General features: G+C 46.4%; 4 protein-coding genes across 15 annotated transcripts in view; 2 read left to right on the forward strand and 2 right to left on the reverse strand.

Annotated features, from left to right (window-relative positions):
- The first annotated feature begins 8,524 nt into the window (after positions 1-8,524).
- NTNG2 (netrin G2) lies at positions 8,525-57,935 on the forward strand. The gene is made up of 7 exons (XM_075170606.1): positions 8,525-10,288; positions 29,529-30,172; positions 42,045-42,217; positions 44,013-44,039; positions 55,617-55,784; positions 56,235-56,369; positions 56,741-57,935. Exons 1-7 carry the CDS (start codon positions 10,076-10,078, stop codon positions 56,962-56,964), a joined length of 1,584 nt encoding a protein of 527 aa, XP_075026707.1. The 5' UTR covers positions 8,525-10,075; the 3' UTR covers positions 56,965-57,935.
- Positions 57,936-65,784: 7,849 nt separating this feature from the next.
- SETX (senataxin) lies at positions 65,785-95,918 on the reverse strand. 9 transcript variants are annotated; one of them, XR_012676784.1, is made up of 27 exons: positions 95,825-95,917; positions 94,910-95,094; positions 93,906-94,086; positions 92,332-92,542; positions 92,012-92,121; positions 89,833-90,052; positions 89,418-89,537; positions 88,203-88,374; positions 86,558-86,648; positions 81,124-85,707; positions 80,172-80,271; positions 79,465-79,641; positions 78,565-78,794; positions 77,862-78,029; positions 77,143-77,299; positions 76,181-76,282; positions 75,586-75,698; positions 74,806-74,877; positions 73,777-73,935; positions 73,141-73,248; positions 72,058-72,239; positions 71,586-71,678; positions 70,777-70,941; positions 70,191-70,289; positions 67,948-68,035; positions 67,027-67,120; positions 66,799-66,914 (listed from the first exon to the last, which is right to left on the reverse strand). XR_012676784.1 is itself a non-coding variant. In XM_075170595.1 (26 exons), the coding sequence occupies exons 3-26, from the start codon at positions 94,083-94,085 to the stop codon at positions 66,132-66,134; spliced, it is 8,484 nt and encodes a 2,827-aa protein (XP_075026696.1). In that variant the 5' UTR covers position 94,086; positions 94,910-95,094; positions 95,825-95,917; the 3' UTR covers positions 65,785-66,131. The 9 variants fall into 9 exon arrangements, 7 of the variants coding, with proteins under 7 accessions (XP_075026696.1, XP_075026697.1, XP_075026702.1 ...); XM_075170595.1 differs by lacking the exon at positions 67,027-67,120 and having other exon boundaries at positions 65,785-66,914; XM_075170596.1 differs by lacking the exons at positions 67,027-67,120; positions 95,825-95,917 and adding an exon at positions 95,554-95,811 and having other exon boundaries at positions 65,785-66,914.
- A 1,324-nt stretch (positions 95,919-97,242) lies between these two features.
- Positions 97,243-106,748, reverse strand: TTF1 (transcription termination factor 1). 4 transcript variants are annotated; one of them, XM_075170602.1, is made up of 12 exons: positions 106,654-106,748; positions 105,661-105,761; positions 104,600-105,504; positions 103,539-103,789; positions 102,979-103,164; positions 102,003-102,081; positions 101,588-101,718; positions 100,846-101,074; positions 100,439-100,528; positions 100,154-100,219; positions 99,315-99,400; positions 97,243-98,882 (listed from the first exon to the last, which is right to left on the reverse strand). In XM_075170602.1, exons 3-12 carry the CDS (start codon positions 105,490-105,492, stop codon positions 98,722-98,724), a joined length of 2,172 nt encoding a protein of 723 aa, XP_075026703.1. In that variant the 5' UTR covers positions 105,493-105,504; positions 105,661-105,761; positions 106,654-106,748; the 3' UTR covers positions 97,243-98,721. The 4 variants fall into 4 exon arrangements, with proteins under 4 accessions (XP_075026703.1, XP_075026705.1, XP_075026704.1 ...); XM_075170604.1 differs by lacking the exon at positions 106,654-106,748 and adding an exon at positions 106,498-106,616; XM_075170603.1 differs by lacking the exon at positions 106,654-106,748 and adding an exon at positions 106,193-106,546.
- A 22-nt stretch (positions 106,749-106,770) lies between these two features.
- The window catches only part of CFAP77 (cilia and flagella associated protein 77), a 62,002-nt gene continuing 26,811 nt past the window's right edge, over positions 106,771-141,961 (forward strand). The window contains exon 1 of the mRNA XM_075170607.1: positions 106,771-107,091. Coding sequence (XP_075026708.1) covers positions 106,966-107,091 — 126 coding nt within the window. The 5' untranslated portion in view covers positions 106,771-106,965. The remainder of the gene's footprint in view (positions 107,092-141,961) is intronic.

Genomic DNA, 141,961 nt, shown 5'->3' on the forward strand with positions numbered 1-141,961 from the left:
TTACACACAAAGACCATGACTTACGAAAACAAGGGAAAACATCTCATGCTTTTGCCTTATTGGTATTTCACTTTCATCGTTTCTGCAGCCGATTTTCATTTTAATTTAGAAATTTTCACAAAAACGAAATTTGAGTGAAAAAGCTCAACGGTTAGCAATGACTGCGCGTATACACGCACGCACATCTCTTCCTCTCTAGTGACAGACAGGATATTATTTTTCCACTGCATATGAAATTAATACCAGAAGCCCAAGAAAAAGCATGTAAATTCCAACCCTTAAAGCCTGATCTGGATCTCACTTCTACTGCTTAAGACAGCTATAACCTAGAGGAAAACTATCTGTTCAAGTTAAAAAGAAGATAATCCAGAGCTGCTGAATGGAGAGTCAAGCCCAAACTTCAGCTCAGCCTTGAATATGGAGTCATAGCCCAGTGCCTCCATAGGATACGGATGAACTGCTGCGTGCTGCTATTTCACTTTTCCTGTAATAAACGACTCTTTCGACTCTATCCAAAAGGAAAAGCTCCTATGGCTCATTGTTCTTGGGAACCGCTGCGTCCTTAGCTTGTCTCTCCCGTGGATGTGTGCCGTTCCATGCTAATAGTTTGGGGGGAGCATGCCGTAATTTATTTAACAGTTGGCAGGTCAAACCTCCGTGCCCTAGATATGCAAGTGCTGATTCGGATGTGGAGTGCAGAAGGTGTCCTGAGGACATAAAGTCAAAGTATCCATCCTGATGAGCATTCCTAACCCATGAACTGCCTTTTGTCCACCAGCCTGCAGATATGGAGAGCTTTTGTCACCGTTTTGTCAGCTAGTTCTGAGTCTCACACTCACCCCAGAAGGCTGGATTGAGCAATCGCTCCTTTACTCAAGGGCACTGAGATCTGAAGTACAAAGAGGGCCCATATTCTCCTCCTTGTTTCACAGATATTTGAGTAGGCAGGAGAGTAAGCAAGCAGAGAGGTTTTTTCCATATCTTCAATATGCAAATAGATTGGTGAGCTCAGCTCTCTATTCATTGCTTCCAACACACATGACACGGGTGATGCTGTTCCCATTGTCAGACTAAAACTGGGGGCTTGATGACAAGAAATTCACTGAGTTTCCATCTGCATAAAGCCGAGATGATGGTTAGGTAAGGAAAGTCACTGCACTGGAATATGTCAGCTCCACGGTCTACATCCACAATTTATTAGCTGTGTTTGGGATCTGAAAAGCCAGTTAGACTCCCAGTTATCCCTGCACGATCAGCTCTTAGGGCTACTTGGTGTGGCCTCATCTGCGTCTACCCAAGGGACTGCCACCTTTCTGCCTTGTGTAGGTGTAGCTGCTGTCATCTGGCTGCAGCCAGGGAAACTACCGAAGGGAGTATTCAACCAGCACATGAGTCAAGAAAAAGTTAAGCGCTGAGATTGATTATATATGTATTTATTAAGTTCCAGTGCTGCCAATAGCATATTAGCATAATTGGGTCAATTATTTGGCAATCAGCACATGTGTGCCTGGGAGGGGGGCATGGGCATGTGTCTGCTGGTTTTGTGCTGCTGAACACATCACCTGCTTGGAAGAGAATAAATGTGTTTATCCCAGTGCTGAAGAAAGAGAGAAAAAAGAACAAGTCAACCTTCCCCAGCTAGCTGATTATGCATTTTTCCACATCAAATTGTCAGCATTTATTCAATTACTTCACTCATTACAAGTGTGTTCTTCAACCACTAACCTAAAAACCCTCCCTGCTGCTGTCAGCTCCATTAGAAGTGACACGTTCCTTCCTCAGGTTAAAAAGCGTTTGTGGAAGGCATCTCCTCCCAGCGTGAGGCTCGGGGCTGCCGAGGAAACACGGCCCCGCGCTGGGAAGGGAGCTCCTCTCCCCATCGCCGCCCGCCCCGAGCGAGGCCGGGGGGCAACGCTGGGGCTTCCCGTGGGAATCAATCCGTGGGTTGAGGTGAGCCCTCCGTGGGGTGGCAGGAGTTGTTTTTAAAGGACTCCCAGGCAGGGATTAGAGGAACTCGCAGGGCTCTGTCAAGGATACGGAGGAGATCCCCAGAGCCAAAACCGTATACTCTCAAACACTTCCATTTTAATAGTAAGTTAAAAGGAAAGTTCCCCTTCTGAGGGGTTGTTAATTATAGATCCCTCCTTGAAATGCTCCTCCTGTTTTTATCCATGCTTACTCCCCCACAGCTGGTAAAGATAAGGAAAGCTCTACCTTCCCCAAAATCAAATAGATCTTAAATGCTTCCTGAGCTGATTCACTTGGCTAAGCTCTGATTTGATATATGAAACAAAAGCCAAGGCAAAAGACAAGGCAACAGAAAGCAACGTATTTGCCCTGTGTCAAGGTGAAGCACTTCCCATCACCCAGCCCACCTCTGCTGGGGTTAATGTGCATCAATAATATTTAAATGATCAAAGTTTTTCAGCAGAGACAGTGATGGGTTTTTTTCTGACTTGTCATGCTTGTTTTCCTTAAAGAGGCAATGACCGGCCGCGGGTAAGGCTTGCAGTTTGGCACGCAGGAGCATTTTGAGAAGCGTTATCTCCCTAACAGAACAGCAGCCTCATGTTTCCCTGCACAACAACCTTTCTTAGCCTAAAATGCTTTGCATCCCATTTCCTTGATCTGGCTAAGTGCTTGCATGCTGAAAATCCCACCCTCCCTCCAGCTGTCCTTCTGGCAGGAAAGACACAGCATCTTCCCTCTAGAGAGTACAGTCACTGCTCCTTTGGTTATCTAATCAGGGAGGGCAAGATTCACCGAGGGCCCTGTAAAACCGTCTGAGCTGCAGAAAATGCATCCGAGGTCTTGTGCGGGAGGGGGTGAGGCAGGGAGCCGGGGGAAGCCTCCCCCCCCAGCGCAGATGCTCTCTGCCATCTCCTCAGTAGCTTTCACAAAGGAAAAAAAAAAAAAAAATGTAGAGTACTCCAGGGATGGAAGCATTCGGCTCTTCCCTCTCCCGCTCGCTGGGGTATGTGTGTGCCTAAGAGCAGGGCACCGGTAGCGCCTGCTAGTCTGGCCCCGAGGCTGGCGCAGCAGCGTGCGGGAAGGGCAAGAAAAGAAATCTCCCCCCCCACGCTCCTGGCCTGCGTGTACCAAAGCTGTCTGTTGCTCAGTTTCTCAGGCTTTGTGTGGGTTTTCCAGCATTTCTCCTAACTACAAAATGTTATGTCTCTCCTTCCTTTAAAACTCAGTGGTTTTGTCTTTGCACCATGCACAAGGAACTGGGAAGCACAAACCTCCCCATTCTGATCGAGCTGGAAGGTTTCTTCACGTTCAGCTTGCTCAGAACAAAAGGACAGGACAAGGGTGGTGCGATGAGACAAACCTCCCCCAATAAGCGCAAGGTTCAAGCAGCCTTCCCTTCCATCATCCCTAAAACAAAAGCACCTTTAGCAATTTCCTCCCTTTTTCTCTGCAAACTTCTCCCCGGAGGTCCCGGCGGGCTGGAGGAAGCCACCGCTGGAACACGGGGTCGGGCTGAGCTGCGCCTGGCAAATATTACGCGAGACCCTCCCTTGCAAAGGGGTCTCTCGCCTGCTCCTGGGCTCGGAGCACGATTATGAGCCTTGTGTTTCCACCTAATAAAATGCTTACTCACTTGCAGTAGGCACTTTGACATCCTTGGCCGCACATTGCTAGATAAGGACTATAAAAAGACCGTATTGCTGTTATAGGTGATACAGCAATATGTATCCTCAAATGAAAGATCCTTTATAAGCCTGGTTATTATTCTGGCAATAATCTTGGATCTCTCTCCACAGACTCAACTCAGCTCAAGTGTTAGCAAGTGCATCGCCGCCGAGAACGGGGACTGCGAGGTGTCACGTTTACCTTCTGTTGTTTCAGTATATCCTCTATCATCCCAAGTCGGGAAAACACTTCCCTCTTCTCCCGCGCATGTCAAAAGCACCGGTTGCCATTTAGATTTAGGGAGCCAAATACAGCCATAGTATAAACAGGTGCGAGCCCGCATATGTCAATAGAATTACACCTGCTTATAATGGGTTTACATTTGGCCCTTGAGCCCCGGGGATCCCTTCGGGAGCAGAGGCTGTATTAAATATTAAGGGCCTTGTTCTCCACCCCTGCCTACGCTGTAGTAATTAAATCTCAGTGCAGACCCATTGATTTTCAACCGCGCTCTCCTTGCGTGAGAAGGGAGCGCTCAGCGCGAGGGAGGGGGCAGAGCTGTCCCCTCGAGGAAAAGCACATCCAGTTTGCTCCTCGCAGAAAGTTCACCCAGAACAAAACCATACGCAGCATTAAATATTTGCAAAATGTGCTTGGGCAAAAGAATGCAAATGGTCTAAAATTAAACATTCGCTGCAACTCTTCCCCACTCCTTCCTGCCTGTGACAGCAGCACTGCCGGCTGCTTTGCAGTCGCTTCCTTTGGGCTCCCGTCCCCGAGTGCCACAGACGATCTCTCTCCTTCCCAGCATAAGGACCCTTGGAGCCAGACCTGTTTACCCCAGGAGCCGGAGCAGGGCGATTTCCCACCCTCCGAGCTTGTTCCTGGATCTCCTGAATCGCTGCGTAACCTTGGACAAGCCACACAGCTGCTGCCGGCCTCTCCGGGGCATTACGCCGATGAGTTAATTCTGGTGATTTGCCTGGAGCTAGCGCCTTTTACCTGTGTCTATACACATATTATTGCTAGCTTCTGATCTTTTGAGCTTGCAGGGCTGAGAAAAACGACTTTGGTTTTTCCTTAAATGCCATGTAGTTTAGAAGTGTGACAACTCATACTGTGCTGTTATTCTTTCCAATTGAAACCTAATGATGCGTGCATATCACTTAACTCTGATGTCAATAATCAGCACACCACTTGGTCTTTGCCGTGGCTATTAGAGGGAATGAAAATGAAATACCAACTCCTTTTTATCCTGTTACTGTACCATAATAACTAATAAAGGAGTAATAAGTGAGACACGGGGAATTTCCAGGGGAGTCATTACTACAGAGAAGACCTAAAGGCACAAAGTGAAATCCAGGAGTATTAGCCAGCCCTGAATTCCCAGCCAGTGCTTCTCACTTAAGTAATATTGCTGCCGTAACGTAAGTGTTTACAGAAAAAATTACCATGTGGAAAGTATTGGTCTGTGCCCTGACCAGAGAAGTGGAGACTGAGCCAGAATCAAAGACAGCCTTGTAGGTAAAGACCACCCTGTGCATCAGTGGGGCATTTCGGCTGGGCCCCAGTCAAGATAGACGCTGGCATTTCATAAATCTCACTTACGTATATGGGAAACGTCGCCCAGGAGAGCTCTAAATCACCTCTGCCCGCTCACAGGATGGATCGTGCGTTTTCCAGGGACTCTAAGATGGGAGAAGCCACATAAAGACCTCAGAGCAATGGACCAAAGGAAATCATATAACACGATACTGAGTCGATGAGATTGCAAACCACATGCAAGTTGGACAATGCACTTTCTGGCTTAGAAATTATTGAATTCTCGGTTAGGAAGGAACAGTCATTTTTTGGTGGTCGTGTGCATAGGGGACAGTGGGGATTCTTTGGTTTTCCTCCCTGTAAATCGACTGTCATTTATCCATGTGCATGTCAAAAACCTGTCGCTGCTTAGGAATGATCCTGTCTCCAGCATCTGCCTGGTGCAGGGCAAACCTGGACCTTTACCTGCCACAGTTTTATCCACTCTGTCGATAGCTGGAGCCTCCTCTGCCCCTCAGTGTGGGCACAAGAGAGTTGACCTAAGCAACACCTATAGCTTCTGCATCCTCGTGCTGGAAGGTGTTATCACACCTTACAGCCCTGCATGTTAATCCCCTGCTTTACCAAAGAAAACCAGGTTTGGTTAAATCCCAAAGCACATTCCCACCATTATCAAAACATTTCCCAGCCATCTGATTTCCCCATCTCCGAGTTCCTGCTTTGTTTATCCTATTAATTCCAACCACCCCCTCTTCCCCCAGCACACACACGCAGCCTCATTTACAGCATCTTCGCCAGCAGAAGCCTCCCCAAAATATTCAGGGCACACCAACCGAGAACTTACACGTGCGGGAAAACCCTCGTGACTAGAGCTTTTTTTTTTTTCCTCGAGCAAACATGATCTCATGATATTTTTTTTTTAAGCTCTTAAAGGGGAAAAAAAAAAAAAAAAGAAAAGAAAAAAACCACCAAGGAGTGGCACCCCCGGCCTGCCGTTATCTAACCGGAGGCAGCGGGCTCTGCCCAGCAGCCGGGACGGCGGCGATGCCGCAGCCGCCCCACCGGGAGCCGCGGTACCCCCGGAGCCGGCGGGGCTGAAGGCTCCCCGCTCGCAGCCTCCTCTTCCTCGGGTGCTTCTCCTCCCTCCTCCCTCCCTTCCCCCCCCCTCCCCGCTCGCATTTCCTCCCTGCACCTTTAAGAAGCACATTGCCGGCCGGTGGGATGGTGTGTGCTAAAGCTGCACAGAGGAAGTTACGCAGCCGGGATCAGGCACGGAGATAAAAGCTCCGATTGTGATTGAAAGTGAGAGCAAAAGGGATTTCAGCCTCGGCATTAACTTGCCAGGGGAGCCGGGGATTGCACAAAGCTTCCCCGGCCATCTGCCCTTGGGGGCCGGCGGCGCAGCGGCTGCCCGCCGGGCTGGGGGTGCAGGCGGGGTGTGGGGGTCCCCCCCCCCGGCTCCGAAGTTCAGTGCTCGGCCGGGAGCCCCGCGCCGCAGAGCTCCCTCCCGGTAAGGACTTGCAGCGCCGAGCACCGGCCGATGGGGCGGGGGGGTGGGGGGGGGGAGGCGGGGGGAGCGGCGGACAGCGCGGTGCCGGCATCTGCCCTCTGCCCTCAAATCCCCCCCGCGCCTCCCAAGTTGCTCTCCCGGGGGTCCCCCCCCCCCTCCCCCCGGGAGCAGCACCAGCTCCCCACAACGGGATGGATTTTATTTTTCCTCTCCGGAGTTTGCGAACCAGGGCTGGGAAGCCAGGGATGCTCCCCACGCGGGGACGGCTCTGCCCAATTTAAACACAGCCCTTGCAGTCTCTAAAAGTCCTTTAGGGGAAAAGAAGTCGTGGTTGGGGTGGGGGGGGGGGAAGCGGGATCGCTTTGCCTGGCAGAGCAAATGCATTAAGGAGAGCGGCGGAGCGTAAGTGGGATTTACAGGTTTGGCTGCCGGGAGCCCGGTGCCGCTCCCAGCCTTGCAACGTTATTCCTGGGTCCAGCCTCCTCTCGCCTCGCGGGCAGAGCGGGTGTTCCCGAACTTTGCTTTTAAGGGTGGAGGGGAAGGGGTGATCAGCGTGGAACAGAAGACAAAAACTCCCGCTTGATCAGTGGGGGAGGGGGGGAGAGTGGTTGGGTTTATTTTGAAGGCAACGCTTCTGAAAGAAAATTGAAAACTCCTTCATTGAGTTTACTTTCTGTACTTAATTCCAGAGCAGCTCAGTTGTTGCTCAGCGTTGTCTCTTTATTTCAATAGGGTGTTAATCCAATAATGAAAAAAAATAAGAACCAGCTAAGTCAAGATACAATCTAATTTTGTGTTTTTAATACTCTGGCTATCAGTCCCCAGTGATTGCTGAGTACTCTTCAAAGAAGAGAAAGAGCATTGATTCTATTTGTTCCCATGAACTGCAGTTTCTTAATAATATCAGGTGAAGATTTATTTTCTAAGGATCAAACCAAATCAAGCAGGGCAAAACCTTTAATTCAGAGAGTCCCTCTCCCCCGTTTGCAGTATGCTGCCTTATTTCAGAGCAACATTGTGCAACTATTTCTGCAAAGGGACTTGCACCGCAGACTTCGCAGGGAACCAGCACGCCTGGCTGGCTGACTGACAGTAAATACGTTTTTCCAGCAAATTTTTATTGCCCTGGGAATCTATGACATTTAGCAAGCATAACAAGAAACTAATAGATATTATAGATCCCTTCTTCCTGGGTTTTTCCCCGACAGCCATTCAAGTGCAAAATATAATTGTTAAGGCTATGAAAATAGATCCATAAACTTAACAGCACTGGACTCCTCATTAAAACTACCCTGCTTGTTTTCTATACAATACTGGAGTCTCACGCTCTCCGCTGTTATTAAGCACTTGGCTGTGACCCGGTTGATGTAATAATTAGGAACTGACTTGTTATAACTGAAAAGACAGCTCTGATGTCAGCGGGACTTACAAACACTGTGTCACACCGGTTTATTATTTTTACTACATTTACTCATAATGTAAAAATAGCAGCCAGTCTATTCTTTCTTTGGGAGTTTATTCAGGTCCAACGCAGCTATAATAGGCTCTTCTGTGAGAGCTGGCGATGAAGCATGAGAGATAGCTTCTCTTTTCTGAACTCATTCGTCTCCATCAGCAATCTTTCAACCAAAGAGGGGGGAAAGGGAGATGGTAGCACAGCAACGTGAAGCCCCCGAACATGGATCAATGCATCTGTTAACCTGGAGTTTCTGAGCTTTAGTAACTGAGCTTTATGAGAAAACAAATACTAAACATGCTGTTAGCTAAATTGTGAAAGAAAAGTTGGGGAATCAAATAGAAAGGGAATTACCCAGAGCTAAATGTCTCTTTTGGATATGTGCCTCCCACCCTCTCTTATGAGATCTCCCTCTTGGGTCTAATGCTGAGAGAGGGTTTGACTTTTTTTTTTTCTTTAGTTCTTTGTCATTTTGTTTTGTAATTACTTAAGATTTTTATAGCTCTACTGGAAAGATGATAAAATTGCAGAAATGTTGCTCTAACCTGAAATGAATACTGGGAAGGTCACTGCTCTTTGTATTAGGTGAACCTTAAATGTTATTAGGACTTTAAATTGTTTTTTATTAAATGTTATTGCTCAGATAAATCATATGTGGGGATGCTGGACAATGTATCTGTCTCCCCAGCTGTCTTATTTATTTGCTTATCTTTTTAAGACTATCAATTTGTCTGTCTGTCCCTGCTTTGTGTCTGCATATTCTCTGTCTTCTAACAACCTATAGCTGCTTCTTGATATTATTTGAAGACCCATTAGAGCTCTTGTTGTCCAGCTGCTGTTACAAACCAGATACCTTAAATGGGGCAGCACTCCTTCCCATCTCCCAAACAGCAGAAGAGCCATAAGCATCTTACTATGGATTGCTTTTTATTAAAGTTGTATATCTCCCTTTTACAAAAACCTGGCTTGTTGCTCCAGCTGCCCCCCCCTTGCTCCCAGCTAATTTATCTTTCAATTTGTTGCAGGTGCAGCCTGCTAATGAACTCCCCCTTTGCCCTGACCATGAAAGAGAGAGGAGACCTCAGGTAGCAGCATGGCTTGCAGCTGAAGGCTTGGGGAACTTGATGCTCAGTTGCCAAAAGGCAGAGGCAGACAGAAATCCTCGCCTGCAGATGCCTCGCCGCCGCTGCAAGACGCAGAGGGAGAAGCAGCAAGGCCAGCAATACTCCTGTCAAGCCACTGACCACCCAGCATCCTGCTGGGACCGCCCTGGATCTTGCCACCCAACGTGTTTATGTTGACGCAACCATCCTTTGGGAGAAAGGAATTTTAGCTCCAAAGAATCTCTCTTGTCAGAGTTGTACTGATGACCAGATGCTGTATTTATTTTATGTATTAATGTTCAAAAGCCCCAATTATTATTTAAGGCAGACCACGGTTTGAGGCACTTTCCACAGCGACGCGTTTGTGGCAGACAAGAAGGTTGAGAAAAACCTGATCCAGCACCATCTCACGGCCTCTCCAATTTACTCCTATCAAATTTCATCAGCAGCTCAGAACTTGATCTTTCTATTGATTGACTGGAGTCACCTCTAGATATTTTCATGCTGATTTGGAAGCCCTTTCATACAATAAAAGGGGGGGGAAAAATGAGGTTAAGGAAGACTTTTGACCACTGATCAGCAACTCCAGCCAAAACTTTCCCAACCAAGTGATTTGCAAAGTTGGCTTCTGTGCTGAGAGAAACTTTCCAAATACAGCGTGCAGAGTGGGATCATTCCTGTTAACGTTTGGATCTCCTTAGACTGGATCGCTTTTAGATGCGGAGTTTCCATGCTGATCCCGAGAGCAACCCCTAGCCCAGTAGCTGCCTTCCTCGGATCTCTCGGCACTGCCCTCGCCCAGGGATCCCGCACTTGGCCGCAGCTGCCATGCTCTACCTGGTTGCTCTCCTCTTGCACTGTCTCCCCTTGGCCATGGGACAGTATGACATTTGCAAGTCCTGGGTGACCACGGACGATGGCCCGTCATGGGAGTTTTACGCTTGTCAACCCAAGGCCATGCGGATGAAGGATTATGTGACAGTACGGGTGGATCCGGCAGGAATCACTTGCGGGGACCCACCGGAGAGATTCTGCACCCATGTAAGTGTTTCCCTCCTTGTTTGCTGTGTTACAACAGACTCTGCTTGCGGGTGGCCAGAGGCAGCGTCCTGCCGAGATGCCGTTAGAAGGACGTTTGGCTTCAGGGTGGCAATGGTGGTTGCTGCCTTGAGCTCTCGGTCTCCCCATCTGCAAAATGGGGAGGAGGTGTCCTGCCCGCCCCGGTGCTGCGCCGACAAGAGGTCGGCCCTAGAGCGGGGATGGTGCTGCTGAGGGCAGGGTGAGGAGGAGGCGGGGGGGCTTAGCGAGTCCTGGTCTGGGCTGGTAAGGTCTGGGTTTTGGAGAAGCTCTGCCCCCAGCGAGCACACAACCCGAGCTGCTCTGAGCACATCCCCCCGCTTGCTAAAGGGCGTGGGGCGTGTTCACCCGTCCCACCCCAAAAGGCTGCGCTGGCACCGGGGTTTTATCAGAGGTGGGCGATCGGCTCAGCGTGGGTGAGAGCGAGGGGCAGGGCGGGGGGGCCAGCGTGGCCCCGCACACCGGCAGCTCGGGCAGTCGGTCTGACAGCCACGAGTTCCGCTGACATCCCTGAAAATGCAGCTCTCCCTCTCTTCTAGCTTCCACATGAGAAGACTCTGGGCAGACACTTGCCCTTGTAGTTAAAATCTTTAACTTATTTTCTCTTAAATATTAATCATTGCATTTCATTCCGTGCACCACAAAGCTCAGCAGGAACGTTTGATTTATAATTCACAAGGCTTTACGTTGGTAAAAAGAGTTCGGGGGTCAAAGCAAAGAGCAAAACAGCCTGGCTGTAACATCAGGAGTGGTCTGAGCACACATTTAAGGCACGGTGACCAAGCCAGTCCGTGCTGACAGTTTCTCCTGGGGTGCGCACTGGACAAGGAGTGTACCAGCCTAGTACCTGTGATGAGAAGGGGAGTTCTCCCCCCTCTAAATCAGTGGAAGAGGGGACAGGAGTCCCAATTTCTATTGCCAGCATTACCCAGACTCAGATCCCCCACGCCTCAGTTCCCCACCTAGAAAATGCACGTACACGTAGAAAACACCCTGGGCCCAAGCAGCTGAGGGCATCTCTTGAAAATCCAAGAGAAAAACACTGCTTTGATACCAGGAGATGCCAAACATTTCTGACCATCAGAACAAGCCGCCACTATTTATTTACCCAGTTCTCCCCAGCCTAAGGGGTCTCATTAGTACCAGGGAAGATAGTTTCACTAATTCCCGGCAAGTAGCAGCTTTTCCTTTTAAAAGGTCATTTGAAAAGAAAGATTAAGTCAAAGGTTGCAAATAAAACAGTTAACTATTGATGGGTCAGGCTGGATTTCCATTTATCTGACTGGCTGCAGAAGGATTAAAAGGTGAATACCAGATTGCTTTCTGCTACATTTGCGGCAGCTATTTGCAAACGCTTCTGGCTAAGGATGCTCCAGACTTCAGTTCCATTGACCTCCGAGGAAGCAAAAACTGCAATCAGCTCTCTACATCTCTTGATTCAGTCAATACTGAGCTAAAATCTTTCTATTCTGGGCACCAGCAGTATTTCCTTGTAGCGTACGCCTGCCATGTGCTGTAACACTTGCAAACACCGTGTACAGCCGTGAATGGGAGTTACACAAATGCAAAACACGGATTTGCCTTCCTGTCCCTGCCTCACCCCGGGGTGCGCGCCTGGCCCAGCATTCATCTCCCGATACAGCAACCGGCATTCACGGCAACGTCCCCGAGCAATTCCCCGATGAAGAATCAAGCTGAGAACAGGAGTAATATATTGCAAGTTATTGTTTTAGATTTTTGGGATAGGTTTATGAAATCCCACTGTATTCGTGGCCTGTTCTCCCCCATCTTACACCAGCGCTGTCCCCTCCAGAGGACTGAAGAGTTTGAAAAATGAAGCAGATGAAGAGCAGCCCTGCCGAGGTGAGCAAGGAGCCCACCCAGCCCTTAGTGCACAGAGTAGGGGACGGCTGCAGGAGGGATCCAGGCTCCAGTCCAGCCCAGGGACTTGAGCAGCCTGTGCTGGGAGGCCATCAAGGTAAATTTTCACGGCCTCTGTCACCGAGAATGACACGTGGCTGTTTACTGCTGAGCATCCCCTTATGGCCAGTAGAAAGTGGAATCGGCAAGAAATGGCCTTTCCATCGCCGGTCCTGGCTGGCGACTTAACGCCTATTGACATGCAGAGAGAGGCGAGCGGAGCCCGCAGGGGATGCGAGCGGAGTTTTGCTACCCCTGCGCAAAGGAAGCACTGGACAAAAATCAATGTTGCTGCCCACCGATCGTTACAACCTCCGAGCCCCGGCCCTTGCTGCGAGAGGGAGGGTTAGCGGCTCGCACGAACCCTGCGCGGCTCCCTGCCTGCCAGCCTGCTCGGATGCCTTTTGGTGTCCTGTTATCCTTTCTCTTCAGGTTTTAATTATTTTTATGTAACAGGTGGGTTCTCATAGGAGCCTGGCTTTCCAGCAGAGAAGTTCTTACAGTGACTATATTGCTTTCTTAGGTGTCTTTCAAAACAGCGGGGTACTGTCCGTGCAGTTAAACTAACGTTACTCAGAATTAAGCACAGCCCGGCAGGACGCCTGCACTGCCCAGACAACTGAAATCAAAATTAAAGACACACAGTTGTCCCTCCTTGCTTAAGACAGCCAGACAAGAGGGAGCTGGACGATGTCCCCGTGCGGGGCACCGCCGCGGGCAGGCAGAGGAGGAGAGTCCTGGTGAAGGTCAGGACCCTGTAAGACGGGGAGTGTTTCCTACGAGGCTGTACCGGTACCGAGGAGGCATTGCACAGCCCGCAGGATCGCACGCTACGGTTTTAACAACTTCGAGCAGCACTCACAGAGAGTTCTGCAAAAGGAGGTGCCTGGAGGATTGCAGGAATTATTTGGAGGACTGTCTTTTCTGTTTTACAGCAATTCTAGTCACATCTGGCTGCTCCCTTCTGGTTGGGAAGCGTTTCGCTGCTTATTAAAGCCGGGGGTTTTGCTTTTTCCCCAGTTCCTGCACCTTCTCCTATTCATGTCAATGCCTTTCTGGCAGGGTCACCTGAAAAATGAATTGTACTTTCCCATCTGGCAGGGCAGGGGGAGTGGTGGGAGCAGGAAGACAGATGGATAAGTAAATAAAAGCCTGAATGAATCTAAAAGCGTGACTGAAGACTAATAGGGAACAGATCTTTTAACCAAGGATGCCGAGGGAAGGGTGAAACTTCAAAGATCGCATCCAGGGCATGGCACAGAGCAGCGAAATGCAGATTTCAAATGAGAGGGGTTTGCAGGACAGGCACGGCCGGGGAACAGCAAAGCTGCACGGGCTGCGTGGGGCGGAGGGGAGATGCGGCGTTACTTCGCCATCCCACCCTCCCGGGGAGGAGGAGGATGGCACAGCTTGCGGGGCGCTCCCAGGTATTGAGGTATTCTGAGATGCTGAAGCACCTTGATACCGAGCAGGGACCTTTGAGAATTTCACTTGTAAGCGTTGGCATTTTGCACACGTGGTAAAAAAAAAAACAAACAGGTTTTGTGGGCAATTTACACACGGGGCGGGCGGCGGGGAGCAAGCAAACACCAAAGCCACGGTCCCTGCTCCAAACAGGTTTGCAGCTCAAGGGGTTTCCAAATCATTCTAGCAAAAGCAAGGTGGGGCATAAAGGAGAGGTGTCGGGAGCAGACTGCGAGCCAACGGCCATCACGTAATGGTTTCGCTGCTCCTGACACCCCGGTGAGAGCTTCCCGCACCCAGCCGGCGGCACAGTGAGCCCAGCTCGCTGCTGGGATGGGAGCACTTTTCTCCCCCCCCCAGAGGTGTCGAGACAGTATTTCTTGTTCAGACACCACTCTTTGATGCAGGGCCGAGCTCTTAGCCCATATTGATGGGTCAGGGGTATTTTTATTTGGCGTCAGCATTGTTTCATCAGCTAATACAGCTTGTTGATTTTGGCACGGGTACATGAAAGGAAAAGGCTTTATTTATTCATTACACATTCAGCCTAATTTGATGTTTAGTTTAATTCTTAGCTAAACTTTTCTGAATGACATGTGGTTATAAGGCTAGTACTAAAGAATATTTCTCTTAGTAGACCGGGTGCTAAAATTGGAAAAAGCAGACAAACTTTTGGGCACAGAAACCCTTTTCCCTACATTCTTAGCCCACCTCATACGACTCTACCCAACCAGATCTTCATACCCCTCTTTAGGTGCAACCAAAGGATTGTGCGTTTGGGGATGATTAAAACTAAAGTCAAAGTTTTTAAAGTAAGAAGGAAAATGGAGTTGCTTCAGAGATGCTTCTCCAAAAGCATTTTTAAAGATGCAGCATGATCTGGTGATGAAAGGATGGATTTATCCCTTCTGGTACCCCGAGCAGAGACAAGACCCACAGCCCTTCCCCAGCCCACCCATCTCCGGGAGGTGCCCGCGCTGCCCCTGCGCCTTGTTTCAGGTAGAACCGGGGGGGGACAATGCGCAAGGGGTCCTCAGCCTTGTGACCGCCCCGGGATTCACGAGCAGCCTTTGGGCTCGTATATAAGTCAAATGGAAAATCCTTTCCAAGAAAAGTGGATGTTCTCCCTCCTCCTTGAATAAATCAGCACTACGCACTGGTGGTTGCAAACCCATCCTTGGCCTTAGCAGAGGGCTGGGAGTCAGAGCTCCCCTTTGCCCTTCCGTATGGGACCTATATGGCCTTGGGGACAATTACTTTGCCTTTATGCCAAAATTCAGCCGTGCAATAAATCCACTCTCCGCTCTCAAATTGCCCATGACATCTCGGTCAGGGTTGTGGGGGTGGAAAGCTGCATCTTTCTTTTCAGATCTCTAAAGTGCTAACAGCCCCCCTTCCCTCTTGAACCCTCCGGTACATTAAATTAACACCCGGAAAATCCTCCCCTTTCCTTTGAGAAGAGCCTGGAAAAGGCAAGTGCCCCCATTTCCATCCGGATAAAGGTTTCCCTAATCCACCCCTTGCACCCGTTGTGGCATTGCTTTCGAGCGTGGGAGAAAGGGCCGGGGCCTTTTGGTTTTGTTCGCACCCTTAATCACTTCTCAGCGTCAGGGTTGCTGCAGAGAACACTAGCTGAAGTCAAGATCAACGGCTGCTTGCCCTTGGGGCCAGGCCCTTGGGTTGCATGTTATCAGCTGCTCAGCAAATTACACACTACTCCTCTCCTGCCACTGAGGCTACTCCGGAGTGCGGCAGGATCTCGGTGTTATAAAAGCAGAGGCTTTACAGAAAATGAAAGAATACAATTCAGCTTTAAATTAGAGAGTGCTGAGCAAACAGGATTTCCCCTCGCAGTCCGTAGCAATTTCCTTAAATGCCCAGTTCGGGATTCATCTTGTTGTAAAGTGGGATGCTGCTCCCCTAACAAGGATCATTTCCACTTGCTGATGGAAAAGACACAGCGATAAAAACCAAACTGTCAAGTAGATTTAATTGGTACAGTGAGCAGAAAGTTTACCCCCACCTTGAAAGAGATGGGAAAGAATAAACTGCTTTTAAGAAAAGCTTTGCTCTTCAAAGGGAACAGTGTCCAGATGGGAAAAGCTGGAGAGAACTGACTCTGAAGACTTGGTGGGGAGCGTGGCCAGAGCCGGGAGAGCAGCTCTTACAGCAGCTCTCACACTCACTCATACCCCAGCTCCAGGTATCACGGTTTTCCATAAGCAACTTCTGAAGCTGAAGGGATTCAGGGAAGTCCCTCCTTTTTTTTTTTTAAAAATCTTTATTGTATTCTATAGCATAGATACGATCTCCCATTAAACTTTAAAAGGAATTCTCCCTGCAGTCAAGACTGTCTGAGTGGGAAGGAGTGCTCTCCTACCACGCTCTGGTTTCCCTAAGCGAAAGTCCAGTTTTAACCTTAGTTGAGCCCAATTACAGTTGCAGACCCAACCAACCTTTTTAGCATCAGGATTTTGAGGTGCGGGCTTTAGGCTGTCCCAGCCCCAAGACCCTGCCCCATGTCCCATGCAAGTGACAGCCGCGTCCCCGCTGTTCCCCCTGCGGCAGCACAAGCTGCGGAGCCACAGTCGGTCGGACCAGTTCAGTGATCCGTCTGAAAAGCAGCTCTGCAAAACGACCCAAACCGCTTTGCTTTCCGCTCCCGCAGCAGCTGCAGGGCTGGGCGCTTGGCTGCAGCGCTGCATGCTGAGTGCTTGGCTGCAGCGCTGCATGCAGCAACAGCTGGGTCGTCTGCAGCAGCGACAGGCAGCAAACTGCAGAAGTGGGGTTGCAAAATCACGTACGGCACTGGATGAGCACCTCTCCTCCTGCGGTTACGCTCTGGGGCAGCACAGCAACGAGCAAGCAATCCCGATGTCCCCAGTGGGGACCATCCAAGCTCTGCACCTGGCTCACGCCGTTGTTTTGGAGAAACCAAAACGGAAACATGCCCAAGCAGCACCAAAACCCCTGGCCACGGGTCAGTCAGCACAGCCCCTTCCTTCGCAGCAGCCTCGTTTCCCCTGCAGCCCCCACAGCACAACCCAAACAGCTCAACCTAAAGGCGCAGAGGGGCCGGTAGGAGTGGCTGCCCCCGGCCCCACCACAGCCACGGGCCCCCGGCACCAGCGGCTGCACTGGTTTCTGCTGAGCTCAGCCCCACTTGCCAGAAGCAACCGGACCCCGGCATCCCACCGGGGAGCGGGACGGGGCGGTGAGGATCCAGTGGTCACTCTGTGTGCATCTCACACCGTCCCTGCCCGGCGGGGTACAGAGCTTACAGCAACGCAGCGACAGCCGGGGGGTCCCGAGGTTAATGAATTCCTCCTCTGACCTAGCTGGTGAGCTCCATCAAGCGTGAGCAACAGCAGCTCGGCAATGCTTGGCTAGCAGAGCCCGAATTTCTGACTTGCCGGAGTTACTATGCACGGGGGCTGTTGCTGACCTGCTTAGCGGGAGTTCTCCACCGAGATGCTGTGAGCCCCGCTGCTGCGGCCGCCCTCTCGAAGGCGCCCATCTCCTCGGGCAGTGCTGAATACGCCCTGGGCGTTACTCGGGCGGTTCAATGCAGCGCACAGGTTCCTGTGCTGGAAAACACCAAAGGGGCTTTTTCCTCTACGGACTGTGAAGCACTGCTTGGTGACCATCCAGGAGACGTCTACGGGGAGAAGCTGATGCCGGCAAAGCCCTGGCTAAGACCCACCCGGCAAACAGCAGTTTGGACTTCCAGCCTTCACCCCAGGCAGATGTGCCTCCCCTCCCATGCAGCGCCCTAACCCTGCCTGCAGCCTCAGACGTGTCCCGTGAGGTCCCGGCAAGTCCCCCCATCTTTCAGGCAGGGTCACCGGGCCCCACAGAGGGTGCTGCACTGATCCCGCACCCACCCTGCTCTGCTGCCCCGACCTGCGCTTGCTCCAGCATTTGGCACCAGTGCCTCCGTGCATCTGCTCTGCGCTGTGAGCAGGACGGCTTAGGGACAGCTCTGGCTTTTGGCTCCGTGGGGGTTTCTCCATTTGTCACCTGTCCCCAAGCAGGCTCCGGCTGCGAGAGGGGACTCGCCGGGGCTGCTCTCCCAGGCGCTCAGCGGGTGCAGGCACACAGCAATGCAGAGCCACCAGGCTGGGTCTCATCCCAGCCAGCTCCCACCTCTCCCGCTTGTTCACATCTGTGCAGAAGCCACTAACGCAGCAGCCTCCCCCACCCCGCGCAGCTCCACGCACGGCACCGCGACTCCAGCCTCCGCCAAGTCGCACGGGAAGGCGAGCGCCAGTGTGTGATTAGAGCAGCGCGGTGACGGGTGCCCAAGTGGGCAGGGGGGTCACCCACCCATGAGCGGTGTCGGGCGGCTCCAGCACCCACATGCCCGTAGCTCAGGACCAGCACCCATTTTTGCTGCACGCTCCGGCATGGGCAATGGGTCTCTGCTCCCCTGGAGCCAAGCTCCGCGTGGATGCTGCCACCACCGTGTCCAGTGCCCTTGGCACCTCCACGTCCCTTTTGGGGGAATATCCCAAAGGGAGGACTGGTTTTTACACCCAGCCGAAGGGTTTGCGAGGCCCCATCCCCTGGGCAAGTCGGCTGCTTCAGCTCCGTGGTGCTGCCATTAAGGGGGTTTGGGGGAGCCCTCTAAAGGTTAGGGTCGCAGTCCTGTCCTCGGGGACAGCCCCCCGCCGCAGCCAGGGCACTTCTCAGGCTGACCACAGCACCATCCCAGCCACCAACAAGCACCTGCTGAAACGTTACCCTTAAAACAGAGCATAAAGCAGGCAAATACTTCGCATGCAACAGCAAAAGCAGAGCGCTTGATGCAGCAGACATAGGAGCCTGATCGGAGGTGGGGGGGTGGGTGCAGGGGTATCCACCACCCAGCCACGCTCCCCCCGAAAAGGCTTTGGGGGAGATCTGCACCCACATTTGAGGACCGCGGCAGCACCTCTGCTCCCTCCTCTTTCCCACCCCCAGCCTCCGTGTCCTGCCCTCCCCCATTCAAACTATCAGGGCCTCTCTTGCAGAATAAAATATTAATAGCGGCGTAGCGAGCCTCTCTGCAAAGGCTGCATGTATTGAGCTTACAAGGCGCACAAGCTTTTAGAGAACAGGACACTTTTCCTACTTCCTAAGCATTTTCTTAGTCCTGAATCAATAACGCACTCGGAGCCCAGCACACAGGTCGCTGCTGTTGTGCTCCTGCTGGTAGGGGCTGTGGACATGGAGCAAGATGCAAGGGCTTAATAATCTGGCAAAAAAGGGATGGGGCAGGATCCAAGCAGCTTAATTTGTAGATGAGCTTCAGGGAGGTGCCCTGGGAAGAACAAAGCTTGGGTACAGAAAGTCCAGGTTTGGAGAGGAGCTAAAAAGCAGTCAATGGGATTAAACGGCTGCGTCTTTGAACGCGTGCCCGCGGTTGCTGGCTGAAGGGTGTCTGGTTCATCAGCTTCTGATCTCGGGCTCTGGGTCACCCCGTAATCCACTCATTTGCAAAAGGAGCGGTTGCAGGGGTGCAGGCGGGGAGGTGGGTGCGGAGGTGAGGCCAGGGCGCCAGGAGGGACGGGGTTAGGGTGGCTCACCGAGGGATTAGTTCACAAAGAAAGAACTGCTCAAAAATTATTCCATGAGAGGCCGGGCTGCAGGCCATGCGTGTCTGTGCCCAGCACAGATGAGATTATCTGCTTAGGAGTGGAATTTTCCGGGTGGCGTTAACCCTTGCATCGCCCACGGATGGGCTGCACAGACGTCTTTCGGGACAAGGCGCTGGGCAGCGGATCCGGCAGCAGAAGCCGAGCTGCTGCCCGGCCATCCCGGGGCTTTGGAAATGGAAGTGCTGGCCCTGCAGACGGCCTGCTCGGGGCCCTTCCTGGAGAGGTCACCTGTGGACGGGGCTGATTTCAGTCTGGAGGTTAAAATTCATCAGGTCACCAGATTTTCTGACCGTTTCTGGCTTGGCCAGAGTGGGCGTGAAGGGATTTGTGTCTGCACGAGCAGCGCCGGCTGCCTTGCGAGGGTGGATAGGTGACCTGGGTCGGTCCTTGTGCGTGACGGGCAGCATCCCCCTCCGGATCCTCCCTTTGCCTGGCTGTCAGCCTCCGGCAGAGGTTGTACCCTCTGTGCAGAGAGCAGTTCAGACCCTTTTCATGGAGGTACTAAGCAGCCTCTGGGGAGAGTTTCAGAGACAGCGTGGGGTGAGAGCGGAGGTTTCCTTCACCCTCATGGTTTGTCTTGACCCTCACGTCAAGATTGGGAGAAGGAGCCACTACTTTGCCCGGCTGCAGCTGCCTGGAGGAGCTCAATCTTCAGAAAGATGGAGCCCCCAACGCTCTGGGTGAAGCCTGCTCCCGCAATCCCTCCCTGCCTCAGTTTCCCCACCTGGAGATGGGATGTTGCACTGTTATCGCACGACCCTGTCTGGTGCTGGGATATTTCCCCACGGCTGGTGGAGAGAAGGGCACCGTGCTGAGCTAGGATGAAATACGAACGAGATGCTTCTCGAATTCAGAAGCAGGCTGGAGGGGGAAGGGGAAGAGCAGCCGTGAGTAGGGGTTGAATCTCTTCTCTGGCAGAGAGACGGGCCCAAGGGAGCCCGAGAGCCTTGAACGAGCGGCGCGGTGTTTGGTGAATGAGTATCTGCTTCAGGCCAACGGGAAGAGGCAAAAAGCAAAGCAAAATGTCTCGCTGAGCGCGTCCCGGCGTGTGCTCGCTAAGAACCGTGCCACGAAGCCGGCGGTGCCGGTTTCTGCTGACTCACGCTCTCCCAAATCCCGCACGCAGGCAAAGCGTGTCCTAACGCCCGTGCCGAGGGGTGACCTTGCGCTTGGACAACCTCCGATCCGGGAGGAAGGGGAAGGAAGCGGAGGAGCAATCAATCCCCCAAACCGCGGCCGGGGGGGAGATGGAGGGAGTGACATTCAGCCGAGCCAGAATTAGCAGCAGATCTGTGGAGGGACCCCATTTCCACCCTATTAATAATTCATTCCAGCTCTGCCTTTACCTGCTCATAAACAGCAAACAGCTTGTTAGCGAGGACGGTTTTCTCCCCCTTTGCTGTCTCTGCCCTAATAAGAGCCCCTTGCAGATGGCTGGGGGGAGGGAGGCGGCGAGGGAAGGGCACACGAGTGAGCAAACCACCCCACCAGCCCACCCTGAGCTTCCCACCCCACCCCACCCCATCCCATCCCTGTCCCCACAAGGCTCCCTGCCCCGGAGCCTGCTGCCTCCCAGCCGGAGCTGCCCTTCCCCTGCAGAGGTGAAGCTGCGAAATAATCCCTCACCGAACCGTGGATGTCTTGCCAGAACCTGCCGTACACGCCTGGGCCATTTAAAAACATCTCTTTGGAGGGTTAGCACGAAGAAGGGAGCGATGTGTATGGCTCGGGGCCGTGCTTGCTCGCGGGATGTGCAGAGAAGGGGTTTGCTGGAGCATTCCCAAGCACCCAAACAGCCCTTGGGCAGCAGCCGCACAAGCAGCCCATGGGAAAACCAAATCTTCTACCACACATGGGAAATAAGAGCTTCTGGATTATCTAAAAGATATATAACTTCACCTCAGTGGTATTTAAAAAAAAAAAAAAAAAGAGGCACATCATCTTGAAGAAAGCTATTAACACTTCGTTTCGAAAAGGCACATTTTGCATTCAGAGCACTCCCAGCGTCTCCGCAGTCCGATGCTGCAGCGCGTGGTCCCATCCAGGACCCCTCCCTGCATGCCAACAGGCATCCCAAAACGGCGCAGGCAAAGCTGTTCCCAAGACATTTGCCGGGTTCGAGTCACAGCCAAGCTGCGGAGAAAGCCCGTTTGGGCACCGGGAGACGGGGTAATTAGTGCAAGAGGAGGGACCCCCGGCCAGGCAGCTCCGCGTGGCCTCCCCACGGCTCCTGGCATCCCCCCACATTCCCTGGAGCATCGAGCGAGGAGGGCACCGACCCTCACCCGGGCTCACGGGGAAGGGCCGGTGCGGGGCTGTTTGGCTCGAGAGGGACCTCGTATTTCTCCTCAATTATCTCCGTGCTCCCAGCCATCTCTGCCAGTGAGTTATGCCACTTGCCAGCTGTTGGAAATAATCGCTGTAAATTAATGACAGTTGTTTCACCCCTCTCATCTCTCCCAGCCCATGAATAGAGTGAAAATTAATTGTCAGAGAGTATTTCCAGTTCTCTGGGAGTCCCATCCTGGCCACTGGCAGGTTATGGTTTTATGGCCTGAAGCATGAGATTTAATTACCCACAAATGTTATTTTTGATCATAAAATCATCTTGACTTTCCATAAATCTAGATAGAGCAGTTGACCCCTCAGGTCAGAAGCAGCAAGAGTGAAAATACCCTGTAATGACGCTAGGACGAACCCGCGTTTTCTCCCGGGTAAAGGCAATTCTGTTTGGGAAAGAGCATCGCGTCCTGGAGCCGTTATTGGAAGAAAAACCAAGGAAGTTTCCCGAAACGCGCATCGCTCAGCGTGGCCCTTGTCAAAAATTTGTGTTGCAGAAAATGGATTTAATTCAGTGTCAGTGGGGAGAATAAAGGCGGTTGTCACCGGAGCTGGGTCGGGGACGGCATCTTCCCTGCCCGGTGGGTTATTTCCCGGTGCTGAATTGTGGTGCTGACAAGCACCGGAGCGAACCCGCAGCCTGGCTGGGAACAGGAACAGGATGGAGATCCCTGCGGAACCCCGGCAGAGCCAGGGAAGCCAGAGCAGGGGATGGAGGCGAAGCGAAGCCCTGCGGCTCAATCCCGGCGTGAATCGGGGGAACTTGGCAGGAAAGAAGCAGGAAAGCAAACACACCGGGACGATCGTTTCAGCTTTACCCTGCAGCCTGCTGAGCAAACGGATCCAGCATGGTGCTGGATGGGGAAAGGGACGGGGAGAAAATAAAACTTACTTTTAATTTTTTTTTAAGAGCACCGGCAGGAGAGGCAGCTGGTCCCCGCTCCCCTCCACAGGTTAGGGACCCCCGTCTCCCACGGCCATCGGCCCTCCCCATGATGGAGGGGTTCTTCAGGGAAGGGGAGGCTGCGGGACACCCCCGGCTCGGTGGCACCGGTGCACAGCGGGGACGTTAGCAGGGCAGGAGGGACCAGGTGCATGGGAGGATTTTGCCGATGTGGTTGTTTTGCAGGATCTGGAGGAAATTTGTTATGAACTTAAGGACTTTGTTCCTGTGCAAGGGAACGTGGAGACTTTGTGAACCTCATCAGCTAACCTTTAAGGAGAAAATCAAAGGCAGTGTCGTAGGTGCTGCGCGGGGAGCAGAAGGACCTTGGGATGCCCCCGAGAGCTCCTTTAAACATCGCGGCTGGACGGGGCAGGCGCTAAGGAGGGGATTGTCCCCTCCTGGGAGGGGGTGGAGGTTCAGACCAAGGTTTCCTCAGCCATGAGTGCTCCCCAGGAGGGAAGGAGGTTTCTGTGCTGTCGCCTGCCAGAAATCGCTCCAGAAACCGCCCGACTCGCAAGCCAGCAAAATACTGCTTCCACACAGGGATGTTTTTCCCCTGAATTACTTGTGTCACTCAGCAAAACCGGATGAAAACCTACAGATAAGAGGGGCAGCACCATGCAAACCCTCCTCATCCACAGCCCGTCCACCTCCTGCAGCGGTGGTGGGTGCCTGCTGCTGCTAGCAGCCCCGCGAGGGCCGGAGGGCCAGCCTTCGGTGGCACCAGACCTTCTCCTGCCTGCTCCAGGAGCCTGGTCGTTAAGCAAATCTCTCATTTCAGAGCCTGCAGGAAGCTCCTCCTCGTGTTGAGAGAGCCAGACCCGGCTCTTCAGGCTCTTTAGGCTATGGAGGGGGAGATCAATCGACCCCCAGTCCCAACCATCGTCAGCGCTTGCAGCAGAGCCTGGAGACACCCAAGGTGTGAGAGCTCTCTGGTACGGTTTGAGAGCCAGTTTTTGGGGAAAAAGCCCCCTACAGAAAAAAGGGCCCAAGAGAAACCTGCCCAACAGCATAGAAGAGCATGTGCCAAAGAAGAGCATTTAATTTTTTTCCCCTTTGATAAAATTCTTCCCATAAAAAAGCCGAGGATTCCCTCTAAAGAAATAGAAAGTTTGGATTTCCGAAACTAGTCCAAGTTGATGAGACCTTGCCATTGCTCTTATTAGGAGACTGTAATTAAAAACAAGTGGATCCCAGGGTGACCTAGGTTTTAGCAGAAGCCTTGGCTTAAACAACACATTTTCATCAGGCAGAAGAGACCCCTGAAAGCAAAGCAACTCCAGGGGGGTTCCCTGGCCAAGACACCATTAAACAAACCACAGCAGAGAGCTGGGATGACCATCCTTGGCTGAGCAGTACAAACTTTCACATCATCTACTTATTTTTCCTTGCTCAAATCTTGGGGTTTTTTTTCCTTCTAATATTATTATTATTTTTATTATTTTTCTTCGTTGTGTGGCTAGTGGTTGCAATTGCCTTCCAGCTTCCCTTTGGCATGGAGATCTCCTAAAAGCTGCAGTTTTATTTCTGTGCAGCTTTCACCATTCACAACAGATGTCTAGTTTGTTTAAAATATTCAACAGCTTAATGATTAATCAAGTAATTTCACCTACAAAAATATATAATTTTATGCTATGAGGCTTAAAAATGGCATTATCTGCCAGGAAAAAAAAGCAAAACAACTTTGTGCGCTCATTAAGAGCCCTAGAAACCAGCTGGGCTTTGTAAAACCGGGGCCTTTTATTGTGGCTGTTTTTCCCCGTTCCCTCCCTCCCCAGCAAGGTGGGGAGCAGCTTCGCTGCAGCATCCTGGATTCCTGTCATCATGCCTTGTCAGAGCGATATCTTGTTTCTTAAGAAATCCTCCTCAAGGAGCAGGTCCCCGCTGTCACCTTCAGAAAGTCCTTTTTGCAGCATTTCTGCTCAGCGCTGAGCCCAGCCTGGCACCCAGAGGAGACAAAACCCAAGGGCTGGGTCTGCAGTCACCGCGACTGGGACACATTTCCAGGCACGTCACTCCCCACCAGGACACTTGCCCCATAGGCACAGTCTTGCTGTGATGACATTTGTTTAGGACAACTTGTCCTCAACGAGGGTCTTGCAATTTGCCCCTGGGGATTTGCCTCTTTGGGCTGAGCTGGGGCTAAGCGAGGTTGCGGTGCTCTTTGGTGCACCCTCAAGAAATGAGCAACCAGAAGAGCATGCTGGAGAACTGGAAACCTGCAATGTCTACTTGCCATCTCACGACTGATTTCATAGCGTGAGACTCAAAGTGAACTGGTTTATTTTAAGCTCACTGAGACCAAGTTTGCCTGGCTAATGCATTCTGACTTTTAGATTGAAGACGTAAATATCTTGAGACTTTGGACAGATTCTTTGGAGGACACACGGCTTGGAGGAGGAAACCAGATTCAAAAATAATACCTGGAATTGTTTCAACAGTGCTATAACTGATCTTACAAGGACCAACGGAGCAGCCAAAGTATGGCCATCTGTTTCCGCTCCCCCCTGCCCTCCCGGCTGACTTCAAACCACCCCACTAGCAGAAAATGCATTGAGCATCCCGGGGAGGAAGGACAATTCAATAAACCTAAAACCAAAAAGGAACACTTCATTTTAGCAGAGGAAGCCGTAGTGATGTGACTCACTCGGTGGCTTTTGAGGCTCTCCCCCACTTTTCAGCACTGTCACTTAGAGGTTATTTTTGCATTTGCCCTGTTACAATCACGCAGCTCTCGAGCCGTGTGCGGCTCCAGAGCATCGGGGTGGTTAAAGACATCTTTGGGCTTGCTGCCTGCTGAGCTGAGCACGCTTACAGGTTGGGATGTACAGGAGCCATCAGGGATTGTGCACGTCCATTCCCTGATCTCTGGGACGAGCATATGGGAGACGGGCAGAGTTTTGGCTCCGCTTCTTCCTGCTCTTGACCCGCCAGGTCCCCTGCCAGGGACCTGCCTGGCCAGCTCTGTCCCTCCAGACGGGACACCAGGAGGGAGATCACGCTTGTCAGACTCTGTTGCTTCCCTCACTGCTCCTGGGAAACCTGTCCCACCTCCCACCCTGGCCACCCTTTGCTGGTCTGGGAACTATTTTCTTATTGTGGTTTGGTCACAAAGTCCTTCCCTTGTGTAGTTTGGCCACTGCTTAAGGAAGCCTCCAAAGAAAGCCTTGATAGGAGCATCATCCCTAGCCCTGAAGGTGAAGCTGGCCAGCGTGGCCACGCTGGGGACAGCTCTAGCAGCAAATACTCAGTAGAGATTCATCTTACACCAGCTCAAGGGCTTTGGCAGCCCTGATGGCTGCCGCACGCAAGGAAAGGAAGCCACACGGCAAGAGTGCTCTTGCCAGGACGGCTCCGTGCACACAGACTCCTGCTCATACAGAGCTGGTCTGAGCAGCAAGGCGGGTGTATCGGGGACATTTGTGCTGCCGCCTGGAGCCAATTCCCCACCTGAGCCCACCAAGACGCGGCACCCTCCTTCAGACAAGAGGTGAAAACGGACCTCCGGGATGGTCTTTTCAGGACCGTCCTATTAAGCCATCTGTATGACCACATGGGCAGCAGGAACATACTGCAACACAATATGTTGCCTCAGCACAGGAAACGTACTCAGAGCCCCCAGCGCTTCAGCCGATGGGGATTTTTCTTCCTTTTCCATCAGCCACCGCTGTAAAGCTGCGCTAAGAGGCAGCTACATCCCCCAGCAGGAAGCTGTGTCTCATTAGCAGAGGTAAACAATTCCTCTGAACGTGACGAGTCAGGAGAGCATATTAAATATGTCAATATCTTAGGTTTTTTTAATCCCCGCTCCGGAACAGCAAGTCGCAGCAGGAGAGGACCCCGCAGCGCGGCTCAGAGCCCCGCTGCACCCCGGCTGGCGTCTCCCCTTGCTTGGGGCTTCTCCCCCTCTTTGGGGGAGGTGCCCTCACCCCTCGACGTGACCCACCCGAGCAAGCCTGAGCACTCCATTGATTTCCCTTGCTTAGTTGGCACAGCTGCAAGCAAGTGAAAAATAATAAAACTATAGCCATTTGCTTTTAGAACATCCATCGAAGCATCCATTTAGTAGCCTCCCTGCTCCGGGGATGGGCACCACACCGGAGCTCAGCAGCTCCGGCTCCAGCCCTTCCTCCCAGCACGCACGGAGATGGCAAAAGCCACACGTCGCTCAAGTCAAGGCTGTAACAGGGGGAGCAGATCCCAGCACGGCACTTGTGGCTTTACCGATGGGCAGGGGCGTGTCTGAGAGCAAAACAATGTTGAAAACAGTATGAGGCTTGGTCCGTTTCATCAACTGGCCTCTGCTGCTTTCCCTGGCAGCCCTGTGCACACGCCCACGACAACACATGCTTTATTTATAGGAGTCCCCTTTTCTCCCCAAGGCTGCCGCTGCATCCCCTGCAAAGGAGCCTGGTGCTCGCGTACAGATCAGCTACTCGCTATTTTGTTTTATCCCCGCTGCTGGCAGAGCAGCCTTCTGCCTTATTTACAGCGTGCTACTCACACGCTGCTCAGAAGACAGAATTATTTATGTCCTCCTGAGCTTTTCTAGGCTTCTCGGCGCTGCGGCCTCCGCTCGCTGTGCAAACAGTTGCTCGCATTCAGTGCGTGTCTCCGAGCTGCGGGGAGGCACTAAAGGCCCATTTTACAGACGCGGAGTGGAGAAGCTCTAAGTAGTTCCCAGGACTTTTGGTCGCCCAACTGGAGGTGGCAAAGCCCAGATTTTCCAAACACCTCATTACACGTTGTTTTCCACATCCATAGCACAGCTGCATTTTGCACCCGAGAGCATCCATTTGTGCAAGCCAGATCCCCTCCTCTGCTTTGCCCGGGGTATACACAATGCACCCTAAAAGCAGGTCATGAACACGTAGACTCCAACAGTTTCCCAGGTCAAAGCAAGCCCATGGTGCAGGATCAGTCCCCAATGCCATGGACACAGGAGCAGCCTCTTCCTACGCTTCCCCACACCTGCAGCTGGGCTCTCCCAGCCCTGGGACACAAGCAGCCTGCGCAGACCCCAGCCCTGCACCTCATTTGTTTGAGCCCCCAAGTACCAGCATCAGCTCCCTGCGAGCCGGGGACCAGCAGCCCCCTGCACCGGCCCCGGTGCCGCAGGAGGTCCCGGGGCCAGGCAGGAGCACGCTGCTCCCCACACACGGCACCTTCCCACGGGCTCCCGACCACGCACAAAGCATTCACAAACCAAACCACAAAACCCGGCTCGGTCTTACCTTGCAAGTCTGCTGTGCTCGAGAGGGCCAGACCTCACATCCCAGCAGGCTCCTCGCCTCCAGCCATCAGCTCTGAGCAGCTCCAGCTGCTTTATCACCTCCTCCTCTGCCAGGAGGCTCTCCCTCCCTGACGAGGGTCCCACTGCAGCAGAGCCCGCTGTCATACCAATCCCTCTCCCTCCCCGATCTTCTGGATTTTGAGTCTGAGATGGAAGTAAAGTGACAGCAAGGAGATGCTTCATATGCAAAAAAGATTTGCAGTGTGTTGCAGAGTTGCCCACTCTAACACATCCCCAAGGTCTGACCTACATGCTCCCGGAGGCAAAGGCTGCAGGGCAAGAGAGACCCCGGTTTGTAATGCTGGGCTTTGACACATGTATGCTTGAGCAATAAACCCATTGGCATGGCTAAGACCTCCAAAACTTCAACATTTGGTGTGTGACCTTGACAATATGTCCTTAGTGCAGTTCAGCGCATGTGGATGCGCGCATGTGTCCCTGCAAAACACGCGAGCTTGGCCGTGCACTATCACTTGTGGGCAAAATGGGAGGGCTGGACCTTTTCTACCATTGCCCAGGCCTGCAGGCAATGAGTGACGTAGCAGCCGACATTGTCGCCTGGATGGGAAGAGCCATCCTTCCCACCGTGGTCCCTGCGGGCGGGCGAAGACCATTGCACCTCCTGCCCGCAGCTGGGGAAGGCAGCACGGCTTGGGAAGTGCCTGTCCCTGCAGGCAGCGGGGCTACGTAACTCAGTTTCTGCAAAGACAGATGTTAACTGTTGTTATCTTGTATTTGCCACAGGCTAAGGGCGCCTGGACAAGCAGCAAGTGTCTGGGGATGGTGTTTAGGCTGCGGGAGTCCCGGGTCCCTTCTGGGCGCTGGTGGGTGGGCACAGAGCTGCCTGCCCCGTTCCCTTCCCGATTCCTTCCCTGTCACTCAGCCGCGGGTTAGTTTGGGTAGGTTGAACTGAGGAGTGACCAGCCATGGTCATCACATTGGGCAGAGCATACCTGCTCTGCTTGTCCCCAAGGCCAGGGTGCTGTCCTGGGGACAGCGGGGACACCGGCAGCACAAATCTCTGCTCTCTCACTACCACCCAGTCCTGTCCCAGCTCAGAGCTGGGGAAATTGGGATTCCCTCCTCCAGCCGTGCTCAGAGGCGCTGGGGAGATGGCGTGTCCCCAGCCCGTTCAGCATCAGGAGCCATCAGAGGCATGGATGTGCTTTGGGGATTTCAGCCGCTCGGTTCTTGCAAGGGAGCAGGGGTGAGCGCAGCTTTCCATAGGCTTGTAACTCGGCCAACCTTAAGCGAAGTTTCTCAGAGACCGTCTTGGGGAAAGAGCTTTCTATGAAAATTACCCCCGTGCCAAATTGAAAGGCCCTTTCCCGAAGGGCCTTTCAAAGGAAACAGCTCAGCTGTTCTTATAGCAAAGGCAAAGCCACGTATTTCTGACTTAAATTCATGCTCAGAAACAGCACCATCCAGAGCCAGACCCCCGGCATACTCCAGTTCAGCCCAGCAGTTAACATTTGACACAAGCAGCTAAAATCAGGGCCCAATAACGGTGCGAGCTCGGCCACGTGCCCACGCTGCCCACGCGATGCCCACGTGATGCCCAGGCGTTATTTTCTTTTCTCGTGACCGTTCTTCTTGTTCCAGGAGAACCCATACCTGTGCAGTGATGAGTGTGATGCCTCCAACCCGGACCTGGCCCACCCACCGAAACTCATGTTCGACAGCGAGGACGAAGGGCTGGCCACGTACTGGCAGAGCGTGACGTGGCGCCGGTACCCGGAGCCGCTGCTGGCCAACATCACGCTGTCCTGGAACAAGAGCATCGAGCTGACAGATGACATCGTGATAACCTTCGAGTACGGCCGACCCACCATCATGATGCTGGAGAAGTCGCTGGACAACGGGAGGACTTGGCACCCGTACCAATATTACGCAGATGACTGCATGGAGGCCTTCAGCATGCCAGCACGGAGGGTCCGGGACCTCTCCACCACCAGTGCCAACAGGGTCCTCTGCACGGAGGAGTATTCCCGCTGGGCGGGCTCCAAAAAAGAGAAGACCGTCCGCTTCGAGGTGAGGGACCGCTTTGCCATCTTCGCTGGTCCCGACTTCAAAAACATGGACAACTTGTACACCCGGCTGGAGAGTGCTAAAGGGCTCAAGGACTTCTTCACCGTCACCGACCTGCGGATGAGATTGCTGAGACCGGCCCTGGGGGGCACCTACGTGCAGAGGGAGAACTTGTACAAGTACTTCTATGCCGTCTCCAACATTGAAGTCACCGGCAGGTAACGGCTGCTGTATTTCTTTGGGCGTCTCTTCTCGGCGGGATGAGAAGAGGGTTACTGCTAGAAAACTAAGCCATCAGCGTTTCTGTCGACCGATAAGGTTATTGGTGTTTCTCCCTCTAATACCCTCTCTCCCAAGGCAGGGCAGCATCGGAAATAAAACAGCTGTGTCCTTGCAGGGAACGGCTGGGGCACCTCCAGGGCTGGCGCGGGAGTGTCCGAGAGAAGGGCTGTGTCCTCCCGGAGCTGGCGCGGGGGGAGCTGGGACACGGCCTGGATGGACGGTCGGGGTCTGAGTTCCCTCTGAGATATCCTGTCCCCAGCTGTGCAAACGCAGGCAGCCTCTCCCCAAAAATCTCTAGTGGCTCTGGGGGGGTGAGGAATGAGGCTCGCCTCACTGAACTCCAGCTCGCTGCCAGTACAAGCAGGATGGGTCGTCCCGAGTCAGTCCTGCACCCCCGGAGGAGCCCCGGCTCCGGCAGATGAAGTTTGGGGTGAGGGTAACCCCCCGAACAGATCTGGGGCAAGGGAGGGCAGGAAAGGGTTTGTTTCTCCTGGGTTTTGTTTTTCATTTCTCTGTACGATGCCATATGTTACGTTATGACATCAACCGAAAAAGCAAAGTAAGGTGGAAAAATGCCGAGATGGCTAATTTCCCATCCAGCTTGTGGATTCAGCTTGTGCGAGACTTAGAGGCGAGAGGGGAAAAATCTCCCCATCACCCACCCCGCGCTAACAAGAATCTCCACAGCGACAGAGGAGCCGTTTGTATCGGTTCCAAACCGTTTGCTTCTGAGACTTGCAAGCAAAAATGTTTCGCAGGTGCCACCGAGGCTGGCTTTGAATGTGCTCCAAGGGGAAGGAAGCTGCAGCGCGGGATGGGAGAGCCCTTTGCTCCCGCGGGGGGAGGCAGGAGGCAGCGGTGAGGGCAGCAGCAGGCAGAGGGGCTTGGCCTCTCGCACGGCGCAGTCGCCTGGGTGGGATGAGCAGCCGTGGCTCTCAGCTCGGCTGGCGGCGTGTCGGTGTGCCCGCCACCGGGACTGCTCGGGGAGGAGCCCTGGGGAGCTCAGGCACACGGAGAGCACCGCCGCACGCATCTGCAAGCGCCCGGATTTCGGTGCAGTGTGCTTCTGTATAGATATGCGCAGACAGAGACATTTTACACCTGCCCATACGAAGTATTGCCAGGTGTACTAAATATCCACGGTCCTCGGAACAGCTCAGGATGGGGCAAAATAGCAAAGAAAGAGGGTGAAAGGAAAGCAGGCAAAGGCAAGAGGAAAGGCCACCACGTTGCCTTCCCCTCCACCCCGAACACAGCCAGTCGTGTGCCCTGCTCCGTCTGCCGCGGCTCCGCTCCCCCCGTGCGGCCGAGCTGCCCGCAGGGACGCTTGGTGTTACCGACAGCGGTGGCAAAGCCACAGGGACGAACGCCCAGGCAAAGCCCACGCTGACCGGGGCGGCTGGCAGGAAGGGCTGGAGCTGGTGTATCAGTTTTTCCAGGCTGGTGAGACTCTGTAACAGGGACGCAGAGTTTTCAGTCAGAAAGTGGTAAATTAGGATTAAATATTTGATGCCCTTGTGCAATGACCTTTGGCTTCCAAGCACGGAGATGACTGTGCCGGTAACCAAGGACTTGTTACTGCACCTACAGCACCTTTGGGATACTTGATGCTTTAAGATACATGTTAAAATACTCTCGGTGTCCTATGAATGCCTTCCTCCCCAGAGGCCGTTACCTTTTCATCCTGCCGTGTGCAGGATAATGTCACTTCAGTACTTCTAACTTCTGGCTCTGCTGGTGGGATTCTGCACAAACGGGCACCTTGCTAGTTGTCAGCTCTCTTCCTCCCCCCACCAGTCCCCCAGCATGTCTTGAACTCACTGTCCAAATTTAATACCATTTAATAGCAGCAGAGATTGCTTCAAGGGATAAAATCCCTACAAACTTTGTGAAAAGAGGCAACTAGGACAGGGGAGGAAAGCCCCTTCGAACACCCCGGGAAGAGGAGGGGGCCCAACCTCTATGAGACACCCGAGGGTCCACAGCTGCCTGCACCCTGAGGACAGCGCTGGCGAGGGAGGGTCGGGCTGCGAAAGCTGCAATGCTGCTTTTTTTGCCGGGGCCAGAACGAGATGGGTTGGGGTTTGTTGGCGAATTCCTGGCGGCCTCCCCCCGGCGCTGGCGCGCTGCCCGCGTGGACGGCTGCCCGCGGCTGCTGCAGAGCAGCGGCTCCTGCTCGCCTCTGCTTCTCTCTTGGCTCCGCGCACCGCAAGCTGCCCGAGCGACTCCTCCGATGCAGGGGAGGAGAGGGTTTTCCTTGGCCGGGGACAAAGAAAACTCTGAAATCTGCTTTTTCTGGCCCAAACTCCCAAGTCCTGACCTACAGCAAGACCCAGCTTTGCTTTGCTCCAGCTCTCCTCAGCTGTCCCTGGTTGCTGGGCTGGTCCCCAGGAGAAGGGGACACTCATCCTGGATGGGGAAGAAGCTGATGCGTGTCCTGGGCTGACTCTTCCAGCTCCGATGGGTGCAGGGCAGGGCAGGACGACCGACCGAGGAGCTGTGGATAAGTGGTGTATAAGGTGGAGAAGCCTCATGTGAATTAACTCTGCTCCTGTGATTATTCCGGTCCCAGCAAGCAGGTTTTTTCGCTGGAAAGCAATCTAATTCCAGCTGTAAGCAAAGCCAGTTACAGTGCAGGGACTAAAACCAAATTAAATCTTGTGTATGGCTCAACAAGGGGTGGGTTATTGAGAGGAAGAGAAGAGAAATCAATGTGAGCCTGACAGGAGCGCTGCGCGGGGAAGGGGGGAGGCAGGGCGGGCAGGGCTGGGGACGGACACAGGCTGCCTCTTCCAGGGTGTGGGAACGACCACGTTCGAGGAACAGGAGGAAAGTGCCTGGATAAAATGGGGGTGGGTGTTAGGGAGTCACTACAGGGGTCATGGAAATGAAAGGGAAGATGATTATGAAGAAATGAAGGCTCAAAGGCAAAAAGCAGCCAGAAAATCCCACCAGGAGAGCAGAGGAGCCAGTGACTTAGAGATGTGAGCAGCCCCGGGCGGACAGAGGAGCAGTGCTCAGCCGCGGTGTGTGCCATCAGAGGAGCCATGCGTGGCATCGCCTGTGCCCCTGTACGGCACCAGGATTTTGGCAGGCAGCTGGCAGTGCCCGCAGGGCGATGAGACACATGGCAGCTCCTTTCCAGTTGATGTTCGCGGTCAAGGGAAGAGCAAAACGCTTTGCCCTCAGAGCAGACCATGAGCCTGGGTGGTTTCTCATGCCGCAGCCTTAGCTGGTGGGTTCAGAGAGGTTTCTCTGATGCCCCTGGGCCACGTGCTCCTGGGCCCCCATCCAGGCGCACCCCATCCTTCACCCCTCTGCTTCCCACCAAGGAAAACCCCTCACCACCATCTCCCAGAGCTTTTGGGAAAAGCAGAAAGAGAAGAAGCAAGGGATATGGGGAGAAGGGGAAAGAGTTTGCTGTGTTCTTTCCTCCTGTGGGCCAGATGGACAGGGGTGGTCAAGAGTTTGCCAGGATCTCCAGAGGGTCTGGTGAATGCGGAGGGTCACTGCAATGGTGCTTCAGGGCCTCCTCTGCCTGCTTCATCTGCATCTCCTCCTCCCACAATCTCAGCCAGGTCCATTTCTCCGTTCATGGCTGACAGTTTATTTTTACTCTCTTTCTTCTTCTTGGTATCTTCTTCTTTTCTTTTTTTTTCTTCTTCCATCCTGTCCCTATTGATCTGCAGAGTAACTGGAGATACAGAGGAGTCAAGACAGGAATAGAGACGAGCAAGCCCTTGGCCTGTGTGCTTGTGTGTGTGCCAGGCAGGGTGGGGAAGGGAAGCGGAAAGACTTTTCCCCGCAGATCTCTATTCACCGCTTAGTTTTCTCCTCGGTGCAGCAATGAGCTCGGTCATCTTCTCGGCAATGGGTGAATGAGCTTTTCCTGGCTGCCAGGACTGACGGCCGGCGCAATGAAAGCCGCTGGTTCTCTTTCCATTACATACCGTGTCTCTTTGGAGTAATTTTTTCCCCTTCATAACGTCAGTCACCGCAGTGCTCGGCAGGGCACGCTCCATCACGGAGACATTAATAAGCCATAATTGAAGTTAATGTGCCATGGCCAGGACATGTGGATCCAGTTAGGCGAAATCAGATTGAGCAGAAGTGAATCAATTTTAGGCTGATTATTAAGATTTCTCTCCTTCGTCCTCCCCTGCCCCAGTGCATGCTCTGTCTGTCTGTCTGTCTGTCCATCCCGCCAGTGGTGAGCAGTCCCCGGAGGAAGGCAGGAGGGGGGAGCGTTACTCATCACCAAGCAGCTCCACGTAACAGTGCCTCATCTCGGGCTTTGCTCAGGCCGAAGAGCCACCAACAGAAGATGAGGTTTCCAGTTTTGTAACGGCATTTCCTTTCCTCTCTTCACCAATTGCTTTTCTGAGGGTTTCCCTGGCTTCTCTTTTGCTCACACAAAAGAATTGAAAGGAAAGGTCTTCTATGTTCCCTTGCTTTGATCCCTGCCTTCCCCTTACGCGGTTCTCGGTGCCGTGCGCGGATGCTCTCCGGGAGGCTTTGCTCTTCGCATGACCTGGAGCGGTGAGTTTGCACTAGCGGAGCAGAACGAATTCGCCCAGCCTGTTATCCTGGCACCAACAGACAGGATCAGGCGCTCCAGACCTGGAGAATCAAGGCCACTCCCCAGAGCACCTCCTCCAATAAATCAGGCTGGTTAATCATCAGGATAAACGTGCAGGGGATATTCTTTTCTGCCTTCTTGGTGACTCTCAAGATGAGGTGATGCTCGATGCAGTATTGCTGTTAAAGGTGAAGCAATTCCTGCTCAGCCCGGTGGCTGCCTCCTGCTTCTGTCCTCCAGGCCAGCGCAATGACGGCAGCTCAGCGCGCTTCCCCCTGCGATTGTAGCTCAGCTCGATCCGGGGGTGTCGGCACAAAGCACGTCCCGGCTGCCCCAGGCTGCTTTGCCCTGCTTGGACACTCCTCCTTCTGGATGAAGTCGTTGGAGAGCCTCCAGCCAATCTTGACTTCTCCAACAAAGCAGTTTCTAAAAGGGAGGAAAGAAGCAGGTTTGGTCCGTGGAACAGTCTCTTTTTGAGGGTCTTAGATTTTGTGCCATGACCGATGCCCCCGTTGAGCACCTTTCCCTGAGGAGCAGGGTGGGACCTGCCGGCTGCACCACCGCTGCTTCACAAAGCGGGACAGGCAGCGACCTGGGGTAGATGATCTGTGAGAGCATGGGCTTCCCCAGCTGAGCTTGCCCAGCCCCAGTGCCAGAGCATCACCCCCAAAATAGCCATGGGCTCACCCAAACATCCCCTGAGAACTAGCCCAGCGCCCCTGCAGCCCGCGGCCAGGCTCCGCCCGAGCTCCGCAGCTTTGGGAAGACCATGACAACCGGGGCGAGCACTGCCTGCGCCTGGCCCCGCTCCTGCCCCCGCAGCTCCTGGCAGCCAGACTTCGGGTCCCAGGAGGTAACAGCATCCTCGTGTCAAGGACGGCCAAGGCTGCGCCAACGGTGCGCCGCGTTCCTCGGCCCGTCCTCGTCTCCGTGCTGGGCAGCCCCCGAGAGCTGGATGGCTGAATTTCCCTGGCATTCCTCCAGGCTGGAATTAGCTTGAGTTCAAGCAAAATTGTGCTCTTGGTCATATAGTTAAATTAAGTTAATGAGCAGCAACTGTTTGCTTGGCTTTCCTTGAGTCTCGTAAAGGTTTGTACTCCCACTGCAGCAAGATGGAGGGGAAACTTGCTGAGCGGGAGGGAGGGAGTTAGTGAGAAACCCGGAGAGCTCCTCCTTCCCCCAGACACTCGTGACACTTTGTCAATAGCCGGAGACGGATGCCCAAGGTCCTATTACCTGCTCCTGGCTTCGGTTTGTGAAGGTTTTTATTTCCCCTCCGATTTTGTTGCCCAGTTGCGTCCGGCCCTGAGCGGATAATAGAATTTCATCGATAGACTGAGAAGGTGATGTATGTTAAAGCACTTAATATAAAGAGACTTCTACAGGAGCCCAAATTCAATTTGGCCAATGAACTCAATTGCAGGCATTATTGCATTCCAGGAGAAAGACCAAGAGCATTTATACACATTACTCTGCAAATATTTATGTTCACGTATCCGTGTGATGTCCTCTTCACCCTTCCTCCCTTCTGTTGCCTGACCCCCTAATGGGGAAGTTTGGTTTCGTGTTTGCTTTTTAAGACAGCTTTGAATGTAAATAATGTTCCACCAGTCAGCAGGATCTTGACAGCTGGTGAGTGTCAACTTATTTAAAATAAATAGCCTCTCGAATGGGAACAGCCAGCTAGCATGCTCTCCACTTTGGCATCTTTTAAATTGTCTCCTCTTTGTAACCAAACCTCAAATAATTTCGAAGGGCAGTAAGGAGGGTTCCTTCCTGCTGGGAGAACTCATCCGTCCCTACCACACAACCAAATATGAAAACCCGCAAAGGAAAAAAAACACTCACAACATGTCCCTCTGACCTAACCCAGGGTTTTTTTTTCAGTTTTTTGGCTCTGTGAAAAGCAGTGAAACCCAGAAGCCTCTCTCCCTGGTTCAAGTGGAAGGAAAAAACGTGTTAAAATGGCTTTTCCTCCCCCTTCAGCTCCGGGACCACAGGCTCAGTTATGCTCCCAGTCCTGCTCCTGGGATGAATGAGCCGCCAACGCCTTCTTCAGCCCTTTCAGCACTTCGGCCACTGGCAATAGCGAACCTCTGCTGGAGTGATCTCCCAGCAAGGCGAATCCTGATATAACTGCTCTCCACAAAGGGACGGTGCATTAGAAGCTATTTTTACCTGCTTCTGCACACACAGATGGGCCAGAAACAATCCAAGCTCAGCGCCTGTTATGCTTTGCCCAAAAGATTTGCTCCCTGCTTTTGCTGAGCTGCCAAAACAGTTGCAAAGGAACAGGGAAAAAGTGGGTAAGCCATGGCCAGGCAGCTGCTGGAGCGTGCTGCGAGCAACGGCTGGGGATGACAATAGAGAGATGGAGAAGAGTTATTCATGTTTCCCCGAGAGCCAAGATCAGTTGAAACATCATTTTCCTCGGGGATGGAGAGGAAAGAGCTCCCTTCAAACACATCGTCCCATGAGACTCATTAAAGGCTCATCAATTACAGAGAGAGCAAACAATTCGGGGGAAAGCTATCACAAGCCTTCCTTTGGACGGCAGTCATTAGCAGCTCTCCGCTGTGCACTGCCGCTCCCCAACGCCAGCTCGGGCGAGCGGAAAGGGAGCAGGGGGGGCACCACTGCCAAGCCGGTGATGGGGGGGGAAAACAGGAGCCCGGTGGCCTGGGAGCCAGCAGAAGGGGACCAGGTCTCCACAGCATCCATGGGGCCATGCGGCCGTGCAGTAGCATCTTCATGGCGAGCACAGGGTGGAGATGAGAGCACAGGCTGGACTGGAAGGAGACTTGGAAGGGAGGTGGTGTCCCACTGTAGTGGACTTCTGTTGCCCCATGTCCTCATCCAGGCTCTTTTTTAAGGAGCTCAGGGCAAGGCAGGATTGGGCCATGGTGGGAGCTGGGTGAGAGGTGTATGGGGGTGGAGCAGCTCTCTGGGTCTCCAACCAGCGAAAGGTTCCTTCAGCCCTACCCAGCACAGAAGTGGGGTCACGGCGTCAGGCCCGAACAGGAGGTGCCAGCACCCCAAGATCTGTCTGGCTCAGCCCCGCAGGGGGGGAAAGGGATGAAGAGATGCTCTTTTTCTTCCTCTGCCTTACTTCCCTGCTCTGCAAGTGGGGTTACGGAGAGAAAAGAGGTTGTAAACCACATAAGGATCCTTGGAAGGAAAGCAAAGGGCTGGGGTGGCTTTTTAAAATTATTTCAAAAGTTATTATTAATGAAAGCTCAGGGACAGGGGCTGCTTTCCCACTCCCAGTGTGGCTCCTGCAGGTTTGCGGCACTCACCCCCGGCTGCACCCCATTTCAAAGCCTGCACACTGGCATCTCCTTCCCTCGCACACGGGCTTGGCACCAGACACCTCGCTGCTGTGACCTCCAGGATGCTGACTTGGAGAAATGCAGGGACGGCAAACTGTTCTTTATGGCTGTAAAAAAAAAGAAAAAGAGGAAAAAAAAAAAAAAAAGGACACTTTCCTGTAAACTTTCCTTGGCGCTCCAAGCTCCGTGATGTTCCCTGGTGGAGGCATTGGCAGCGTCAGACCACACTGCACCACTCTGAGGGAAGGCAGCAGCTGAACGACCTGCACTAAAATAAACTCATAAATACCCCGTAGCGCAAACGGTAATGCATTGGGCCAATCATTGCTCCAGCAACTTTTGCTGAGGAACAGCGTGAGCCAGTTTCTGTTTAATGCAAAACGCAGTTATGAGCACCTACTAACAGCCCGGTGCAGGACTTGGGTGTCCCCAGGCCCTGGAGGGTGCCCGTGGGTGCTGTAGCTCCTGCTGGGTGTGCGCTGGGGCTGCTCCCCACCACGGCTGCATCCTACGTGGGCTCTGAATGCTCACCGGGAAATAGCGCCGTCACCGCTAGCCTTGACCCATGAGCTAGAGAGGAGAAACACTCCCAGCTCTTCAGATCACCTCCGGAGCCGAAGAGACCACATTGCAACCAGCCCTTTGCTGGAGCAGCCCCGGGACTGGAGCGGGGCCATCGCTGCCTTCTGCAGGACGCAGCGCAGGTGGCTGCCCCACTGCTGCTATTTAAGCCTCATTGCTAAGTAGCTCCTAACCTTTCCCTTCATCCTCTCTTTCCTACGATGGCTGGCCGCCCGAGGAAGATGAGCCGAGGCAAGCAGGACTAGCAGCTCCCACCCAGGAGACTGGGCTAATGTCATTTATTCCAGTCTCCACCAGCTGGATCTTGGCTGGGGAACGACGTTGTGCACAGACCGTCAGCAAGCGCACGTCCTTGGGCTGCCGGCCCAGAGGAGGAGGCAGAGAAGCCTGAAGAAGGGGTTAAAGCCGAGCCGCCAAGCACGAGCAGCAGGGAGGCCCGGATGCAGAAACCTTCACACAAAATGGGGTTGGCAATCGGGGCTGGCTGAAGGAGCTTGGCTGTTCGCTATTAAATAATGCAGCCTGATTGATTGGGCTGAAAAGTGCTGTGTTGCGGGGTCAGCTTGCTGGGGTTACAGTTCTCTGCTTAGATTGATGATCCTCAAAGGTCGAATTCAGAAAGCAATTCCCCGGTAAAATTGATCCTTTGGATAACAAAACTTTTGCACAGTGGCGAAGGCCTGAACAGCGAGAAATATAAGTGACCCAGGTGCAGGCAGGCAGGGTGACCGGCTGCCTCTGCTTTCGTTTTATTTAATTTTCCTTGGTTACACCAATTAGGAAGTGAGGGTCTTCTCTGGGAAGAGCAGTGCTCCATCACCCCTACGTGCAGTGGCTGGGGGACGCCCATGAGCCCCCACCCCGTCCCCATCCCGCTGGCAGGGCAGCGTGCGGGTGCCTTTGCAGGGGCAGGAGGCAGCGGGGGGCCACCCCGGGAGCTGGTGCTCGGCTCCCAGCCCTCCTCAGCAGCAAGCGAGCGGCGTGTGTGTACGAGCAGGCGTGTCTGACTGCCTCCCGCACGCATCCGTGCCTTGCTCTCCCGATAGCGAGAAGGCTGGATCCTGCTCCCGAAGCCAAATTAACGGCGAGCAGGTTTCACCCTCCTGTAGGGCAGCAGCTTGGAGCCAGCAGAAGCACCCCGAAATGGCTGCTTGGCCCTCGGCGGGGGATGCCAGGAGCAAGGATGTGCTACGGGCAGAAGGGGTGATGGAGGATGCCGCGGGGGACCAGGTGGTGGTCACCCAGGGCTGATGTCCTCACTGCGAGACTGGTGGGGACGAGGACATGACCTCCATGTCATCCCAGACTTCAGAGAAAACAAGGGGAGGCCCAGGCACTGCCTTCCTTGTACCCCCTCCCCTGGGGGTCTTAAACTCCCCCTTGGCTGGATTTTAAGGTTGCACCCTGGAGCGGGCTCCCATCCCCTCGCTCCCGCCGGCGGTGGGAGGGAGGAGAGCTGCAGCTCCCAGCCAGAAGCTGTTGCTCTGATTCAGGCTGGGCCCAGAGCGGCAGCGGTGAGGCTCTGACCTGCTTTCCCCCCGTCTGCTCATTTTGAAGCGCGAGAAGGAGGCCGCGCTGGGTGGACGCTGAATAATTCAGAGTCAGGCTCCGCAGCACCCCAGGGCTGGGCATCGCCTCTGCCAAAGGGCCGGGATGGCTCAGCCAAAATCCTTCCTCACCAGAGGCAGAGGGGACACGGAGCGGCTGAAATACAGCATCCCTCGTGTGTAGGTACCGGCCAAAGCCGCTTCCCTCCCCCGGATGCCCGGATTCACAGCTTGCTCCCAGAGCACTGATGCTCGGAGGCTGTTAGTGCTTTCAGCCGTGACATGGCATCTCCTGCTCTCGCTAACGGACAGATTCAAGTGGAGCATGCGGAGTGTGTCTGCCTCTGCTCCATGGACCACATTTTCTTCCTTCCTCCCTTTTAGAGACTGCAATATTCCCTCCGCTGCTTGGTCAGAGACAAGGCAGAATTGTAAGACGGGGAGAGAGGCTGTTCATCCAGCTTATGCTTAGCCTCTGAGCGGGGTTTGCTCGAATTAAGGACAAGGAGGGGAGGGGGAGAAAAAAAAAAAATCACACATGAGGTCAGCTTATCCAGCCACGCGTGAGGAGGAGCACAGCAAAGGCAGCCTCAGCAGGTCAGGCAGGCGGCTGGGGAGCATCTTTGGGGGCTCCAAGGGAGACGGGGGGAGGCACCAGGAGCTGGTGGGCATGTGCGGCGCCGGCAGCAGGGAGGGACCAGCTCCCAGCTCCCAGCCTAATCCAGGTTGTTTATCCCAGCACAGACAGAGCCCAGTAAAACAAAGCACTGCCTGGTCAGACTTCTCTACCCATTCGCATAAGCCACAGCATTACTGTTTTCTAATGGTTCTGCTTCTGAGAGTGTAAATTATTGCACGAAGCAGTGAAAACCCAGCGGGCTGTGTGCTAGGGACCCACTGTCTGGAATGAAATGAGAAATTTCGGTCCCCAAAGTCTCTGTCTGATGGCCTGAGCTCGGGCCCGGGAGTCACTAGAGCCACGTCTGAGTTATGGGCTCAGCCTCCGTGCTCTGTGCAAGTCACCTCCGGAGTCTGAGCAACAGGAATTATTGTGCACAGAGATAATTATTCCCTGCATACTGCACTACAGCTCATTAAAAGTTTGTTAATGTTTGCAAATTGCTGAATAGTGTTTTTCATTGTTGCCTTCTCTGGTGAGGCAGGGACTAAAAGGCAGATTCTGATGGTGACTTGTTCTCTGTCTTATTTTGGTCACAGCAGGCTGGGGCTGCGCTGCACATAGGGAAAAGGGTTTGTGTTGTGCAACTTCGCACCACAGGAGAAAACGCTCTTGACTTTAGCACGCTGCGCAGGGGTCAAGGGGCTGAGTCCCACCAGCGTTAGCTATGCTTCTCCATCTAAAGCTCGAGACTGTCCTCTCTGCCTCCAAGTAAATGCCTACATCTGAGCTAATTGCTCCGATTTCTGAAAAGAAGTGTGTGACTCCTTGCTGGAGTCTCAGCTGGAGATGTTGACTTACCATTAAATGATCTGTGCTCCTGCAGTCGGATGGTGGGAGTAAAGTGTCTTTCATCTTGGAATAGAGACTGCAGATCCACCTCGGGCAAGGACGTGGACATCGTAACCCCCCAGCACCAGATACCTGGGGAAAACAGCTGAGTTCAGTGAAAAAATCCTGCAGAAGGAACAGGAAAGGGTTAACTGGCCCAACTTCACCTCCACGTTTTTATGCACATGGACAGCACTACGCCAGGGGCAAGGAGGAGTTGCAGTAATACCTGACAGCTCTTCTCCTGTCTTCTTCTTCCAGGTGTAAATGCAACCTCCACGCTAACCTGTGCACCTTCAAAGAGGGCAGCCTTCAGTGCGAGTGCGAGCACAACACCACAGGGCAGGACTGCGGCAAGTGCAAGAAGAACTTTCGCTCCAGGTCCTGGCGAGCAGGATCCTACCTGCCTCTCCCCAACGGGTCCCCCAACGCATGTAAGTAACCTGCAGCGAGCCAGCCCTGGCCGCACTCCCACCTTGGGCTGCACAACGCCCACAGAGGGGAGCGGATTCTCATTTTGTCCTTCACCATCTCGAATCAGTGCAGGATGCTCAGCTTTTGAAAGGGAAGCGGGTATTTACCGGTGTCGTGGTACACAGAAGAATGAGAGAGGTGGATGCGGAGGTGATTTGTTGGCTACTGGTAGACGAGTGATGAGTCCAAATGGTGGTCAAGAATAGGAAGGATGACCTTGGGCCAAGATATAGGTCCATGGCTTTGTGGCAGTGCAAATTACTGTCCTTTGAAGAAGACATTATTTAGCCACCGTAGAGCTCTGGCTGTCAAGTAGTTCATGGGCTCAGCGCTGGCATTGCTCAGCTGCGGGAGTGCAGGTTGCTTTCTGGATTGCTTTCTGGATCCCGTCTGTGTATGTCGGTATTTCAGGCAAGCGCTGCCAGCTGCGGTCCCTCTGCGCAGCTCCAGTCTCAGCCAATTGCCTGCTGGAGCAAGGCACTGACAGAAGCAAAGGCGCGCAGACGAGATGAAGGATGCATACCCACCATCGTTCGAGCAGGGGAATTGGGGCAGGAAACATCACAGATGGGCCAGTTTCTCCTGGGTTTCTGTCCAGTCCACATTAGCAGACTTGTTTAAATGTCACGGAGCCGCAGTAGCCACTCCAGCCTTTCAAGCAGCAGCTTTGAGCATTACCAAAGAGAATCTTTTCCCTCCCTCCCCCCAAATTTTTTGAAAGATTTATGTGCTTTAAGATGATCAAAGCTGAAAGTCAGGCTCCGAAGGCCGTGACGGGAATGTTTTGTGTGTGCCAGGGCTGGTAGACGAGCAGGTTCTTTGAAAGGGAACGAGCTTGTCAGCTCCCACCAAGCGGCTGCATTGCTTCAAAGGAGCCTGGGAGAGTTTCTGGTGTTGACAGGCACAGACATGCTGTTCTCTCTCTTTCCCTCCCCTCCATTCCTTGTGTCTCTTCCTATTTCTCTCTCTCCTCTGCTCTTTCTTCTCCCATTCATCTCTCTTCCCATCTGTCACTCATTCTTCTTCCTCCCCCCCACCCCGACTCTCTCTCTGTTGCTTCCTCCTCTCCCATCAACATCATCCTCTTCCTCTGCCACAGAGGCATTTCTCTGAAGTCCTCTCTTCTTGGTGGTCCTGCTTCTTCCATCTCTGGTCTTGTGCTTTATGTTCATGCAAAGCTGAGACTTTCCATGATTCATCCGCTTGTTACAGTAGAGAGGACCATGGACATTAGTCTCCTGGTGCCAAAAGCCAGGTCCCTTGGATGCCCTTCGACTGGCGGGTTTGAAGCCGGTGGCTTTGCAGCATCCTGTTGAGCAAGTGCTGCAGAGGGAAGGGTGTTCAACCCTTCTCACTCACGGAGAACTGCCCCAGGTGCAACAACCTGGTTTAGAGCCTACAGCTTGTACTTAGCCCAGTGAACCTCAGGAGATGTGCTTGTCCTTTGCTGGGCTTTAACGGTACGTCAAGGAAATCATTAACAGAAAACCCATCAGCAAGGACCCCACCTGGGGTTTTTCTTCCCCAGGTGAAAGGCTTGAGGTGCCAAGACCCCAGACAGCACTGTCTGGTTGCCTCTGTGGTTTGACAAAAGCAGCTTTTAAGATGTTGCAGCAAACTGATATGCCTATGAGCAAGACCCCTGCTAATTAATTGCTGTGCGGTCCCGTGTTGTGTATCTGTTTGATCTTCTGCTGGTACCAGAGCTGATGGCGTCCTGCTTCCAGTGACCGGGCTTCTTCTTGTTTTTTCTAGGTGCAGCTGCAGGCTCAGCCTTTGGCAGTAAGTAAAAACATAACTGAAATGCTGGCATTTAACACCTCGGTGCATGGTCCTTGTGGATGTCACTAGGAAAAAAAAAATTTGTTATTTTCTGTCCATTATCATTTTCCAGGCAATAAGTCTTCCCTAATTATGCCTCATTTTCTGTCCTGTCAGAGAGTCTTATATTTTCTTCCTTTGACTTCAGTAGCCTCATTTTGCCTCTTCCTCTGGCACGGTTTCCCCCCATGAGGTTCGTTAGAATGGCAGCCGGAAAGGAAATAAAAAAAGACTCTTCAAAACCACCAGTGCTTGCTGTGAACTTTTCCCTCCCAGTATTGCAGACTTCTGCTCTGAGAAGGAGCTGGGTTTGAATTATTTGGCATAGCATCCAGTCTGGGTCACCTTGGGCTATCGATAAAAAAAAATATAGAGAGCGTGTGTACATCTCCATGTACATGTGTATGTATATGAACATATGTCTATGAAGTGTAGGCAGCAAAGACAGTAGAGCTCAGCGGGGATTTCTATTGAAAGATTGATGGTATGGTAGGACTCCTTATTTAACAAAGCTGGAGGTCGTTTGATGTCAAAGTGCCTTGAGTTTTGGATAAGCAGAAGCCTGGGTTTGAATGTTGTGGCTCGGAATTACCCTCCAGAAGAAATAAATCGGAGAGCTGAATGAATAATGAATTCTTTGGTTTGCAGGCAAGTGGAAAGAATTGGAGGAGAAATAGTTTCAGAGAAATGCAAATGCAATTAAGAAAAATGCACCTAATTGAAAAGTGGAGGACAGTTTTTCTGGGTAAATGAGCCATATTTAGATTTTAAGCAAATTTAAATAGTTAAAAATTTCAAATAAAAATTAAAAGTCTCCCTTAAGTAATTCAGGATCTTAAAAAATTACATGTTTTAACAGTCCAAAATATTCTTTGCTTTTCTGGTCAACACCATTTTGTTAACTCTTTTTTCCCCCCTTAAAGGAGCTCAGCATTCTCAGCGCTACCTTTGTTTCACTGGAAAATGTTTCCCATCACATTCTTCTGCTAGGGAGAAGCTGGGGGGTGCTGGGAGCGGTGCGCAGGAGGTGGACAGGAGGGATTTGTGTCCAAGGCCAGTTAAGGAGAGATTATTTAGCCTACATTGGAGACTAGAAGTGACCTAAATTAAGTATTTAAACTAGCTCAGGGCTATTATGAAATTAAGCACGATAATCTGCATGAAGCAGTGGGACAAACAAGGACAGGAGGGCAGCAGGTGTAAGTTAAGTAGGAATTTGTGTTCCGAGTGTTATTTTAGTTCAGGCTGTTGTGGCGAGCGCAGTGGGATGGGCACCGCACCCGGGATCGCTCCCGCTCAGCTCCGGGGGCTTGCTGACGTTAAGCCATCAATTAATTTGCTCTGCTGAACGAAGGGTGCAGGTGGAAATTAATACATGCCAATGGTACAGGTTGGTTTTGATGGTGCCGGGTGGTTTGCTGCCTGGGGGGTGGCAGAAGGGAATGGTGTTTCTGGAGCCGGGGCAGGCAGGGTGCTGCCGGCTGGCACGTAGACATCGGGCAGCAGAAGCCCAGCTCCCGGCAGGGCGGGCTGGGGGCTCCTCTGCACCTCCCGCCTGCTCTTCACCCCATCTCTGTCCAGGCAGGCTTTCATTTCCCCTTTTCAGCTTAATTGGCAATTAGTTTATGATAGAACTGTAAGTATTTAAGCCAATATCTGCACCAACAGAATAAGCTGATACAGCCACAGCCTCCGGCCCCTGCACGTACACACGTGCTGGCTGCATCCAGCGTCATCGAGCTGCCATCGCCTTAATCCTCTCAGTGCCCCAGTTGTAACTGTGCTGAGAAATCGGTCACCAGTTCAGCCCCAGCAGCCCTTACGGGCGTGCGGGCTGGGAAGGAAACCCTCCGTTCCCCGCCAGTAAGTGCCTTCCACCTCTTCTCTTTGCTTGCTAGCATATGAGCGACCGCAGCGGGTCACCACCGCAAAAACCACCACCGCAAAAACGACCACCACAACAACACCCACCACCACCACCACCACCAGCACCCCCCTACCTGCCACCACCACCCAGCCAGGTGGGTGCCACGCTCCCTGCCTCGCTCGGAGGGCCAGGACTCTGCCGCCGGGCTCCTCTTTTCGGCTGCTTCCCATCGCGGCTCTTCCGGTGGCGCGTGGGGCTGCCGTGTTGGTGGCCCTGGTTATCTGCTCTGTAGGATGATAAAGGCACATGGATAAAAATCACCCTGATTCTGTTCACATCCCCCAGCCTCTGGGCAGTCCTGGTTTGCCTTTCTCTCTATTCAGTCCGAGGATACTTCAACGTGTAACATGAGCTAGGAGCAAGCAGGGAGCCAGCCACAACAGGTCCACCTCAAAGCCAAGAGACAACCACGCCATGGGTTGACATCCCCCCTCACCGGCTGATCTCACTCTGCTGTTGCTCTGTTATCATCAGGGCAGCGAGAAGTGAAGCCAGGACTGGATGCAGGGAAAACAACGCTTGTCCCTTTTTTCTCTCAATTTTGTTTTTTTAAAAAGAAAAGGTTTTCAAAATCCATCCCTCCTAGAGCCACTTGGCAACGTTGTCCTGCACAGGGCCGGCACGGCTGCAAGAGATGCTCTCTTCCAGCTCCCATCACAAGGCAGGGCAGGAAAGCAATGAAGGCTTTACTGTCCCACCGTAAAATTAAACCACGTACCCAGTCTTGCCTGGCTGGAAGGAAGGGGAATTGTACCCCACCTCCTGCCACCCGTCGGCAGACCCAGAGCAGCCCGCAGGGACGGGACTTCGGTTCAAGGGAGAAGCTGGCTTTGTCCTTGCTGGCTCTCCCAATCCTGCATCAAGTCCCGCTGGCCGGGCTCAAGGATGTGATGTGGGCTGGCTGCTCAAGGGCAGTTTTCCTAGGGCAGAGCCGCACTCCGACATTCCCCAGGCGGCCGCTGTACGAGCAGGCAGGGCGCGTGCGGGGCTGGAGCTCGCACACGCGCCAGAAACACCCTTTCCTAATTTCTAAAATCACCCCGTGGAGGAAAACTTTTGTCCTTTTTCTGCGGGTTCCTCCTCCCTTCCCCCGTGAACAAGGAGACAGCGTTTTCACTTGTCTTTTGGAAATGAGCAGATAAAACTTAACAGCAGGACTTTTTTTTTAAGCTTCTCATGGGGGAATTAGACACGCATTCCTCCCCTTGCCATGCTTTCTGGGCCTGATATTTCCCAGGAGGACGTTTTACACCCACAGTATGTTAGTAACAGTCTGTCTGGGGGAGCTGCCAGAAGCCAGTCAAAGGGATGAGGAAACTTGATTGCATGTTTATGCAAATATAGATATATTCATGGAAGTACCCTGCTTGAGTAGTTAATCAGGAAGCTGAGGGATTAGCTCCAACTTCCATGGAGTTGGAATGACCCTGGGCAAAAGAGCGCAAGTCTCTTGTCTGTTTAGAAGTGCTCCTCACCCCGGTCCATGTCCCACGTGTGCAGGAGGAGGTTCATCCACCACCCCTGCCCAGAGCTCACATCATCACCGTGGCCCCAACAGAGACAAGATCACGTCTACATCTACACCACACTCTTGGGGTCATTTGATTTTTATCCATGCTCACCTTTAGCAACATTTTAGGCCTATTTTTTTGCAAGTGCTGTATACGCGTGGGTGGTGTGTTTAGTGTCGATCTTGTGTCGTATATCTGGGGCGGGCAGGACAGCATCTGTGTGGGGTTGGGGGGTGGCGGGGGTAGTCTCTCCTGCCAAACTGCTCTGAGGGAGCTGGGAGACGTCATGCACCTCGGGGTTTATTCCTTCTCCAAAACCTGCTTCCTGGGCAGAGAAAATGTTTTCATAATGCTTTCATTAACTGATGGCAAGGGACAAAATAAATAAATACATCGCAGTCCAGCCGCCGCATCTCTGGCTTGATATGGTCAGGGCTGAGCTCAGAGCTCCTCGCCCCCATCCAGACCCCCATCCGTGTTTCTGCACAGCCAGCTCCAACCCCAGAATGGTGTGCCTGGGGATGGAGACAGCTCCTGGAGAGGCTGCTCCAAATAAGAAGGTAGTTAGGGCCACCCAGCAGCTCAGGGACCTGCTCTCTTATGTGGGCAGCGTGCTGGGTTTGATGCCAAAGGTCCATTATGTGCCTTTGACCAGCAATAGGGAATCAAGGCACAGCCTAATTCTGATCTGTTTTTGACCGGAGACCTTCCTCCCCCTCCAGTCCTGCAAAATGTCAAGTACTTCTTTAAGTACCGTGACATCCCCAGGGGACTGTGAAGGTAACTCGCCTGGGGCTCAGGGAAAACGCCTTGCTGAAGAGGTGACCCTTCGAGCTCCGGGTAGGGCACCTGTTCGCAGGAGACGCAATAACCCCAGGCCCGGTCAGAGTCCCAAAGTGGGGTACTCTGTCATTACCTCCCTTCTGAATTTTAGAAGCATTAAATGAATCCCTCCTTGCTTTAAAGCTCAGCCAGCCAGACAGTTAAAAAAAAAAGTCCTGTTAGGGCTCTGCCCCGTCCCTGTGCTGTTTCACCCTCTAATTTACACACTGTCTTCTGCCCTTTGAATTTCTGCTTCCCACCATAAGCAAGCATCATCAGACCAGCCTCCGAGTTCGCTGCCCCTGTGCCTGTGAGAGAAACACAGAAAAAACCAGGTATTTAAAGCCAGACCGATGTGTTTTTCCCTTCTCCTTCATGCCTCCGCACACTAGTGGGTAGCGGCAAAGCAGAAAGCAACGTAGCACGTAGGCTAGAGGAGTAGATTAGATTTGGGTTGTCTCTGGGTTGCGTGGATCTGCTAGACATCTGCTTCCTTTGGCTGCTCGTGGTGTTTTCCGTGGTCAAGGTGGAGCTGTGGTCATGTTCGTAGGATGCTTTTGTGCTCGGTCGCCTCCGTGAGAGGGAGGAGAAGAATGAGTTTATGGGCACGGTCTGTGGTCTGAAGGCAGTCAAGGCTGCCAAAATGGGTAGAAGGAAGGGAAATCGCAGAGTTACCCTAAGGAGGATGAATTAAGTGCTATTCTCATTTGCCTTCTGCAGTTCTGTTATTTCGAAACATTCCTTGAAGCCTGTCAAATTCTTCCTTGCCATTTGTTACATTTTTCCCACGTTCAAAATAAGCAATTTTTTCTTCTGCTTCCATTTCCCCCCCTGGTTTGTAGCAGTTTCAGCAGTGCCAGTTCACCTCTGGGGAAAAAAAAAACAACCTGAGCCCTGCTTGATGGTTAAGAGCTCCAGCAGAAAGAGAGCACCAAAAGCCTGGCTTTGTGTAGGTCCTGCAGAAACGGGACCCCATGTTAGTGTTTTGAGAAGGACTTTTTCAGAGTCCTTCTCCACTACTCCTGTGCTGTTTCCCCTGATGGTTTTTGCTGTAAAGCATGACTTCTTGGGTCAATTTATTCTACTTCCCCAGAAACCCACCAAGACCAGTGATTTTTATCACTGATACAAGCCCCCAAGATAAGAGCTGCCCAGTGTTTCCTAGTTGTATGAACTGGGTCTGGGGGTGAAACATCTCTCTCCCCCTCCTGAAATGTAAAACTGTCCATTAATGTCCCAGAGCTACAAGGGAAAGGTTCTCAGGATAATGAGCATTAATAATTTTCCTGGCTCTGTAAATGCGATTGAGTGGAGGTGTATGTGAATGACTAAAAAGCAAAATGCCTTCAGGGCTGTTTTTTATTGTGACTCTAATTAAACCCTTGCCAATTTGCACAGGGCTTTTTTCATATTCTCTTTAACACCATATTAATATCAATTGGTTTCCACTTTCCAGCTGAAAAGGACAATGTCTATCACCTTCTCTTACAGCTTGTCATTAAAAAAAAAAAAAAAATCTTTTTTTTTTAATTCTGCATTGTTTATCATCCCCTTGACGAGGCTGGGAAATCACATTTCTCTCCTACTCGGGTTTGTCCTTTGAAACTTGGCAAGGATCGAGATTTTTTTTTTCCTCCTCCTCCTTATGTTACCCAACTGGAGCTTGAAATTAATAATATGGCTTTTAAAATTTTATTCCTTGGTTTGTTTTCTAGCAAACCTGAAGATTGTTACCAATATTGAGGAGACTGGGAGGGGTATAGAGCCAGTGGGGGTGAGGTTTGCAGGGAAATCAAACAAGTGATCTATACATTTCCTGCTGGTTTAACTTCTCTGCAGTGGCTTGCAAATTCTTTAATTGATATTTCTGAGGGACGAGCAGAGCCTGAAGGAGGGCCTAGAAGTTTGGGTTGGAAACCAGGACTTCGTGCCTCCATCATAAGACACCTATGCGAATTCTCAGTTCCATTATTGCCAAGCAGAGAGGGCTGCAGATCAGTCGCTGAGGTCCTTATGCAAACACACGAGCAAAACGCCGTGCGTCCAGCCGGGCTGAGAACGGGCAGCTCAGCACACCCCTGCCCTCCTGCCCTTTGCATCGCAAGGGCTGCCCGGCCCCTCCAGCGCCCGAGGACGCACCAGCTGCCCAATGCCAGCAGCAGCACTTGCATCGAGCGGGCAAGGCATGAAAACCTGCGCGGCACAGGGTTGGGTCGGGTTTGTCCTCCAGAGCTCTGGCCCTCCATCAGAGCGCTGCAAAGCTCCTCGCTGGTTGCCAGCACAGCCGGTAACACAGCTTTCCCCTTTGATCACTGCAAGACTACATCGGCTTGTCGGCGGCTGCCCCGCTGCAAGTGGGCTCTCCCCCGGCCAAGGCTGGCCCAGGAGCAGAAGGTAGGAGACGTGGCTGAGCTGGGTCCTGCCAGTGAGTACCAGCTCCCAACGCTCGGCGAACGCTTTAGTTTCTCGTTCTGCATCTCTGTTTTCCATGCATCTCTCTCTGCCTCCTGCCTGGGACAAAGCTCAGGGTTTGTCTGTGCCCGACACGCAGGTGGGAATCTGGTGAGGCTGGATTGAGCCTCAGGGTTTAGTCGTATACATGAAAGATGAGGATGGCAAGTGGTAGAAGAGATTGTTCACAGCTTGCTGCTGGGGTGAACAGAGAGGATCATGGAAATCCTGTCGTCTCCCAAGGCTGAAGTCTGTTTGTAGAGCAGAATAACTTTGTAAATGGATGGGTCTGTGTGGTTTATAGCGTAGATGCCTTCTTATGTATTTCCTTGCTTCGGATCTCCTGTGTGACTGCCTAAGGTGAGCTGCTCCTGGTGGGAGCCTTGGGAGGCTTCACGCTGGCTGTTGAGGCTGAAGCTTCTCCTCCTCAGGGTTCCCACCAGCACAGACGCTTCGGCAGTTGCCCGTTGATGCTCAGCTCCTGTTTCCCATCTGAGATGCCTGTAGCTCACTCCAGCCGTAGACGTTAGCATCCCTTCCAGTGCAGAAGCTGGGCCCAGGACACAAACCAGTGTTTGGAAATACTCAACTGGGGGGCAGAAAGTGTTGAAATTGAGGCTCTTTGGAATTGTTGTGCTTTTGGGCCTGTCTCTCACCTCAAAGAGAGGCAAAGCTGTATTCGATAATAGGCCTACACCATGGGCATCAGTGCCAGGTGATGCTGACAGTCTGTGCTGAACAAGGGCAGCTTCTGAGTCTTGACAGTGGTCTGCAGATTTAGCTTCTCTCCGTGCTTGGGCAATGTAACGACCACATGCCAACACTCACCCATCCAGCAACTCCCATGCCCTCCCCTTAGGGGTACTTTTTCTGTCTCTCTTCACACTTAAAGGCTCTAATTTCCAGGAGACTTTGTCTCTCATTCCTGCTTCAACACATCCTCAACCAGATATGGCTCCACCAACCCACCCTAGATACCTGCCTAGAGCTTCCAGTGTCCCTTTGCCACCTTTTTAAGCAAACAAGAGGGGGATCTGTATTAAATCTGATGTTCTCTCTAACTGATGCCACCATAAGCTGTTCAGCGCCCACCAAACACAGCAGCACTTGGACCCAAGCCGAAGTCACCAGACCCTCCCAAGAACATTCGAGGTAAGGCCATGCCCGTCCCCAAGGACAGACCAGGACAGGTTTCTCCCGCAGTGCCCGTAGGCCAGGACAACCCACCCGTCCTCGGCGTGACCCACCATCGTACAACCTGCTCTGCTACTCAGAGGGTCCACCTCAGCTCAGTTCTGCTCATCCAGCCCCATGGAGATCTTTTTGGAGATGTGTTTGGGGCTGGGATGGCTGTAGACGTGTCCCTGGGCCCCAGGAGAGCCCATGGGCACCTCAGCTGCTTTGGGAAGGGGTTTCTTGCCGTGGGGCAAGGGGCACACACCTTCCCCTGGCCAAGATTAATTGGGCAAGATTAATTGGGCTGATTGGCTGCTCTGGCCCAACAGGGCCAAGCCTCTTTAGCAGATCACCCTGCTCCCAACACCCTGTAGAGCCTCCTCACGGCCATGGCCCCCTCCTCATGAGGGATAGGCACAACCGTGGTGTCTTCTACACAGGGATATGGCTCCCAGGGCCACCTGCAGCACCCACTGCAGAGATGTGGGGCTTTGGAGCACCCTGGGGACCCATTGAGCTGCTTCTTCCCCTCTGGGCTGCCCCACTTCCCTTATGGTGGGGACAACAGGCCCTGGTCCCCCTGCGCTGTGCTGGTCTGCTGCTGAGTGCCTGTGAGGAGAGGCTGCTGTGTTCCATGCTCAGCCATCGTGCCAGGGGATGGAGGAGGCCATGATGGCAGAGCAGGGCCTGGGCACAATGGTGGCCTGTCATGGCCATGGAGGCTGGAGAGGCCATGTTGGTGGAGGAGGGTCTGGACACCGTGCCAGCCCACCATGGGAAGCCATGGAGACCCGAGGAGGCCCTGATGCCACAGCAGCCTCACAAATGGCATCAGAGGCAGGAGTGGGCCTGCTCTGACCATGGCTGAGCCCTGGGGGTGGGGAGCACGGCCACCTCCTGCCATCGCTGTCACCGTGGGGATGTGACCAGCACTGGTGGGATGTAGCTGGCAATGCCCACCCAGCTCCTCCCTGAGCACCACAGCACTGTGCAAGGGCTTGCACGCCACAAAAACCAGTGGGACCCGTTCCTAAACACCCTGTGGGATCTCAGCACTGCTCAACCTTGCTTCTTACTGGGGTTACCAAAGCACAAAACCCCCAGGCACCAAACCCCATCAGCTCGATTTGGAAGCGATGGCCTTTACCCCCAGTGCCCCGGCCGTTCTGTGTGGGACAGGGGTCCGGCTGGCAGCACAGCCCCGAGGAAGCACCGTCCCAGCCGGGGCAGCCCCTTACCCTGAGGGATTATCCTAGCCCAACCGTGCTGGGCTGGCCCTGGGAGCCCTCTCCCCACCGCAGCACTCAGATGTGTTTTATCCTCTCGCGTAGCGGCTCCGAAGAGCAAAGCAGGGCGCACAGCACACTCTGCAGGCAAGAGGCACGGGAAGAAGCCAGGTATGTGCTGCTGGCAGGGACACGCTGGCCTGGAGCGGCGCGTGCTCGGCAGGACCCTGTAGCAAGCCCTGCCAGATACCACCTCCGTAGCATTTGTGCTCTTAGCTGTTCTCCTAGCAGCTTTTTGGGTGCCGGTTGGCGTGACCTCCATCAAACTGAGGCCATGGCCAGTAGGTTTTTTTAAGCTGTTTAGACTTGTAGATCCTTATCCTGAATAACCCAATTCGTGCCACCGAACGTGCGTAACGGGGGGATGTGTGAGCAGCTCCTCTGCCTCAGCTCTGGCTCTGCGCATTGCAATAGCGCGGTGCATTGAGTTTTTCATGCATCAAACTTTGAGGAGGGGAGAAGAAGAGGAGAAATTTAGCAGCTACCAGCTGTCTGGTGCAGAAATAGATGCCGGTGCTGCCAGAGCGGTGTTCTTGGCTTGGCTTGGCATTGTTCTCGTAGCAGAGCTGCTCGCGGTAGGGTAGGATGCGGAGCGGTGCTAAGCGGCGAGAAAAAGCGTGTCTCTGATTTTTCTTAAGCATCCTCAAAGAGCTCAAAACTCATCCGGCTCAAATCGGACTCTGGCCCAGTGGCTCCTATTGAAACATATAAAGGTAAGAGGAGGGAGCGCGGTGCTCCAGGGCTCCTAGTCTTCGCCCAGGTGATGTGGTCCAGCAGCCTCCGACATGGAGAAGACGGGGAGGGTTTGCCTGTCCAAGTCGTGGTTAGCTGTACGTAGGAGTGCATCCCTAGGGTGAAACAACGCGTGGGAATTGCAGCAGCCAGAAGTATTTGAGCTGAAATTCTTTGGGTATTGGTCAAAGAGGCAGAAGCTGTTTCATAGATTACAACGAACTCTCAGCTCCTCCTCAGGCAGCTGTGAACCATGGGGAAACCTCTGCCCTGCTCCATCTTCCCTGGTCATCATTTCATTGAGACAAGTCTCCTCCTCCAGTCACATGTGCATGCTGCATGCCAACCCGCACCCTCCCCTCCCATCCCTCTGCCATCCTTGAATGTTTAATGCGAGAGCTTGGAACAAAACCCCAGCTGCAAGCCTCCCTCCTCCTCTCCGAAGGCTGGGGGAGCTCAGACCTGGTTGACACTGTTTCTGCTCACGTTATGCTCTGCCCATGCTGGCTGGGACAACTCCTGACCAGGACAGCTGGGCCACAGGGCAACGAGGGTACCTCCTCTCCTCCTGCATATACTTTTAAACTTCCAGAAAGATCCAGCACCCTGAATCTAACATTGCAAGGTAGTTGCCATCCCCTCACGGTAATAAAAAGCAAACACAAGAAGCAAGTAATCCAATTCCTCTGGCTACAAATTAAACCTACCTGGTTGTTTTCTAACACATGCCCACAGCTGAGAGAGGTCGGCCCTGGGGACAGGAGCAGTGCTCGGCCAAGTGATGGTGGCATCTCCCACCCTGCCGGCAGCCTTTGCAGGTGTCCCCGTGCTGTGCCAGGCAGCCCTGGTTCAAACCCTCACGCACTTGTCCACCAGCTTTTGAAGGACCCCACGCAAGCCACGCTTCCTTGCATACACTCATTTTAAGCGTTTAACCTGAGAGTCACCGTACTTCACAACCAGCATCGATTCGGGAGGTACAACAGCAAGGGGGATGCTGAGAAGGGACAGCGAGGGGAAAAAGCTGGAGAGGGAGGGAGGTTTTACCTGGGCACGCAGCAGCTTCAGCTCCACTTCAGCCTTGTCCAGGGCCTTCCCGTGGCTGGAGGCAGCGGGTGCTGCTGCACCCTCTGCCAGCCCCGTCCCACGGGCCAGTCCCCTCCTGCCGCAGCGAGGCAGAGCGCAGCCTTCGGCAGAGCCCTTGCTGGGGCTCTGCACCCCAGCACAGCTCCCTAAGCCCCACCAGAGCCAAACCCTGGCACCAAGCTGAGCTCTGCTCATTAAGGCTCTTTAATTAACACCTGACTCCCCTCCACAGCCCACTGCCTGCTCCCATGACGATGCATTTCCTTAAAGAGATCGTGTCCTGGCACAATGGGGGGCTGGCTCCTGCCTGTCCTCACCCCAGGGGACAGAGGCCCCCGACCCCGCTCTGCCCTCTGAGCAGCGACTTCCAGCCCGATCCCCCCCCGGCAGTGAAGAACAGCAGCCGCTGCGTGCACTCATCCTGCCCAGCCCAGCCCTGCGTCGGCAGTGGCCATGGCGTTTCACCCGAGCCGGAGCCTCCTCCAAAGCTGCTTTGGAGGGAGGATGCTCCCGGCCCAGCTCCCCAGCTCTCTCCTCCTCTCCGCAGACTGCGAGTGCTACGGCCACTCCAACCGCTGCAGCTACATCGACTTCTTGAACGTGGTGACCTGCGTGAGCTGCAAGCACAACACGAGGGGCCAGCACTGCCAGCACTGCCGCCTGGGCTTCTACCGCAACAGCTCGGCAGAGCTGGACGACGAGAATGTATGCATAGGTGAGCGCTGCGGCGGCCTCGGGCTGAGGCACCGGGATGTGGGATGGCTCCTGCGGGACCTCGCTCTATGGGGTGGGCTTCAGTTCAGCCCCTCTCTGGAGGGTGCTGTGTCCACCTGCATGCTCCCCAAGGACAGCAGCCATTAGGGCCTCTGCAGCCCACCAAGGCTTCTCTTCCCTGAAAACAAAGCCCAAAATAATATCTTTCCAACTTGATTCAGATGCATTGCTCTACCCGGAGCTGCTCAGCTCCAAAGGGGGGTGGTCTTTGCACCCGTGGCTGTTTGCACTGTTGGAGCCTCTCATGAAACCATGCCCTCCCAGTCCCTCGGTCTCTAACAGCCCTCCCGTAGCATGCAGCCAGCCTTTTCCAAAGGCCCCACCACCTCCCTCGGGGCATTAGTGGGCACAAAGCCCCAGGAGAGGCACTAACAGCCCTGTCTTTGGCCAGAATGTAACTGCAACCAGATCGGCTCCATGCACGACCGCTGCAACGAGACCGGCTACTGTGAATGCAAAGAAGGCGCCACGGGGCCCAAGTGCGACGACTGTCTGCCCAACTACTACTGGAGACAGGGCTGCTTCCGTAAGTGCCCCGGCAGATTCATGTCCCCCTGAGCCGGAGGGACAGAGGGAGGGGTGAGATGGGTCCAAACAAGAGGGGGATCTTCAGCATCGCTTGCTCGGGTGGCCCGTGATGCTCAGGGTGGAGGGTGAGCAGACTCCAGCCATTCCAGCCATTCCTCCCTAATCCAAAATGACCTGATGGCTTTGCCCCTGGAATCTGCAGCCCCCACTGTGTTCCTCTAGCCTTGGGGCTGCTCTAGCGCTACGAGGGTTGAATAATTTAACCCCTAGGAGCTTGAGAAGAAAGCCAAAATCTTCTAGTTTCTGCTGCATTCAAGGGGTTTAACATACCCCAGATTAACACCCACGACCTTCCCTCCCACCTCGTAGCCAACGTCTGCGACGACGAGCTCCTGCTCTGCCAGAACGGCGGCACCTGCTACCAGAACCAGCGCTGCGTCTGCCCCGTGGGCTTCAAGGGGGTCCTGTGCCAGCAATCCAGGTGCGAAGCCGACAAAAAGGACTGCGACGGTGCCCCCAGCGTGTGCGGCAGCCTCGGCACCATCCTCCTCGGGGTGCTCGCCCTCCAGCTGCGCGGCTGGGTGGACCTCTGAAACCGCAGAGGAGGGAGCCCGGCCCAGGCACGTCACCCGAGGGACCTGGGGAGACTAAGGTAACGGGTGGCTCTCCCCACCGTCTCCTCCGCCTTCCTTCACGCTAGGACTTGCACAACGTCTTCTGGTCCACTTTCCAAGCAGAGAGGTATGCAGAAAATGAGGGGCTGACTCCTGCCCACGAACCCATCCTGGCAGCAGCCGGGGTGGCCGCAGCGCTGTGCCGGCTGCCGAGCAGCGGCGCGGGGGGACTGCACCAGCCTGTGCCGGGGCCGCGGTCCCCCAGCCCGGCGGGGACACGGGGCCCGTCCTTCCCTCCGCGCAGCGACTCTCCTTCCCCGCTCCGCACAGGGCGACCTGGGGCCGGGGCCACCGGGGCCCTGGTGAAATAGTGCCGCGATCCAAGGGATATTTTTTTTATTATTACTTTATTTACTTTGGTATAGGCTGGGGTGTTCTTTTTATTTTTCCTCTTCTTGGTGTCCTGTTTTGAAAGAGCCTGTCATGACAACTCCAGAGCCCCGTACCACAACAGGCAGGGGAAGGGGAGGGGGGGAAGGGGGGACTCTGGACCATCCTTGCTGCATAGTCCCACGTCCCAGTGGCCTGGCCACGCACATACTGTTGCCTACAACTCCAGTTGCTGCATTGATTTTCTATTTCCATTGCTGGGTTTTGTTTTCTTGCACTTACGGAGAACGCAGGGGCCATTAGGCATACGGTACGTGAGGAGTGCAGTGTCTTATCCACACATGTCCGTATAGTGTACGGTTCAAATACTTTTTTTGGTAGAGACTTATTTTTGTTTGGATTAAATGTTATAAAAGAACCACAACTTAAAGGGACATTTTGCCATGAGCATTTGATTCTGATGTATCCTCCTCCAGTAAAGCAACCATCAATTGCTGCTTGATCACCACGTTTTCCTTTTTGTGTGCACAGTTAATTACAGGTAAAGACTTATTTTTTGATTCATAATGTCCTCTTGTGTTTTCTGAGTCACTACCAAGGTGCACCACATGGTGAGGGAGAGGGGAGGGAGAGAGAGGTTGCCTCATCACTGAGAGCTGTTAATTATTTCTCCTAATTACTTTGCTGAACCTGGGTTAGACTACTAACTGTAGACAATGAGCAAAGCCTGAGTGATATATTAAGCACCGGTCTTGTGTGGAAAGGCCATTTCCAAATGAGCCTGCGGCAGGAGAAGGCTGGGTAGCCCAGGGATGCTTCTCCAGGGGGACCTCAGCTGTCCAGCCCCATCGCAGCCCCCCCAGAGCTGCTGCCATGATACGCCTTTGCAGAAAAAGCTGTTTATTTTAAATACCTTTAAGCAGCCAGAGCCTGGGACTTCAGTATAGAGCTCACAGGGACTATATCAACTCATTTAAGGCTTATAAACATGCTACTATCACAGGAAGCGTTTGCAGTCAAGGACATAAATGAAGGCAGGAGAAACCAGAGACAAGAAATGATGTAACTCAGTCAGAACAACAGGGATGTCATGAACACAAGAGCTTTAATTTTGTCGTGTCCAAAGGTTTGCCAAACCAGGAGCTGACTGAGTGGAGGATTAGAAGGAAGGAGAGACCCGCCACCTCCAGCGCGTTCGGTTCTGGGCTAGTTCTCTTGGCAAGGGAGCAGCCCTCGGAACCCGCCCCAGCTCTACCCAGCCCAGGAGCCCCACGCAATCCAGCCTTGAGCCGCCGCTGGCATTTCCAGGTCTGGTGTCCTTGCCAGAGTGCTACTCCAAGAGCTTCTCTATCAACGTCTGTTCTGTTTCAATACTCGGTCTCGATGGTTCTGTCCCTACAGCCCGTCCTGCTCAGCTGGGACCTGTGCTGGGAGCAGCCCAAATTTCAAAAGTTGAAGAGCCTACAGCGTCTTCCAGCCTAACATTGCAGATACTGTGTACACAGCCAGTGCCCCCGAAATGCAGCCACCTCCACGGAGAGGGGGGCAGTGAACTTGTACTTCGAAAAAGGAGAAGAAAACAGGAGCGCAGGTGCAGAACGGATATTGTCACATCAAAGAGCAACACAAATCTGGGGCACATTTTGAGCAGCATTTAACGTCACCGAGGCAGGTCACAGGACTTAGTTAATCCACCGTAAAATAAATGAGGGTTAAACTCACCCTGCTGAGATTAGATCTTTGAGGGAGTGGGCTGGCACAAGCATTGCCCGCCTTTCTTTAATGCAGTCGGTATTGACCCTCGCTCTTTCTTTGTACTTTCTGACTGCAATAGATTTAAAATCCTCATATGCTACTGTTCTTACAAGTAATAGCATAGAAAAGACCGTAACAAGATCAAGATCTCTAATGGCACTTGTGGAAGGTGAAGCAACATTCTCCTTTCCCTGCGCTAGTGTTTTTCTCTAGAATATTAGATTAAGCAACAGAAAATTTACTACTTCATAACGCTGTATCCCAGACAAACTCCGCACCCAGCAGATTCCCTGCAAACGCACACTTTTATTGCGATGCAAGCCCAAACATGCCAAGCAGCAGCACCGAGTTCCCATACAAAATAACCTCATAAGGGCACAACAAAGCTCGGAACAGCCCAGGAATGAAGACTGCTGAGGGTGACAGACCGCTGCTCCAGACCTTTTTAGGTTTGGGGGATTTTCTCTTGGTTGATTGGGTGTTGGCTGGTTGGTTTTGGGGTCTTGTTTGTCTGTTTTTAAGATAAAAATCATTGGCTTCCTAACTCAGCTCCGGAGGTGGTACCACCTCCCTATGAACCCAGAATACCAGTAATGTTCAGTCCTGGACCTTCTTTAACCAAAGCCCAACGAATAGTTCGGTAACTTCAACCAGAAGCAGAAAGTTGTGGTGCTAACCCTCCTGCAGCTATGCCAAAGGACACCTGAAAAATGTTGGGGAACAAAACACAAGTCCACCCTATACCATACCTATACCTACATATACCATTCTTAGGCTCCTCCCAGTCGTGCAGAAGCAAAACCCTCTGTGAAATAGTAACGGCAAAGGACAAACACGACATGCTTCATCTCGCAGAAGAAATCAAATGCCCTTTAGGCTGAGAGCAAGAGCAGAGCCAAAAAAGGGAGCTTCAGACTTCCCTCCTGCGGCTCTGCCTGCCGACGGGGCCGTGCAGCTCATCTTCAGGCCCAGACCCAGCTAGCCCCGCGCGTGGGAGATCAGGACAGCTTTACCTGTCCGATGGTGCTGGAGAACTTGCAATCACATAACACAAACCACTGCAAGACAGGAAAAAACCTCTCACACAAAACTTAAACTTGGTATTTAAGAAAATAATTTAAAGCTTCTGAAAGCTTCAGCATTGAAGATCCATTAACTGCAGACATCAGTAAGCACATAGCTGTCTACACAAAGAGAATAGAGCATTATTGAAATAATCCAGAGAGAAACCAAACAAGTACCTGCAGGTCCAAAAGTTCATCTTCTTTAAGATAGAAACATTTGTACATCAGTTAATACTTCCAAATGGGAGAAGCTGTCCAATGAGCTTGATGCTTTACTTGCGGAAAGGTTAACCAAAAGGTTTCTCTTTCCGAGAAAAGCCACTTGCGCTCTTTCAAGAGGTTTTCATGTGCATCCTGTTGCCGGTATGCAGCCGGCATTTGATTCAGTTGAAAAAGTTTTTAAATTACGCTTTTGTCTGCAAAAAAGTGACCTCTTCAAACAGTACAAGTAGAGCTTTTGATTTTTCATGTTTACCTCCAATTCTACTCTGATTTTAACTATTTAGAGTCCTGACAAATCTAAGTAACCAAAAGCCCCAAAGCAACAAAAATCTGCCTGATGTGACAGACCGCTGCGGCCAGGCTGAGTCCGCAGCCCCAGCTGCAGAGAAGTCAACAGCAGTCTGGCTTTACGCATGTTTGCTCACTTGCCAGATAAAACGTTAAGCCTATGGTCCCTGGGAACTGGAGACAGAAGGAGGGGGGGGAAAATCCATTGGCACTTGCCAGGTATGTTATTTGGTTTTATAAAGACGAGGAAGCAGACACCTCATCTGTAAGAGTGATTCGTAAGGAGCCTTGCGGGAGCTGGAGTAGCAAGAGAACCAACATTTTAGTGGTGATAAAATTAATGGTCTCGCCAACCAATTCTGTTCTGTAATTAGCTTTCATGAAAAGTCCCAAATGTAAATAAAACAAAGTATAAAGGAGGAGCTGAGCGTTCTTGCTCAGAAATAAGAGCAGAGCTGGGTTTTGAAGAGATTTGTATCACCATCTTCTCAGCCTTTCTGGCAGGGAGTTCGAGAGTTTGGCCACTATCATGCTAAAAATCGCACACTGATTTGAGATGCACAGAAGAGCTTCAGACGGTCCTAAAGGCTCCTTTACCATTTTGATTCTCTAGGTGTCGTAACAAGTTTCACTGCAGGGTAAAACGTGTGAGGAAAGCCTAAACCCACCCATTTTTACCACATAACTACCTTCTCTCCTGGCCAGCAACAATACGGGGCTCCAAAAGCTCGATCCCGACCCTGCTCTGTGCTAGTTCAGGGATTAAAATAAAGAGAGGGGAAACTGATGGGATTCTCTGTAGCAAAGGGAGTTCTTGCCTGATACAACAGTGAAATCAGTGACTAAATTGGACAGCCGCAGCAGTGTAGCCTGTCAGGCTATAAAACAAGGTTTTCTACGTTTTTACAATACCAAACCCAATGTGCACTCAAACCACCTTCATTTTCATTTCTATCACTATTTGCCAGGGAGTTGGTGGCAAATGAGTCGAGGCCTTAGCAGACAGGTACGTATGGCTGGAAGGTCTCATGTGTCAGCGATATTCGATGTACAAGGCTGCTTAGCTTACATTTATTTGCACTAAAGAATAAAGCATTGGGCTCCTTTCCAAGCATCTTAAAAAGACAAGAAAGGAGACCTTATATATGACTTGGGAATGGACCCGTTGTGGCAAGAGACTGTATTATATCATTAACATTATAAATTCCATTTACAATACAGCAGTCATTTCATCCATCATTTATTCATGCAGACTAGAGAGAACGTCTTGCATTTTTAGGACCACGGTTCTGCTTATCCTTGGTATTGCTGCAGTTGATGGGCTGTGAATGAGCAGCCCAGCTCAGCTCTGTTGGCTACTCCGGTCTCTCCCTCCTGCATGCAAAAGTAAACCCAGCATCTCACTGTACTCCAGTAACTGCAAAAAAAATGTCTCAACTCTGAAATTACTGGGGTTCCATGTTATTTTTTGGATCTCAGCTGGGACTGGGAATGTTGTTTACCCTCAATCAATACATTTGATCCCTACAAGTTCTTTCTTGCTCTGGAAGCACGCGCTGCTCAGTGCTTCCCTAGCATCAGTACGGCAGGGGAGGAGGCTACTTCCATTTCATGGACTAGAAGGAAGAGGCAAGTGCCTTGCCAGTTTGCACACCTTGCACAACTCAGTCCCCCAGCCCCTGTGCCTCCATCCATGGACCCAGCTGCTAATTAGTTACTGCACTCAGCTGATCCAGGAGACAGTACGGTAAAACTTACTGCCCCGCCAGTACTACCAGCACTGGAAGGGTGAGCGTAGACAAGGCACTGGGAGGAGAGGCTGATGTTTTCAGCTCCCCCGCAGCGGCGTGGCACAGGTCTCGTGGCTACCATTCACAGCCCAGAGGCACCACCAGCTCTCAGCATTCCTCAGGCCCATCCGCCACCACCACCGCGCCAAGGAGCGGCAGCCCCCACGCTACGCTTCCCAGAGTGGGTTAGTGCTCCTGCAAACGGCTGGCCAGCAGACAGCTGTAGGTCCAGCTGATAAAGTCACCGTTAGTCAGCCAGCACTCCATAGCATAGTGTGTGTACAATGAAACATAAGTAAGAAAAATGTATTAGACAAGTACCTGTTCGGGTATCATCACTATACGTATGGCTCTGGTTTGTTCTCACATCACCGTAATTTGGAGTAATGACATGGAAAACAATTACAGTAAACCTTAAGGGGAAAAGGAATAACCAGAATTATACTCCACCTTTACTGGAAACCCTATTTCATGTACAAAGAATTAATAAAACCCCCCAAACTTTGAACAAAATATAGTCCAACACTTAGAAGAGATTTTCCCTCTTAATGATATCAAAGACTAATAGTACCACAGAGAGAACTGGTTCTGCACTGAGAATTAAGCTGCAAAGCTTGGAAGCAGCATGGAAGCCTCTATATAAAAACCTGAATGCTGCTTCTTCCCAAGTTTTTTGGCACAAACTCCGATTAAACTGTTTTACATTAAGTTGTGTTGAGTATCTTTACTGATTTTTCTGACTTGAACACTCAGCGGAAGAGAACAACCTCCTCCGACCGTCACTGGTTCTGAGGCGATATTAAATGAATAAAACAATTCTACACTCAGCTTACCAGCACTGACTGTCCATCACTACTCAGTATTCTATAACACACAATGGAAGCAGCAGAGAAGTTACGAAAATTGTACTGTTTGTTCCCCAATGCAGATTTTATTTGAATCAATGAGAAGTGTGCTTTGGCTTGGAGTTTGCTTGTTTTTTCATGTTATGGGTATAAGGGGGGGGGGGGGGGGAGTTAAAATTACAAACCTAATCTGAGTGACATTTAAAGAGGGAAAAGTGTTTTAAGTGCAACAACCCAAACATTTTTTTATTCAAGAATACACCATTAACCATACAGACTGATACGGTAGCAGTAAGCTACCACTGAAAGATTGACAACGCAAGTCAGATAAATCTAGTATTAAATAAGCAAAAAGGTCTGAGCCACTGACCATGCCTCAAAGCTGATTTATGGAAAAACACAGGCGTTACAGAGGACATGACCTATGTGCTGTGTACATAATACAAGAAAAATGAAATGTTGAAACAAAATTCCTTCCAGCATGTGGTAAGTATAGCTCTCAGAAGAACACAATTTGAAATGCAGATTGTTTAAGGAGAAAGAAAACTAGAAGAAAAGTTTCAGAGAAACATTATTTTGACAAAATTGTATTAATGGCCAGAAAAGCATTTCCTCATTCACACTGTTGCCAGCTTCACTTTATTTACATCAAGACAGTCTAAATGGCTTCCACAGCTATAGAATCCTACAGCCGTTTGCAGAGTATCAGCCTTTTTAATGTGCTAAGTAGAAACAGCAGGCAGGTCAGCACAGCCCTGCCACGAGGAGCCAAGAGGTTTGAAAGATGATAGTATTTTTAAATATTCCTATTAACATAAAGGGAGATAACACACAGGGCATGGATTGTGTGATGTGGGAGCGACCCAAACGTCCAATTCATGACAGTCAGATTCATTCAGCAGCCTTCCTCCTCACACCTACACAACATCAAGGAAGAGTCACAGGTTTATAAGTGCATATACTGCTGACAAGACGTGGTCAGGGTCCACTGAAGCGATTAAGATTGCAACATAACAAATAACAAAGCTAAACAATGCACATATTCCGATTTTACTTCACAGGCATCTCAAAGATTCTCCTGTTACCTTAAAATGCTCGGTACTATGCAGCACAGTGAGCTGGAGAGTCACAGACAGCAACTAAAAGCCTCCCAACACACCTACAATGCAGTTGGTACCAGTAAAGCACATTTGGTTGGGGCGTGGATGCATTGAGGATGTAAGTTACACCAGCAACTGCAGTTTGAACCACTACCTGGTATTTTGTACGGTAAGGCACCTGTATTTCACTGAACTGGATTGCACATCCCTCTTTGGCAGTAGGTTAAAAGGACAAAACTAACACTAATCATTGCCATGAATGTGTCAGGACAGAAACATAACTAAAGATTATGGCTAAATTCTGGCCAGAGAAGTCTGGCAGCTCATTTGCTTAGGGAAAGCCACTGCCCTTATATTGATTAAGCATAAGTCAGTTAGCAAGGGGCAGCAGGATAATGCCTGCTTCACAGCAGGCTGCATTTTAACACAGATGCACGGAGATAGCAACCTGGCCCACTCGCAACTTGTGTTGACGCGGCAAGGTGCTGCATTCTCAGGCAGAAGCGTGCCAGACTACCTCCATGCAAAACTCCGTGCACGTGAAATGTTGCTCTTCACCTCCCTGAGACAGACACGTACTCCAGAAAGTGATACTTCACAGTGACCCAAAGGCATTCTTAGTAGAAATAATTCCACTTTTATTGTGAAATGTTACGATGAGAGGAAGGTTTCTTAAAAATAGTTCATTTTTTCCCCCCACCCCATTTTACTGGTTATATATTCTTCATCAACACAGTGGAAAGAATCCAGTAGTAACACCTAGAAGGAACTGCTTGCCCTTTTCATCGCTGTAGATCTCCAAAAGCTCTATACACAGAAACTCAAGTGTCATTACCAATAAGCGTTAACTAGATCTTTGACTAAGATTCCACAGTGCTGTTGATTATTTGTCACGTGGACTCACTGGGACCAAACAGACCTTGTAGGCTTTAATCTGTGGTTTGTGTTGCCACTGCAACAAGAAAAGGATTCCAACCGATGAAGTAGCAGCAAGAGCAAAACTCAAGGCACATTTGTATAAACGAAAGCTCTTCTGTTCCTATAAAAACAGGCAATAAAATATACAAAATAAGTAGAATTCTCTCTGTTCAACCAATGTACATCTGCCTTCAGTCTCTCCTGAGGTAGAAGGAAGAATCACTGCTACCACATTTTCCACATTCACTCTTTGCTATCAAATAAATTAGACTTACTAGTGCAAAGGGAAAGAGAAGTCTGGCTGTTTTTTGGATTTGGGGTTTTTTTTGTTTGGTTTTTTTTTGTTTTTTTTTGTTTGGGTTTTTTTGCTTTTCTCTGGTTCTTCATAAAAAATTACATCACTAAGAAATTAGCATTTGCACAAGGAAACAAGCAGCTATGTATTTGCCAAATTAAACCTTAAAATAATTTTACATACTGTACAAAAATATACATTACATGTCAAACATTTACAACCTTAACTTCCTAGATGACAAAATTCACTGCTCTTCCAACCAACGCAGCTACCCAACTTTTCTTTTCAAAAGCTCAAAGCTACCAACTGTCAGGTATAAAGTCCCCTTCATGGTTAGGGACAGGACGGGAAGAAGATGGATCTACTGATAGTAGTGGTATCAATATAAGGGAGTTCCAGGTGTACTAAATAATTTAAAATACAGTCCTTGCTAGACAGAAATCTGGGAACAGATTTTCAGTAATAAGCCAATACTAAAGTCAGTGAGAGGTCTTTCTTCGCTTGGCACTGTTCGATTCTGTGTTCTCTGGTGACTCCTCTGACGCTCTCCTCGTTAAAACACGACAGTCTTTGTTCCACTTACTGCCATTACTTTCACCTCCTTCACTGCGGGCTTTTGAACTGCTTTTCAATACAGAAGCTCTCCAGTCACCCTCGTGCCGAGCTGCATAAGGCGACGTGGAAGGCACGTCGCATTGTCCCATTCTTTGCTGGAGCTTCTTAAAAGTTTCTGTTCTGGAAATCTGATCCCTGGCAGCTGAGGACACATCGAGGACTTGCCGTGACATTGATCCTGGATTGCTCTGGGGTGACCAATTGCTGTCTTTCGAGGCCTGCTCCTTCCCTTTTGTTTCTGTTCTACTAGCCATACTTGCCAGCCTCGGATCGCGCGGTTTCTCTCGATCAGGAAGCGCTGCAGCCTCCACGGGTGCGGAGGCACTGCCTCTCCGGGAGTCTGCAGCCTGAGGCCCCTGTGGCTGCTGGGGCCCTCTGCTTCCTTGTGGCACTGCACGGCCAGCACCAGCAGTGACTTCCCGTGGGCTGCTGGCCTCCCTTGCATTTGCAAGCTCGCCCCTTTTGCTACTGGAAGAAGCAGCCTGCAACAGAGCAGATGTCTTTGCCCCTGCTTTGGTTGGGGGCTGTACCGTTGGCTTGAGCTTCAAAATCTTAACAGCATCTTTGCTGTAGCTTTTTTCTGATGTCTTGATAATGGCACCTCTCTTCTGAGCATCCTGAATCAATTCATTCCAGTCTTTATTTTCCTTTAAAAAAAGAAAAAAGACACCCCCCAAAAAGAGAGAACAGTTATCAGAAAGAAATCAACACAAATGGACAGAGGTGTCAGAGGATGCACAACCTCTTTAATCAAGGTACCTGACACAACTGTCATGGAAACCACTGTTATGTTCCTTCTGGAATGGAAGAATCTTATGTTTCACTTGCAAAACAGCAATAGGCACTCTGGCTGCTGTAACACAGGGAAGGTACTTTCAACCATCAGTGAGCTACTACTTAAAATGACAATTTCTATATTTATGAAGGCCAGAAGAGTTCTTTCATATAGAGAGTGAAACAGAAGCATGGTTTTAATGCCCTCTAGTGGTGTAGCTAACTCCCCCCACCCTTGGAAAAGGAATAAAAATCAAGTACTGTAAGACATTAAGTCTATTCAAGAGCGCTCCCTACACATTCAGTGGGCCTTTATAGTCCCCCAAATACATAATTCTGTTTCAGAAACACCTGTTTCAAAGAGTACAAGCAAAGAGCATCCTCAGAAAACACATAAGTACACAAAGTAGTGTCAAAAACAATAACATGAAGATCAGGGGAATGTTTTGGGTTTTGTTTTTTGGGGTTTTTTTAAAAATCATTTTCCTTGCTCAAGTATCCAATGACAACTGCAATAGTTGGAGCAACAGTAAGGATCAAGCAGGAAAGTATCACTGCCATCATCCTATCTTACCAGTAGAGAAGATTTTTCACAACCTCCATGCTTAAATTGAAAAGGACTGTGTTAGAATTTAGTTACTAAAAATATTGTGAGAGTAATTTCTAACTTTCTTTCTTGGAAGCAAGGAAAACAGCTTTGTTTTTTTTAAAGCTTGTATGACAGTTACAGCCCAAGCTTTCAAAGAGAACCCTTCAGAGGCCTGGGTTGTACTAATTTAACAATACACTAGAAAAGGGTCCCCTTTCATAGACTGGAGCAGCCTGAGGATGGCTTTCACTTCCCCAACCCTGACTTGACCTAAAAGGGTGGATCACATAAGATCATTTGATTAACACTGAACCTACCATGAGCGTTTTCAGTCTTCCAAGGATGAAGAGGCTGAATCTGGCTCGGGTAATTGTAACATTCAGACGCTGAAGACTTGCCAGAAACCTAGGTGACAAGACAAAACTAAGCTCCTAAACTACTATTTCCACAAGGTTTAAATGTTATGAGAAAATGAGATAATATTCAATTTCAGTGAAATGAAGATAACAGAAGCAGTTACAAAGAAGGCAGCAGTTCATGACCCATTCCCAGAACCCACTGCAGCAGCCCTGCCTTACATGAAGGACTTTGCATGAATTGTGTTTTCTTTCTTTCACCACTCTGATTCCTTGAAGGGAATTCCAGTTCTTTCCAGCTCTTGCCGTTGATGTTTCCTTTCTTAGAGCAAATCCCCTCTTAATGCCAACCACTGCTTCCTTAAATGTTCCTCAAAGTACAGAAGACATCAACCTCACTTCACCTATCAAGACTTTAAGCTTCTTTTTGACTTGAACTGAAATAGATTAATAAGAGTTGGCATGATTAAGGGGAAAATTTTCTACTGAAATACTGAACACTGGACATGAATATTTTATTGTAAAGGTGACCTGCACTGGAAGCACATGAAGGAAGACTTTTGCTTTGTCATGCTTCAAGAGTGAAAAGTATATTCTTACAGAAGAAAATTTTCATAGTGCAAATATCAGACTATCTAGTCTGTTTTTGTGGGATCACAAACCAAGGTACTGAAACCTAAACAAACAAACACTTGATGTATTCTTAAAGGTTGACTTCTGTTAGGGCTTATTTACCAAAACTCAAAAAAAGGTTTGTGAAATTGATATCAACTGTTTTTTCTCTAATGAAAAAGCTCCCAAAACGCACAGCTTATTCTATACTAACAAAGTTTGCAATACAAAGTCAGGTCTTTGTACCACTTCGTTTGAGCAGGTCCAACATCAATGCCTGGTACTGTGGTCATGGCACTGAGACCTGCTCTTCAGCAAATTCACAACCCCTGCAGTGAAGACTGCAAAAGCCCCAGAGCCACCCCAGAAAATTTGGGCAGTGCAGGAAAAAAAGGTAAGAGAAGCAGAAAGCAGACCAGGGAAGTGGATCCAGCAGCACAGATATCATAGTTCTCTAGGTCTTGGGGCAGGGGGGAGGGGGGAAAGAGATCCTGAAAGACTACTAAATATTCCTAACAGCTTTTGAAACTGAAAGATGACAAGATTATTTTCTCAGGAAAGGAAAAAAAAAATCCGTTGTCATTTCTTAGAGAGTTTTCTCCTCCCTTTGCAAGTTACTTTCAGAGTAAATTTAATGCTGGACTAGCAACCTTGGAGACCAAAATACTTTGCTTAGCTAAAAAATCACAGGTAAGGGTGATGCAAACTTTCCCATCACACCTTGCCCATGACACCTGACCTTGAAACAGAGATGTCCAAGTCATCAATATGTACAGCTTCTAAGGCATTGCACTGCCAAAGCTTTAATATATAAGCCTTCAACAGATAAGCTGTAAAGTTTCCTTCCAGAAGAACAGATAGAGGTTAAGTCCCATGTCAGCCAAAAGAACTGGCAGGTTCTAGCTGCCTTCAGTTTCCAAACTCAATCAACTAGATTAAGAAATCTCCAAAAAGCATCGTTGTTTACAATAGGATTTGGATTCTTTCTCTTCCCAAAGTAGCATGGATCAGCACAATTAAAAGCCCTTCATCTAGCAATTAGAAAATTAGTATCAGAGAAACACAAGTAGCTTAGTGAAACCTGGTATGTGGAAACAAAGATTTTTGTTTATGTGAACAGACTTCCCATAGTTTAACTTAAAAGCCAATGAACTATAAGAAGGCATATTTCCACTACCATTTTTTAAACTAAAATGATCAGGAAGTTACAGAAACAAATCAACAACTGCTGTAGCAGCCTGGGGGTAAACAGCACACTCAGTATCTAGTTTCTTCTGTTTTAGCTAGGAAAAACCCATATAAACTTATCAAATTTGCAATCTTGAATCAAAACTTCCTGCAAATCTCCTCCTAACTCAAAAGACAAGCACATTCAACTGCAAATCTAAGATCCAGCTCATCTGCAACACACTCCTAGTGATCTATATAACTCGTTAACAATATTTTACAGACAGAATGCTATATTAATAGGATAGCGACAGTCACGGCAAATTGATTTCATTTTAAGAGAGCAGCATTCAGAAAGTTACAATATGACTACATCTAGAGTGTCATTGGAAATGGGATTTGCAAATCACTGAAGGGAAACATACCCAATTGACCCTTTAGTGCTGTGTGCCCGGACGCACGTCACTATGATGCAGTCTTTCTCTCGTCCCTGGAATGCATCCACTGTGTCCACTTCTCCTGGGCTGTTGAAGAAAGAATTAGTAAGCTATTAAATTATATTAGTTGAATTTTTAAGCAACACACTGATGCAAATAGCCTAAATGCTATCCTTAATGATCAGCTGTCAAAATAACCCAGGGTAAACTTCTGCCTCAGTGTATGGAAAGATTCAGTGTATGAACCTAAAGCTAGGTTTGCTTTTCTGAGGCCAGCACCATTGTTGAAAAGCTGTTCAGGTCCACGTAGCTTGGAATTTTAGGTTTTCTTTTAAATCAGCTTTATTCAGAACACCAATATAATCAAAGCATGTATACAAATAATAAGTAAGAAATGGTACAAAGAGGCCATGTCTGTTTTAAGCAAAAGGCTTGCATGTCCCCTTTAAAGACATGATTAAGTACAGATTTTGGTAGCATGGAAAAAAGTTTGAGAGTTTTTGCCATTAAGAGAATAAACAAAGGACTAACTTGCAAGAGCCAAGTCCCATTTGAAACCTCATGGTTTCTTTACCTGTTATTCTTAAACACTCTGTCCATTTGTTCTTGAATCTTCTTTTTCTGTGCGCTGTAAGGGGTAATTATTCCAATGCGACGAAGACCAAGATCCTTCCTTTTTTCTTTAATTGTTCTAATTAATTCCATCACCAGCTTCACTTCCTGAGGATTACTAAAAGAGCTGAACAAGACAGAATGGAAACATTACAGAAATACGTTTGACAGCTCTTTCAAATTCAACACTTCAGCTCAGTTTGTAGGGGGATTGCAAGTCAAAGCCCCTGTCTTGAACTTTTGCAGCCTCCTTCACATAGAGGCTCAAAGAACTTTGCAAGCAGGTCCTGACCAGGGGCTAGCAACAATGAGAAGTGTTAGCAGTGCAAGGCTGCACTTCACATTCCCTTAAAATTACTTCACATTCCCTTAAAATTACATAGCTTTGCCTTCCTTACAGAATAGGCAAAAGGGAGGACTGTGCCTGCCACCTTCTGGCACTACCTCAGCATGCAACTGCGAAAGGAAAGTCACTGATTAAAAAAATAAATCAGGAACTCAGAAACTCTTACTAGAGTTAGCAGAGATTGTAGGCATTCACTGGCATCTAGCAGATAGTGAAACCAGGATCAAAACCAGTTTCAGATAAAAAAAAAAAACAAACTGCTTTTAGTAAACAAGTTTTTTGTAAAATTAAATGAAATCAAGTTGAAAATGCAGTTGTGGCTACTTAATGCATACTGCAAACAATAAAGGAGAGAAGACAACTCTTCTGCAGGTAATTAATTCTCAGCAAATCTAAAATTTGGCAGAGTAGAATGCAGGACTTACTCATTGTCTCGCTCTTCGTGACCATCTCCTACATCAAAAATAAGGTAGGGCTGGAATGGCCACTCTGAAGAACATCTGTTCTCTTCTGTTGCCCTGTAAATAACATTTTTATCACCAGGTAACCATATAGAAATTCTAAGAACTGATACTTCATTTATTTACACCATGGTTATCAAATACAAGCAACTTTCGGCTTTTTTCCCCCCCAGAGTCCTTAATTTTCATGGGTACCTGCATATACTGAAGCCTGAAAATGAACTCTAAGCAGTAAGTATGCTCAATTTTAAGTGATCTAGTTAACTTATGTATCACAGTCAGCACTAGCAAGGGATGGAATGCAAGCTTTCTCCTATTAGGCATCTTCCTCTCCCCACAACCTCAAGAATTTTTAGACTCAAAAGAATATCCCGATATGAAAAGGCTCCTTTGAAATACCACCTGCTCAGAAAGGAGAATACAGACAGCTACTCACTTGTCAGTCTTCAGAGTCCTGCCATAAACATAATTGGACGGGAAGAGGCAGATGTCAGGGTGCATCCTGTACTGCACAGTCAGCTGCACAACTGGCAAGCTTCGTAAAACATTCTTCTGCGCCTCCAGGTGCCTGTACAGGCGTGCCATCAAGGACTGATCGTAGCCATATTCCTGAGCTTTCTGCCAGAGGGAAAACATGAGACTCACTTCTGGAGAATTAGGTCCCAACTACAGGAATTTGCTTTTTGGACTTAAAACTATTTGGTATTTTCTTTCAAACTTCTAAATCACTGACAAAATGACAACTACTTGCACTTCAATTTTCTATTTGTGTTAGTCTTATTATTTCAGTAAGGATGACCTGCATAAATCTGAATTTTTGTCAGTGTAGTCTTCAGCAAGACAACTTTCATTTGTGAATCACAACATATAGAAAATTTTAAAATCATCAACAATAACGAAAAGCAAGATCTTCCAGGTGGGATCTCGTTAGACAAGCACACAGCCTCCAGACAATTCACCCTTCTAGAGAAGCCAGTCTGCTTTCCCTCCTTTCTTTATCAGATGTTTAAAACAGTCCTCCTTACAGCTGGATACAAGAAAGTGCTCCTGTATATTCAGCCTTAGAACACATCTGTAGGGTGAGGAAGTCCCCATACAAACATGTAGTCTTCATCCTCCATTCCTTAAGGAATATGACACTGACTGAAGCTCACATAATGAAGTAACAGAGCCTGCCACAACACAACGTCCATCACAAACCAAGTGCCGAGTTGCACTAAAGTTTGTGTTGCCATAGCTATTATTAATGGTGCATGAAATCAGTTCCAAGCTACACCAGAAAGTCTACAGAGGTTGCACTTACACATCTGTATTAGCTTTATTCACATATTTGAAGGCAGTATTGACATGGTCTCTACATAACAGAGCCTAAACTTGGCAGGGCAAAACTTATTATCTGATACACATCATGATATGACATTGAAGCGTCTCTTTTTTCCTTTTATACATATTTTCTTTACATACTGTTCTTATACTATATCCACTATATACCATGAAAAAATACCGTTTGAACACTTACTACTGATTTTACAGTAGGAGGGAGCTGTTTGGGATCTCCAACAAGGACAAGCTTATTACAGCGATGGATCAGAGGAATCAGTGTTTCAACCTCACAGGACTGCCCTGCCTTTTGTGTATGTAAACAGAACAAAAAGTAGAAGTTGTAAGCAAAGGAGTGGAGAGAAGTACATTAAATTTCCTGTGACAGAGCGAGAATAACTCAGAAATGCTTTTTAAGTCTTCTAAAAATAAAAATTAAAAAAAGAGATGAAAAGAAGGATTTTTCCCTAATAAAAAACTCCAAACATTTTTTCTTTTATTATTAAATATGCAGAGCTCTCCAGACAGATACAAATATAACCCAACCATCTGGAAATCTCTACAGCAAGAACCACACTTTAGCCATGATTTTCAAGTAAAAGCCGTCTGCCATTAAAGCACCAAACAAGACAGAGAAAGAAGCAATTAAAAGTTATTCTTTCTTCCCATGGCTCTACATGGCAGGACAGGCTGGTTATCAGTTAAAAGGTGGGGATAGGGCAGTCAACCCACAATATATTACACCAGCAGCCAAACAATCACAAGTAGCTTAAGCAGAGAACAAGGCAGACCTTTAGAGGTAGAACATGCTGTAGTTCTAAATAGCCTTACTGACCTCATCCACAATGACACAGCTGAAAAGATCAAAAAGATCAAGTCTTCGCCGCCGAACAACAGATTCCAGCAGACTTCCTCCACTTGTGCTCAGTGTGCAGCAGATGATGTTAGACTCCAAGATGATATCCGCCTGTACTTTCTGAGAGTGCCCCCGAACCTTCAAGTACAACAGGACACCATGTCTCCTCTTCTCTTTTAGTTTTCTTGAACCACCTTAGAGCAATTTCTAACTGCCTGGACAATTCTAACTGCCAAACAGAGATCACGCATAATGCATCATCCGAACAAAACTATTTCCCCTTACTACAAATGAAAGTCACAAGCTAGCTTAACTGAAGTATTACTCTCACTTTAAATTACACCACCTTTGAGGTGGCAAAATGGAAAGAAGTATTCGTTTACCTCTACAGCTATGCAATCTAGACACAGAAACTGTAAGCAAAGTTTAGTTTGCCATCACATTTGTGACTCCAAGTGTCCATAACCATTAAGAGTCAGCGCATATTTGTTAAAGCTGAACCTTCATTCACCTCATGGTTCATGCTACTGAGCCTTAATTACTGGTTTTGCTATCAGTGCCTATTTCCACTTTCAAGCCTCTCTCTTTCCACACACACAAAAAATTCTTCCAGCTGTTGCTTTACTCAGAAACATTTAGAAGTGTATCAGTCCCAGCAGGATTGTAAGGGGCATGAAAGTGGTGATGAAAATACATCCCAGAACATGAAGACATGCAAGTTTATTACCTTCTTTGCTAAATATACATTTCGTTTAAAATTAACTGTAAGAGTGAATATTCCCATCCAGGTTTTTTTTTTTTTTGCAATTTGCAGCCAGAGTTACACCTGGATTTCACACCAGGCTGTTCATAACTTACTCAGCTCATGATCTTTATCTATTTACATTCTATTTTATAAATACTTCCAGCCACATCAAAACCAAATCTCCACCACAATTAAAGAATACCAAGTATACAAATAGATTAGCTGCGATTTATTAAAGAACTGCCTTAAAGATAAATTCCTACCTCCTTTACTTGAGAAGCAAGCTGTTGTCTCTCCTTTGAAAGTCTGCCAATTTCATCATCTAACATTTGAATCTAGATGGTGGGGGGCAGGGGGAGAGAAACCACATAAATATCGGGAATAGCTAACACACATTTCCCATATATCCTTTTTCTGACCATACCCCAATTCATTTCCTAAACATTTAGACTTTAGACTGTCAAGTTCTTAATATCAAACATGTCTGAAAAAGCTGGTCAGTTTCTTAGAAAACAGTCAACATATTTAGACTTTCCGTCTACACAATACTACACTTTACATTTCCGTGCAACTGGGAAAGCTGTTTATCATCAGAAATCTGTAATTTGAGCACAAATGCCAAATTTTTAGACAAAAAAAGTGGAAAACTTCACGTGCAACACGTATCCCAAAATCTCAGATTGCAAGGTATCTTACTACTTCCAGTTAAACAGAGCTTTGAAGTACACAAGTTAAATCATTAAGTTTTATAAATATGGTTACACTGGTGATAGAACCAGGTGAAGACTACTGAACACTAGAGCAAGAAGTGGCATGACTGACCTGCTGAAAATACCAGTATAAACAGACAAAAAAAATCCCTGATGCAAAGTTCCTCATTCCTTTTCACAGTGCTAACCAACATTTCCATTAGTTGAAAAAGCAGGTGAAGAGACAGTTACTGCTCAGAGATGGCATTAAAAGGAAGAGCTCTTTACTCTTTGGATTCAGTTATGAATACAAAAAAAACACAAACAGGATTAAAAATACTATTATGTTACTACCTCCCTCTTCTCACATCTGTGCATGGCACGCTGACGAGACAGCATGTCCAGCCGTTGATCCAGAGCTGCTTTTTTCTTCTGAATATCCTGGTCACAGTCAGCTGGCCTTCGTTCTATAATAAAACAAAGGAAAACATACAGAAGGAATAGAAAAACTATGTTACAGTAACACTTGCTCTCAGTCATGTATCTTAAGTTAGGAAGAACAAATGGACAAACTTTTTTTTTTGTTGCATTTTCCCTTTTTCTATTGTCTTACCTTGTAAAACAAACATAATGTGACTTGGTTGCAACTGTAGCTCTCAAAAGCCACACTGCTTAAAAATGACAGCTTTAACATGCATTTATTATAATTTCTTTTTAAAAAAACAAACAAGAAGTCATCTTGCTTATTTCTTTGGTTTTGCTTAGATTTTAGGCCGTATGTGAGCTGACAGTTTCCCACTAAGACTGAGAAAAACAATGCTTATGAAGTACTGTTGTAGAAAAATCTTTTACCAGATCTTCTTTCTTAAAGGACACATAGTCCCAAGTGCAAAACATCATCAAGCTCTTAAAGTCGACTGAAGAAAAGTCTCATTTGCATGTTACTTACTCATTCTATGTTCAACTTGCTTATCCAGGCTAAATCCCCGGACTTCACTGTTGATTGCTTTTTCAGCACCAAGTCGCACTAATTTGATATCACCACAATTTCCTGTTTACAAAATCAGAGTCAAAACACTTTTAGATTGCTCCAATCATCTCTGCACTTTGATATGAAAGGAAAAAAAAATTTAAACATCATGTATATCAAACAAGGCTTTTCCTTTTCTGCTTTTCGGGGGTTTGCAACAATTTACTTGTACTTATCTAAACACAGCTACAAAAAAATTTAGTAATTCCTAACTCTTAAAAAAAAAAACCTGCTCCCTATGTTTTAGTGGTGGTGGCTAACAGTTAAGAATGGTATTTTGAATTAACACAACCACCTCTTATTCTCAGGCATCTTTATCTAAAACTTACAGAATTCCTAAGTTCGGAAATTACTGAGTACCATCAGTAACACAGCTGGTAAGTCAATACCACATTAACATTTAGTTACAATGCAGATTTTTTCCCCCCACCACAGACTAGATGCCTTTTTCAGAATTCATCTACTGTATTAGTCACAAACTAGGAAGAGAGGGGAAAAAAAAGTGAGAGGCTCTGACACAGCAAAATTTTCATCAGTCTGTTTAGCATGATCCACAAAGTCCAATTTTATTCAAAATCAAGGTAATAGTCTTGTGTTCAAATCTTTAAGGAGTACTTAAAAACTGGTGAACTGAAACTAACACTATGAGGAAAGGGTCAATGTCTATATAAAGACAAAGTGCAATTTAAAAATAACTATAATACACCTTTTAGAAAAGCACATTAAAATTAATAACAGTATGAGGATGTACCAGTCACGTTCTGCAAGAGAAGAAAGCTGCTTAGAGTAGCATAGAAGTATTTTATGTAATCAACTGTTCCAGTTTCTCTTTCAGGTTTTGTCTATTTAACATATAAACAGAATTTTAAAATAAACCATACCCAAAGGCTCCCGTCTGTTTTGGCATTTTTCCTTAAATGCAATGATGATCTTTTTCATGAGTTCATCAACAGCAGCATTTGATGGTGCACAAACTAGAAAACGGTTTGGCGTGATCTTGGAATTTGTTTTTTGAGTTGCTTTCTCATTCCTAGCGTTCTGTAGATTAATTAACAATAAACCAAAAGAGGCTCTTTAGATTGTTTTCATTTGTGATTTAAAAGCCAGCCTGTACACTCATCTTAATCAGCATGCAGAGTATGGGGACTATTGTACTCGAATATCTCTTAAGGTATACCTTACGTTGAGTAACAACAAGTCAAATGCATCAGTGCTATTTGCATAAATTCCCTTCAACAATGATGTACTTGATGAATCTACTGGATGCTAGTATGAAAACCATTAAATGGGACAGGGCAAATAACATTCTTTAATACATCAAAATATTAAGGTTTTTTTATGTAACAAGCGTTTATACTACTGATTGTGCATGTTTTCTTGCTTTTACTTTTTAAGTTCTGCAAAGTAAGTGTTTTCCAAGATGCCCAAAAGGTATTATTTCCACCTTTACGCCCTATACAGTATAGATTTAATTAAGTCAACTTAATGAATTACACCCCCAATAATTACCAATACTACACTTCCATTTAGTTTAAGCTATCATCGACTTCCATTGGGAAACCAAACACCAGCGCATGATGATCACATCACATTCACTTACTTCTCTCAAAACACGAGAAAGAAATCCAACAATAGTTTTTGATTTCCCTGTTCCAGGTGGTCCGTGGATGAGGCAGATCTTGGGAAGCCTTGGATGTTGCTTTACCATGGCATAAGCTGTCTCAATGGCTCTCTTTTGGTCTTCATTGTATTCGTTCATATCCAATGCCTAAAGGAACATACAGGGGAAAAAATAATTAATTACTTAACGTTGATCAAACCTTCCATGTTCATTTCAAATATTTTCAGAATGTCCCCCACCCCTCTAGCTATGACTTAAAAACTTGAAGGGCATGGAAGCTTTTGATTGTAGATTTGCTCTAGATGCACACCCAATCCCGCCTCGAAAGCTGTAATGAAGGTTTCATTTACTCTACACACCTTTATTTTGCATTACCTTTTCCATACCACACCTTATTTCCTGAACAGACACCTCTCCAGTAAGGAAAAAAACCTGAAAGCTCTTTAAAGTGCACTGCTAGTATCTATGTCAATACAGCAGAAACACCTGAGCAAATTCAGACTTGTCTCTATCCACCCAATCAACCAACTCTGAAAAGCACAGTGCCTCAGTACTTTTGAAACTTGTCTGTTTGCACTTGGTCATCTCAAAGAACAGTATGCAAAACCAGTTTCGCAAAACTCATGAGATCCAAATGCCCACTTTGTCATCCCTAACTATCGCTCCTAGCTGCAGGACTTACAGCGCTTTCTGAAGCTACAGGCAAATCTCTGGGACAGAAGTCACTGTAACTTGGATTTATGATGGGTTTAGCCAGGGGACTCCTGCTCAATAGCAGTAGACCTTTGAATGTTCGGTGTGTGGTCACCAGGGAGCCAACCACCACACACTTCACTTGCTTATTTATGAAGAATGACAAATTGCCTCGAGTTTGCACAGAAAGATGACAGATGGTATGCTGCTCCTTTTGTCCTATTAAAAGGGGGGAGCGAGAAAACAAAAAACAAACACACACAAGTTGTTAATTCAAAGAATATCCAAATTGTTAACTGAAAGATATTCAAACAGGTCACTCAAAGAATTCACCAGAACCAGGTGCTTTCTATTAGGGAGCCAACAATTCTTGCAAAAAACCCAAGCGTCCCCCACCCCCCCAAAAAAAAAAAACAACCCACAAAAAAACCCCAACCCAGTGCTCTGTAAAACAACTCAGATCACTGTTTTAATCAGGCAGTGCTAATCTTCATACTTGGTAATCCTGGTAATTCACAACTTCAGTTCCAGGAGAAAGTGAAAATTTTAGTCAGTGAGACCACTGAAGATCACAGCACTTCATATCTCACAGCAATGCGCTCCTAAAGATGTATGCAGAGCACTTACTCATCATTAGTTTCTGTTCTTACACAGAGTATTAACATCTGTATTGAAGGAAGTCCCTAGAAAAATGCATGGAAACGTCTTGCAGCTTCAATTCCTGGCTTTTTATGAAGCTTCCAGCATGGAGCAGACATGCTACAGTGGAAAAACAATCCCATTTCCTCTGAGGTTAAATGGTATATTACAACTATCAACAGCCATCTGTGAAGAAGCATTTTATAGTACCAAGAAGAATCCCATTTTTATTTCAACCCCATTTACTTACTAGTTAAATAGCCAGACGCATGAGAAAATCGTGTCACAAGACCAACGTGATTCACTATCTGGTTCTCCATCTCACTTTCTTCCCTAAAGGCGTCTTTTTGCTTTTGGACCACCAAAAAGATTAAGTCATCCTCCTTTGGATGAAGCTGCCTTGCCAAATCACTTTCTCGAAAATGAGCTACCCAAAATACATTTTTAAATTAGAACATTAAAAGGAAAATGGTTACAATTACTTTCTCGCTATAGAAGTACTATCATTAACATATTGCATATACTTCAGTAATACCCATCTGTTAAGTTTTAAAGCTATTAAAAACTATAGCAAAAGACTATGAAGAGTTTTAACTCCATCCTGCATTCTTAAGACTGAACATAGCATAAAAATAGTATAGCATAGTATAAAAATATAGCAAGTCAAGGAATATTTTATTTACCAAAAGAAGCTGAAACAAAATCCCAAATGAGTGAGATGAAAAGTATTCCAACAGCAATCAAATAACTTTTTGTACTGAACACTTAAGGCACAAATTCCCTGCAAAATACGTATTTCTGTTATGTGCATTCTGTAAAATAGCAAATTCAAGATCCTTTCTGTATTTAAAGCAAATAAAAAACATTTCTACCTGTAAGTGCTAGCTCATTATAAGGCAATGTCTACTTGAAAATTAGATGAGGGTTTTATAAAAAAAAAAAAACACCACCTCTTACCTGTAAAATCTGCTGTATTCAAGTCAGCAGAGAAGTTCTGTAAGTAGAAGTAGTAACTCCTCTCTCTTACTCTCTGGTTTTCTATCCACTCTTGTGCCAGCTACATGTTGGAAAGTAAAAGCTAAATAAAAATACTTTGAAGGGTTTAGTGTATCAGAAGAATAGCTTATAATGACTCAAAGGACAATCATACTAAGCAGAAATAAAAGAAAGCTAACAGACTGTCAAGTACAAGACATCGAAGACTCTTACCCATTTTTTTTAATATATGCATACACATTACATATAAACACACACAGGGCAAACGAAAGCACTTCCTCCCCACTCACCCCCCATTTAATGCACTTGCTTACAAAGCTCTTCAAAACAAATGTGGGTTCCCCCGATTGCATTTTCACCTTAAAATATCAGTATTATCCTTATTTCTTTATCTACCTTATTTCTATGGGAGAAGTGAGGCAATGACTGAACTTGAAAGCATACAGACTTCAATTGAAGGAACACTGCGTTTTCTCACCATTAAACTAAAGCTGTTTGGAAAATACTTCTCAGATTAACCTACCCTCTCACATAAGTTCTCAACACAAATCAGAACATTACGTTCCTATCCTCTTTTTACAGACACTGTCATTGAAAGACCTCAGTTTCTTAAACAAAAATTTCTGGTTTAAGCTTTATATGCTATAAAGAGGAACCACCTCCTTTTTCCCTCCTTTTGCACGCTACTGTGGATGCGCGCCCAAAAAAAAAAGCTTCATTGAGGTGAGTAACACTGATAGTCCCCAATCTTAAACATTAACTGTCTAGATTGTTTCCCCCAAATCATTCCTCTATTCAGATCTGTATCTGAACATTTTCAGAAGATAAACAAAAGATGTAAAACAGTTTTTAATCTCTTGGTAAAATTTACTAAGGTTGACGAAAACAAACCGAGAGGCAGATAGCTACTTACTGTTTCAAAGGCATTTAGCATCATCAAGGGGAAAAGTGTATTAAAATAGTCATTGTATCCCTGAAATTGGACAGGAACAGAGGCTACTACAGACTGCAGGAGATTACTTGGAGGTCCAAACTGGCTGGAGTTTGCAAACATTTCGTAAGTCCACTTTAGGACTTCATTAACAAAAATACTATGATCATGCTGCTGAGCACCAAGAAAGAAAGAATAACACGCTTCTTGGCCAGACCTTCTGGAAATATTTGAAGCATTGTCGTTCTGTCTATTTTGTGACTGAAGAATGTTATTAGAAATACAGGGTTGAAGTACATTACTGAAACTCGGAGACTTGCATGTTTGATTTCCTACTGGTACAGCCTTTGCATTTGGTGGCCTGACCACCGACGATTTCACTGCATTCACTTTGCTTTTTGAAGCTGGCGGTAGTTTTTTAACATCTTCGAGATCCTTGCTGAAGGCTGCGTTCCGTGAAGAACTTGCTGAGCTAAAAATTTTGGTAGTGGAAGGCTTTCTTGTTTTAGAAGGTGGCAGGAGAGAAGGTTTGGCAAACAAGTGATCTGCTTCTGAGCTGGTGGCTGAATGCTTACTACAGTACTCTCCTGGTTTTTCCACTTTTTCCATACAGTCTTTGTACTTACATTTCACAATAGTCGAGGATTCATTCTGCTGAACGCTTTCAGCAGTATCCATTTCCTCCGTGTTTTTACTAGCTATAGTAGTACCTTGAATACTTTCCTCCTCGGAACATAATTCCATATCCACAGGATCTGACTGAGTTAAAAATAGGTCATCGTCATCTTCAGTGTTTTCATCTGGTTTACACCCATTTTCTTTTGGAGTTGTCTTCTCACATTCAGGCTGGACAATGCAACCTTTTCCTGAAGGTTCTTCTTTATCATCTCCAACAAGTGCAGCAGAAGAGAGACTTGAATCCATAGGTACAGGTGGAACCATCATACTGTTATCCTCTGATTTTCTGTTTGAGTCTGAAGAACTAGGCATTTTAGAGACACATGTCTCCTCCTCCACAGGTAGGCTTTCAAATTCTCTCTCTGTGGCGGAGGGATGAAGTGTCTCTTCCCTTTTTTTCTCTCTTTGGTTTTCAACAGATCCTTCAACAGATGCCAGATCAAAACTTGTAGGCTTTTGTTTCATAGATTTTGCATCCACTTTGCTAACTTTTTTGTTTCTACTCTCAGAACTTCCTGCAAGATTTTTCGCTCTGACACTTTTTTTGGGCCTTGTCTGCCTTAAAAACTGACGGTCTTGGCAGGCTAGCATTTTTTTATTATGTTTTATAGACAAACTCTGAGGAGCAATTAGTTTAATCTTCTGTTTCTGTGCAACTCCAACTCTCCCTGCAGCTTTACCATAGCTGCGCAATTGCGCTAGACTCTCTAAAGAGCGCTGGGATAATTCAAACGCTTTGCGGGGTGCCTTCTTCAGACCAAGTTTTTCTACAGTTGATGCTGGTGCAGGACACTGCCGAACTTTCCTTGGAGGAACCACAGCAGGCATTGACCTGCCAGGTTGAGAATTTTTTGATGTACTTTGAAGTAGTTTTTTATTTTGTGCTGTTTTAAGAACAGGAGGTTTTTTAGGACTTCTTTCAATAGTTCCTGCTACCTTAGATTTTGCTATATTCTTCTGTGGGCTCGCGCTATTTTTCTTAAGGGCCAACTTTGAAGCTAATGAGATGTTAGATGTAGATGCTCTGGGTTCAGTCAATTTTGAGTCCAGGGTGAAGTCTTTAGCAACAGTACCTTTTTCTGCAAAATCTTCCAGTTGATCTTTTGCATTTCCCTTACTAATAGATTCTTGCAATGCTGAATTAGCTACTTCTTTTGTATTATCAGCTTCTTTCTGATGAGAAATATTTTTTATCTGCTTTTCTATAAAGTTTGCTTCTTCTTCCATAGTATCATCACTTACGTAATCCACATCATATCCCCATTCATTTGTGTGATCATGCAGTAAGCCATCTGAATTACTACTATCAACCGATGTTGAAACATGATCTTGTTTATACTCTTGAGTTGCTTCCGTACTGTACGCCTGCGTATCTTGCCAAACCGAAAAGACATCAACTTCTGTTTCAAATTCAAAGTACTGAGACTCACAGTCTTCCAGTGACAAGGGAGAGCTCGGCGTCTTTGATTCTATTTTGATCTCACCATCAGAATTACCACTAGAAGTTGAAGGCTGCTTTTCAGGACACACATTTTCATTCTTTTTTTTTGTTTCCTCCTTGTCAGCCACGCCTTTTTCTTCATCGGAAGAGTCTGAAATTACAATGACTTGATTGTCAAGGCAATTTGCATCACAGGGAGACTTGGTACTTTGGCCATTATTGGAAGATCTTACAGCACCTTTCACTTTCCTTTTAATATCACATACATTATGATGTACTGAGCTTTCTTGGCTTGAGTCAAAGGGAAAATTGACACTTTTGGCATACGCAGCTAAAGATAATTTACTGAGTTCTCTATCAACCTGGGAGTCTGTTAAAGTATTATCCTCAGAAACCATCTTCACAAAATCCTCCTTTTTCTTCCGCACTGAATTGTTTTCTCTCTTGAAATATTCTGAAAATTTGAACAATCTGTCACTTGATTCACACTTCACTGACAGTGGTCTGATCTGACAAGCAGGGTTGGATATATCCCTCTTGTTTTCAGAGCTAGAGGGAACATGACGATTTGCTGAAGTATTATCCATACAAAACGTCTTTGAAATTTCACCTTTACAGTCGTATTTAACCAAGTCATTTAAATTAGCCTGTTCCCGGTCTGAAGTTTGCATGTCAGTATCTTTGTTAGACTTCAACAATGAACTTGATTTTTCTTCAGTGGATACTTTTTTCAGCAAGGTGTCACTAATCCCTGAAAGCAAAATATTGTCATCTTCATTTTCCTGCTTACGAGGTTCATTTTTAAAGGAGCTAGAGCAATCTAGTGGTGTTTCTTCTGATACCTGTTTAGTGGGGACCAGTCTGGATTGAAAAGCACTGTTGACACTTTTCTGCTGTGTACTTCCACAACTCCTTGAAGATGGAGTATCAAGAGAGATTTCATTTTCACACACAGTATTCGCTCCCTGATGTTTATGACAATCTTTGCTTGTACACAGATAGCCAGTGCAAAACTTAGGTTGCTCTACCTCTGCTTTTGAAGCACTCATTGCTAAACTGCAGTTTTTCAAGTTGCGTGGCTTCGCTGGCTGTGACAGCTTTGAGGGCCATTCAGTTTTCTGTAGCTTGTTTTTCAAATTTGTAAGTCTATGCACATCTACATTAAACTTTGAAGAGGAACTGGGAGACATACCGCTTTCTTTTACATCCAAGCTGTAAACACGTTCTGGAGAACCAATATGAGTTTGAGCAGCCAGACGTATTGGTGTTATGGGTCCTGCTTCACATTTGGTTTCCAGCTCTTCGCCTCTTCTGAAATCTGAACACTGGGCATTTGGATTAAAGCACTGATTATCCGTATCGCATCTCCCTGCCACAAGATCATTGTTCCTATTTTCCTGAACTTTCCCACATACTTTTGTTGCCAAAGAGTTCTGTGGGCAGACATATTCCTGAGTTGCCAAGTCATTAGGTTCCTTTTTAATATTCATCAAGAGGCCTTCTGTGGATGTCCAAGATCTTGAACTTTTAGATGCATCTCTACATTCCTCTTCCCAGGCACTCTTTCTTCTAGGGAAAGGGCGCTCTTGACAATCTTCATCTTTGCCTTCCTTCGATATGACAGCAAATGGTGAACAAAGGTCATCTCTGCCACGTACACTCATCTTGCATCCATCACCACGTGCACTCTTCTCTTGCTTTAAAGAAACGGTAGGCAAAGTTGTGGAGTTTGCATTGTTTCCTGCAGGCACAGGGGTATTCAATGCTCTGTCCTTTATACTTCTTATAACTTGCTTTAAACACGTTTGTAATTCCTGAGTTTCCTGGATGTTCAGCTGCCAACCTAAAGAGAGATTTCCTCGCAGAAGAAGATTGAGTTTGTCTAGGTATTGCTTGCAAAGAGAATGCTGCCCAATTTGATAGCCTTCTCTAAGAAGGCTGCGTATCAACTGTACACAGGCATGCTGCACAGAGTTAGAAGCTTGTAAAGATACTGGTGATGAGCCCCTCACAGAGTGTCCAGATGATTTTTCAGTGCACCGTGTAAATGCTATAGCTGGAAGCTTAGCACATCTCACCACTGCTTCTACCCATTCTCGGGAGCTAATCCATAGCAAATGCAGGCATTTTTTATTTCTGTGTAGTTCAATAATGGACACCAAGATCAGGAGAAAAAATTCTGAGATTTTGTCACACTGCTGGATTCTTTCATTGATAATATCTTTGATTTCCGAGCAGAGGTAGTGAATGACCTCTACTATATATGCTATACCCAAGTCCTTGAGATCCATAAGCGACTGAACAAAAGGGATAAACCACAGAAACGTGCTGTGATGGACACGCATATCTCTGCCAATATCAGACTGAAGCACATTAGCCAGTGTTTGCATATCTTCATACATGTTGGGGCAGTAGTCTGGACAAATGGCAGTCTTCCATCCAGTATCCTGAAAAATAAATTCACCACACATCATCCTCATTGTGCACATGTGCACAGTCTGCCAAGTTTTTTTCTAGCCATAAAGGTTACTTTTTCTCAAATACATGTTGATTAAATCATAGCATCTCTTATATCCTAATATAAGTCAAAATCTAAATTAAAAAAATGCAAAATGTAAAGATCAAGCTAACACAGGTATAAGGAAGTCACTTCCTAAAATGTAACCTATGAAATAAGTGTACTTCCTTTAAAAAAATCATTGTGAAACCCTCCAAAGGTGTTGTTATGCTGACATAATTTAACCTCAGATAATCAAATATACATTTAAAGTCTTTAAAAGACATTTCATAAATGCAACGCACCAACATCAAGAGAACACACTCACAAATGTTTCTTCTGCTTTATAACAAGAAAAAAATGGTGCCATTTTGGAGCACAGTCTAACATTTGAAAGTACATCAATGCATACCTCATTACTCCATACTCAATACATTAGTTTAGAATACTGAGAACAAAAAGTAAAATACAAGAACTCAATCAGCAATTTTTCTTTGAAATTGAATTCAGAGTTTTCATTGAGGTACCAATGTTTGCTTCCATCTTGCCTAATTCACAAACACATTCTTCTTCCCTCTTACAGCCTGAAAATACCAGGTAAACAAGAAGTGACCAGACTGGCTGCTATTTAAGGCACACAAAAGTGACATACATTATTTAATATTTTTTCTTTACAACATTACTAGTAGAAACAGTCTCTTCCCCTCCGTATTTTATCAATGGTTTAAACTGACAGTGACATGGTTTAAAATGCAGTGATCAGAGTTTGAAGAACGGGGAAATAAAGTATTTTTTAATACCTTCTGAGGCTTTTCTGTGTTATAATTATACACAATCTGACTGCAAGTAACCATATCATCATTGTAGTCTGACTCCGGTTCAGATTTTGTCCTAAAAAGAAACACAAATCATTATATACTCCACACAACTAACTTAAACTATAAGAAAGCCAACTGGCCAAGACACAGATTTCCCTTTTCATATACTGACCATGTGACTGTTAGAACTTCTCAGTGATAAAACATACCTATGAAAAGATATCATATTTAAAATTTTAGAGTTTGTTCTACCCTGCTTGTAAGAGGCAGGGGAAGCAACTGCCTCAGGAAAAATGGCTTTCTACTCAGTCATGGATTTGACTACCTAGAATAAACACCCAGAAGAACTCCATTTTCTTCGAATTTTCTATGCATAAATGCAGCTCAATCATGGCTACTTATAAACTTTGTATGCACCTATTTGAACACAACACTCAAAGAGCTTGTTTAACTGACCAAAATCTCCTTCAATATACCTTCCTTGGCTATCTATAACATTCCATATATATGTATCCGTAGCTACCTATAACATCATAGGCTCTGTGTGTATAAAAATACTGAACATTTAAGACAATATTACTCAAAGTTGATTAAAAATATATCACATGAAAACAGTAAACAACTGGTATGGTTATCCAAATACTAGTTTCCACCAACTTTTTAAAATTAGACACAGTTTCAGTTTTCAAAAATAGGATGTGTTCCTAAAGTCTTGGGACCTGGCTTCTTATAAAAATCCTTAAAAAGGACAGCATGCCAAAAGATGGAGTTCAAGTTTACGTAACAAAATTCTATTCTCGTAGAAGCTGTTTCTAGATTTCCTAGCAGTGTACTAATCAACCACTTCTGCACTGAACAAGCACTTTAGCTAATTAACTTTCTGGTCAATACTGACAATATTGTCACTCAAAAGTGATTCAAAAACTCCATTTTATCTTAGGATATAAGTATATTAAGATAAAACCTTTCAAAAGACTATCTGATGCCTGCTATGTGTTTTAAAGCATTTCCTTTCAGCAGTTCACTACGTTATCCAAGCTATTAAAGGCCAGTTCCATGAGTCTCACTTTATTACCCTCCCGGAGAGGAATACATTCAGAAAAGGAATAAAACTTTTTTAAGACCATACAGTACCATTAAGTAAATCTAATCTTGAGAAATATTTAGGACTTAACATGAGCTGAAAGCAAACTCAAATCAGTTGTCATCTGGAACTACAATAAAATCTAAAACTATGTCATCCACTGAAAATTCTGGAATTTCCATAATTTTACCAAGAGTCTCAGACATGGCAATCTTCATTAAACTTAAGTGCAAGTTGGTTATAGCACTAAATAAGCACTGAACAGTTAGCAGCCCTCCCAATTCAGGAAAAAATCCTGAAAAGTGTAACAGACATCATAGTAGTCAAAAAGAAGTAAGCATGTATTTTTTGGAAGAACCTCACAATTTTAGGGGACCTACTTCACTTTTCATTGCTTGAAGTTGGCAACATACGATTTTTTTACTTGCCATCTCCCTCCCCCAACACAAATTAAGGCAGCACTGACAAGAAAACCAAGACCAAGCTACTACACTACCTGGTATTAAAATCATAAAACTGCTCTAGTCTCTTAATCAAACTGACCTCTTAAAGCTACTGCGTATATTTTTTATTTCATTGTTGTAGCTCACACTGTTGATAATGGTTTGAAAGGCTTGGACAGGATCAATAAGCTGACCCCATACTTTAGATCCGAGCTGATCCAAAATAACCATGAAACAATGCAGCGCTGGCCAGAAGGGGTCAGTAGAATCATCTGAAACATAACAGTAATATTGGGGACAGTTGAAATGCAAAGTCCTGTACATTCTTACACTAAGCTGAAGTTGAAAGTAGTTGGTTTTCATTGATTTTTCTTAAGTACTAATATAAAGATACGTATTCTAGTAAGTTGCAACTATACTTTTTAACCCGGAAAAAGAAAAAGGATGAAAAAAAGTCAACCTCACTTATCTATACAGACAGACACTGCTCCTTATGCAATCTTAAATCAACAGGAACCTGGATAACTATTACTAACATTTCCCAACTCTATGAAATGGATTCTTCCACAATGATTTTTTCAGTGCTGTTCTAAGAAGTGGGTACAACTTACACGGCTATGACAATCTATACTTCAAATTTAAGCTAGAAACAATTGGTTTTCCTTCAAGTATGTTCTTTCTTTTTCATATAAGAGAATACCATATCCTCAATAAACATACTAAGCTTATAAAAATCTAGTCATTTAAGAGGCAGCCCTGGTCTTGAGCTCATGTGCCATTCCCGGGCTATCTCATGGCATGTAGCCTACAAGAATGGTCCAAGGGCTACTAGTCTAAACTGTAAAGTCTAAATTCCCAGCTGCAAAAGAGGTTCTCTCAAACACATGGACGGAAGAGTCAAATTTTAAGCAAGTTGCAGCAATTCAGAAGAAGGTGTTTCTTTATTTTAGGACTCAAAATTCAAACTTCATGCCACAGCGAAATGCGCATTCCCATGCTCCCATGTACATTAAATGAAAACAACATGGTAGAAATTATAGATTTGTCCTCTCAACACCTCTAAGCTAGCCTTACGCAAAGCACTGCACTGCCATCCCTTCTCCACTTTAAGCGTTTGTTTGAATGTCATTTTTCAGTAGTCGTCAGTATTGCCCAAATATTGTGCAATATTGGCCATCTTCCAGAAGATAAATAAGCCTCAGTTAAAATCACCTCAGCATTACAGTACTAAGAATTCACTCAATTAAACAAGGAAGTTTGATAAAGATGAAAAATAAGCTATGAACTGTCTTAATCTCAGTTCAAAATTAGTTACCAGCTGCTTCTTTCTCCATGGTGTGAAGTATAGACTGCATGAAATCATTTTGTTTGTCTGGGCCCAGTAACAAGGAGTCCATAGCTTGTTCTTCCAGCACTGTCAGCAACATACAAATCCCTACAAAAAAAAAAGTAACCTGTCCGTATATTTGCAAAAATTTGTTGTAATTTTTACCAAATCAAGGATCATTTTCCAAATGCCATTACCAGCTTAACACTTGACCAAAGAGATTAGCAGCAATATGAAACTAAGCACTATCTCACCACTGCAGTTGTGCAACCTTCAACCTTCCCATCTGACATGCCCCAAAATAAACAGCACCTATGAAATAGTACAGCTCTGACTCGAAAGAAGTGCTTACAAGATGAGAGGGACTACACATACAAATTCATTTCTGATCATAAATACTCACCTAGCCAATAGTTCTTGTAGTTGGCAGTATCATACAAATGAGATGGCAGAAGGATGAGTCTACCCTTTTCAATCGTTGAAGAGATGTAAATATCTGGACTCTCAAAAAGCCCCAACTCAATAACTTTGAAAAGGCAAGTCAGCACTTCCTGTAAGTCATAGTAATCATCCCTGTCAACCTTCCCTAAGTTCCTTGCTGTTAAGATGGCCCATCGACGAATCTAAGGATTAAAGCAGAAAAATTATATATCAATAAAAAGAACAAATAAAATCACAATGCTGTGAGATTAGGAATCATTGCTACTACAAGTGAGACAAATTTTTACTAAAGGTCTCATAATTGCAAGTAAGAGTGAGTCTTTTTCCAAAATAACCTTAGAAACAGGCTTACTATACCTATGAGAAGATGTTGATAACAAAGAAGTTAAAATTCAGGGTAATATGTACAAATAAAACTCCTTGGGATTCATGTGACAAAGGGATAGCATTTGGTTTTGTACTTACTTTATATTGTTTAAATGTTATTGACCAATATTTACCACTTAGATAATTGTATACCATAATAATATACTATAACAGATGCTAAGTTGCACTGTCAGCACAGGACACTTGTCATTTCTTGCCTTGGTGGAATCATTCTCTGACCTACTGAGAAAACTTCGGAGTTTCAGCAAGCATGAAGTACAATACTATTAAATCTTTTACTATTTCTTAGGACAACTTGAAATTTTGTACTTCACATTGGTGTTTAAGCAAGCCAGTCTTGGAAACGGTACAGCCACAACCTGCCCACCAGCCACAGCAAATGTAACCTGACTCTCCAAAGCTGCATCAAATGAGGTGGGAAAACAATGGTATGAACTCACACTCTCCTGATATAAACAAATAGCCCACTTGAGTTACAATTCAATACTCCTTTGAGAGTTACACATCCAAATTCTCTCCACACAGATAAACACACCACACAGGGACTTTTCCAAGATCATGCAAAGAAAGCACTCAATCTCCCTTCAGTATTAACATGGTGCATGAAACCAGGATTCACTGTTCCAGCAGGCCCTCCCAATTGTAGCAGAGTGCATGTCCCCAAGTTTTCTGTACTATTTTTCAGTACTCTTCCCTACTATTGATACCAGTTTCACTTCTAGGATGTGTATGTGTAGTTTCAAGGAACAGCCTTCTAGCAGGATAATACATCATGTTCAAAACAATGTAGAAAAGTAGGCACTCAGACAATGTCTGTACCGCTTTGAGAACCTCAGGTCTTTTTTGTAATCTCTCAAATCCTTTTAAACAGAAAAAAAAAAAAAATAGAAGTGTTGGTAACAACCGCAATTGCAAAGCCTCTCAACCCTTTCAACCTAGACACTTCCAGTATTCCAAAATTTCTCTTTTTGTTACTTTCCTAAGAGATTGGATTCAAAAATAGAGCAGTCTCTGCTATGTACACCATCATGAATGATACTAAGATCAGTTGACAGTTCTAAATACCATAAAGAATGGAGCTCTCCTGTTTACACTTTCAAATGAACTTTTGATCTCTGACTGTTCAATATTAAAATATCCCACATGGATTCAGACACAGGCCAAAAAAAAAAAATTTGCAGGGTTTTGAGTTGTCCCACCACAGAATACACAAATCCATGAAAATACAATACTGCCTCCTTATAATGACAAAATTCAGTTACAATTAAAGGGCATTGCAGAGGAAGTACGTTGCTGAGCATCTCTTCTTGCAAGTAACTACACTATTCTCACTTTTTCAATTTTTAAGGTTCTGAATATTACTAAAATGTGAAAGCTTCTCGGGATAGAGAAAGAACAGGGAAGGAGAAGGGGATTAATACACTAAATCAAAAACCCTGGCCCACTTGAGAAGAATTCCATTTCTGAGTATAGGGCATAAATTTACAGTTTAGTTGAACATCTGTAACTTCTGCTGACTGAATGCAAACAGTAAAGTGCTTCTAGAAGTTACTGCAAAAGAAGAGTCTTCTCTCCTTCAGCAAAGGTAACTATATTCCTACTGAAATCTCATTTATAGATATACTGTTAAAGAAAAATACAGAAAATCAAGCACTTAAAATTCTGAATGCTACTATATTCTTGTCATTAAAAATAAAAATCTGTTCTGCTGCTATTTAAAACTAAGTTTTAGTGGAACAGAAAAAGTAGCTTACCACTTCATTCGGGTGTACCAAAAAGAGATAAATTCCTGGGTATTTCTCAAAGACCTGAAAGGAGCTGTGACTTTGTTCCATTCTACAGAGCACTTCTACACACAGCTCACCTGAAAGGACAAACACAGTTATAGTAAGCACTAATTTATATGCTCACAAAACAAACCATTTAGTGTCAAAATAAATATTATATATACACACACTCTGGTACTTCGGTTTAAGTACTGTTAAGCTCCTTACTGAAGGAGCTGCTGTTATTTGCAGCTCCTTCAGTAGAAACAATACCATTCCCTTCCAACTGTATACTCTAAGATACGTACTGACTTTCTCGTGCAGCAGCAGATATGGATATTTCAGTACTTCTAGGAGGGGCACTCGCAGGTTATTCTCAAAATCCGGACCCACATAACCAGACAGCTGTGTCTCTCCATTATCATCCACTATAAACAACTCATCATCTTCTCCAGCTTCTTGTTGCATGGATTTCTCAATGTGGGCAACAAGACGGGAGGTTTCCAACTCCCATAAGACCTATTCAGTGGGGAAAAACAACTCATCAAAGTGCAGTTGTGAAGAAAGTGATTAAGGACATTTATTATCACATGCAGAAATCTTAACGAGACTTTCAAAATTTACAATTTCATTTTGAAAAGTTTCTTTCCAAGTGTGGTGTGCAACAATAAAGTTTTGACATGGCATTCAGATTGTGCAAATCAAAAAACTCTCACTTCAGAGTTAAGATTATGAAGTAATTTTTTTAAAAGTGGCATTCAAAACAGAAGCATTTTTATAATTCTGTTAAATATTCATAAGGCGTTTCAGTAATTATTTCAGGCCATAGGTTAGTCACAAAACTTTGTTCCACTGGCCAATATAAAGAAGTGCACGATAGAGACAATGATCATGTTTTTAGGAAGACGGGAAAAGCAATTTTAAAATCCTGCCTTCTCACATATTTTGCAATGTATTAGTGGAAGGGAGTGAATGTAAACAACGCAAACAGATCGATCGACTTGCTGAACATTTGTAGGGGCTTCAGCTCACATAACATTACTCATCTAAAGTAACTGCTCCAAACCTCAGTTAGAAACCAAGGTTATTTCCTACACTTAATAGACACAGAAAGGAACTTTCAGCAGTTGAGTCACTCCACTTATTTCCAATCTATACTCAGATGGGATGGCCCTCCAGAGAAATCTAGCTGACTAATTTAAAGAGCAGCCTTTTAGACATCTGTATTATGATCAGCTAGCTACAAATATTCACTTTACAAACATATACATATAAGAAAAAGTAAGTTTTCCAAAATACAAAATTGGATACTAATGAGGAAGAATTATAAAAGGCGTATAATAAAAGAAAGTTTTTAAAATTTTTTGATTATTTTTAATTGCACAATCTCACAGGCTTGCAAGATCAGATCTCTGAAATTCAAGCACAGTAGAAAACTACGAATGAGAAATGAAAGCAAACAAAAAGGAACAACCCCAAAGCTGAACAGAAGCCAGAGGAAGGAAGAAAATATATTAAACAAATAGAGCTCTTTGTTTGGCAGGTGTTCTTTTTTTCAGATGTCAAATCATCACAGCATGAATAAAGTTCAAGCTATAATGTCTAGTCAGCAACTTCCCACTACTGATTTAGTTCTTGCTAATTTGAATATATGCAAAACAAGAGGGTCCTCTTGTTTTACGATCGGCTCTTTACAACTCAATATAAAAAAAGCAGACAGTTAAAAAGCAGCATACCCTATTCCCAAAAACCAATATAACACAACCCCTGCACAAAACTCCCCCCTACACTGAGGCTGGACCACCGAAGCCTCTTCTGAAGTTTTCCTTCAGTTCTGAGTCCTCCTGCTCAGTAACGGGCAGGAGCCAAGTCTCTTAATTACCTCATGCAACCTTGGCAATTTTTCCCTTGCTTTGTGGTATTCAACCACACACTCCAGGCAGTAACAGAGATCATCATTGGATCCTTCAAGATCTTCCGGGGACAACCGTTTAGAAGCATAGCTCTTCAGGAACTCAGTGGTATCAGAACCACTAGGTGTACACCATCGACATGTGCTCATTCTTTGGATAGAAAGAAGAAGGAATTAACAGAAGTCCAAAGATTGAAAGTGGCAAAGTATTTCCTTTCAGCCACAATAGTACCTAATTTTCAAGTGTGATGAGTTTCAGGATGTATGTAACTCATGAGCAGCATACATACATATGTTCTTGGATGTTCTTATATCATTTAGGTGCATGCAATTAAACAAAGAAATACAGATTAAAGCACTAAGTGAACATTATAGAAAAACGCCTGCTGAATGGCAAACATTAAAAGTAAAGCAGTGAAAAGAAGTCAAATTACATAATTTGCAAACGACGAAACAACATGTGAAAATTCACTTTACATACACAAAAAACCCTTGTCCACACTTAACACACACTTTCCAGAACTACAGCACTAAAGTTCATTACATTGTTTTACTGGCATCTGTGAAATCTAGGTCTAATGAGTACAAAATTTAATTAGCTTTTTCTCTTAATCTCCTGCTAAAATTTATAGGTCAAGAAATCCCTGTTGTCAAAAGCAAAGGATATTTATGCAGAACTTTCCTATCTTTGTTATTATTATAGTTAGAAAGCATCATAAAAATCTCACCACAGATTGCTTCCTCTAAAAACATAAGTTCTTCACTAAGCAGCAATACAGTCATCTCAGATCCTACCAGTCTGAAAAACTCAACAGAACACTGGAAAACCACGAACACTCGAACTAACTATATAAAAGGAATGACGGTAATCGCTTGTTATTTAGCATAACAAGGAATGCAAAAGGGAAATCTAGATAAAGCAAAACCATACATTTCCTCATACATACAGGGAAAAAAACAACTGTGGTATTTACCTTTGGAAAAGGAAGCTATTTGCTGTGCAGGTGTGCCAGGTCACATGGTGGAAAAGAGAAGAACCCTGCCCTGCAGCTAGGGAGGGGGCTGACACCCTCAGCCATACATCACCTCGAGCATAGCACAGCAGTTATCTTCAATAACCCATCCCCTGGTAACCGAGTCTCGATGGTATTTCAAATGTCTAGAGCAAAGCAGTAATCATCAGAAATCACTTCAGTTCACACGTTACAGACTAAGAATTGCTTTGGTATTTAGATTAACACACTTTATATTAAACACACATTTACTGAAGTGATAAGTATGATTTGCAACTGAATCCCTTCTGTCATTCAAATGCAGGCAACACAACAGCTCTCTCACCTTTTTCTAAAAAAGGTGTAAAAATTTATCTACGCCCATTAAGCAAGGAAATTGCTTAAACAAGCGTATACAGATACATAAACCTCAGCCGCGACCAAAAGCCTTTACCTGTAACGCTTTGCTACCGATACGCTTTAACGGCTGCCCACTGATGGGTATCGACACCTGCTCACAGGCCTAAGCCGAGACAGAGCAAAGGCGTTTCTGCTTCCCGGTTTAAGCCGCCGCAGCCGCCCCCAGCTACCCGCCTTCCCCGCCCCGGAGACACCCAGGCCCTCACCAACAGCTCCTCCGCGAGAGCCCCGGGCGCACCCCGCGCGGCTGCCCGGGACGCCGCCTGCCCAGCAGCCCTGCTCCCTCCCGGGGAGGCCGCCCCTCGCTTCGCGCCAAGCAGGCCCGGCCCAGCGGGGCTGCGCCTCCCCTGAGGCGGCGTGAGGGAGCGGGACCGAGACAAAAGGAAACCCGAGAAGAACTCGGCCTCCTCCGCGGAGGCGAGAGGAAGCGCCAGCGCGGTCACGGGAGGGAGCCCCGTGCCGTCCCTCTCATCTCACCCCGCTGCCGCCGCGGCTCTTCCGCCACGGGCCTCCCGTCCCGGCGACGCCACTCAACCCACCCTCAGGCCACGGCGCCCCCCGCGCTTCCGGTCCGCCGGCGGAAGTAGGCTCCAGCTCTCTCCCTGCGGGCGGGGCCGCCCTCATCGCGCCACCAAACCCCGCCCCTTCGGAGAGAGCGGCGGTGTCTTAAAGGGCCAGTAAGGAGGGGAGAGCAGGGGGCGACTGCGACCGGGAAAGTGAGGCACGGAGGCGTGTGCGGGAAAGGGGAGCACAGCTAAGGGCACTGCCTCAAGTATTGAAATAATAAAATCCCACTCCAAATCCACCATCCAGCCAAGCGCAGGGCGCTCCCCAGCAGTCTGAAACAGTAAGCCCCGGGGGGGAAAGATGGAAGCCACGGCCGCGCGCAGCACGGCGCCCCCGCGCCTCTCCCCGCACATCCCGAAACAAACGGGCGGGAGAAGATTTTGTCACGGCTCAGGCCTGGCCCCTCCGTCCCAGCCCCGTCATCCCCTGACCCTCCAGCTCCCAGGGAGGGTGCTGTGCCCCAGGCTGGGGGCTCCGAGGAATCAAACGGGGATTATTTGTCTTTCTTCAACTCCTTGTTTAAGCTTCACGGGAGAAGGGGGTGAAAAAGGCAAGTCCCCGTTTGATCTTCAGCTGCTGCCACCGCAACACTCCTCAACTTTGAAGTGCTTCTCTGCTGCAAACACGACTCTTGTAACCCGGCTGTCTCCGTCTTTGATAATGCCACACAGCTGAGAATTTTTTTTTATAACACCATTCAGGCCATTAAATGCTTGAAGCGACATATCTGCTTGAATCACCGAAGTTTTCAGGGGACTCGCAGTGCTTTTTAGATTTGAAGGTTCTGTCATGCTCTTATTTATAATGCAGTCTGATACACAAAGCTTTGTCAATGTTATTTCCCTCATCATTCTGTGGAGCCTGTTTGTTTTTTTTTTTTAAAACCTCTGCACGGAGTTTGCGTTGTTTTCAATAATATTCAAATATCCACATGAAACAACGCCTCCCCCGCCTGCGCTCCCATGTGCCTTTGTAAAATGATGGCAAAGGCAAAAGCTGCTTTCTTATGCCGTCTTAAGTGCCATTATTCAGCGAATGGGAAATGATCAACAAGTACTTTCCTCCTCCAAACAATCATTTGTCCATGTGCAAAGAGATTACAAACACCAAACTGCCAAAGGAGATGTGGGTAAGGAATTGTTTCCCTACTCCCTTCCCAGGGTTGCAGGGAAGATGGATAGTGTCCCCTTTTTTCCTGTGCAGCAGAGGTCAGGTTTATAGTTCCTGCCCTGGCTTACTCACTCGTTAAAAGCAGTTTCTCTGCAAAATAACGTATCAGCAAAAGTCTTCCTTTATAAGTTTCCCCTTAACACAAAGGATAAAATAAATCTTGTTACAGAGGTAGAAGTTTATTTCTGAGATCTGCTCTGCAAAACTCTACAACCACACCATCATTTGTGCTCTATCCTGCAGAAAATTCAGAGGATCTCCATCTTCCAGGAAAAACACTTGAAAAACACAAACCGCTTAGATTCAAAAAGTCAAGTTCTTCAGCTTTTAACCTTCAAACCCGTAAGGCAACAGAAGCAAAACAAAGACCTAAGTGCAAAGGAGCTGGCACATGTTTTTTTCCCCTCACGTTTCACCTCTTGGCTGGAAAACTTACCCTTATACAGGTAGCTGATCTCACAGGGTGTCCTGCCTGTCCCACAAAATCACATTGTTTTCTATCTTCAGAGAGACTAAAGCCAGACTACAGTTAAATATGGAAAATTCTCATTTACACATCCTTTGCTATAAGTCATAATCCAAAAGAACCTTCAACAAGGCCTTCATTTCAAGCCATTGAAAGTTCTGCATTTTCAATGACAATTATTAAAATTAAAGAAGGAAATTCTCACTTATTAAAATGACATCAAAAAGCGGTACGTCAGAGACCAAGTCTGCATTACTTTCTAATACAGCATATAGGAAATATAAACAAGCTGTACAAATACTTTACATGCACAGTAAGGTTTGTTTGTTTTTTTTTTTATACATTCATTCGGTCAATTTACAAATAATCTAAGCAGATAGTTAAAAATATCATACAATAACATGCATACAACCTCCATCTTATCCCTCAACTCTCTTATTAAAATGTAGAAATTCTCCTTAGCACAATAAAAATATGTATGTATGTATATATACACTGTCCATTTTGTCTCTGTATTCCAAATATTAACAAAAACATTTAAAATGCATTGTTCTGGTTAGCATGAAATGACATTACAATTTATGAACAGTAGTGGACAAATATCCCTTTTCTCTAGCAGGGCTGATAAAAGTATAAGTCTACATCAAAAATAAAAATCAGTTGCTTTTAAGAACAAGATAGCTGTTAAAAAAAAAACCTCAAAGTTGTGCTGTTTCCATCAACACAGATGTCTTAAGATTTGTTTATTATAGAGATTTAAAAACAAATTGAAAGTCTTTTCTCAATTCCATGAGTTTATTTTTTTAAAAATGATTTAAAATTCATTAAAGTTTTGAAAACCAAGTTCATGCACAAAGGGTAAACAGCAGCTTTCAACTCCATAGAAAACAAAGCAGTGGAAAAAATACTATTTTTGAGACATTCAGAAAGCAACTTGGATGCTTAAAAAGAGACTTCTAAAACCAGAGCTAACTTAAGGTAACAAAAGGTGGCACAAAAACTGTATTTAACTCAGTCTTCAATATGAAACAAGAAAATCAGACATGTATATCTTTACTTTTTCCATTATTAGATAGCCTGTGTACCTGCAGTTGTTGATCTGCGCCCACTTTCAACCAGATCAATTTTGCAGTTAAATATGCAGACCAGGAATTGTTTTTAAGGCAGTCAATTAATCACTCTCTTCACTGGAGTCAAAAATGTCACTGAGTCGGAAAGCCTTCTGCTGTTGCCTGGCTGTTGAATTGTCAGAACTAAGATGCTTCCCTTTCCTTTTTTCTAACTTTTCTTCAAGTTCTGGAAGTTTCTCTTCAAAAAGATAATCAATAATTTCTTTGGGGAAAAAAAAAAAGCAGTCTTAATTGGATCTGTAGGGGAACTGGATGCCTAGAGGAAACAGGATCTCACAGACAGGAATTATTTTGTCAGTGTTAAATGTAAAAAATTCACTATTCCATAGTAATTACAGTGGCTGCAGGGTAGATCAGACACGTACATACGTGCAAAGATAAACTAAAAAAGCACAGTCATAAAACTTTTAAAGCCAAGGTATTAAAGAGGTTGATAAGCACTGCATGAAGATGCCACTGAAAGTAAACTGTTATTTAAAAAAAAAAGGCATTTAGTAAAATAAGTATAAAGCCTGAGATTTTAGCCAATTTACTTAGGGGAAAACTAATTAAGAAAGACTTGAACTAGAATACATATCCTCTTAGATTCCAGCAAAAACCTTAAGGAGTATATACAAACAGCTGGGATACTGACCAGAAAAAGTCTTTTTTTGCCAAAATGGGACACAGGAGACTTTTAGCTTATAAAATTTTGCTTGAACATAGGCTCTAGGGACATCTCTGAAAGGAGAAGAGTTCAAAGAATTAGTGGTGCAAGGAACTATTACAAAGTTTAGTTGTTACTGAGTTATCCATTCATGAGAGTGATGCCAGTCAAACATTATCTTAGCCTTCAGTAGAAAGGATGGATTTCAAATCTTAATCAAAACAATTTTTCAAGACAGCAGTTCCCCTTGAAGGTAAGAACCTAAACCATGCCATTATACATATGTATTATACGTTTAGTGAAAAGAAGCAGTAAATGAAACTGAAAGTATGTGGAAAAAGAAAAAAAGTACTGCAGAGAAAGTATAGTGTTCACAGCATTGGTAATTTCATATTCAACACTTTCTTTGTTTGGAAGACGACTATTATATTGTATTACACGTTCTTATAACTATCCCTTTTTCCTATGTGTTGATTAACACCTGGTGTCCTGGTTTCGGCTGGGATGGAGTTGATTTTCTTCCTATTAACTGGTATAGTGCTGTGTTTTATCAGACTTTAACACAGACTACATAACACGGTTTCAGTACACAGAATGCTCTGGGAATACAATAAGGGTTGCCCGAAGTGGTTAAAATTAAGTTGCAGAGCTTATAGGCATGATTTATTGCGCAGTACTATGCAAGGATATACAACTGTACGTAACCAAACTAAATGACATTTTCTATAGTCGCAGAGGCCTAAGAACTTTGATTCTTTTACGGAATTTTTAAGACTGTCTGCTTCAACTATTCTTTGTATCCATAAAAAGAGGGGAAAAAAGTTTACCCAATAGTATTACTGAGTTCTTCCCAGTTTACTTCATTAGCATCCTCCGCTTTCATTTCATACAATCTGTGAATATAATACAGAAGCAGTTTGTAGGCAGAATTCAAGAAGTAATTCAATAATGCTCACAGCTTCCCCAGTCAGAAGTCACAGGACATTCTGTCCAAAGAAAGAGTGGTTGCAAAACCTGTATGAAATTCCAGGCATGCTGTTCGCACCCTGCAAGCTTCTATAAACACAACTCAGGGTAACATACAAAAACATTCCAGTAACTCTGAACTATACCTTTTAATAAGATTGATCTTGGCCTGTAATCCTTTGGTCCCCCTATATAACTGCTGCCCTTTGGTCATCTTGTTTGTTAATATTGTAGTCCTTTGAAAACACACAAAAAAAAGGTTTCTATCATTTCAAGAAATTCCAAACATCAAAAGGAAGTGTCTTCAAGATGCTACTGCTGCCACAGAGAAGCAGAAATCAGGCTTCACTATCACAGCAAGAAGAAAACTTACCACAGCTAGGGAAGAGTTATTTATTTGTCTCAGACACATTTGCAACACCTCTTCTGTAGTCTACAACCCTTTTATTACCTATCGTACCAAACAACCATCAGGGTACACACAGTTTTGCAGAATGGAGTTAAATACTTCCCAGGACACATTTTATTATCTCAATTTAGAATAAAATCTTACCATTTCTGTTTACATTGTCTCCAATATCGAGTTCCCACTTTAGCTTCAATCTCAGTCCATGGTAATTTCTGGTACAGTTTCTCACGGTCAATCGAGAGATCTCTGTGTGACCTTTCCGATGATGAAAGAGAATTGGCATCTTCCACTTCTGTTCTTTTCCTAATCACCTCCTCCACTGCACGCATTAACTTCTGGGTCTCTTCCTTCGACCAAGGACCATAATTAATAGCTAAAATTGAAAAATAAGGTTAAGGCATCATTTATCATAAATGATTAGGCAAAAAAGGCAAAAGAGCAAATGCTTCACTTTGCATTATTCTTATTTACAGGACCAGTTTCTTAACACACTTCCCAGAAACTCTTCTGCATACCAGATTTGAGAGAGGAGTTCAGCCTAATCACTAATGAATAGCACTGATCCCTAGTTTCTATCTTTTAAAAACTGGTTGCCAAATTCCTCCCGCCCTCCCCCTGAAAGCATCTATTTAGACACCAGTTCCATTTAATAAGGAGTTGCATTTGTTCCACTTCTTCCCCCTTTTCTATCAGAGACTGTTCTTATCCCTTCCGTATGAAAATGCAATCAGTGGTTTGGAAACAAGAACCACCACTACAAATTAATTAAAAAAAAAATCCACTCCAGGGATTTTTTCCTGAAGTTTAGGGTACATACAACATACAGTCAAAATAACTTCTCAAATTGAAATACACAGAATGAATTGTTTTCCTTAAAATTACATACCCGACTTGATTTCAGAGTATTTCATAGCAACTGAGAGGTTAGAACGGGACATCATCTCAGAAATCTTCTTCCAATCATTGCCGTGCAGAGCATGATACTTCTTTAATTTTTCTTTTTCTTCCTTAGTATACCTAGTTGAGGAAATGGGTACAGCTTCAGCTGCAAATTCAAACCATTCCAATATCTGAAGAGAGCTGTAATCTTTACAGGTCTTTCGATGTTACTCATCACTACCATTTCAAGTCACATTTCAGAACAGAGGACTTGATAAGGGCGAGGCAGAAAAATGAACTGTCATTCACAGTAACTGGCACAAATAGTAGAGATGATCTTCATTTATATCCATTTTTAATGTACAAATAAACATCAGAGACTGGTATTATCATTCAGAAACTCTTACAAATTACTCACTCACCTCCCTTTATAATTATTTGGGTCAAACATCTTCCTTGCTCGATAATATATCAGCCTCCAGGGTCGTGGTATGCCCTCAGCTAGAAAGGAAATGACTCATTTTTAAGAAACATTTCTCACGCTGGTGAAGCCACTTTAAAAAAGCCTAAACAAAACAAAACCAAAACTGAACAACATACATTTTCATGACTGTGCTGCCAATGATAGATTGTCTCCATTCCCGAAAACATACTCTACAACATTTTAGTAACTGCACAGGAAATAATCTGAACAAAATCTCCTGAGGAGTTTCAAAGATGTAATTGTTATGACTGTGGCAAGATTGTGAATGCTGACAGCTGGTAAATAATTGTGTACGTGTGGGTCAACATCGAAAATTGAGCTTTTGAACTCTCAAGCACAAACCTGTTACTCATTAGCTACAAATTGTATGGACTGGCTGTAAATTTTAATAACATCTGGATCAAATGTAAGTAACATACTGAATACTCCTGCTAACAGAGAGACAAGAGACAGCCGTCAATCAGGAGGCTGATGAGATATTGTGCTTCTGCATATACACCTGATTTCTTTCAGTTTCTGCCGTCAGTCCTGAACCTGCCACCTATTTATGCGCTCTAAGAACAGCTGACAATTTCAGACGGGACTTAATCACACCTCCCATTAATAAATCACTATGCTTAATTAAAGCCCAGCAAATAACGCACCTTAAGCCATAAAGCGCAAATGCAAGTTTGAAAGTCTGTAAGTGCTGCTGGTCATGATGCTAGTATTTTAATCTCTAAACTCTTCATACCCAAGAAAAAATAATAATGTACAGATTATCAACTACATACTCTCAGCAGCATGCTCCTTCCTGATCAAATTTAGCAACAATAATTTTTTTCAATAAAAAATTATTTTAGAAAATAAACTGTGATATCACCAGGTTGTGGAACACAACATTCAGCTGTTTGACAAGGAACTTAAATACTTACAAAGTTTTTCACAAAAAAGATGTTCTGCTTTTAGGCGATTGATCGTTTCTTTATCTTCTGGATACCTTGAGGTAAACAGCAGTTTTTCAGCACTGTCTATTCCAGTAATTAATAAGAACTCTTCAACATTTTTCCGGATTTGATTATTTTCCTTCTGGGAAAATCTGCCAAACTTGACAGCAATACCTAAAATACATAGAATGTTTTATTTAAGAAAAAAAAAAATACAGCAAACCAAGTACCATCTCTTGTGCATTACATTTCAGGTTCTAGCAAACGTATAATGAAAGATCAACAAATTCAAAAGGTGAAAAAAGAAAACTGAAAAGAGACAAAACAAGAGCTGGGAGCAGGTAATTTACATATACGCTTTGGACTGTAATTGGACAATAAGTAGATGCTACGAAGCAGAGAAACAGAAAATACGTCCATTGGAATGAAGTGAACCAGACTCCATGGATGTGACAGACATGATACAGAACCAAACTATTCCCTCTCTGTCAAAACATTAGCACAGCTGCACAGTCCCTCCTCACTGCAACAATATTTTGAGAGCTCACCTTGTTTTTTAAACTGTTTAAACCTCACTAAGTCTCTCCCAGCCATCTTCCTGATTGAACTGTCCGATATATTCCTCACATGAGGAATAAACTCTTCCAATTCTTTTTTTGCGGTATCCAAATCCACAACTGAACACATGGTAGAGTCCAGGCACTCTTCATCATCCAGACTAAACTCATCAGAGGCTGCCATTTCAGTAAAGGAACTATTCTGATCCTTCTTTCTATTTGATGCCGAGGGTTCTGGTGTCCTGATAAAAAGGAATAAAATAAAATACACCACTAGAGCTCCAAAACAGAGATTTTGTTAGTATCTCTACCATTAGAAGAATGAACTTGTTCATTAATTAAAGAACAAGGAATACTTCATACATCCACCCCCTTGTATTTCCAACCTTTTAACACAGACGTAATTTATTATCAAATTTCTATACTTACAATATTCAAAGAGCTTGCTGAAGTTTTGAAAATCTGCACCATTCCCACAAAAGTCTCACACATGGGCATACAGAAGAAATAGTGTCTCTTGCTACCACTGGCAACACAGAACTTTTCCGTCTGTCTCTTACTAGTGCTCTTATTGTGGGTTCTAGACACTGTAAAAGCACCAAGAGCTACTTACATGAGCATTTGTTTGCACAGAACATTAAATTCTTTAGTTGACCTTACTAGTTGCTTAGTAAAAATGCGTATGTTCACTATAAATACCAAATTTAACAAATGAAATCCCTTTCTTCCCTCTCTTTTTTACTAAATATGAATTGCTTGCACATAAATTATTTCTATACCTACAGGTTTTAAATAGGAGAAAATATTCTACATTGAAGGCAACGGTAGTGTATTCTTACAAATTTTCATTGTATCTTCACCAGCTAACTAAGCTCTTAAAGTAGGTCTCTACAACATCTCAACATACTGGAAAGGTTTTTGAAGTTGTTTTTAAAAATACATACAAAACAGACTGAAGAAAAATCTGGGACCCAAAAATTTGATTGAAACATATCTGGGGAGTGGGGGGAAAGAAAAATAAAACCAAAACCACAAACAAAACCTAAACTTACATTACATCAGATTCTGAAGAGCTTTCTTCCATGACAAAAGCGCTGCTTTTTTTTGCCTTTCTAGCACGCACTGGAGTTTTTTGAGGAGATCGATCAGATGCTTTAGTCAGCTTAGAAGAATTAGCAGGTCCATCCATAGAATCTTCACTCATGGCAGGAGAAGCATCACAGTCACCATCTTCATCCCGTTGCTGGGGCGTTGCCACACCACCCTCTTCTGCAGGTAACGGCAAGTCTGTGTCTTCCCCTTGCCTGTTCTGCTCTGGAGATGACAACAGAGACTGGACAATGGTTGCATCCGTGTCTTCCTGCATGTCCTGGGTACTACTGCCTCTTTTCTTCTTCCTCTTCTTTTTTGATCTTTTATTGTCATTTTTGTCGCACGTTTCTGAGGTAAGCAGCTCAGGTACCTCATCCTCCTCAGGCAATTTATCTTTTCTTTTCTTCTTAACAGATTGTTTTAAATAAACGTAATCAGCATTGATCTCCCGACAACTATCAGTGCTATGCTGATTTACTGTGACACAAGTTACATCACTTTGCTCATCTGTACTGTCATTATACTTCCGCTTCTTTTTTTTCTTTTTCTTTTGGGAAGCATCCACTCCAGTTTCATTACTAACTTCATGTTCCAGTCCTACACAAGAATTATCTAACGAAGACTGTTGCTTCTTCCCCTTGTTTTGGGTTTTTTTTTCCTGTTTTTTACAGCCTTCACCACTCTGTGCTGCTTGATCTTCAGACAGCAGTGGAGAAGCACGGCTAAGCTCTGCATTTTGTATACTTTCATCATTTTCATGTTTCTCATTGTATTCTTTGTGTTTTCTCTTCTTCTTCTTCTTCTTGAGAAAATCCCGAACTTGAAAATCATCTGCACTTGCTTTTTCTGTCATATTTTTTCTTACCTTAAATAAAAGATATGTTTTACTCAAGTGCTGTAATCTCTATACCATTACACACTGTTATACAATAAAAATAAAGTAAAAAAAAAAAACAAGAAACATAAAAATAGTATGGAACTACTCAATATTTTCTTAGAAACATATAATAAAGATACTTACTTTTCAATCCAGCTAATTTTGGAAAGTGACTATGAAAAAGCGACGCCTTCCTCATTAAACAGATGTGCATCACAGCTGTATTCAGCCTTACAATTGCCTTCCTACAACAAAGATACGCTTTAATAACTATTAGCTTTAAGCTAATTTTGAATAACTACGCAATGACAGACTGCTATATTCAACTCTGCTTTCAGCACTAAAACAGCAACAAGCTAAAAGTAATACAGAAATATTAAACTAATCAGCACTAAAACCAAGTTCTCTAATTAGAAGCTTCTGACTGGCTTTGTCCATGTTTGAACAGGCCCACACCTAGCCAAGACTTGCCAGCCCCAACGGACTCTGTAACCCCAACAAATCTATTCCTGAAAACCACAGAGTTACACAGAGCAGGTCTGTGTCTGTAACAGACATTTAGCACATTTTCTACGGCCAGCACATACAAAACAACATCTCGTCATCTCTGAAACACAAGACCTTGAATTTCACATCCCCAGCACACTTTCCAGCACTGACCGGTACCAGGCATTACCTCCTCACCGCCGCCGGGAAGCGGCTGCCCTGAAACCTCCGGGAACAGACCGTACACCGCACACGGCCGCACAGCTCCGGGGACAGACCCCACACCACCGCACAGCTCGCCCCAGCGCCGTGCCAGGCAAGCTAGGCCGCGGGCCACAAGCCGAGGCCGCGGGCACGCCCGAGGGCGGGCCGTGGCACAGGGCCCCGCGGGATCCCTGCGCGGAGTCACGTCCCACGCACCGGCCGTCCGCCGTTACCCTCCACCTCCCTCCGGGACTACCGAGGGCGAGGGCGGCACCCAGAGCAGCCACAGACCTCTCAGCGGCACCGGAGTAGGCCGAGGCGGGGAAACCACCGTCCCCTCAGGGACCCTGACACCCTCCCCGCCGGCCGCTCCCCCTCCCTGGCCGGGACAGCGCGTCCCGCCGCCCCCGCGGGGATAACGGTTCCGCTCGGGGCCTCCCGCCGCACCTCCGCGCCGCGCGCGCTCCCCCGGCGTCCTCCTGCAACACCACCCCTCCGCACACCCTGCTACCGGACTCTCCGTTCCCCCCTCCCCGCGGAAGCGGTCCCAGCCGGACCCATCAAAACGACGGACCGGCGGCTTGGGCCGGCGGTTGCTAGGAGACGGGACACCGCCGCACGCTCACGAGTGGGAGCTGCAGCTCCACGGCGAGATCCTCCCGGCCCCATCGGCGGGGCTGCTCGCCCACGGGCAGGGCAACGCCGCCTGCCTCAGCCCTGGCTCCCCCTACCGCGGCGTGGTGCGGCCCGGGTGGCGACATGGCGGGCGGCGACGCTGCACCCCCGCGGCGGCCGCTGTCCCTGGCCGAGGTGGAGCCGGGCAGCGAGAACGAGCGGCTGGGGGTGGCCCGGGACAGCATGTTGCGCAACCCGCTCATCCTCAAGGTGAGCCCCGGCGCCCCCCGGTCCCTCCCCTCCATCCCCGCTCCCTGCCCGGGCACGGCCACCCCCCATCCTGCCGCCGGTAGCGGCAAACAGGACCCCGGGGAGGGGCGGGGGGTCACGGTTCCCACGGGCAGCCCCAGGCCACCGCAGCCACACAGCGGAACAGTTAAAGCACCTGGAGGGTGAAACAGTTGAAAACAGTTTTTTTTCCCCAGTAGTTTATATGACAAGGAGGGGAAAATGCGTTTTATCACCGTTAAATACCGGGTAGCCCCGGAACGGTGACCGGCAGCAGCGTGGGATGGGTTTTCCCTCCGAGGCTCGGGTGTTTTTTCCACGGTTTGAGGAGCACTCGGGGACAGGGACCGAGATGTCACTGGGGCTGCTCTCTGCCACCCTCCTCAGCGGAGGGGTCCTGGGGGGGACACAAACTCTGACCGCCTAAATTAGGTTTTTAGAGCGGCTGTAGAGGTTACGGTCACTTCACAAACTCCCAACACTCTCATCTTACCAAATCCACTCGTATCCTCATCCTGCGGATAGGCTGAGCTCCAGGTGGGCTTTAGAAAGCTTCAGGCATCTCACCTCGGTTGCCTCCTCCTAATCAACATCCACAACCACAGAAAATCACGCTTTAACCCCCCGCCTTCCCTGAAGGCCCCCCCCCCCGCCCCGAGCAGCAGCTGAAGTACAGCTCTCCTCCCCTGGATGGCACTCACAGAATACCTTCCTGCTCTAACCAGCTCTCTCCCATCCCAGTCCCCCTCAGGGACACGCCGCCGGCCCGGTACTGCCCCCCCCCCCCAGTGCTCGGGGGCCGGGATCGTTGCTCTGAGGGTGCAGAGGGAGAGAGACGGCGGCTGCAGCCCCCGCCAGCCCGCCGGCAGCGGGCACCGAGCGGTGTGACCGGCTGCATTTTTCCTCTTCTCCTGGTGAGGGCAGCCAGTTCTGCTCGAAAGCGTTGCTTTTTCCGCAGCAGACAGCGGCGACGTTTAAACCACGGCTGTTCAGCCTCTGCTTCGATAGTTACGGTCTTGAGTTCCCCTGGTAAGCGTACCCCGGCACCAGCAGGCTTGGAAGTCGGCCATAAAATTTTGGAATTTTGAATATCACAGAAAATTTGAGTCTTGCAACACCGAACATCTTTTTTTTTTTTTTCCCTCATGAAACTCTAAAAATCGATTTGGAAATTATATTAGGAAGGCAAAGAAGAAAAGTAGATTTTGCATCATAACTCAAAAGCAGCTTCACTTTTTCAAATCCTAAGCTTCTACTTTCTTTCTTTTCTCTGGATCCTGTAAGTTTGATAGGAAGTGGTAGTATCTTTGCTTAGAAGTGGAATGGGGCGAGATTTCCTCACCTAGCTGCCCCCCAGAAAGAGCTGGTGTGGACAGACGTAGGCAGGGCACCCGGGTCTGTTCTGTAAGTGCAGTGAACCTCCTCGGGATGGAGGCAGCTGCACTGCATCTTCCCCATCCCTCCAAACTGTTTCTGCCTTTCTTAGAAGAGTGTGCCAGTAAATACATTTTTAGGTGATGCATGAATATGAATCAGAAGAATATGTAATTATATAGCATTTAAGGTATGCTAAGGCATAATTGGAGGGGTTGGGTTGGTCCTACTTACTTTCACAATGCATTTACATTCCTTAAATTGAAATAGGTATAAACCACCTGTCAGCGCCGTAAATCCCAGGTCTATGAATATAACACTGGGGTAATCCTACAAAGGGCGGCTCCTCTCCTGTAGTGTGTATGTTGCAGGTAGATTATATGCGATCATTAAGATTATGTTGATTTATGCGGGAGTTTTGCCTGTCTGGATGGAAGCATTCGGCCGAGCGCTGTCTGTCCCTAGAGCTCAGTTGATGTCTTCTCCCCTCGGGTCCAGCAGTTTGCTCAGCCCCAGCTTTAGGGCTTGAGTTTTTTCTCAGCATATCTGTTGTAGAACATCCTGGCAGTGGGATTTCTGAGCAGTTATAAACCATGGGATGTTTTAATAAGACATGATCTAGATTTCTGCTATCTGGCCAGGTGAAACTAATATTTGAGCAAGTTTTGAGAAAAAGTAGTGTTAAATTTTAGCATTAGGGACAACTTCTCTTCTCTCAGGGCTTCCTTGAAGGAGGATTTCCTTCACAGTAAGCTAGCTGGTAGGGATGTAAAGAGATCTGCATCCACCTGATGCAATTTTTTAGCATGAAGTAATTGGGCTATTAACAGGGATGCTTTTACTCTTGGAATCAGTGGTGATTACACCTCAGTAAATTACGTCGTAAAGTTTGTTCAGCAAACCGCTGACCCCCTGCCAACTACCTTCCCACATTGCCCCACTGAATGCTGAATTTACCAGAGTGTCTTCCACTGCCAGGAGGTGACAGTGACGGGATGGCAGTTTACTGGGTAAGCATTGGCACTCAGCCAGCCCCGCTCGCTGGTACACGCAGCGGTAGTGGCATACTCACAGAGTCAGCCCTCTGCCACGTCTCCTCTTCATGCTTCCAGCTGCATGCTTCCAGCCTGGGATTTCTTCCGCGCTCCAGGAGAGCCCTGGGGACCAGGCATTTTGGAGAGAGCTGCCAAAAGGGATGGCCAGTGGGTCCCAACCCTCATGCTGTGCAGTGCCACCTGAAAACTAAGGACACAAAGATGGTTTGGAAGAAGGGGACAAAAGGTTTTGAGACAACTGCTGCTTGGACAAGTGCTTCTGGCAGCTGTGGGAGGGCATTGAGGAACACACAGCTCCAACAGCTGTCATTAAGGTTCACCAGACAGCAAATACACAAGAACCTGAGGCCCAGCGATGGATGGGACACTTAATGCCCGATCTTCCTCCAACTAGCACTTGGTCCCCACAATCCTAGTGCAAGTGTGACAGACCTCCTACTTTGCAGCAGCTAACAACAGGATCCCCTACTTTCTCTCCCAATTCTCTCACGTATCTTATAAATGAGGCATCGCGTATCCAAACGGAGACCACTGCACAGACGACTGCCTGCGTTTCTGACTGACCCTCCTGCCTCAGCTCTGCCCAGCCCCATCCTCCCACCAGGATGTGTCCACACACGCTGGCTATCGCAGATTAAAAACATCATCTTTTCACATAGAGATTTCTAGGCATGAACGCTGTATTTTTCTCTGGTAGAATGTATGATGTGTTTTAATTAACCAAGGAATTCATTTAGTTTATCAATATATATTTGCTTGCAGCAGAAAACTGAGGAAAGTATTTCATCTACTTATGCCAGTAAAAATCTGAGCAAAGCATTTTTGGTTTGTTTGTTTTTACCAGTAAAAGCCTTAGCCAAGCACTTTTCTCAGTACAAACTTACTGAAAACTACTGTGTTACAAAATTAAGCCAGCTCTGGGCAGGAAACAAGACTTCATTGCGCTTAACCCCCAGCACGCCTGACACACACTCCAGAAAAAGTGGCCCACACCAGTTTGGTTACATTTATATTAACATCTTTCAGATAATATGCCATAATGAAGTTCAACATATTGCTGCCAAAGTCATTGTGTCACCAGCCTGGCGTTGGACATATCCCTGGTGTGAGAAGGTAAATGGGAAATCCCAGCTGCCAGACCCACGTGCCAAAGCATCCTCTTACCTGTTAAAGTGCAGCCAGGGGACATGCAGAAAGCAGGGAGCTGCTCTCCGTGAAATGCCTTCAGAGCTGAGAGGCATCCAACTCGCCTTCAGAGCCCGAACTGCATCTCTCAACATTAAAAAGTTGTTTCAGAACTGGCAGTTCTGAGGAGGAAGATGGTTCTTTGCAGGTCGGGAAAGGCTGACGTCAGGTCTCAATCCCAATCATTCAGGCTGCAGGAGAACCAGGTTTAACAAACAGAAGTTTTCAGCACTACTGGAATGTGTAAGATTTGTTTTAAAAGCTTGTTATTTACATGACAACTGATGCCAGGCTTTTTTTATTGGTCTGAATGCCAGGCCATTTAGGATTCATTTTCCTAAGCTTTTCTCTCCAGCCCTGAGGGCTGGAATTTTTTCTTTTTTCCAAATAAGATTGAACAAAAGCTACAGGACTCGCAATAAAATTTCAGCAGCCACAGTCTCCAGAAGAAGAATATATGATGAAAAAACTCGCAAAACCACAGGAAATGGCACACTGATAGTCTTGGTTTTGGCAATCCCAGCTGAGGAAGGATTAACTAGGCCAGGGAGGCTGAACTGCCCTTTTTAGTGGAGGAAGGGGACACGCAGGAGATCTCGTCCCACACTCACCCTGGAGCCTGCTCCACGCCCAGGGAGAGCAGCTCGGTGCGGGGGATAGCAGGGCACCAGCGGAGCGGCCGTGGGACTCTGCTCGCTACGCGAGTACTAAGTAAAGGCAGAAAATCACTCACCACATTTTTCTTTTTCTTTTCATGCCTATTGAGCCTTATCATAAAGTATTTCTGAGCTGTCTGACTTGTCACGGAGCAAGGCACTGCTGAGAGTTGTTGCAAACTCATTTTGGTTTCTGGAGCGATCCACAGAAAGAACAGCTAAGAAAAGGAAGTAGCAGCATTTTATCAAACTAAAATTATGTCACCTCATAAAAAAACCTCTAATTATGCAAGATATAAACATAGACAAGTGCATGGTGTGAAAAAGGATATTTGCTTTGGGTTGTAACCTGCATGCATCACAAACATCTCTTGCAACAGTAATTATGGAAAGGGCAGGTTTTCCATCACTCTGGAGTTGAAACTTTTATTAATAGACCTGCATTGTGGCTGTAACAGGGCTTTTACACACCTGAATGTTGTGCTCAATCTTTGAGCCTTTAACCCTCACCTTCCTTTTTTTTCTTTTTTTTTAAACCTTCTCTCCAAATCCACTCATCTTGTTTAGCTCTCCCCACACCGGTATAGCGAGGAGCCAAGGTGAACCTGGAACGATGCTCCCACCTCAACAAGCCCTTTTTCAGGGCAGAGCCAAGAGGCATCACTCACCTTTGTAATCCTCATCCACCTTTGTGCAAAGACTGCTAACCTGTGCAGGAAGGGCAGGTGATAAAATAAAGGCTTCCTTAGAAATATACCCATTGCTGGATGCTCAGGGAGCGGCTGTATGAGCTATCAGAAACTGTGCAGGTGTAGTGTCTGCGTGACGGCTGGATCTGACAGAGAGCAAAATCACTCCCTCTCCGCAGAGCACCTACACGCCAAGCGTGCCGAGGCAGCACAGGTCCCCATAGTTTCCACAGCACACCTCTGCTCTCCCCAAATAATCTGGGGGTTCAGCCACAGCCAAGACCTCACAGCTGCTTCCATGTTGACCAAGAGCCCCAGGTGTGGCAAACTCTGCTGACAGCATCACCACCCTGCAAAGCAGCTTCCACAAGCATTTGGATAACTTCCCTCAGGTGTTAGCTTTGTTGATTTAAATAACTCTGTTCCCTCTCCTAATACCTGCTCTCAGCTGCTTGGAATCAATGTGTCTATTGAAAACTTGGTCGGGGACCAGGTTTTGGTTCATCTGTCTCAGGTGAATAACCTCTGCTACACAGAGCAGAGTAGCCACAAGTACTGTGAGCTGTATTTGGAATAAGGTCGTCTTTTATTTCATGTTAATTATACTATTTACCTCAAATCACTACATGTGCTGAGCATCCTGCCTTCTGTGCTTGCTGCTTAGGGACACTGAGGATTAATTAGTGTTTATGCAGCATTTTGTGTGCTTATTACTATTATTATTATATCACTACTACTATTATATTTTTGCTATCTAAGGCCAGTGTTGTGCTTTTAAAAATGTATTCTGAAATGTCTACACAGTACAGCTCAATAATTCATTAGAGAAATAAACTAATGAAGGGCTGGTTAGTTAAATAATCATTAGGTTTGGTTCCGAGCTTTGTCTTGCCAATGCTCTGACTTCTAAGGGTTTTCTTCTCAGCATGAACTCATTTAAGATTTTAAATGGATTATTTGGTACACTAAAAATTAAACTCCTTATGAGCTTTACTGCCCTCCCATATTTTGCACAGACACCACTGAAATAAAGAAGGCATTTCCAAGAGGCAAGTAAACATTCTGCATGAATGAAAGTAGTGGGTTTTTCTTCTGGTTATTTGAAGACAGGACTTAGGCTGCAAACTGCCAGCTGTGATTCAGCGAGCAGAGGGACGGCACCAGCAGCACCGGGCATTCATAGCTGCTCACTCCCAAGATCGGCAGGCAGTATGTAAAAGCAAGCAAAAGGGCATTTTGATCCTTTATGTGAACAAAACAATGCAAATTGGTGAGACTAATAAGCCCAGAAACATTACAAGGTGAATGCCTTTTATGTTTGTGAAAATCTTCTATGTTTATTTGTCTAATACAATAGAAATAAAGCTTCAAAGGCCCTTTGATTTAAAAGTGCATTATTGAAGTCAGCCAGTACAATAATAACCGTTAGACCGAATTGTTGCATTATGACCCTAATAGCAGCGTTGTCATAGCAGAGAACATCTGTACAGCCTCTTGCCTGAGTTGTTGGTGATGTAAAAGCAGAAATTAAGCCAAAGGAAGAGAGAATGTAGGCACAAGAGAAAAAAAAAAAGAAAAAAGGTCACAAATGGGTCCATGCACTCACAGTGCAGCCAGAGCTGCGGCAGGCTATAAATTTTTATGATGAACCTAAAACGCAGACTTTATTGTCTGAAAGATTTAAGAAACTTTGGGGGAGAGCCAACACCAGTTTATGGCGTTGGCCCCAAACCACATTAAGCCAAGAGATGATTTTCAGACTAATTCAAACCGAAGACACCGTGCAGAAAGTCAGGGATATTCCAAATCCCTTACCCGCAAACCCTTCTCCAGAGACGCTGAACCCAGCAGGCTGAGAGCAGCACCAGAGACACAGCTAAAACTTATAAGAGCACAGGAACATCTCTGCCCTATTACCTCTCTGTCCTCAGCTTCCCACTCCACCGACAATAAATATCCCTCCTTCTCAGGAAGAGACACAAGAAAATGTCCTGAGCGTAGAGGAAAAGCTTGTGGAGGCTCAGTAAGGACTGTCCTGGACCGGAGGGCATTGGGCAGGCAACCGGTGGGCAGCTGCCCCAAGAAAAGGCAAAAAGCTCTTCATTTTTAAACCTTTGCCACAATCATTTCCCCTCTTTTTGAGCGCTGCCTAACAGAATATAGAGCAAACGAAGCACATTCATGGTGATCACAGGGACCAACGTTTTCAGTTCTGCATTTTTGCAAGTTTTTAGCCACAGTTTCCCCAAGGGCAGATTGCTTTCCATGCAAATTCTTAGAGATGCTCTTATGCTTAATTATTGAATTTGAGAAGCCTTTGTCATCTTGCAGGGATTGTTTTGTTCTTGCTTCGCTGCTCACATTGTACAGATTAGACAGAACCTTCATTTCTGAGGATATTTTCTTTTTTAACCATTCGTACTTTATAAAATAAATTACACTGACTTTTCTACTTGCATTTATTTGAAGTAGTATAGATAAATGAAATTGGGGTCCTATTACTAGATTTCCTATGACAGCCTTTAAAAAAACTTTGATATCAAGAGAAATATCTCTAGTTTGATTTTTTTAGGCAAACCAACGTGAGGTTTGTGCCTAAAAATCTTACAAGTGAAACCTGATTAAAAATAATAGTGTAATTTCCAGGCTGGGGAAAAAAAAAAATCACAAAAGCCAACACAGCGAACCTTGTATTACTTAGTGAAGAGCAAACTAGCCTGAAAAAGAAAGATGGTTTTAATCGCGAACTTCGGGCTGCTCACCCAGGTAGGAGAGCCCCTTTGTTTGCAGCACGCTTTTCAACTTCCCAACGTCCCTTTACATTTGCTCTCTCCGATCACCCTCCTGCTCGCTGCCCGGCCCCTTTGGTGGTTCCCAGGAGACACCGATCAGCTGGTCAGGAGGCGACTGTAACTACACTAATTACCATGTATTACGGTGTGTTAAAGCTCTAATACACGCCGAAATGCAAGTTTCCCCGCACCGGTGCGGCTGCATCCGTCGCCGTGCTCTGCCCCTCTCCTCCCTCTCCGCGGTGCCACGGCGAGGGGCTGCCGTGCTACCTCTGCCGTCATAATCAGGGAGCCAAAATTGTTATCAGATTAGCCCCAGCAATGAAAAGCACAGTCCCAGATCACACTCGCAGTTAGTTAGCATTTAGATAGGCTGGGACGGGGGTCTGTACAATAGGCATCAAAGCTGAACTCTTGGTGCAGCGAGAGGGATTAATTTCTTTAACCAACATGCCTGATCTGGCCTATCTCATTACCCTGCCTTGTCAGTGTTGATGTTAGATTTGATTGAAGATTATACCATTTAGGCCTTTCCCCTGTTTTCCACAGAATTCAGGCCTATTGAATTGCACATTCTTCCATGGGCCCCTGTCAATACTCAGTGGCCTGAGCCTCTAATTCTGCTTCATTTAAACTTCATCAACTTTTCCAATCAAGTGGAAGGATCTGAAATAGGCTCCGTAAGCAGAAAGGCCCTTTTTCCTTTTGTCAGATAATTTATTCTGTTTTCTCTTTCTCTCCCCCTCGCTTCCCCACCTCTTTTTCTTTTTCTTCTTTTCGCTCCCTTTCCCTGATGCTGAAAATGAGATTACAGTATTTAAATGACTATGATAATCAATCGGGGGACCTTGAGCCGAGATTGAGGTTAATTTTTCTTAGCAGAACAAAGAAGCGTGATGCCATCAGGGATTTGAAGGTGCAATCTGTGTTTCATGCTTGTATTCCTCCCCCCCAACACGAAACTGCAGTTTTAGGAGTCTTTTCTTGTTACTAACTAGGCAGTTGTTGTGATTTTTAACAGAGGCAACCCCTAGGAGAGAAGAAATGTAATTTTGGGCAGATAAATAGCTAACAGCCTTCAATCAACAATTTTAATAGGAAAAAAAATTCACTTACATGGTGTGACTGCAGATCTAATGAAAGTCTATCATTACCTTACTTATTTTTAAATGTACTTGGAATATTTTTCAGCAGTGCTATAAGTAGTCCTTCCAGCCTGCACAGCAGAGTTGTGAACTTTTAACTGAATACTCCTTTCATGCAGCCACTCTTTCTACTCAGCAGCTTTCTTGGTTGCCTGGAAAAAAGTGGAGACTTTTGTCATGATTTTGCTAATCAGAAATGGAATCGCTTATGTTGGTCTTAAAACCCGCATTGAAATGGCTTGTTAAGTCTTCAGATGATGTATTTTTGGTTGTAACACGCCAGCATTTGCTCACCTGGATCTTTCTCCTACCCTTCTCAGGAAAAGAGAAAGAGAAAAATATGCATTTCTTTGCTTCCATCCTAGCTGTCTTGTCAGTGCTGTTTTACATGCTGCCACCCAATGTTGTCTTTTATTTGTGTCAGGAGAGAGGATTTGACAAGTTCAGTATACAATGTTCATTTGGCAAGGCAAATTTTTCATACCAATTTTGAGCAGAAAATGAAACCATCTTTCAACACAACGAGCAACATCATTTTTGGACAGACTTATTACGAGAAGAAGAATTGCAAAACTTTATTTCCCTGCACGATCCAAAAAAACCCTGGAAATGAGACATTTAAACAAAAAAATAAATACATGTATGAATGTTTGAGGCCATCAGTTTGTTTAAGAAATAAAAAATAATCACCGGCTGCTGTCAGGTAGCTGTGGCCTCCTTTTTGTTAATCAGATGCTGCTGAAATTGGTTGCATCATAATGTAGCTTTGTTTCAAATCTTTTAAGCTGTCAGAAGACTGGGAAAGGCACACCGACTTCAGAAGTTTGCCAGCGTTCACCAAGCAAAACAGTCGTTAGTCAACAGTGCGTAGGCTGAGGTTTGCAAAGATGCCCAGGGCCTGAGTGAGGGAGGGACCGAGGGCATTTCAAAGGGCTCTGGGTGCTTCGCCTCCCTCCAGAATCCCAAATGTAACTTCTGGCGCGGTACTAAATACTCTGAACAATCCAATTAATGGAAAAAATCTCATTATAAGTTTTGCTGTCCCATGTGTGTCATGAGTTACATGGGTACAGCAGGCTCCTTGGGGATGAGACTTTTGTTTTTGACAGCCCTCCACCATAATGGGCTTCTGGTCCATGACAAGGACTTGCTGGTGCAACTGCATAGTGAGGACCCAGGACTTTCTAAGGAAGACCATGCATCGAAAAAGGGCTGTCACACCTTCACTGAGCGACAAGTTCATTTTAGGACCCAGGACCCCTGCAAGGTTGGGAGGTGCAGCCTGAGAGCCATGAAGGGCTATATGTCCTCCATGTTCTGCAAGTCCTTGGGAAACATCAGCCTGTGGTGCAAATTGGGATGCTCTTTGATGCCCCAGCTACGACCCTCTGTGAATTTTACCCCCAACAAAAGAAGCAGCAGCCCCAAGATGCCTGTTCAGCCCCACAGACTTGGAAGAAGCTGTGCATATCTCGGGCAGTGGTTTGCTCTGACAGTCTTCTCCGTTTAAGCAAATGTTGACTCACCATGGGGAAATTAAAACTCCATTAGACATTGCCACATTGTAGAGCAGACCCCATTACAGCGGTCGAGTTGCAATTAATTGGTTTCCTCAGATATTACTTAATTCTGGGAAGGCACAGATAGATGGGAAGGACAAGGCTGATCTAAACAATAATTTCCTAAAATAACATAATCTAAATAAACTAATGAAGTGATTACATAGTTATTAATCTAAACATAAAGAAGAGTCAAAAGAAAATATTGGGTATATAACAATTTAGAAAAAACAGTAGAGTTAATACCATTCTGGTTAGACTCATCACGAGGCAATCAGCATTTGTGCTTAGGGATGGATGCTGGTTTAGCAGATTAATTATGTTTCATGCAAATACCTGCCATTTCAAAGTGTCCCATCTTCTGCTTTTGTTTGGTCTGTTGTTCATGCTACTTACTTTTCAACACATAGATGGAAGGGGCCACTGCCTACGTGGCACTGCAGGTTTGGGGGTTGCTTTTTAACTAATGTTGATGTTGGGTTAGAAATATAGACCAAAGTAACCATAAAAAGTGACTCCCTTGCATGCAGATGGAATAATTAGTAATTTGGAAATTTTCTGGCCCAGGGAGGGCCCTCCACAGGCGGTCCCTCTGCAGAGAGGCAGCGGGGAGCTGCATGCTTGGGTTGCCCGCTGCATCAGTGCCTCGAGTGCCATGGGGCATCCCCCCCAGCCTGCTGCCAATGCAGGGAGCAGATCCAGCCATCTCCCATGTAGCTCTTCTGTGCAAAGCTCATTCACTTGCATTATCAGGGTGAGAAAGTATTTGGCTTCAGGAGAATAAATAACTAGGCCTTATAAGTCATTAAAAATGTATCACAAGAAAAATACAGTGCAGCTATAAATAGAAAACAAAGCAACTCCTATATAAACTTTTACAGCGACTGTTACTCAGACTATTCGTCACTGTCTGTTTTTAAGTGAGTTTAGCATCCGTGATCTCCAGAGACTGATATCCCTCGAAGCTGCAGTTCCGCTCAGGCACTGGCAGTGTGCTGGGCTCTGTAAGCCTCCCCCAGTTTTGATGATGAGCATTTAGTGACAGTCGCTCAGGTCTGTGACCTGCTCAGTCTGTCTGAGTGGAGATGAGCTGAGAAGGGGGTAGAGGGGCTGGTCATTCCCAAACTGGAACTTTGGTGGTTTTCCCTTCCTCCCTTTTTTTTTTTAAGTGGAAATATTTTACTTATTTCTAATTCACTTACGGTCTGACACGTGGCAGTTACTTCCATAAAAGATATCACCTCTCCCTGCAAACCTCCACAGATACAGATCTTGACTTAATATGAAATGAACTCTATGTAGCAATATATTAATCATTCAGTGATACATCATTACTGCCTTGCTTTTTGTTATTACTTAAACAGTAGTTCATGTAGGCAAAGTCAAGTATACCTAGTAATTTTTAAACCTTTCTTGAGGAATATGCACATTTTTTCAAGAAGCCGATATTATCTCCACATTCTGCTTAGTGCTCCAACTGAAGTCAGGGCGAGCTTGCTTTCAGGGGGAGATGAACTGCACTTTGTTTTTTCAGACTTCAATGTTAAGAGTTTGTCTCCTCTGGTCTGATTTTCTTTTTGTCATATCAAGCAATAAAGTGGAATTAGGTGGCTAATATACCTTAATGCAGCTTGGCACCCAGCAGCAAAGAAGATATCTCAAACATTCAGCTAACTTCAGCTGCGTGATGTTATAACTTTGAAAAATCAAATCCTGACTGTGGTCCCAACATGAAAACTCCATGGTAGAGTAGTCACAGTGTTTAAACTCCTGCGTGTAGCTAATAGGTTGCTCCAAGGGAAAGACTGGGTTACCTTGGCTGGACATTAGAGATCGCAGCACCCAGGTGTACTGAAGAGTCCATAGTTACATATTCAGGTCAGGGAAAGTAGGCTACAGATCTAAAGGGTGAATCCTAATAGTCTGAGTTGTGGTTTCTTGGTAAGGAGAACATTTTGTGCAGCTTACGACTTAAGAAATGTGATGTTTTCATCACTATTTTCCTGGATGCAAGACAGAAGCTGCTGTAGGATGGTCCAGAAGGAAAATGTTTAGGGCTGGTGAGGCCGCACCTCGAATACTGTGTTCAGTTTTGGGCCCCTCACTACAAGAAGGACATGGAGGTGCTGGAGCATGTCCAGAGGAGGGCAACGAAGCTGGTGAAGGGCCTGGAGCACAAGCCTTATGAGGAGCGGCTGAGGGAACTGGGGTTGTTTAGCCTGGAGAAGAGGAGGCTGAGGGGAGACCTCATCGCGCTCTACAACTACCTGAAAGGAGGTTGTAGTGAGGTGGGTGTTGGTCTCTTCTGCCAAGTAACTAGCGATAGGACAAGAGGAAATGGCCTCAAGTTGCGCCAAGGGAGGTTTCGATTGGACATTAGGAGAAACTTCTTTACTGAAAGAGTGGTCAGGCCTTGGAACAGGCTGCCGAGGGAAGTGGTGGAGTCACCATCCCTGGAAGTATTTAAAAGACGTGTAGATGAGGCCCTTAGGGACATGGTTTAATGGACATGGTGTGTTGGGTTGACGGTTGGACACGATGATCTTAGAGGTCTTTTCCAACCTGTATGATTCTATGAAAATGTTCTGTTTGTTTGCAGGACTACGAAATAGCCAGGGGCTGGAAGGCAATGTTCAGATCTTCCCAAGTGTTGGGGAACTTAGGATTTGGGGTCATGCTGCCCTGTTCGTTTCCATTAATGTGTCCCTGACTCATGACCCTGCAAGAGGGTGAGAGGTCTTGGTTTGCATCTAATTCCTGATTGAAACATAGCGACTCAAACTACTTTCAAAATAAGCCTGCACGCTGCAGTGGGGTCAGTCACACACTGCACGGGTGTGAGGGAGAGCAAATTTGTTCTTCTGCATAGACATGCACTCTGGACTGCACTCCCAGGTATGGAAACTGCTGGCTGGAAACACTGTCTGAGAGTTTTTTAACAGAACAGACCCATCGGGCTCATTTCTGCAAAAACGTGAAATTCAGCAAGTGATGATCGGAAAAAGCAATTTCCTTTTCATGAAATGTGGGCGCTCGTTTTGTTTTCATCCTAAACTCACAAGAACCTCCTTCTAAAATGCTCCACCAGCCTCCCCCGGTTGGGATCTCATTGCTCACCTCCCTCCTGCAAGGCTGTTAGCGTGCAGCAGTCCCTTTAATTTGGGAATTTAACAAGTAATTCTAAATTGGGGCGTTGGAAAACCTGTGATCCTATCTACCATGTCTATCCTATCAGATGTGGTTCTGTGCTTTCACTGCCTTGAAAACAAAGGGGAAGAAAGTTGAACACATGGTATCCTCAACTAGAAAGGGCTTTGCTGTAAGAGGATACTGAGTTGTTTTATAAAGCCCAATATTACGCTTGAATTATGCCTGAATAAGGAGAAAGAACATTGTTAAAGAGCCCTAAACATTGACCGTACTGGATCTTCTTTCTTCCAAACCCTTCAGTGGTGTTGTTTTTGGCTTTTAATGATTTGGTATTGTATTTATAAGCCGGCAGGGTAATCCAGAAAGCAGCAGGAGGGGCAGTTGCCTTAAATAAAGCTTTACAATGCTGCTAATTAAAATGATCCTTCCTCTCCCTGTGACGACTAATGAGACAGAAAGAAGAACTGGGGAGGGTTAATGAAAATGTTGCCATGAGATTCCCTATTTTTAATTGCTCTTTTTTAATATTTTAATCTCCTTTACGGTGTAGGGGTGGAGATGGAGAAATTTTCTTTCAATGTTTCTTGTACCGTGCCCAATAGGTTTGTAATGCATGGCATTTGAAACGTGCATTTCTAGCTATATATTAAGAGTTTGTAACCAAAAGTCTGAGACGGAGCGTAGCCTTGAGACAGAAGAAGCAATTTTGGACTTAACTGAGAACAGAAACAAGAAACATGAAACCTGTTTTTAAGCTCAAGCTTCCAAAACTCCAAGGGAGCATTCGTACCCTGAGGACTGAGGCTAAGATCTATTGTGAAGGATTGGCACTGATGCTCAATAGTATTTAGAGCTTTAGGTCATGATGCTCTGTTAAATGCAATATTTATCCCATGAGCATGTCACAGTTCACCTCAGATGTCAAGAATTCAATTAATATTCTATTTAATAGAACACACCATGACCTAACCTTTTAATACTCTTAGCGCGTCTGAGCCCTCCTTATTAGTGTCACTCTCTAACTTTCCTTCTCAGCTGATGCATCTAACAACAACTGGGATGGGGAAATTGAGAGCAAGGAGAGAGGGGAAGAGATTTAAATTACTTTTGGACCTCACTGTGAGGATTCAGCAGCTTTATCCCTTGTAAAACCCGGTTCGCAGGGGGTTAACATACCCCGCTTTTCCCATTTTTATGGGGTTGACATCTTGCAAGTTTCAACTTTCTATTGATTCAAAACCACAAAAGGCACCGCCAAATTTTTCATGGTTTGAACCGGTCCAGTTTTTCATTGAAACAGCATTGCCCCTGCCTCACACCGTGCTGTCAAACTTAGGGTCAGGGCAAACCATTCATCTAACACCTGCAGGATGAAATCTTTGGCTTGAAATTTTGTCTGTGTACTGTGATGGTGGGTTACAAGTACTCAGAGATTTTGGAATCAACACTGCAGAAATTTCCCTGCATTGCATCAGAAAATTGTCTCTGAAAGTGAGATCCCTTGAATGCATCATAATTTTTCAGATCGGACTAGGAAATCACAGGACTCCTTCTGGCCTTAAGTCTATGAGTAAAGAGGGCAGCCTTCTTTCCCTTGTCACTAGCCGTGGTGCCACAGCAGCCCAACTCCACCAGTTTGTTGCTGAAATCAGGGGTGCAGAACCAGGTTTTGCCATCCTTGCGTCACCTCTAGTGGGCTACTAGGAGAAAGCCATAAAAAACCACAGTAAATTGTGCGTTTCAGATCATATGAAATAGAAGACAGGCTTAGTAATCTGATGGTTTTTATATCCAGCTTTTTTAAAGGATAGAATTAATTTTTAAAACTTCTAATTGGGATCTGCTTCAGCCCCATACCTTTTCTGTGCAAGACCTGCATAACGCATTAGAAATGGAAAGCGACTGAAAGCGAGTAAGTGTTTTAAAATATTCTGTATGGTGTAGCCTTTACATTTTGAGAAGTACTAAAAAGCAAAGGCTTTTTTTAAGGCAGACTTCAGCCAGGCGCGTAGGATGGGGTTAGCACAGCAGAGAACACCTGCCTGCAGCTGGGAGGGGGCCACGCTATTACCACACCTGTGATTTCAGTAAGATTTGTGGGGAAGATCAACCAATAAATACAGAGTCTGTACTGCAGCTCCTTAGAGTGGGAGGAAGAACAGACATTGTGCCAGATATTTTCATGCAACTATATTCATTATTTATGCAGAAGAAGAGATATTTCAGGGAAACAGAGCTGAACCATGAGTGACAAGGTATCTTTCCAGAGCGTAGGGTGCAGGAAAATTGCACTGAGGTTGACAGCTTTTTAATGTAGAGTCTCTATTTCACTGAATTACTGCATGTTTGCATTTCGAAAGTACAAGATGACCTATTTATTAGCTGTGAATCAAACAGAAATTACATGCTAGAAAATAAAAAAGTTGTATGTTTCTTCCAGCTGGTAAGATGCTTATTCTACAGAAATAATATATACATAAAAGAAAACCTGCAAACAAAGGATCATCAATCACAAGGCACTAAATTTAATGTTGTAGGACCTATATTCATCTTGTAATATTGCAATCATATGTGCTTGTTCCCTTACATGTGATGTAATATTAAATGTATGTGTGTCATAATACTTTAAAATTTCACTACCCTTCCTCCGCTTAGGCTCCTATCATCCTCTTCCCTTTTGAAGAGGAAATACTGGCTTGGAAACTTGGCTTCAACAGTAATGTGTATCCTAGAGCAACATAAAATGGCTCGCTGAGATCAAGCTCTCCATATTCCTAGCTGCCCTCTCCAGGCATGTCCCCTCTCCGTGTACAGACTGGGGTCAGAGTGTCCCTGATTTGGGGATGCCAGGCTGTCTAGTCCTGCCTTTCAATACATGCAGCACTTCTTTTAGCTCTCAAAAATCCTAGCCACACTTGAATAAGAGCTGCCTGACATCACCTGTAATGCAGAAAGCAGGATATGTTAGGAAGTGAGAATATAATTGCTGTGACCAGCAGCAACGGACTATTGTATATAATATGAAGTATCCATCTTGCTATGCCACTGGATCTTCCAAATCCAGTCATCTTGAAAATCCAGCCACAATTAATTTATATAGAGATGTTTCCTACAACACGTGGAAAAGACAGGTGAACATCACCCATCTAATGTCTCTCAATCACACATGGATATACTTCTATTGTCCATCTAATCGATGCAAACCCCCCTGTTTTATTTTTCATTTGATAATGATGCTGTATTTCATTATTTCATTAGAGTTGGCATCATCCCATGGCTTTCAGGCAGTACTTGTAGGTCAGCAATAGCTGGTGAATCTGAGAGCCTTGGTTCTGCAGCAGTCTTTCGCGGTCCACCATTAGAAAGGCAGCTGTTGCTCAGAGAAAAGCATGCTGTTTACTGCTGCTTTAAAAATGTAACAGAGGCACAGCCAGCCCTGGGGCTTCCCTATGATGTTGTAAAGTTGTAGGGATTTACCCACAGCTTCCGATACAGGGAAACCACAGGTTTCTTTTACAAAAAAGCTGAACATCAATATATAGTAGAAACTGTATGTTTGAAACATACTGTATGTGCATTTTAGGCATGACTCTCAGCTTGGAAGGAGGTGTCCTCTCCTGGTCCCTTTGCCTTCCTGCTTATAAATGGGCCGTGCCAGAACCTCAGGAGGAAGGTAACCAGCTACCAAACTAAATGCTAGAAACTGCTGGGCCATGCAGATGGAGCATTTCCCTGGGGGAAAGGCAAAAGCGGGAGAAAAAGCTGTCAAAAGAGCCCAAGTAGTAGCTCTGCACTTTGCCAGAGAGGCAAATGTCACATCTGAAGGAAATACCCTTACAGAGCACAGCTTGTCATTTGGAGAGTAGAAATTCAGCTTTCCCTGGGAACTTTGATATTTAGGATCTAAACAAAGGCCCAGAAAGAAAAAGCTAAACTTGTTGGGTTTGGCAACTAACATTCAAATGAAGGTGGAACAAGTTCCTGCCTTCTCTTCTCTCATGTTCTTACATAAACAATTTAAGAGATAAGTTGCAGGAGCAAATATCCAAGCCCAAACCTAGAGCAATGTTAAATATAGCTTTATGAATGTATTTCATATACCTTTTAGCTCAAAAAGTAAATAATTTTATTTACTTTCCATTTTTCACTCCCAAGTACCACAACCATCAATATGAAAAGTAATCCCCCCACAAAAAAAGGCCAACGGATGGAATATGAAAGGATGCAGAGAATCATTCAGGAGAGGCATAGAAACACATGCAGTTGCCACAAGTATGCAAGAGTGTAGAAGTAATAATCTGATGTACACATTGATGCAGGCCACCACGAAAATCTGCAGTATCACAGTGAGGAAGTGGCCTCATTTCCTTCCTTTGTCAATACCTCCTGTTCCCCCACCTTCTGTAGCAAGAGCACAAAGTCTTGGTGTCTTACTGCATGGCCTGGATGTTGTTTTCCTGATCAGAGCAGGAGGCTTTGTAGGGAAGATGAAATGATTGCTGACTCTTTTCTTCTCATTAAGTTTGTTTACACTGTGGACCATTGAGGTTTCACTGGCTTTGTGTCTCATGTACTCTGCTTTGAGAATCCCCAGCATTCATAAAAGTGAAGCCAGCTAAACCTGCACAACTCTTACATTACTTAGAAAAGTACAGTATGAACTTTCATCACATGTGCATCGTTTTTCTTTTCTTTTTTTTTTTTTTAAATAAAACTGAAACCCACAAATTGGCTGTGTAGAAAGATTGCTGCTAGATTTATCCTTAGACCTGGCAGTTATTGTACCCAAACCTATCCTGAGCAACCTCCAGAATCAGGGCTCCATTATACCCAGTGACTATGGCCAAGAGCACCAAACTCATCCTGACTTGGCAATAACCTAGCAGGCATTTGACCTGTGTCCTGAAGGGGGCAATGAGCAATAACCTCCCAATACAATTATCATTTCTGCTAATCTATCCATGTGGCAGGGAAGGGGAGGACAGCATTAAAAACTGCTGGTCCAGCTGACTACACTAGAAGGAAATGAAGAGAAGGAAAAATATTACAAAATTCCTGTTGACTTATCTGAAACCCATTAGCAGAGGCATGTGGTGAACTTTATAACTGCACCTTTGGCTCTGCCACTTTGCCCTTTTGGGACTGCAAAGCAATGTCTTTCACCAACCTTAAATTCAAATCAGCTTTGCAATTAGTCAGCACCACTTAGATATATATGGATATATGTTCTAACAATATAATTTTCAGACTTATCAGTATAGTGTCTGCTTCCTCACAATAGCTGGATAAAGCGTATTTTTAAATACGTGCTGATCCAAGTACATTTGCGATAGAAGCAGGGCAGTTATTTCAGCGTCGCACATTCATTCCAAGTTAACACATAGGATCTTCACGAAAAAAAGAATCTACACATTAGAAATATTTAATTGACCACTTGGTATTATTCCAATCCCTCTGTGTTGAATTCTGAATGGTAAAACTTAACACGACTCTTTTTTGCTTGAATTATCCTCTTGCTCTTGCATATATACAAGCTACGTGCTGTAATGCAAGACTCATACATTTGTCTTAGTAATTTATCTCATTTCCTTTGGAATGGTGTCCCTCAGTGGCTCAGAGAAAGTGGAGCGGTTGTTTTAATAGATTTGAGTTTTATCTGCCTCTCTATTTGCAGCAGGGCATAATAATAATAAATTATGATACTAATAAGTAGGTTGTGCAGAATGGACTACAGTGGTACCGCTTCCCTCCCCCTCCAAAAAAGTAATTTATGGGTACATTCTTGTGACTTTAGGGGTGTAATAAATTATCAGGGTTCGTTTTTCCATCCAATTTGAGGCAGTGCAGCTGTGTTTTGCGAGCAATAAACTCTCTTGTTGTATTTCTTGGCTAAGCACTGAAAAACACAGTGTGATTTTTTTTTCCTCCCTTCCCAATTATTGTTGCAACGCCTGGTAGCTTCTCTGTAGTTAAGGGTTTGCCAGTGCTTCTATTATAAACCTCAATTTTCAGGGGCCTATAACTTTGCTCTTTTACATCATAGAGAGCTAGAACTTGGTTTACATCTCTGTCAATCTATATGTTTTTCTTAACTAACAAAAAAAAGTAAATTTTTTAAGGAGTCCAGAACTCCCAAATTGGAGCCACGTGGGGAAGTCAGAGACACATGGATGTGAGTAGCTGGTAATGCTTGGATACCTCTTCAGCTCCTGAAAAGACCATGAGTGCCTCTTATTTTGGACACATCTTGGTGCAGTATTTGGACCTTAATTATATTTTTGACACAGTGGTCGGGAAGGGTAGCACGATGTGCCACTTTACTGCTGGAGGTTTGGGGATCAAGTACAAGCCAGCCATTTGCAGAAGCTTCCTCCTTAAAGATGATGCCCTGCTGTTGAGTGCTGGCCCAGTGGTTCAGCGTGCCGAAAATACAGAAGGTGTAAAGGAAAGTGTGTCAATTCGCTCTTCCCAAGCACCAGCTTGCAGTCTTAGCCAACCATATTGACCAAAATACTGTCACAGGGTCTCTGAATTCAAGGGGAGGTTAAGAGCCTTTGTGGACCTGGAAGGGTGAAAGAAGGAAGGAAGAAAATGAGAAGATACGATAACAACACTGGAATTGCACAATCTCTCTACAGCAACCTTGGAGACCTGGGGCTGGAAAGTACAGTACTTGTTCAGCTCTGCCAGGAAACGGTGCATTCCTTCCCCTCTGCGAAACCTTACTGAATGGGGAAAAAAACCACCTGATGTTCTAATACCACTTTGTACAGGTACAATTATGTCCTGCTTGTATTGCACAGACACTGCTCTGCCATAGGGCACCAAATAACTTCCAGCGCAAGGGAGTAAACCAAGAGTGGAGTAAAAATGACTCTGGGGTTTCCAGGGTGCTCTTAGGCGGAGCATTGCGGCAGGGAAGGAGCAGCTCACAGCCCCTTTGTGCAGGCTGCTATTCCAGCCGCTCTCATATCAGGCCGTACAGCACTGCCAGACTAATGCTTCTGCTAAAGCAGCCTTCTACGTGATCAGCAATTAAGCTGTGAAGTCAGCCCCTTAATATTATGTTAACATAGTTCAGTATATTAAATGTAAAACAAGTCATAATTTTTAAAGGTACCTCGGCTTACTGAGTTTAAATGAAGGCAGCAGTAGGACTATCACAGCCATATGCAAATCACCTGCATTTTAAAGCTAACAATAGATTTTGCTTTATTGTTTTGGCATTTAACGAGTGGGAAAATAATAAATTAAGCCACATGGGGAATCCCTGGTGCTTTTACAAACTGAAGCAGTGCCCATTTGGAGAGAGAACATTCCCCATTTTTCTCCCTAGCTGCATTTCTCTTAACCCACCACCTTATTAAAGCTTATAGGGCAAAATTCTCCTCTCATATTCCTCTGGCAGCTCTTAGTCCACATTCGGCTCTCCCTACCTTCCTAGCTGTCTTTCATCCTACAAGCTCTCTCTGCAGACAGGGAACAGAAGAAGAGTAGAGACTGGCTGGGCCATAGGGAGTCAGAAGAAAGATGTTGTCATAGTTTTAAGAGGGTTACAATAGCTATTAGAGCACGGACAGCTTTTTCTGCCTGTTGTAATAGGGGATGCAGTCGGCAGCTACCAGTGCAACGTCTATGTAAGAGACAACTGCGTTAGGCTCTGGTCAGCAGTAAGCAGGATCCATGCAGTGAAAATAATAGGGCCTCTGCAGCTGCCTGGCGTGCCACCGTGCCAGGTACCAGCTATGACACCAGTGCCAGATTCATGGCTCAGTAGAGCAGTGTTTGCTTGGGGCTGTGTAACCAAAAGGAGGAGGGGAAGAACATCTTATCAAGATGACCTCTGTGGTTTGAAATGTTTTTGAGTAGGGTGTTAGACTGCATCACACAGGGCACAAGCAGAAACAAAAAGAGCAGTATTTTCATTTTAACTCACTCAGCTCTTACTGATCAGACCCCTGAGCCAAAAGCCAGGCTCAGCTGTGAGGATGTTGGTCATCTCAGGCTGATTGAATGGGCAAGTGTTGATCTTGCAAATGGTAATGTTTAGCTCACTAATTGGTAGTCATGAAATGCAGCTGAAAGCAGATCACATCATGGATGTTTGCCCCTGAATGCCATCCTAGATGTGTCTTCTCCAGGCCATGTTTCTACAAGTCACCAAAAGGAAAATACACTGCTTCATTGCCCACGCTGCTTCTCTGTGTGAACAAGCGCAGAATTTCCTTGTGCAGAGCAGGCACATGAACACGTTCAACATGTGCTTTGCTTCCTGTGTTATCTGTGAGAAGTATCAATTATACATGTCCATGAACATATCCCTGCACCTGCGTTCCCCCAGGAACACTGTTTTACCCACACCAAAGGATGCAACAGAAATCAGGAACCAAGGTAAACCAGCCAGCCTAAAGTTAACACAACGCTGCAGCATTAACTGGCAACAGAAAATTGCCAGGGAGAGTGAAAATTTAAACAAGACAAACAACAGAAATGTAGAGAAAATACTTTGAATAGAAACCTGCAAACCTCAGACAAGTTTGGAGCATGCCTAGGGATAATTCATCAGCTTCCATCTCATGGGTCTGTACAATCTCTTAGAAAAGCCCCTACAGTCTTGCCACACACTTCTGTTTTCCACCAAATCTGCTGTTTGTCCTATTTGATGCATTTCATCTGTTGTGTATAACATTTGCACTTACATATGCGCCATGTGGGGAAATTGTAGATAGAAGGTTTGTGCAGCCCTCTGAATATATGAAGTGCTGCACAAGGATTATGGTTATTTTCATAATAATTCTCCATCACTGCCTATGTTTGAAGTCAGGGATGTCTGGTGGCTGAACCGGACAAGCAGAACACACACAAAAGCCCAATTAGCTTCTTATCTCCAAAGCTTTTACAAACACTGATGCATTAATCATTGTAAAACTAAGATGAGCATTGGTCTGTACTCCTGGTTCGGTTCAGTTGGGATGTAACTTGACTGATGCTGAGAATTCCATGACAAATCTTGTCCGTTCATCCCCACTGTGCAGGAGAGGAAACAGAAACAAAGGCAGAGCACCTCTCTGGCCACCCCAGTCTCAGTCCACGATGTCCCTTTGTAAAACCTGACCAAGTCTCAGCTCAGGAACAAGCACATCCTAGGCTCAGGTCCAGCTGAGCATCAATCCTCCATGCGATGCTTTCTGTTACCCTGTTAGAAAATCCAGATGCTGCTTAAAACATGGAAAGTCTAAAAATGACATGGGAATAGACAGGGAAGGGCTAAACAGCAAAATAAGTGTTTGGTTCTGTAAGAGATGCATAAACACACGAAAGCAAGCTGGCTTTATGAAAAGCTTTTCAGATTACTTGAATGTCTCTTAAAAAAATGGATTAAAATACAGATTCCCCCTATTATTTTTCAATAATAGAAGTGCAGCACAGAACAACTCACTAGTGCCACAAACTACTTTTTCATTTCTGTTTTTGTTTCATGCTTCAATATCTTCTTCCAGCTGCTCATGTCTCCTTTTCCTTCTCCTCACTTTGATCTATTAGTTTTCCCCAGAAATGGGTTTTATAAATCATTGTAATGCAGCCCTGGGAAAGACGGTGCTTAGTGCAGGGAGAAATACATTGCAGCTAACAGCCACGGCAGGGAGGAAAACTCTCACCTCGTAGTGGGGCTCTGGCGACAGGTTACTGATGGCGCTGGGTTATTTTATGTCTGCATTCGTGCCATCAGGGGCAAGGCCGCAGGGAGCGCTGCCTGTACCCCCTTTGCAATATTTCAAGCTTCCTTCTGCAGGCAAAAACAAACTGCTCGGGGGCTCGCAAGGGAAACAGGGGGAGGAAAAATTGCCAGAAGAAGGGGAGGGCAGGCAGGACAGGTGGGGATGGATCACTTAGTTCCTGATTTTGCACAATCGCATCTTTTTAAAAAGAGATGTTTGCCTCTAACACACCCTGAAAAGATGCAAATTTAATGCAAGTCCCATCTATTGGCAGCAGTGGCAGGATCCAGCTCGCCCATGAACATTTCCACTCCTTTGTGCCAAAGCTTTTGTGTTCCTATTTTGCATTCGGGAAACTTTGTTGCTGGAGGCCCATGGGCACGGCTGATCCCGGCGTTGCCGCACATTGAAGTCAGGGTGTACCACAGGAGGAGCCCCCTCCAGCGCTGCCCCAGTTTGACCGCCATGAGAAGGGATGCAGACACACCTGCTTATGGTGCTCAGAAATCTTTTTGTATTTGAAACCTGAGGATTTGGCTTCATTTTCTAGTCAGGCTTTTGAAAGCTGACTACAGCTATTAAAAAAAAAAATCTAAAATATGAAGCTAGGAGCAGTGCACGGCTGGGCACCAGGTCACTGAGCAATGTCAAAACAGCCTTTCCAGGTCAAGTTGGTGGAAGGGCTGCTGTAGCATTTGTGGCACAACACTGTGGCCAGCCTGGGGTGAAGGTCTGAACATCCCCCAGCAAGAGGAGGTCCCCTGAGTCCCCTCCCAGGAACAAGCGTTAGTCCTAAATGCAGAAAACATCGGCTACGGCCAGAGACAAACCTCTGTCAGCAGAGGTTTAGGTACGTAACTCCTGCCGCAGAGTATGGGATGGATTAGGGGAATCTATTCCCAGCCCTATTTAATTAGGGAGGAAATCTTCATAGCCTCCTAAGAGCAGTACAATCACACACAAGCTACAGGCTCTTTTAAGCACTTGCTGTGTTTTTAGAATCACCAGCTCCTAATAAGACCACCCCAGGCAGATACACCATCTTTTAGTTTCGAAAGCACACAAAAGAGACACCATGCTGGAATCTTACCTCTATCTTTAACAAAGCATTACCCCCTCCTCACCCTCTTCCCCATAATTGCCTTGTTATTGTCATTGGTGCCATTGTTCATTGGCTCGGCCATAGAGAGGCCCGAGGGAGCAGTTCTGCCTTAGCTAAACCAATATCTCCTGCAATAACCCCCTGCAGTTTCCCCTTTGCTATCCCATGTTGAATAAATCCTCCATCTCTGTTTGCTGAATGATCATAAAGATATGATTGAAGTTTCAGATTTATGGTTTCCTTCAAATCGAGGAGCAACTCCAATAATGCCAGAGCCTGTTTGCTGACTGCTTTTGACAGGATATATGTAAAAGGAGATTTGTAAGAGCAGAAACAGAAATGCAAAGATTAAAGCAACATATTTTCTGGACATGCAGTACACACATATGCAGTCACGTGTAGGGGTTGAATTCACACACACACTTCCAGAGCATCCTCCATGCAAGGACCTCACTGCGGTTCCCAAGCACCCTGCAAGGCAGGGTGTACGCACAATATTTTACTCTAACAGCAAATCTGTCTCGAGTAACCACACAAGGGACCCACAAGAACTGGTTGCCTAGTAAAGGAGGATCCTAACTAAAGATCTCACACCACTGTACTGAAAACTACTCTTAAAGTGGTTGCTGAAGCCTGGGAGAGGGCTGTATGTTAAGGTGGTCCTTACTGTCAGCTTCACTCTCCATATCCCATGAACTGTGTTAATGCAATCCCCTGGGTGCCCTGGGATGCTCTTTGGGAAGCGCAGAGAGCTTCTACTGCAGAACATCCCAGCTGTTTCCTCTGATCAAAGCACCAACATCCAAAAAATCAACCAAAGGGGCGTTACGCTTACAGGCAAAAGCGGCTGCCTCCCAAGGACACCCAGCGCTGCACCTTCACCGTTGAGGCAACAGCCTCCAAGAGCAAATCCAGGGAATCTGGTGCATGATTGTGAACTTCAAGCTGGGGGTGGTTACCACCTTCCCTAATGCTGTTGGTCTTTGTGTAGGTGTCAAAACCCTCCTTTCCCCATCAGCCCATCCCAGCAGCATTTAGTGAGTCATCTCTGTCACACAGCTGTATCCCAGGAATTGCACATCATGGGGCACATCGGTATTCAGATTCAGGTCAATATTAGCCTCTATGAATAAACCACCACAAAGCTGAGGTGAAATCAAAGTTTGTGACTTTGGTGCCAAAATCTGAACGGAGCATCTAAAATGCATTTCCTGCAGCCCTATAGCCACAGCACATTTGCTTTTCCCTGATTCACAGCCATTTATGCTTACTCTCATTTCAACTAAAACCTATAAAACTCTTACAGCACGATGCAGTCCTAAATTAAATGCACTTTAACATCCATATATAACAAGGGAGTCTTTGCTCTTTTAAATTAATGTGTGCAGCTGAGAAGGGGACCTTTCCTGGAAAATTTATTCCACTTTATTTGGAGACAGAAAACCCCACCTCATTCCACCTTCTCTGAGAGCAAAGATTATTTTGTGTGTTATAATGAGGAATTTGTAATAACGAGAGCATTGTGTGTTGGACTAACTATGAAGCTAACAACAGAAAAGACGACTTCTGTGAACAGCAGTGTTTGTGTGATGTATGGTAATATTTTTCTTCAGTGCATTACAAAAGAAAAAAGCAAGATAAAAATATCTTCCATTTTCTCCCTAATTTGTAGTTTTCTGGTGTTAGCAAGGCTTATAAGACACATGCTCCCAATTAGCTGCTCCTCTTAATTTAAATGCTTCATAAATTATCTCCTGCGCTTGTGGATTATCACTTCATAATGCGAGTTAGCATTTAAATAAATAGCTGCGATGTAGGAAATTAGAGAGGTTTACAGTCTGAGGCAGCAGCATAATGAAGGAAAATACCACAGCAGCTGAACAGGGGTTGGGAGAGATGTGATGAGACAGAAATTTTTTTCCCTTTACCTTTTAGCAACCAAATTTGGACTGTAGCAGGGAAAATATGGGTCAGAACTCCAGCAGAGCAGGAGCCTTTTGTAATGGCTGAGGATGAAGGGAACATAGAGAATTCTTAAGCGCGTAAAACATCTGATTTAGCAAATATGATGCAATTATGAAGTGACTTTTTCAAGCCAACTCTTGGTTGCCTCACAAGGTAGTCCCTCTGAAAGCAATTGGGCTACTCATGTACGTCACCTGAGCAGTATCTGACCCCTTATGTTCCACCCTTTCAAAAAATATAGGACTGGAGAGAAAAACAATAGAACAAAGAACAGCTGAAATTGTATCAAGAAAATTTGGTGCGGAAAGCAATGATAGAGTCAGATGTAGGATTATGGGGAATTTTAGAAATATATCTATCTTCGAAAGATAACAAGCATTAATTTGTAAGCCAGATAACTTTTGCCATGTTTTTAGCACCATTAATAAGATCAACCCACAGGCAACAATAGTTTTTAACCATTGGCAGCAACTTCCTAGTGCTATTTCAGCCCAGTTTCACAATTATTGTCATAAATGTAGAAAATTAGGAAAGCAGGGCAGGGAAAAACCTCACAACAACTCCTTGGAGGATTAAGGCTCTCTCCAGTGCTTGCTGGTCTTGCCTTTGGTGTCACTGATTCTTCTTCTGCCACAGGAGAAAACTCTGGGCAAGATCCTGCTAGCAGTCAATCACACTTGACTGCCACTGACTTCTTCGGGAGCTGAAGACATAGAGGCACTAGCGGTGCACTTTGCTGTTTGTCTTGCAGAGCACCCAAGGTTGACCACTGCAGCTCTCGGGGAAGTTCAGCTATTACAGCTCCCTGCTTGCTCACACACAGAAGTCCCAACATGTCAAAGCCATGGATATTTTTTCAAAAACGCATGAAAAATCATAGAAGCCTTGACAGCCTTGACCAAAGTCCAGCCTTAGGCAGGAGTGAAGTTATTAGTTACCTTATTTCCCAGAGAAAGCCTGACACATTAGGATTTCACTGTAACTGGCTGTAAGTGTAATGGGCAGGGTGTGATTTTGCTCATAGGTTTTGCAGTTAAATTTCAGCATGTTGAATACATTTTGCTGTAGGACAGAGCAAATGATTTGGCCAGATTCTTGCATTAGCACAAGACCCTCTGTGCTTAACGGGAGTTCTGTCAACCTGACAGCACAATTTGGGTTTTCATTTTATTTAATATACTTCAAGAGCGGGGGTCAAATTGTCTTATCCTTTACATCCATACAACCCTGCTAATTCCAGGAGAACTGCAGAGTGGAAGCTCAGGACCACCTGTAACTGACTCAATTTTCTCTGCTTAGCACCTTCTAGTTAATTTTTTCTAGCAATGTGCCCCAAAATGCTCTTGGTTACAATCTCAGTTCTTCACAAGTCAATAGGACTGAACGTGGGCAGCTGGACTGAAGTCTGTTGGAAGGAGGTTTCTGCCTGGACCTCTCAGGAAGCACTGGTGGAGTCTGTAGCCGTTGGTTGGATAAGATGCGGTTCACCCTGCAGAGAGTTCAAGTCAGCACAGCAGGATCCCCGTTTCATCCTAATAATTTTCTATTCCAACACTTAGTGTTGAGAAAGTGAAAAAGGGACTCATGCCACTCCAACCAACATCAAAGTTTACAGGAGCTCTTCATCCTTCAAAGTTTTCAGGCAGTAAAAGAAAGGTTCTGTGGACTAAACTATACCCGTGCTCCCAGCTCTGCAATGGCTCTGTCCTCTGTGGCATATTTGCATCTCTGTTACCATCACTTTGTCTTCTGCACCAAGCAATGAGTGGCCACAAGTTCTACTGGCTGCTTCTGTGCTTAGAGCCTGATAAGCCTCTACTTTGCTGCAGTATGAAGACACAGAAACCAGCTTTTCTGTCCCAGCTGCAAGGGCTCTTCTTAAGAAAAACCTGGGAGATGTGTTGGGTGCTGAATGCAGGAGATAGGACTGAAAACCCCAGGAATAGATTCCTTCAGGGAGATGGTACCACTTTTTACAGAATCACCTTTTCTTCTAAAAGGGCATTTTAAATAATAAAAATGGAAGCTGCTGCATATATCTTTCCAACTGATCTACTAATCATATTTCTTCAAATTTTATATCCCTGACCCTTGTAAAGGGATTGCAAGGAAGGCGTTTTTTAAGCTGCATTTTAATAAGTCAATATGAAAGCTCAAAATTATTTAAAGCTTCTTAAATAGGATTATATTTGATTTCTTGTGGGAATAGCGGGGGATAGTCTAGTAAAGACGTTCTGTCTTGCTGAGGTTTTATTACATTAAAGAAACAGCATCCTTTTTTAACGGAAAAACTTTGTCTATTCTCTAATGAAAATTGAGATTATTCTGTACATGAGGTGACTGAAGTTGGTAAGTTCCTGCATCTGTGATCAGAGATTAGAGTTTCTCCTTGAGTGAAAGCTGAGAGATTCCTGAATCAGAGGTTTACCTGAATTTAACAAGTTGTCTGTTAGTCTGAAATATTTGAATATTTTGGTCTAGGAGGTACCACAAGTGTATTGACTTCAGGCAAATTCTGCTGTGAAATAACAGGTAGCTCTCAAGGCAGCCAGTATCTCATTTGCAGCCAGGGATTGAATTTGGCCCTAGGAATCAGGTCTGTGCCACTGGGGAACTGTTTTGCTATACAGGGAATGTGGCCATATTCAGTCTGCTTGAAAAGGCCCACAGTTGAGTTCTCACTTGCATTCTACTCCTTTAATATCATTGTGGCTTATATGGATGCTATGCTGGCAGTATTTAGCCTAATATGTTCTATAGTGCCCAAAGAAATTAAGGAGGAGGAAATTAAAACTACCTGTATGGAGTTGAAGGAGCCAGCAGCAAGTTACACAACGTAAACAGCAGCTTCACTAAGTTGAGTTGCGCTGGACGTAATCTGGGACAACATCTGGCCTTGAGAACATAAGGGGATTTTTCTTGGAGTAGCAGATGGGGAGGTTTATAGAACAGATATTACTAATGATGAAGCACAGAGAAAAGGTCATAACTGCTGGAAGGGAAAGGAAACTTTTTAAAAAACACTGTCCCATCTCTTCAACATTTAGAGAATGTTCTCTCCCAATCATTAAATAACCCACATCCTGCTCTCAGCTAAACCTCAACGCAACAGACACTGAGCAAAAGCGTTCCCTGGCAGGTATCCTCAGATCTTTCTCAGGCTCATTCTGCCTCTTAGAGGAAAATGGTGGCTGTAGCTGAAGGAAGATCAGTACAGGTAAGATGTCAGTCTAGCAGTATCTGTAAATTGCACCCATCTTCATTTAGCCCAAATAACCCATCCCTCCTGCCAGCAGCTTTGTCTTATGACTAAGACCACGCTGCTGCTTTAGGGCTTGCAAGCAAGCAGAGACTGATGTGAACTTCACAAGCTGTGGCACCCACTACAGAAACGCATACGCTTCTTTAACCTTCAATGCTGGCACAAAACCTTACACAGCCACAAATTTATCTTAAAGTCAGGAGCAGATTTAATAGAGCAGGAGAAGACCGTTTTCAATATTTCCATCTCAATTATAGTCAAATACCTCAGTGAGTCTCAGCCTTTGGGGTTGTACCTGGGCCGCCTGCTCCCAGCACTAAGACTGTCAGCAGAATCAGCAGAAATAGCACAACTGGGTAAGGTGTTGGTGATTTATCAATGCTGAAGTAATTCACACTGACGCAGAGGCGCTGAGGAGGAGCTCAGGGTCCCGCAGGTGCCCCCAAAGACCCGAGAGTTATATAGTGCCGCACTCCGACAGCAGCAGACTTAGGATCTGACTCCCTAGCAAAGAGCATCCTTTTTTTTCCAAAACCCTTTTCACACAGCAGAAAGAAGCAGCCCTGTTACAGAGAAAGGCAATTTTAACAGTTGCAATACCCTACTGCTAAAATTGTCCCTCTAACAGCACATTATCTTTTAACTCAATAAAGAGTGACTAGTATTCAGAGCCCCAGAATTTTGGGGCAAACAGGATTTTTCAGCAGAAAACTAGAAGGTGAATACACCCATGAAGACAAATGAAAGTATTGTGTATGCAAATACTTTCATATCTGTCTGGCCCTTTAAAACCAAAATGATAGAGTTCATTTGCATTTAGATCTCTTTGGCTCCCTCTTTTCATCTAAAGACAAATCCTCACAAAGGCTGCTTAATTAGACCAAATTAGATTTCCACCTAGTGGCTTGTCATTCATTAGAAAATGCTGTTCTTTTTTTCTGTTTTGGTAATTATAGGCTGGTCTCGCAGCCTTCACTTCAGGCTCAAAGTATGACTTGCATTCATGATTTTGTGCAGATGAGAGGAAAATTATTCAGTCGCATCAAGTCTGCCCATTTTACAAGTTGGATAAAGATCATCACTGGAGTCTTTTATGTAATGGGGTATACTCTTTCTTAAGTCTTTAATGATTAATTGTAATAGCATATCTCATGGCAATTTTCAAGACTAAAAGCTAAGTACAAACAGTTCGCACGCGAAGCTACTGTACCAGATAGCGGGTGTGTTTCCTTAGATACAGGTTTCTGCGTCGGGGACACACGTGCGTGGCCCTCAGTTGTCGGCGTTACAGCCCCGCTGTGAGCGGAGAAGGTGGGAAGGGGCAGGCTGGTGCCTGGGGTTGGGTAGGTAGAACCCTGGGCTGGAATTGCTGTCTGCAGCCCAGTTGTGCCACCGGTGTCTAACCCAGCGAGGGGGACACCTGTGTCCCACCCATCCTTGCAGTCCTCTGGTGCCAGCATTACGCAAAACATAGCTATTAGAGGGGAAAATCTTTCAAATTTAGACCTGACACTCGAAGGTTTCTAGCTAATAAGGCTACAGCTCCCAGTGCAGTTCAGACAGGAGCACAGGTTAGTGCAGACTGCATGTGTAGACATATTCTGGGTCAGCAGTGTCTCTACCCTACCCGGGGTAGGAATTAAACTCACAGTAAGATCCCTGAGCTTTACCATTCCTGACTCCGAGGGCAGCAGTTTGCCCAACCATCACCCTTTTCTCTGGAAGACTCACACCGCTGTGGGACACTATAATGATTTGGTCTCCCACTTGAACACAGCAGAGTACCAGAACGGTCCACTTCTCTGCCCAATCCAAACTCCATCCCCTTTGCTGTCCTGCGTGGGCACATTAATTCCCGGCCTCAGTTTCCCCTCTGTTACAGAAGGATTAATGCTCCGTGACATGTTTTGAAGCTTAATAAATCAGGGTGAGATTTTGTGGTCCTTCATTAAGCAAAACTTCCTTTGACTTTGATCTTTAATGTTTATGAAAAGCTTCAAAGATAAGTACCAACTTATTATTAATAATCTTCTTGGGAGCAGAAGTTACAAGCAGTTAGCAGCAGGCAGCCCAGCAGCCACCAGCCCCTGCTAGGATTTCTTCTGCACTAACAAATCCAGATTTTCAGGTGTGTTTTTCTAACAACATTCTTGTTTTCCTAACCATTTTTTGTAAGAGAGGGAAAGTAAGTTTTCTTCTCCACCTTTAAAAAAAAAAATCTGATCAAATTTGCCTTTCTCAAAACACTGAACATTCCCTTTCTCATCTACCTAAACCTGATGTTGAGTTACTGTCCCCCAGAGGCTTTCAGTAGCTCAGTTCTGATGTATCCCTGCACTTTGTAGCTCACTGCCTTCTTAGAGTGTAATCAAACATCAAGCTAAGTAGCAAATAAATCTCCCGATCTCATAAGCTGCACAGCAAGATCATGTAAATGCAAATGAAGGGCTTGATTTCAAGCTGTCGCGGGGGGAAGGAGGGAAAAATGCTGGGCCTTATCACAGCAATCACTTCACTCTGCAAGTGCAGTAAATCTGCAATAATAATAGTAATGGCAGTGTGACGGGAGGCTTTACTGTACAAGGGGGTGTAATGAAAAGGGGAACAGAAGGTAGGGAAGGAAGCAGGGCCTGACGGGCTGAAAATGCACCGGCGCAGGGTTTGCAGGTGTCCGCAGGGCAAAGCCATCGAGGAGGGGACAGGGCAGCCCTGGCTGAGTCAGAGCAGAGAAGATTCATGGATTTGCCCAGCATCCTCTCCCAGTGAAAGGCTGCCTTAGATGCAGGGATTAAAAATCCATGCCTCCATCTCTCACTGTACCTCTCCGCACAGAAGCGTCTCCTACCCCTCCTGCAGTCTCAGTCATCTTTAGACAATTGATGCAATGTGTGCCGATGGGCTATAAATACCAGGGGATGAAACACAACTAAGTCTTGCAACAAAACCTGGAATCCTTAAAGGTTTTGTACTTCCTTACACCTTTGCGATGCACCCACCTCTTACAGACGCATTTCCGAGCCTTTTGCTTCCTTCGCATTTTCCAACACCACTAGACACTCAAATACAAATCCAGGGCTCAAACCTGAGGCTGCACAAATCAGAAACTACCTGGTAAAGGCCAGGGAACTCGATACACCCCACACCACTCGCTCTTCAGCCGACCAGGGTATCCCCATTGATCAAACACCCCCACCACTGCAGTGCAGCCATCTGAGCATGGCACCCTCCAAACCCAGGACAGACACACCTGGTTCAACAATGAAAGTTATCGTGTCCAAGGGGAAAGGATGCATTAGGTGAATCCTTAAAGACAGTTTGAGAGAGCAAACAAAGCCTCAGTACACATCCCTTGCAGGCCCGGGAGGAGGTGATGATCTCTGCAGGATGCTCTGGGAATGCTTCAGGAAAAAGTCTAGAGTGGTCTTTTCCAAGCGGGCTGGATAAACAGTATTTAAGATGCCAGATTTTCTTCACTGAGGTCGTAAAGGGAGAAAACTTGCAGAAGGTACCCAGAGAAAATTAGGACCGCCTGGGATGCAGAGAGAGATGGTTTTAATTAGAGCCAAGAGGTGGGAAATAAGGCAGAGAAATGACATCTTAATGAGGTTTAATGAAGTTGTCTGCTGATGGGCACAGCTGTCAGACAGATCTGTATTCCAGCCAAGCAGCTTTGTGACAGGCTGAACCTGAACACAGGAAACCGTGCTGGAGCTGGGGAAGAAAAAAGGACCTTCTGCATCAACTTTGGCTCCCTCTCCCCACAGCTTTACGACACAGCACACCTACAACGCCTCAGGACAAGCAAATGAAACCAGCCCATGAGGTTGCAACAGCGTTTTGCTAATTTATGAATGAGAAAGGCTGTAATCTTGGATTACACTAAGCAAGATTCATTCCTGCTACCTCCTTCCCATTCTTTGCTTTTATGGCTAAAAGATGTTGGCAGGCAACCAGAGTCCTCCGAGTCCATTGATTTTCTTCAGGCACAGGTTCTCTCCATGTTCAACACATTGGACAAGAATTTTTTTTTAATTAATCATCCAGCATCTTCAGCTTTATTTATTCAGTGCAAAGTGACTGTAAAATGCCACCCGATCATAAAAGGAAACAGTTATGCACTCATTTTGCAATGGAGTAAACACCCAATTGTGTTAACTTCAGGTGCTCTGCAAAAGGGAATCTTTAAATCCCGTAATTTCTACCATTCTACAGAGTTCTGCATTCAAAGGTCTGGAAGCAGCTTTGCCACAGGTTACAAACCTCTCTTCCTTTCCTGCAGTTTCTCAGCAATTTTCTCCCATCTGCCACATCTTCGCCCTCATAACAGATTTCTGACCTCACTTAGCTGATCCAGTATCAGAACGTGATCCCTGGGAAAAGCCTTTTCTCATGCACCTGAAGAACGCTACACCATTTCCCTTGTATATCAGTGACAACTAATCTAAAAATAGCTAACGTACACATGCCTGTAAATACAGGAGAAATAGATCAGCAATGAAAGCTACTTTATCATCCCTGGCATCAGTTTATACATTTTGTGCGATCTCCCTAACTCACACACAGCATGCACATATGGTTTAGCACTGCGTGTGATATTTCAGTTGCAGTAGCACTAAAAGCCCACTCACTCCCATCGTGCTCGGTGCTGGACACATCTGCAAGGGACAGTCCCTTCCTCTGCTAGAGGTTCACAGGAGGCAGCTGGAGGAAAGGAACTACATTATGCACAGGTTGTGTCAGGTAGCTGAGCTGATTGCTTTCAAAAAGCTAATTACTAAGGTCTGTTTGCAAAAAAGGATGCATAGCCTCACACAGGGCAAGGAGACTGATGGGGTTTTCAAGTCTATCAAAGGATCTCAGCAAGCCCAGAAAATTCATTTTCTGGTGAACTTGTGCTCCAGAGACTCATGAGGATACCACACCTGCTTTATAGCATCACAAGTGCATGGATTTAATGGGACCAAGATGAAACACCTCCCTCCCAGACCTGGGAAGCAAGACCCTGGATTTACCTGAAAGCATCACTGTACAGGCCTGCAGGTGCAGAGGATTTCATCCCAATGATCACAAGCTTGCAAAGCTGACAGCCAGTTTGCCAGGATCTGCAAAGGAGCAGACCTATTGTCACAACATGGACAATTCGCTCAAGTGAGCAGGCACAATCTTACCCCTGGACACGCTGGTGAGGAGCCTGGTGCT

The sequence above is a fragment of the Calonectris borealis genome, chromosome 21, assembly GCF_964195595.1.
Source record: "Calonectris borealis chromosome 21, bCalBor7.hap1.2, whole genome shotgun sequence".
Classification (NCBI taxonomy): domain Eukaryota; kingdom Metazoa; phylum Chordata; class Aves; order Procellariiformes; family Procellariidae; genus Calonectris; species Calonectris borealis.

What these genes read in the sequence shown, in the direction of transcription:
- SETX (XM_075170595.1), bottom strand. Translation starts at nt 94,085, where the DNA reads ATGAGCACATGTCGATGGTGTACACCTAGTGGTTCTGATACCACTGAG. An exon ending in TGCGTCTGGCTATTTAACTA is followed by an intron (nt 78,795 to 79,464) that starts GTAAGTAAATGG and finishes CCCTTTTAATAG; the next exon opens with GACAAAAGGAGCAGCATACC. An exon ending in TTGCTTCTCAAGTAAAGGAG is followed by an intron (nt 73,936 to 74,805) that starts GTAGGAATTTAT and finishes TTGTACTTGAAG; the next exon opens with GTTCGGGGGCACTCTCAGAA.
- TTF1 (XM_075170602.1), bottom strand. Translation starts at nt 105,492, where the DNA reads ATGACAGAAAAAGCAAGTGCAGATGATTTTCAAGTTCGGGATTTTCTC. An exon ending in TCTTCAGAATCTGATGTAAT is followed by an intron (nt 103,790 to 104,599) that starts GTAAGTTTAGGT and finishes CCTTTTTATCAG; the next exon opens with GACACCAGAACCCTCGGCAT. An exon ending in AGACAATGTAAACAGAAATG is followed by an intron (nt 100,529 to 100,845) that starts GTAAGATTTTAT and finishes GTGTTTTCAAAG; the next exon opens with GACTACAATATTAACAAACA.
- NTNG2 (XM_075170606.1), top strand. Translation starts at nt 10,076, where the DNA reads ATGCTCTACCTGGTTGCTCTCCTCTTGCACTGTCTCCCCTTGGCCATG. An exon ending in CGGAGAGATTCTGCACCCAT is followed by an intron (nt 10,289 to 29,528) that starts GTAAGTGTTTCC and finishes TTCTTGTTCCAG; the next exon opens with GAGAACCCATACCTGTGCAG. An exon ending in TGCAGGCTCAGCCTTTGGCA is followed by an intron (nt 44,040 to 55,616) that starts GTAAGTAAAAAC and finishes TCCTCTCCGCAG; the next exon opens with ACTGCGAGTGCTACGGCCAC.